Raw genomic sequence first — 135,176 nt, 5'->3', positions numbered from 1 at the left:
TCATATCCTGAAGAACTCCCCTCCCTCCTCTTCCTCCCACCACCCCCAAGAGACAAATGTCACTACAGCAGATGCAATGACACGCATAGCATCTAGGACATCCCCTGCTTCTTGACGGTGAGACTCTACCTTCAAAAGGAGCTTCTGAAGACAGCCTAGGATGTTTCTTTTTAAAAGCTGTCAGTTCCCCAGTCCTGTAGTCTGTGAAGGGCCCTGAGAAGATGGCCTGGTGCCCTGCCTGTGGCTGTAGCGCCCCTGCCACAGGCCAGCTGTAGAAGCAGAGGCGAGCCAAGCTACTCTCTCCCTGACCCTCAGCAACGGCCCCAAGAGCAAGCAGCCTCTGAAGACAGGTATCCATCAGGAAAGAGGAAGAACAGTAGGGTGCAGACTCTCCTGGGAGACAGGGCCAGGGGGTGGGTGGGGGTGGGGATTTACAACTTTCACGGGCTCTCCTCTCAGGCTCCAGCTCCAGGCATCTCACGCCCAAACCCTGCACTCCGTGTCACTAATGGGGGGTACTGTCTCTAAGCCGCAGGCCCAGCTCTCCTAAAGAGCAGCCTTAAGACCACCGGACCTATCCAGGTCCTCCTCCACCTGGCTATGGGGTCAGAAGTCAGCCTGCTGCGGAGGCAGCTCAGGAGCGAAGCCCTTTCCGCCCTCCAGAACGCCCAGCTCCCTTTCGCTTAATGAGGCTCGTTAGCAAAGGACGTAGGCGGGGCGCCCAGGGCTCGCCAGCAGGCTAGTGGGAGGCAGAGCGACCCTGACCCACGCCCTCCGCCCAGCCTAGCTGCCTCCACCCTCCAGCCAGGGTTCCCAGAGAGAGAGAAGCGGCGGGGTTCCCGCTCCCTCCCTGGCCGGCCGGCTGCGCACCGCGGAGCAGGAAGCAATCTGGGGCGGAATGGGAGCGGTGCGGAGGCGACAGCCCCCAGAGGACCCGTTCCCGCCGCCGCCTCCCTCCCAGCTCCGCCAGCCGACTTAATTGCGGAGTCCGGATTGATTGGGAATGCAAATGGCAACTGAAATGCAATCTCCACTCCCAGCAGGAGCTAGGGGGAGGGGAAGGAACAGAAATGGGGAGCACAGGACAAGAGGGCGGGGGAAAGGGAGGGGCCACGAATGGCGGAGTTGAGACCCGAAAGGTGTGAGGTCAGAAAACACCGGGAGGGCAGCAAAGGTACACCTGTGGAGAGCTCTGGCCCCTATCTCTCATGGGCGGGGCCTCCCAAACGGGTAGCTCGCCTACTTCCCCAGGTGGACGCACTGAGGAGCAATCGCATCTCCTGCACAAAAGAGATTCAGGCCTGACAGCTATCAGGACCTCAATGCAGGAGGGCCCTTTTAGAGGGCTCAGGGGATGTAAAACCCAAGTGACCCTCTGACTTCCAGGCTGCAACCTGACAGACACCCTCTCCCCTCCAACCTCGCAAGTGAGGGACTCAATAATCCAACCTGCAGCTACCACGACCTCCAGACAGGAAAGCCAGTGGGCAAGCACGTGTGCTCATTCACTCATCCAATGTGTCTGGGTGTGTATGACACCACCACCCTCCCCCCTCCCCCCCACAGGCAGGTGACCAGGCTGCATCCACAGTGCACCAGAACCAAAGGCCCTGGCCTGCCGGGATCCCATGTCATGCTTCTGTGAACACAGGGACACGCTGGCATACAGCGGGACAGGAAGGAGTGCTGTGACTGCTGCCATTCTGTGCTCTCAGCCTTTTCTGGTAACGTCCCTCCCAGGAGACTGTCCCAATTGGACTGGTCCCCGATAGACATGAATTCAATTAACAGAGGGATGAGGAAAAGAAGGCAGGAGAAAGAGCAGGGTGAGCATGTGGCTCCTGCCCCACCCTCTGGGCCCTCACTAGCCTCCTTGGATTCCTTCTTCACAGAGTGTCCCAACCCCCACCACAGGGGCTTGCCTGCTCCAAGAGCTCACACTGCCAATGGGCTCACAAGCCCCTGAAAGGGTTAAACTGCTCACAGGTCCTGGCCAAACCCAGCTGCTAGTGCTAGGGCCATATCAACATGTCCCTCTGCACCCACTAGATCCTTGGAAGACCTGTACCACACTAGTCAGTACCAAGAAGGGTCCATTTGGCACATTTAGCTCCTAGAAGATGCCTGCTCACTGGAACACCACCTCCTCCACTCAGACTCTCACAGACACTGCCACCTTCGTCAGTCCCACTCGCTCCCACGTACTCCCCAGCACAGGCCCCAGTTAAGAGGCTTGGACCACCTAGCGCTCTCAGAAAGGCGGCGCCACAGGTCACAATGTGACGGTTCTACTTATTTTTTCCTCTGGAAGAAGGTACAGAAAGTCACAGGCTTTCTTGACAAGCACATCTCACTCCTGATGAAAGAAGCTTCCATTTGTAGCAGAGTGAAGCATGGGGCTTCAGCCCAGTGACCCACACCTAGTAAAAACAGAGTAAATGATGGCAGAGGGGGCTGGAAGAATGGCTCAGCAGTTAAGAGGGCTGGCTGCTCCTCCAAAGGACCTAGGTTCAATTCCCAGAACCCACACGGTGGCTCACAACTGTCTGTAACTCCAGCTCCAGAGAACCCAGCACGCTCTCACAGACATACATGCAGACAAAACTCCAATGCACATAAAAATAGATAAATAAATATTTAAATGACATGGAATGCCCAGCCCTAAATGGAACATCAGTAATACAAGCCCTATACTTGAGACTTAGGGAACAACAGAAGGGGCAGAAAGATAGAAGGAGCCAGAAGACTAAGGGTATCTTCTGGACATGACAGGGATGCTGCTGAGGAAGGAGAGACAGTTTTCTTCAAGGAATAACCCAGATAGGCTGCCTAATCCTAAGCAGTGAGCCTTCAATCTGGACATATAGGCAACAGTAATTGGAATCAGCAAAGAAGGAGGAGGAGGAGGAGGAGGAGGAGGAAGAAGAAAAGAAGAAAAGAAGAAGAAGAAGAAGAAGAAGAAGAAGAAGAAGAAGAAGAAGAAGAAGACGACGACAAGCCAGAGATGCTCACAATGGTAAAACTTCAAACTTCAGTAAATCCCAGACGGTACTGCCTCTTACTCATGCTTTTTTTTTTTGGTTTGTGTTTTTGAGACAGGGTCTTGCTATGCAGTGGAGCCTGACTCGAGACACCTTACATACCCCAAGCTGGCTCAAACTGCAGATACTCCTGCCTCTGCCTCTCAAGCCCTCGGGTTACAGACAGTGTGCCACCAAGCCCAGCCCCTTTCCTTAGCCCAGAGTCCAGGAGACTCCGCTCTCCTGATTGCACCTGGTCTGGAAGCCAACTGCGGGCGGCAGGTGGCTCTCTGCTGCTCTCCAGTGGTAATGAGGAGGGAAGGCAGCTGCCTAGGGACCAGGTTGCTGAGCCTCAATCTTCAGACCAGGATCACCTGTCCCTGGGAGGCCCTGGGGAGCCCAGGCGCTGACCTGCTTGATGGGGATGGCCCGGCCGCTCCCGATGCTGTCCACTTTGCACTCAGCAGCCTTCTTCTCCCGGTCCAGGTCAGCACCTTTTCGAGACTGAAAGAGAAAATAAGGCAAGTGTTAGAGGTCTGGGGCCTTTTGGGGAGAACTGCCCACCTGCAGTTCCCCACCCTCCCCTATTCCTCCCTCTCGTGGGCAGCCCTAGCGCTGGGTTGGGCCTGGGCGGCGGGTCGGGAAGGAACGGAGACACGAGTATTCCAATGGGTTTATTCTTACACACGGCACCATACAGAGCAGCACAGGTCACTGAGCCGGGCCCGCCCCTCACAAAGAGCAAGGACATGAAATACGAAGGGCGCGATGAGCACGCAGCCCAGGGTCTGGAGTTTGTTAAGTGAAGGGAGGGGCGAGGAGAGGTGGCCCGGTGGGGCTGAGGGCTGGCCAGGAGCACAGGGCACGACAACCAGGGGCAGCGAAGTTCGGAAGTGAGCGGGCAGGTGCTCATTTGCGGCACAGACACCACATGGCACCGAGCGCGTCGGTGTGGCCCAAGGGGCACAGTGGATGGAGAGAGAGAGGAGAGAGGCCAGAAGAGGCCCTGCACCCTGCCAAGCTCCTGGGGCAGAGTCCACCCAAATGCGGATCCTAGGAAACAGGGGGAGGGGCCAAAAAGAGGGGGCAAGGCAAGCGTGGTGGCGGCGGCTTCCGGAGCAGGAGCAGGAACGGCAGAAGTCCATGCAGGAAGGAGCAGAGGAGGGGAGGGGCAGGAAAGCTCCCCCCAGGAGCAGCTGGGCCAGCGGGCTTGAGTGCCCCAGCCCCTCTGGGCCTCGTCGCTTTGGCCGGCGTGGGCCGAGCTCCCTTCTTCTCCATTCAGCGAGCCTGGCGCAGCATCCAGCCGGGCCTGGTCCCCCGGCACCCCCCAGCGCGGGCTCCGGCGTTCCTAGCCTTCCCTGGGGGTAGGGTTAGTTACAAAGGTTCCTGTGGGTCTCTGGAGCGGGGAGCTCGGCGGCCGCTTCTCATCTGAGAGCAGTCCCAGGGCCCGGCCCGCCTCCGGCCCCGCACAGGGGTAATGTCCAGAGGTGCTGTGTGTCACCACCTGGTCTTCTAATTTGGAAGGAGTTGGAAAGGCCTTTTTGTTGATGAAAAGTTGGAAACAGTGGCACATATCTGCAAATATCGAAAGAATAAAGATTTTGGCAAGTTATACTTAAGCCCCGCAAAAGTCGGTCAGCACTGGTGAGGGCAGAGACCCAGGCGCCTGGGGAGAGGCAGCAGCGGGATGAAGAGGAGGAGGATGTGAGGAGGAGGAGGACAGGAAAAGGAAAGGAGGAGGAGGCCGCCAACTGCTGGGCATTTGTGGCCCAGCAGTCCATGTCAGCAGGGAATGCCACTCTGCTGCCCCGGCCCCATCCCTCCTGTTTTCCCAGGCTGCCAGGAGGAGCCTAGGGTACAGGGTCGGGACAAAGGACTGCAACTGCAATGTGGGAGAAAGCCCAGCAGGGGGAGCAGAAAGAACTGGGCAAAACTGCTAAAGATTAAACTGCTGCCCAGCAGCTCCACAGGCACCACCGGCCTCCAGACCGCTCGTGGCTAAATAAAGCCCAAGCCTTAAGCCCTCTGCCCCTGTGGCCCCTGAGGAGAGAGGGTGGACTGCTATCACTGGGTCTCTAGACTGAACTGCGGGTCAGGATGAGCGTCATGAGGCCTACCCCAGCCAGCTGGTTAAGCCAAGGGGCTGGCAACTACCAGAAAACCCCGGGAGCCCAGAGCGGCACCTCCCCATGAAGGGTGGGAACTGGAACCAGGGCAAGAGTGGCAACAAATAAACACATGGGGTCATGAAGGGGAGACTGGAAACATTACAACCATGCCCAGCAAGGAGTCACCAGTCACAGAACAGGCAGCACAAAACAGGATCCCCTGGAGCAGGTCTAACTCCTCTAGGAGGGATGAAGGAAGGGTCGCCCCAACAGCCATGATGGGGTGAATTCCCAAGATACACGCATAGAGCTGACCATGCCCTGAGGCTGCCTCAGGGACAATGGCACAAGCGAGCTCACCATGGAAACGATGAAAAGAACAAAATAAGGTCACCACTGTGAAGATGGAGAAAATGGAAGAGCCTGGAGGGAAGACCGTGTGAGGCAGCAGGGGTGTGGTGGGGCAAGGCAGCACAGCTGAGCAGGCAGGCAGCAGAGTACACATGGAGGGAGCCCGAAGGTCCTGTGGCGAGGAGGCCATGGAGTCGGGCATGGCGGGCCAAGCAGGGAGGCAGGGATGCCCTGATGTTGAACCAGCCAGTGGGGGAAGATGGGAGGATGTTAAGAATGCAATCAAGGCGGTGGATGACTGAGACATGATGTTGATGTTGGGGAATAGGCTGTGGAGGGTGCCGATGGCGGTCACTGTGACATAGGCACCCAAGGGCTTTACAGCAGCGGTAGCAGCAGCAGCAGCAGGTGTGGGCATGACCAGGAAGCCACCAAGGCTCTGCATATCTCAATGGATGGAACAGAACAGAAAGGAGAAGCCGTGGGTCTGGGAGGGTTGGAGCTGCATAAACACAGTGCGCCCCAGTAGCAGCAGCAGCAGCAGCAGCAGCAGCCAGCAGCTAAGAAGCCAGTGAGCACGCACCCCAGGAGCCAGCAGACAGGGATGCAGGGCAGAGGTATGTATGTCAAGCAGGGCAGATGTAAGGATGGAGGACAGAGGCCAAGGGGCACTGGCTCTGTCTGGGCAGGGTCCAGAAAGTCTTTCCTGGCCAGCTGGATACAGGCCCAGGCCAAGAGCCAAGCCCTGGCTCTCAGAGAGAGAGGTGTGGAGTGAAGAGAGGCACAGGCTGCTCACCCACCTTTTGTCTGCCCACAGCTCCTGGAACAGTCCAGCCAGAGCCCCACAGAAGGGCCACAGCCGGGCAGGGAGGGACATGGTATGTAAAAACGGGATGGGAGCGGCAAGCTCAGGGGCCAAGAGCTGAGGGGTTGACTCCGAGCAGGGTTCGGCGGACCCCGGGTGGGGGGCATGAGGTCGGTAGGGAAGGGCAAGGAGCTCACAAGGAGACAGGACAAACCTGAGCGGGAGGCACGAGGCAGCGTGGTGAAGCCCAGGAAAAGATGGCTAAGCCTTTGTTAAACCAATCACAGCGGTGGGTGGGAGGCATGAATGTTCCCCTCGGCAGTGGGGTAACGGAAAAAGAGCCGGAAGGCGGACTGGGAGGCCTGGCTGGGACTCTAGCTCGGCCAGCTAACCCTCTGTGTCGCCTTGGGCAAACAGCCTTCCGGCCTCCGGTTCATTAGCTGTTGAATCAAAGGGGGTCAGGGAAGTTAGGCCACGAGTCCAAAGATCCCTCCAAGCTGATACAGAAACTCTAGGGTTTGGGAGGGAGGGAGGCTACAAGGGGTGAGCATGTGCCCAAGGGAAGGTCTGAGGTGAGCCCCCTCTGGGCTCAGAGGTATGGCCTGGAAGATGCTGTGGGTCCCATGAGGAACCTCTAGGAGCCCTGTGCGTCTAAGTGTGAGAGAGACTGCATCCTCTTGACCTGGGGCTGCCTGCCCTCCTGCTCGGGAGCTCGGCGCAGCCCTGCCTGTGCAGTGTTGGCAGCTGGGCAGGAAGGAGGACGGGGCACGTACCGTGAAGATGTTGGACCGCCGCTTGGACTGCTTGCGGATGGGCGTGGGGGTGGAGGAGGCAGCGATGGTCTCGATGCGCAGCTCCCGCTGGCTGATGCTGGGGGTGGAGGGGACTGAGGACGAGTAGTCGCTGAAGGCGCTGCTGCCGCCATTCGTGGCCTAAGAATAGAGAGGGCTGCTGAGAGTGACCCTGGGGGGGGGGGGGGGAAGTAGAGCACTAGAGGCAGCAGAAGAGCCACTGGCTCATAAAGGTGGTATTATGAGGAGCAGGCATGTCCTAGAGGCCAACAGAATCCAACTGTCACCAGGAGGAAGTCTGCATCTTTGTCCTGGGGCTCTGGAAGGGACTGGATGGGGATGCTTCTGTGCCAACCTGAGAGCTAAATCAGGGGCACAAGTGAACATTACAAAACCAGGGGCATAGCTGGCAAGTGAGCAAACAGTGGCATCATGGTCTGCAGGTGGGTCAGGGGCAGAAGGCTGGGAACGAATGGGTTCCATGAGCTGGGGCTGGGCTCAGGGTGCTGGGCAGTCTGAGATCCGCTTTGACAAAGTGTATGGCATAGAAGGCATCAGGAGCAGCCTGCGGTGTAGTGCAGAGCAGAGCAGAGGCTGCTGGGCACAAGGAGCTGCAGATGGGAAATGGAAAAGAAGAAAGAGAAAGCGGGGGGGGGGGGGGGGGGCTTATAGGATGGAAAACAGTACACAGAAGTGTCTTCCCAGGACCAGAGAGACGGAGGAGCATGGAAATCAGGCCTCGCTAGAGTGCCAGGCCCCATCTCTAGCACTAAACTGGCCAAGGGACTGCAATGCACCCTGCTCTCTTCAGCCTCTCAAGATCAGGCCCAAAGGGGCCTGTTGGTCGAGGTGGATGTACCACTCACTGTCTGCCGCCTCCCACCCCCCACCGTCCCCCTCTTTTCAGGGAGGGACAGTGTAAGGATCCTTGTGCCTTCCCACAACTCCTAAGAGGAAGAGTCCTGGCACTGTAGCCAAGCTGTCATTTGAAAGCTTAGGGTTGACTCGGCTTGCAGCAAAGGCAGTGAAGCAGAGCAGGAAGGGTGTGCAGCTATGGAACCAAGCACTGGGCCACATGTCAAGGGTCAAAAAACTAACCCAGGAATAGGTAGGCCCAGACATAGACAGGATACAGACAAGTGGTATGGTGGGACATGCAATGGCAGGGACTGGCTCAGAATCTGCATACTCCAAATGGGAGCTGAAGGCAAGCGCCCTCATGAGGACATGCTCCCCTTCTAACATAAAGAGACTGCCACTGGGCAGAGGGCCAGCCTGGGTGCTTAGCTGGCTTAGGGATTTGAGCGACCCCCTCCTCTCTGGGAAGAAGGCACTGCGCCTGCAACCAAGTGGAAGTGTTTGTCCATTAGACAAGAGGGGGCAGGCAGGGGTGAACATACCAGAAAGAACTTTCTTTTCTCTCCGTGCCTGCTAAGTAAGGCCTTCTTTCCTAAGCAGTAGCTCAGGAGACCATGGAATGGAGTTCACAAGAACACGTGTTTTGATGTCTTAGCTAGAGCAGTTGAGAGGGAAGACAGTGGAGTGAATGGGATGGAAACTGGGATGAGGAAAAAGCCAGACCAAGGGCAACCATGCAGGGTAAACAGACCTGGAGCCACAGCAAGGCTGGGAGGCAAGAGATGAGCAAGGGTGAGGATGAGCCGAGACGCTGGGAGAGACACACACACACACACACACACACACACACACACACACACACACACACACACACACGAGACCAGGGAGGACAGGCAGGCAACCGCACCTGATTAATGTGTACAGCTGGGATGGAGGCAGCAGACACAGCCGAGTGGCTAGGTGAGTTGGGCAGGGACTTGCAGGGCCCAATAGCCAGCTGCTGCTTCTTCCGCAAGGCTACCACTTTCTGGGCCACTGCAGGGAATAGCAAAGTCAATTTTACTTGCTGGAGAAAGGGGTTGAAAGCCCAGCTTGGCAGCTCCCAGGATACACACAGCACCAAGTGCGTGCCTCAGAGCCACCCTACACCCAGCTCTGGGGTCCTGAGTTACCATCCTGGAAGACTCGTTCCACATTGAGCCCATAGGTTGCGCACGTTTCGTAATAGGTGCAGCGCTTCAGGTCTGTGGACAGCTTGCGGGCCCTGCTGTCGTCAATGACCCGGGGATTGGCCGCACTGATGGCATCTGGTGGAAGATGGAAGCACTCAGCTGGCTGAGAGCAAAGGAGGGCTACGCACAGAGCACGGAGAACTCAGGAGCCTGGACATTGTTTTCACTCTATTATTGCCTCTTTTAAGCGAAAACAAACCAATGACTTCATGAGTCCTCGCTCATGCACTGAAAATACACGTGGACAGAGCCCAGTGTTGCGGCATATGCCTATAATCCTAGATTTGGGAGGCTAAGACAAGAAAACTGCAAATTCGAGGTCAGCCTGGACTACAGAGTGAGACACCTTGTTTCAGTAACAACAACAACAACAAAAACAACAACTGTAGACACAATAATCACAGAGATTTTGAGAATCATCCACAGAAAAACAAATTAAAGACCGAGGGTTTAAGGTCCCATGGTAGTTAAGAGCCTGTCACTGCTGGGCAGGGAGTGGGAGCGGGGGTCTCAGGGCTTGCTTATGAAGACTTTACTGGTCCACCACCATACCCCGCCCAACACCATGCCCTGCCTCACCCTGTGTGCCCACCAGCACCATGGGCACCTCGCTGGCATTTCGAAAGCTGCAAAGGCGCAGGAAGTAGTTGTACACTGTCTGGAAGCTGATTTCGTCCTCCAGGCTGAACACAAACACCACTGCATCCACCCAGGCAGCAAACTGGGGGGATAAGCAAAGTCAGCACCCACTGGCCCTGGTGAAGTTGGACACTAGGCAGGCAAGTCAGCAGGCGCATCACCTGGAGCTCAGGGGGGCCTCCTTCATCCCGGATCAGCAGCAGGTAACTCTGGCCATCCACCACAATCTCCTTTTTAAACCGACCCCCTAGGACAGAGTAAAGGTCAGGACCAAATGTAGAGAAAGAGGAACATGGTGGTGTGTGTGTGTGTGTGTGTGTGTGTGTGTGTGTTTGGGGTGTGTGTATGTGTGTGTCGTGCGCTTGTAAACAAATGGTGGAGGAAGAAGCAAGCTAGCCAGCCTCCAGGGCAGCCTCGCCTGTGATGCTCACCTTCAGGGGACTCTTCCTGGACGTAGGTCCCTGTCAGATATCGGTGCACCAAGGCTGACTTCCCACTAGACAGGTTCCCCACTATGCCCTGCAGAAGAGGAATGGGTAAAGCAGTTGTCAGAAGGCATGAGGAAAAAGTGAGGCTGGGCCTTAAGAGTAAGCAAGGACACATGCAGGTTGGAAAGTAGAGAGGCCCAGAAAAAGCCAGGAGGAAGGAGCAAGGCAACAGAGGAAAGAGTGGACGTCAGGAGAAGCAGTGCCCAGGCCCACAACCTAATGCCTGGCCCTCCCAGCCACAGGGCCTCTGGACCTCCCATGGGCCCACTCACCACTTTAAGCTCTGGCACCGAGCGGCTCAGGGTCCACTCCTGGCTGTTCACAAATGAGTCTGCAAAGACAGAGCCATTCCATCAGGGCCACAGTGGTGCACACACACACCTGCCCTAACCTTTACAAATGCCACCTCTAACACTCCTTTCAGTCAAAGCCAGACCCTACTGTCCACCACGAGGCCTTGACCCTCCCCTCTAACTCCTCCCCAGGGAACAGGGCAGGACTGCGGGCTGAGGCTCATCCTGCCTGTACTGGGTCTGTTGCCCCTGCTTGTTCTCTTCTTATGGTCCATAAGGGGCGTAGCTTCCACATGAGCTCACCTGGCCTGGTGCCTGGATGCCTCTCACACAGGTGAGAGGCTACCTCAGCAGGTCTCAGACCAGACCCAAAATGGGCAGGGCCCTGGCAAGGGGGACCAGTCTCCTTCCTGCGAGTAGGAACAGCTCACCCTTGGCAGGGTGGGGCCACCTACCACATTCCTGAGTCAGAGCGAAGAGGGAGGAGCCTCACCTGGCCCTGGTGTGTAAAGGCAGGTCCAATGAGGCACACCTAGCAGGCCCTGCTAGGCCTTCACCCCAGCACCTCTGCAGGAGACCAGCCTCAGAACCACTGGCCCCCTAGACTCAAAATTCCTTTCAAGGGAAGCCTCCCGCTACTAGGTGCCCCAGACCTGACAGCCAGCACTCATCTCCTACTCCCCAGCAAGTTCTAGATGGCCTGGCCTTTGTCTGGGGAGTACTTGCTGTCCTGCCCAGCTCCCACTCACTGGCCCGGCCCACAGATGCTTCACAACATTATCTCACTGAAGTCCACAATCAGTCCCTGACCTCAGCTAGGAACTCTCTAGTCCATTGGAGAGCTTTTTTCCTAAGCAACCAGTATAGAAAGAGGATGACAATGGAACCCAGGCCCTTCAGGCCTCTTAGGATGCCACGCCAGGATGCTATGGGCAGAGCCACTGGCTGGAACTCTCCACAACTGCTATCTCCTCTGGGCACTTCCACGGACCCTAGACATACCGACTTGGACCAGACCCAGCTATTGCAGGCAATGCCCACCCACCCGTCTCTATCAGGTAGGTTCCTACTGTTTCTCACACAAACTTTACTGCCAGACTCCAACCAGAGGCCACTATGGCGCACAGCGATCCCCCCCTTACCGCTCAGCCCACCCAGGAGTCCTGGGGTCCCGGCTGCCCGGCGGCTCCACAGCGGCGCCGCGGGCGCGGGCTCCCTCCGGCGGAAGCGGCTGGTGAGCAGCTTCCAGAGGCTAGCTGCGGCGCGGGGGCGACCGGGCTCCGGTGGCGTGCACGGGGCGTCAGCGCCCAGCAGGTCTCTGCGGCTGGGGAAAGTACCCAGGGAGCTAGCGTCGCCGTCGCTGCGGGTGCGCGCGCGGGGTGGCCGGGCAAGCAGCCCCGACTCTGAGCGCCGGATCTCCTGGCCGCGGCGCAGACGGAAGCTAAAGCTCTTCCTGAGCGCAGACAGGCCCCTCCGGGGACTCTCCCCGCCGCGCCCGCCGCCACCACGGAACACCTGCCAGCGCTGGCTACTCCACAGCGACGCGCCCCGCAGGAAGCCCGAGCTCCCGGTGCGGCCAAGCCCCGCTCCCGGCGCCTCCGTCGCCGCCAGCTCTAGACGGTTCACCTCCAGGAACGTCATGCTGGTGGGCCGCGGTCTGGATGCCCGAGCCCCAGGACCCCGGCTGCGCCGGGTAGGCGCGGGGCTGAGCTCAGGGCTGGGCGGCGGCGAGCCCGGCCGTTCCGAGGGCGCAGGGCCCCGACGGCCGTGGCGCGGGCGCAGGAGGCCGAGCAGCAGGCCGCGCGCGCCGGAGGGCGCCGACCCCGGAGTCCCGGAGCACACGCTCCGTGGGCGCGCAGGCTGTTCGCGCGCGGCGCACAAGGCGGCCTGCAGGGCGGCGGCGGTCCGGTCGGCCGGGGAGCTGTGCAGGTCCAGCGAGTCGCAGACGCTGAGGGCGCGGCGGCAGACGGCGGGCCGCTCCCCGCTGCAGCTCTCCCCCGGCGGCCAGCCCCGCTCCATGCTCAGGGCCCACAGGCAAAGGCCAGGCCCATGGCGAGGGACGCGGGGCTGGGCCCGGGCCGGGGCCGCGGCCGGAGCGCACGGACCTCCGGCCTCTGGGCACCTTGGTGCGGGCCGATAAAGTCCCTCAACAATTCCACCTAGAGCCTGCAAGCCCAGACCTGGAAGGGCCTGGAGCCAGCCTAACCAGGAGAGGCGGCAAGTCTGGCCTGGAACACCCAGGAACGGCAGGGCAGCCAGCCTGCTGGGGCAGCCCCTGGGAACCCTCAGAAAACAGGAAATTCCAGCCAGGGCTCCTCCTAAGACTGGGCAGGTAGGTGAGGAGTTGTCATTAAGAGCAGGCCAAATAAATAACAGTCCAAAAGCACGAGGCGCTTTTGTAGAAAAGTGAACCATTTTCTCTTTCTCCAGAGGATGGACCAAGACCAAGGGCTCCAGGGACAGTCCGATTCGTTGGAAGCCCAAATTCTGAGCTAGGAGACAGGCAGTCTTATGCCATCTCTGAGCTTCAGACTTCTCTGTAAACTGGAAATTTTAATGAAGTGACCCTATCTGGTTTTGGCTTTGATGTTCTTTTTGTTTTGTTTTTCGAGACAAGGTTTCTCTCTGTAGCCCTGGGCTGTCCTGGAACTCTCTTTGTAGACCAGGCTCACTCCCAAGCGCATGCGCTGGACTGGCTCTGATGTTCTTAAGGCTAAGAGGTACTTGATGCTACAGTGGCTGCTGTTGATGACTGAGGCAGCCTTTTTCTTTCTAGATTATAAAACTCTGAAGACACTATTTTGCTTAGACTAGACCAGAGGGCAGCAGAAAACACAAAACCTCAGTGCCCAAGAGAGATTCCTGAACCCCCTGCTACCCAGTCAGGCCCTCACCTGCCTTAGCTGACACTGTAAATGAAAGCACCCCCAATTCCAGTGTCTTTTTGGCATCAGGTGTGTGGGCTGCACACAGTCCCCAGAAATTTCGAGTTCACCCCAGGATTGGGCAAGCGCTCCATGCTATGATGCACACTATCCATGTTAATCCTCTGCTGGCTTCCAGCAACCACTGGCACAGGAACAGATGGGAGGAGACCAGTTAGGGCAGCGCTTGAGTGACCCAGGAAACTGACCATCCTCCTAGGTTGCCTCCTCCTAGGCCCCTTCAGCCTCAGAATCCCGCCATAGTCCCTGTAAGAACTGGCAGATGAAAGAAAGCAGCACATTCCTGAGGGGCTGGGGTTAGGGGAATGCCTGGGAAGGCAGAGCCTCGCCAATCAAGGTGCTCCTAGAAAGGAGAGCTGGAAATTTTCAAGTCCTGGGCTGGATCTCGGGCGTATTCTGCATCCTCCTGGGACTAGTTATTAAGAGTGGAGAGGGTGGTAGCTTCCCTGCCCCTAGCAGTAGATGTAATAGGTGGTTCCACAGAGGAGCCTTTCCCAGGATCTCAGGCAGGCCCAGAACAGTCACAACCCCAGAGCTCTTGACTCACAATTTCTTTTTTCTTTTTTTGGTTTTTCAAGACAGGGTTTCTCTGTGTAGCCTTGGCTGTCCTGGCAGATCCACCTGCCTCTGCCTCCCAAGTGCTGGGATAAAAGGTGTGCACCAGGCTAATGTAAGTAGGCCAGCCTTCCTGAGCCCTTCAGAAGGATGTAGTTTATTTTGACTTCCTGGGCTGACTGGTTTTGTCAACTTAACACAAACCTAGACATATTTGGAAAGAGGAAATCTTAAATGAGAGAAATACATCCTTAAGACTGCCAAGCTAAGCGGTGGTAGTGCACACCTTTAATCCCAGCACTCGGGAGGCAGAGGCAGATGGATCGCTGTGAGTTCAAGGCCAGCCTCGTCTACAAAGTGAGTTCCAGGACAGTCAGGGCTACACAAGAGAAACCCTGTCTAGGAGGGGGCGAGGGAGAAAACTCCAAAGTTGGGACTGGAGAGATGGTTCGGCGGTTAAGAGCACTGCCTGCTCTTCCGAAGGACCCGGGTTCAACTCCCAGCACCCACATGACAGCTCACAACTATCATACTCTTGAACAGACATACATGCAGGCAAAACACCAGTGCACATAAAATAAAAGTAAATTTAAAAGACAAGACTGCCAGGCCTGTAGGGATATTGTCATGACTCATGACTGATGTAGAAGGGCTCCGTGTACTGTGTGAGTGGTGCCACGCTGGGCAGCTGGCCCTGAGTGTTATAAGAAAATGGACTGGCTGACAGAGGGGTGGCAGACACCACAAGAGCACTGCCCACAGAATCAACTAAGCAGGGATCATAGGGGCTCAGAGACTGACGTGACAAGCACAGACCCTGCATGGGTCTAAGCCAGGTCCTCTGCACGTACAACATTACAGTTGTGTAGCTTGGTGTTCTTGTGGGACTCTCAACAGTGGGAACGGGGAGTGTCTCTGACTCTTGCCTGCTCTTGAGACCCTTTTCTCCTACTGGATTGCTGTGACCAGCCTTGACATGAGGGTTAGTGCCTCGTTATAACTTGTTATGGCTTGTTCTGTGGATATCCCTGAGAGGCCTGCTCTGTTTTTTTGATCAGGGTGAGAGGGGAGATGAGGGGGAGGAACTGGTAGGGATGTATGAGAAAATTAAGTTTGTTCGTTTTTTTAAAGTGGGCTGGGCAACCCAGTAAGTAAACATTGTTCCTCCATATGCTGTGCTGTAGTTCCTACCCAGACTTCCTTCACTGATGGACTGTGTTGTGGAAGTGTAAGCAAAGTAAGCCTTTTCCTTCCCAAGTTCTTTACGGTCATGGCATTTATTACAGCAATAGGAACCCTACCTAAGACACTCCCCTGCCTTTAGCTGGCCATCAAGCACAGGAACCGTTCTCCTACAGAATAAGGCTGCCGTTACATCCCCAGTGAGAATGCAAGCACAGGGCAGTAGTTGCTTTAGCAGTGGGACAGGTTCTAGCCGTGTACACACCCGCAGACACCTGCTGTGGATGCTAGTGACCACCACAGCTCTGATCTACATAGCCATTACCTACAAAGAGCAATGAGGTCGGCCTTAAAAGCTGTGTGCTGGAACTGTTCAACAGGATCAACCCCACAAACCAGCCCTCCCACGGCAGCTATTTCTTATGGCTCTCTTAAGTGCCAGGGTGTATCTGCTCTACAGGGGCTGGAAGTTTCTGAAGGATTAGTGATAAATCTCTCACAGACCCTGGTTGTGCATTCCAGACCAGGGTGAGCAACTTCTTCCTTGGCCAGAGTGTACAGAAAGCAAGCACACCCCCTGTTCAACCTGGGACTCAAGTCCCCTACCCAGGGGTGTCTAGGGACAGAGAAGTCCCTCAGCAGAAAGAGAAGGACCCCATGGGCTGGGATGAGATGTGAGACACACTTGGGAAGAGAACACTCGCTCCTTGGCAGAAAGAAGCAGCTATGCCTAACTCCCACGGGCTCCCACCTGGTCTGCAATCACCTAGTGCTTGCTACTGATAAGCACCGAGACTTCCATAGCCTAAATACCCACAAGAAACTGGTGGCTGCCATTCTACAAACAGAGGAAGGAACAGCTTTTGCCTGGAGACGAACGCTTGCATTCACCTTGCTTGCCAAGGAATGGATGGATGGGCATCCCTGTTCAACCTGGGACTCAAGAGCCTCTAAGACCAGCCAGGCTCTTGCTGGCCACAAGGTGGCAGCAGAGCATCTCCCTGCAGCAGCATGCTAGCATGGCAGGGTCCTAGGGCTGGCTACATTAAACTCTTAAATCGTAAAAGGCATACAGTACACCACCACACCCAGTCTGTGGGACTGAAGTGTCTGAGAGGCTCTTCCCTCAGCACAGGTATCCAGGTCAGATGTCAGGGAGTCAAGAAAAAGAATCCTTGGGTAGGGGACACTGCCTTCTTAAAAACTGCAGTAACAACTCTGCCGAGCAGTGGTAGCACACACCTGTAATCCCAGCACTCAGGGAGGCGGAGGCAGGAAGATCTCTGTAAAAGTAAGGCCAGTGTGGTCCAGAAAAGCCAAGACTACACAGAGAAATTCTATCCTGAAAAACAAGCTACATTAACAATTCACCTCGAGCAGGGCGGTGGTGGTGCACGCCTTTAATCCCAGCACTCGAGAGGCAGAGGCAAGTGGATAGCTGTGAGTTCAAGGCCAACCTGGTCTACAAAGTTAGTCCAGGACAGCCATGGATACACAAAGAAACCCTGTCTCAAAAAGCCAAAACCAAAACAAACCAAACAAACAAACAAAAAAACCAACATAACAATTCACCTTGAAGTTCCACTTCCAAATTGCTTCTGCCCAGGCAAATAGCAGAGATCTGTCCCTAGGTGCTCAAGCCAAAGAAGCCTGTTCCCACCACTTCCCAATGGGTCCCAGCTATTCCTGCATTTCCTCCAAAAAGGGGTTCTTTTGTCCGACAGCCACCTATGCCACCATACCAACCTCCTAATGGTCTCCTTACACTCGTTGGCCACCACACTGACATCTATATTCATGCCCCTGGGGATATTCATGACCTTTTAGACTATGACCTTGTCCCTGCCAGCCAAGCCCTGCAGCCCACGACACTCTGAAATGCATCCCTGTCTTTGTGCCCCTGAGCCCGCTTGATCTCACCTGTCACCCCCACTTATCTCCACCTCACTATACAACCTCCACCTGTTGTTGGTCCTTTTGGTCACTCAGATCTCAGTGGAACTGTCCCTCCCGTGGAAGACCACAGGGTCTCAGTGATCCCTGCCAACATCACCTAGCTCTCCACTCTGAGGTGTGTGCCTCATGTGTGTCTGGCTTCCCAGTGGAACCCACTAGAGTTTTAGCAACCTGAGTTATGTACCAGAGCTCTCCTTAAGGAGCAGTCTGTTGACAGTATGTCACAATGGCACAATCCACACAAGCCCAAAGTAGAAGAGCACAGTTGGGCTCAAACTCACCTCCCAGCACTGCAATGGATCAATGCTCATTGTCAACTTGGCAGAACCTAAAGTCACCCACAAGTCAACTTGTGAGCACGTCCATGAGGAAGTTCCTAGGTTGGATTAGCTCAGGTGGTAAGGCATGCTCTCAATGTGAGTGCCACCTTTCCACACACTGGGTCCGGCACCAGCAGTCACCTTGATTGCTGACTTGCGATGCCATGTGGCTGACTGCCCCACATTGCTGCTGCCTGCTTTTCCCCACTAAGAGATGGACAGGAACACTCCAATGCCAACCAAGATAACCCTGAAGCTGCTTTCCCCCAGGCATTTGCAACACAAAAAGCAGCTAATGTAGGCACCGACTAGCTGTGTGACCACCTACACTCATCACAACCTTACTCAACTTCAGATTTGATATATAAAACAGAGAAAAACCCCACCTTCCCAGCTGAAACTGTACACAGAGCCAATGGTAAGATCCTGGGGCCTGGTGGGGAGCAGCTGAGCAGTGTAAGGGGCAGGGCCCAGTGGGTAAGAAAGGTCATGTAGACATGAGTGACTAACACCAGTGCTAGATGCCTAATAGGCTAGGTAGAATCTCAGCCCAAGGCCTGTAGTTTCACATCTGCCAGGGCAGCCAAGCCTAGGCTGGTCTCCTCTACCTTTGCTCTAGCCTTCCGAGCTGGGGGCTCTGGAGATTGGAGGCCCTACACCTAGATCTTAGACAGAACATGTGAAAACAGCACTGTTGTACATGTTCTTACTGAAGATGCTGAGGTCAGACTGGAGTGGAGTGGAGTGGTGGCCTGACCCTGGCCATGTCCTTGTAAAAAGAGGACATTTGGCCTAGCCACACTAATGTAAACCTGCTGGGGGGGGGGAGGGCTGGAGATGTAGTTCAGCTCTGGTAAAGTATTCGTTTAGCATGCACATGGCCCTGGGATTGACCCCCAGCATAGTATAAAGCAGCCACTTGGAACACCCGTCACCCCAGTGCTCAGAAGGCAGAGGGTCAGAAGTTCAAGATCATTCTCAGCCTCACAGTGAGTTAGGCCAGCCTGGGCCACGAGAGACCCTGTCTGTGAAAACACACCGACACAGGGAGAAGATGGCCATCTGTACAACAAGGAGAACCTGTGACAGATGTGCCCCTAGCACCATCAGAAGCAGTATGGCCCTGCTGGCACTTTCATCTCATCAGTTTTGTGTCCCTGAAATGAGACAATAAACTGCTATCTGGCTCATGGTAATTCGTTATAATTCTTTGCCCAAGGAAACTACAAAAGGACCTGAAACTACAAAAGGAAAAAACTGTGCTGTAGTGGTTTTTAGGAGGTTCTTAGTGCTCTACAGTACCAGGATTTCGGGTCAGAAGCCACAGGCTAGTCTTTTGGAGGTGATAACTATGATGCTCAGAGAAGGAAGTATGCTGTCCAATACCATGGCCAAGTGTCAGGCTTCCAAATAAACACTCATGCGCGCGCGCGCGCACGCGCGCGCACACACACACACACACACACACACACACACACCCCACTATCGTCATCACTATCACCAGTTAAGTGAGATCCATGACTTCTTAGAGCCAGCTGTGGCACCTCCAGATAGGGTGGGCGGGAACTTCTGCCTGCACCTTTAAGTTCCTGGGAGTGCATGCTTGTGTGCATGCATGCGTGTGTTAATGGTTTCTTCCTTCAAAACTGAACAACACACAACAGCCAGGTGTGGGGCCTCAGAGTTGTCATCCTAACACAGAGGATCCTAGGTTGAGGTAAGATTGACCTAAATCTGGAGCCAGGCAACTAGAGTGAGTGAGTGTCTTTTTAAAAAGGCAAACAAACGCCAGCAGCAGTGGCACAAGCTTGGAATCCCTGGATTTGGGGAGACAGAGGCTGGCAGATTTCTGTGAGTTCAAGGCCAACGTGTCCTGATCCAGGACAGCCAAAGTGACACAGAGCAACCTTGGAAAAACAAAACAAGGTGAACAAACAAACAAAGCACTCAAGTTCCATGAATTAAAATTCTGCTTCACTTAGCTAAATGGGTTTATTTTTGAAACAGAGTAACAAGTTCCAGGCCAGCCAGGGCTATGTAATGAAGACCCTGTCTCAAGAAGCCAACAGTTTGCAGGTGAAGGTAGAGCTTAGCTGGCAGAATTTTGTCTAGATGCACAAAAGCCCAGGTGCAATCCTTTAGGACCCTATAAACCCTCCATGGTGGATATACTTAAAATCATAACATTTGGGAGATGTCAAGGTCATCCCCAGCTACATAAATATTATGGGACTCATCCAATATCCCAGTCACCCACCAGCAGCGTGGCATGCACCCCTGCTACACAAGAGCGCACGCACACGTGCACGCATACACACATGTATGAGTACACCAGAACGTCCCAGTTCTGCTCTGTGGACAGGGCATGCAGTAGCTCCTGTGTCCCTGGATGTGTGTGTGTGTGTGTGTGTGTGTGTGTGTGTGTGTGTGTGTGTGTGCTGGGTGTGTGTGCTGGGTGTGTGTGTGTGTGTCTTTGGTTGCTAGGAGAGCATCTTTTCATGATGACTACTTGAGTTTCATTTTTATGTCTCTCTCGCCCTATTCTTCCTCTCCTTTTCTCTTGGGTTTTTCAAACTTATTTCTTAGCACCTTGCAGAAGCTCTCTGCAGAAGGGAACGTGCTAGCTGCTTATCCGGTACACGTACATCGTGTGATGAGCGATGTAATTACACTGGCAGGCTTGAAATGGATTACAACACGTGAACACTACCACCAGCCATCCGCTAGACAACAGCGATGTTTGTGTTTGTCCAGGAAGGGAAGGGCATTCTGTCCACTGACACCCAGCAGGACTACAGACACAGGGGAGAAACCATCAAAGCACACCAAGGCCATGGAAGAAGGGCTGTATACATTTTATTTCCAGGATATGGGGTACCCCCTACAACCTTGCTTACTAACACAGGACAGGAGATGAGCTCTAGGCACGGAAACCTGGTTGACACTATCCTACTGTCTCAAATGCTCTACTCTGATGATCAAGCAGCTTACGTCATTAAAACAACAACAACAACTTCTTCTCCATACCTCAGTTTCCCTGTCTGCAAAGTGAAGTTGATAATACCTTGGAAAAATGATCCAAAAGGATGAGTGTATGGGGTAATATCTGGGCCACCACAAGTGCCAGACCGACATCCCTCTCTCATTACTTTTCCGCCTGAGATGGCAGAGCTGGTCTCGAAGGCCCAGCTCAGAATCCTGCATTTCCTCATCACTCACAGCAAGAGCTTGCAACACTGCAGTACATACACAAAAAGTGCTGGAGTGAGGGGTGGCATGTTTGTGTGGTTTTACAATACATTACAGCAGCAATTTGCACAATAAAAATCAATACTCCAGTAAAACTGGCTGTGCTTGTCAAAACAGCAGGCTAGTGCTGCAGCCTCCAGCAGCATCTGCACACACCCTGCCCCCAGGGCCACTAGGAAGCACCCATTCCCAGCCCTAATCCTGAACTGGCCTATTCCAGGCTCCCTATAAAGAAAAAGCCAGTCTTTCTTCCTACCCTACCCCAAACACCATCAAGGTCCGCTGCTTAACGAGACCCATGGACTGTATCCATGTCAGCAGGGCTGAGACACTGGGAAGGAGGGCTCCCGGCTCAGAGGAAGGAAGATGGCAACATATACTTGAGATGGCCATGCTGTCCTCAGGGCTATGAGGGCTCACCTACCCTTCCCTGGAGGGATGGCATGGCTTTACGGACCCTCTCTATCTGATACTCATACTTAGAGGGTCTTTGTGCGGCTCACTGTGTCCCCCACACAGAAAGATGACCACCACTCTGTGAGCCTCCTCCTTTCTCACCGTCACCTGAATCCTCTGACCCTATCAATGAAGCGCCTAGCTTCTTACCCATCTCCACATGGCTAGGGACCAAACAAGTGCTCTGCTTCCTACAGGCTTTCCTCCCAGTACCACCTTGAGGCCTGGGCTGCCCCGACAGGAACATGAGCTCAAAAGCAGGGCTCTTGTGATTTTCAAGCCCCAATTCTGACCCCTTACAGGGCACTCCTTTAGTACCACTCTTTCCTTCACCATCTGGACCTACCTAAAATGGACCTCAGCTACTGGGCTAGTCAAAAACTAATGAATGGGCGTGGTGGCACACACCTTTAATCCCAGCACTTAGGAGGCAGGGGCAGGCAGATCTCTGTGAGTTCAAAGCCAGCCTGGTCTACAAAGTGAGTTCCAGGATAGCCAGACCTCTGTAGAGACCCTGTCTCCAAAACAAACAACAAAAAACCCCTCAACTTATGGCTGCCTGTTATGGTACTCTTACTATGCCTGGCTGCTGTAACATGAGTCAGAAGAGCACATTGGCCACCATAAATGGCCTCTCTGACACCAGCCCGTAGAGAAGAGTGCTGTACAGGCCCTTGACCTGGTTGCCTGGGAAACCCATGCTCACTGCCCTAGCTGCAGCTGGCCCAGGACAGCCATGACTAGAGAGCAGTCCTGACCCTTGATCAGGATGGCCTCTCCTCAGCTGTGCCAGTAGCATGCTTTTCTGACCCAGGGAACCAGGGAGGCTCCTTGGAGGTTCAAGCACCCAGCATACCAGGCAGGTTGGGGAACCTGGAATGGCCTGGGCAGCTCTGCCACAGGCACAGGGCTAAGGCTCTATCAGGAAGTAGAGGTAAAGCATGTGACACATGGCAGGTAGGGATGGCAACAGCTGCTCCAGGTCACTGTAAAGAAGCCTATGCACTTGAGGAGAGAGGTGCTACAAGTGGGCAAAGGGAAGCTGGCTGGGTGGGAGGCTACCAGGAGGGAAAATGTGTGAGACCTGCAGTAAGCAAGATGTGCTAAGGCAATGTGTTAATTTGGGTCTAGGACGACATCTCCCCAAAACTGTTACACAGCTGAGAAGAACAGCTTCTTGGTTTGGTTGGTTTTTTGAGTCAGGTTTCTCTGTGTAACAGTGCTCTGGCTGTCCTGTACTCACTGTGTAGACTAGGCTGGCCTCGAACTCACAGCGATCCTCCTGCCCCTGCCTCCCGAGTGCTGGGATTAAAGGCATGCACCACTGTGCCTAGCTTGACTCATTTTCTTTTTTTTTCTCAAGTTTTATAATTTATTTTACGTACACTGGTGTTCTGCGTGCATGTATGGCCGGGTAAGGGCATCAGACATCCTGGAACTGGAGTTACTGCCATGTGGGTACTGGAAATTGAACCCAGGTTCTTTGGAAGCACAGCCAGGGAGTTTTGTTGTTGTTGTTGTTTTTTGAGACAGGGTCTCTCTGAGTATCCTTGCCTGTCCTGGACTCACTTTGTAGACCCAGCTGGCATTGAACTCACATGACCCACCTGCCTCTGCCTCCTGAGTGCTGGGATTAAAGGTGTGTGCCACCATGCCCGGCTGCAGCCATGGATCTTAACCACTGAGCCATTTCTCCAAGCCCCAATTAGAAAGGCTTTTCATTGATGGCTACTTCAGGTCAGAGTGATGGGCAAGACAGGCCGCACCTGACTGGATGCACAGACTGAAGGTGGATCTGGGTGGATAATGGACACTGATGCTGAGCAGGGCCAGGTTCTAACCCAGTGGCCATGGAGAAAGCGTGCCACTGGGGGGCTCTGAGAGCATACAGTCTCTCTTTAGTACCCTCTCTGTTTCTGTGCTCTCAGCTTCCTGCTGCCATCCATGCTCCCCACCATGATGGACTCGGATCCTCTGGATAAGCCCAAATAACCTTTTTCACCTGGAAGCTGCCTTGGGTGTGGTGTTCTATCATAGCAGTAGAAAAGTAACTAATAATTGTTTTCTTGTACCATGAAAACCAGCCGCAGGGTCCTGAGCACTGAGGACTGGAGGCATAGCCCATTAGGCAGTATACTTGCTTAGCAGCACAGTCTTGGATTCAATCCCCAGCACCACAGAAACAGGCATGGGGTGCACACGTGTCATCTCAGCACTTGGGAGGTAGAGGCAGGAGGAGCTGACATCAAGGTCACCCTCAGAGGACTCACTAGCAGTGCTGGGTTAACGAGGCTTCCATCTAGAGGCAAAGCCAGAAAAGCAAGTGCTGCAGGCACACGCAGAGCCCCGAGCTCCTGAGTCTGCACCTGTGGGGGAACCTTGTCCCACCCGGGCTCCCCCTGAACACCCTAAACTGCCCGGCAGCATGGGGAGCATTTACCCTGAGAATCTCATTTGGTCCTTATCTCTTGGCAACCTTGCTAAAACCAGTGACACCTCCCCCCCCCACCTGTGTTGTCACAAAGGCCCTCCAAGCTCCTGCTTTTCCTCAGTTTCACCTGTTTCACTTAAGACTCACAACCTACGCTATGACATCGCTCACCAATGAATCCAACACAGAGAGGCTGCAGGAGCCGCCCAAGGTCACATGGCTGCAAAGCAGAAGAGTAGCATACTCAGATGTGTTCAGCCTGGTTCCAGAAGACAGTTCTATTTACTTGTTCATTATTTTACAAGCATTTATTTATTTTGTGTACATGCACGCATGCACATGCAAGTCACAGCACACAGGTGAAGGTCAGAGGGCAGCCTGCAAAAGTTGGTTCTACCATGTGGATCCCAGGGATTAAACTTGGGTTGTCAAGCTTGGCTGAGCCATCTCATAAACACGAGTGTGTGTGTGTGTGTGTGTGTGTGTGTGTGCGCACGCGCGCGCGCGCCCTCTGAGTAGCGCACGCACAGGTGTATCCTCCAGGGGTGGGGGTGGTGTGTCAGAGGACAACTTTAAGGAGTTGGCTTCTACTGTGGGTTCTGAGGATCAAACTCAGGTCCTTCAGGCCTGTGCAGCAAGTGCTTTCAAATCCTGAGCCACCTCACCAGCCCTGGGACATGGTTCTTAAGTCCATGCCTTACCGGCTTTGACTACTTCTTCCAAAGTAGAAAGTTGAGAATCATCTTGAGAGCCAAGCGCCAGGACTCTGAGTCACGGAAAGCAGACAAATCTTCAAACGTCTCCTCAGAATAAGGACTGTAGAGTACTCAGTGTGTCTCTGACAGGACTATCCTCCAACAAGAGGAACATTTGCTATACAGAACTGCTGTGCCTTTGAGGCTGTACCGGGCAAGAAGACCTGAGGGGTCTACAGTCCCCTTCACCCGCCATCTTGGCTCCTAGTCTCAGGGTTGGGCTTTGATCGCACTCCTGAGTCAGGTTTGGATATACAAGCCACTGCAACATCAAATTAAAAAGCAAGAGGGAGGGATATGGATGGTACACCAACAGTGGCAAGTAGGGGAGCTGGGGGGAAAAAGTAGCAGGGGCTGGAAAGATGGCTCAGTGGTTAAAAGCACTGTCTGTTCTTCCGAAGGACCCAGGTGTGACTCCCAGGACCCACATGGCAGCTCTGTAATTCCAGTTCCAAGAGATCTGACACCCCTACACCAATGCACATAAAATAAAATTAAATAAATTTGAACAAAAGAAAAAGGAAAATAGCAGTGTCAAACGAAGCATCAGATACCATCATGGCAAGGAACTGGACCGCACATACATCAGGGACCCAGCTCTGTCAGGCCTACTTAGAGCACTGTGTGCCAAAGTGCCAAGAAAGCACAGTGCAGGGGGGAGGGGCTAACTCCCAGAAAACAGAAACTAACGATTAAGAAAAATCAATACCAAGAGAGCTTAAACTTATTTTAAGCCTGAACAGATCCAGGAGTAACGAGCCATAGGAACCTACACAAGGAGCAGATTAAATCAAACGAGAATAAATGGGGTGTGTGTGTGTGTGTGTGTGTTGCCAGAAACAGAAGCCAAGACTCTATTTAATAAGCAAGTATTCTATTCTCAGCCCAACAAACCTTTAATGACTCTTCCTACTAAAGCCAATCAAGTAGCACACCAAGCTGTAATCACAGAAATACAGGTGGGAACAGGGAAAGCCCTTTCGTCTTTTTCTTTTTGGCTCTTTTCTCATCTGCCAGGGAAGTGGGCAGGGAAAAGGCTATCTCTACCCCTGGGAGTCAGACGGTGGCAGAAGTCCTAAAAATGTGCACACTCTGTATCTCACCATCTTCATCTGGGAAATCGTCCAAAGGAAATGATCAGACAAATGTACAGCTAGGTAATAAACAGTGTGCCCTCACCATAAATAGGATTCGGCACAGCCTTCTGGATAAGACTACCTTCAACACAGGCTGGCTATGGACCAGACACTAGCCTAACTCATGGATGATCGTGCAGTCCTCAGCACACCAAGACTGAGACACGTCAAGTGTGTAAACTGAGGCACAGAAGCTCTCCTTCATCCCACAGGCTCTATTCCATTGGTGAGCTCCCTGTGGGCTCTAAGGTGAGACATCTTAGAGGCCATAAGAGAGAAGGCTCCGTACCGAGCATGGAGTCCTCCCCAGTCCCCTACTTGGCAGCTGGAACCCCTGTCCCAAGAGCCAAGCCTGAGATGGTTCCAAATGCTGTAATGCACAGTTGTTGGGTGCACACAACTTAACTATGGCAGGACCACGGAGTGGAGTGCCTAAGCTGTCTTAGCCGAGCAGAACAGAGGCAGGATAAGGACCCAGGCTCCTCACTCCCTGCCCAGGGGATGCTGATGAACAAACTGGCCGAAGTATCTTGCCATTAAGTATCTGAGCCTCTGGCTCCTCTTCTCCCACTGCAGCATCTGCCACAAAAACAGAACAAAAGCCACGAGCAGGAGTTGGGGTGAGGGGTGCTAGAGAGATGCTCAGTGGTTCAAAACATTCGTTGCTTTGGCAGAGGACTGGGGCTCATAGCTGTCCTAACTCCAGCTCCTCTGGCACCAGGTATGCACACATTGTGCACATTTAACATGCAGGCAAACCACTCATCTCATGCATGTAAAATAAGTTGTTTTTTTTTTAAGTGTAAAGTCAGCATGATGTCGCACACCTATAATCCCATTGGGAAGGAAAAGCAGGAGAAGCAGCAGTTCAAGGTCATCCTCGATCACACAGCAAGCTCCGGGCCAGCTGGGCCCACAGTAAGCCCCAAAGGGCCTGAAGTCAATCCCTAGCACCACACAGAGAAGCTGAGAGTGGGCCAGGAAGCACAGCACTGGGGAGACACAGACAGCAGAAGCCCTGGGAATCGCTGAGTCAGTGACAGACCTTGACTCAAAAAATGTCAGAGAACCACTGAGGAAGACACGCAGTGCTGACGTCCTTCCTTCATGAGTACATACACACTCACACACGCATGCATGCACGTAGGCCACAAAACCAAACAAACAAACAAAAAAAAAAACCCTGTCCTTGTTCTAAGAACCAGCAGTACAAGAACCCACCAAAAAGCCGGAGGAAAAAGAGCCTAAGAGGAAATCTGGCAGATGCTCCTGACAGCCACTTCCAGCTAGGAAGGCAGAACAAGTCATGGCTAAACTTCCTGTTTTATGTGAGTTATAACACACACATACTTATTTTCAGCACATCACCATGTATTATTAAAACAAGATTTTTAAAGCCAGGTGTGGTGGCACACACCTGTGTTGCCAGTACTAGGGAGGCAGAGGCAGGTGGATCTCTGTGAGTTCAAGGCCGGCCTGGTCTACAAAGTGAGTCCAGGACAGCCAAGGCTACACAGAGAAACCCTGTCTTAAAAAACCAAAACCAACCAACCAAACAAACCAAGATTGTTTAAAAAAAAAAAAGATTTACGTGTCTGTAATTTATCTGTGTGTTAGATAGTTCTCCTGTGAGCAACCTAAAGTCACACGAGCATCAGGAACCTCAACTGAGAAAATGTCCCATCAGACTGGCCTGGGGGCAAGCATGTGGCACCTTTTCTTGATTCATCAATCAACTGGGCATGGCCCTGGGAGGTGTAAGAAAGGCAGCTGAAGCCTTGGCGATGGCGGTGGCAGCGCACACTTTGATCCTATCACTCAGGAGGCAGAGGCAGGCGGATCTCTGTGAGTTCAAGGCCAGTCAGGTCCACAGAGCAAATTCCAAGGCAGCCAAGGCTGCACAGAGATATCCTGTCATGAAAACACATGCAAGAAAGGAAAAAACGTAGGAAAGGAAGCTGACTGTAAACCTGCAGGGCAAGCCTGTAAACAGCATTTGTCTTTCCCCAGCCACTGCTTCCGTTCCTGCTTCCCGATTCCTGCCTTTAGTACCTGCTCTGACCTCCCTTCCAGACGGGATATAGGCTGAACGATGAAATAAACCCTCTCCTCCCCAAGTTGCTTTTGGTTAGGGTGTTTATCACAGCAACAAAACCTAACGGAAACAGCCTGCATGTGTATGTGTGCCATGCGTATGTCTGAGGCCTGTGAGGGTATCGGATCCCCTGGAACTGTAGTTACAGACGGTTGTGAACTGCACTGCAGACACTGGAAACTAAGCCAGGTCCTCTACAGCAGCACTAAGTGCTCTTAACTACTGAGCCATTTCTTCAGCCCTTCAAATTAGGCTTATTATTTATTCACTTTCAAATAGGGCCCCACTATAAAGGTTTGGCTGGCTCAACTCCCTACACACACCAAGCTGGCCTCAAAGGCACATTAGATCCACCTGCCTCCAACTGTTGAAATTAAAAGTGCCACTATGGTGGCTCAAATGAGATTTTTAAAAATATTTTTTATTATTTTTATGTACATTAGAGTTTTGTCTACATACATGTCTGTGTGAAGGCATCAGATCACCTGGGACTATAGTTACAGGCAGTCCTGAGCTGCCATGTGGGGTGCTGGGAATTGAACCTGGATCCTCTGGAAGAACAGCCAATGCTCTTAACTGCTGAGCCATCTCTCCAGCCCTCAAATGAGATTTTCTTTTTCTTTTCTTTCTTTCTTTTTTTGGGGGGAGGGGAGGGGGGAGAAGGTTTCTCTGTATAACCTTGGCTGTCCTGGACTCACTTTGTAGACCAGACTGGCCTCGAACTCACAGTGATCCACCTGCTTCTGCCTCCCAAACACTGGGATTAAAAGCATGCGCCATCACACCTGTCTCCTGAGTGCTGGGATTAGCGATGTGTACCACCACTACGTCCAGCCCATTTCTTTATTTTTTTAAAGAGAAGAGAAAAAGAACATAAAGTTAGCCGGCCGTGGTGGCGCAGGCCTTTAATCCCAGCACTCGGGAGGCAGAGGCAGGCGGATCACTGTGAGTTCGAGGCCAGCCTGGTCTACAAAGTGAGTCTAGGACAGCCAAGGCTACACAGAGAAACCCTGTCTCGAAAAACCAAAAAAAAAAAAAAAAAAAAAAAAGGGAAAAAAAAAAGAACATAAAGTTGAGTGGGTACGAGGTGGGGAGGACCTGGCTGAGATTTTTTTTTTTAAAGAACATATTCTATAACATTTTGGGGACAAGCATCTCTTCATGTATGCTACCTGCATGCACTTGGCTGAGTGAAAGTGATAACCTCAAGTGCCATGCTTCAGTTGGGGACTCAAAATACCCACAAACACACTACCCAGGAGGCCGGGCGTGGTGGCGCATGCCTATATTCCCAGCACTTGGGAGGCAGAGACAGGCTAATCTCTGTGAGTTTGAGGCCAGCCAGGTCTACAAAGTGGATCCAGGACAGCCAGGACTATAAGAGAAACATTGTCTTGAAAAATCCAAAAACCAAACCAACCAACAAACAAAAAACTACAGCAGGAAAGAGGATGCCTGCGTCACTGCTCACTCTATTCTACAAGTTTCAAACTCCAGGGCAGTTTGAATCTCAAAACCTACACTTGGAGCCATGTATGTGGCCAACCATGTGCCTACCTGCCCGAACCTTCTCTAGTCCACCCAAGTGAGGAACAGGGACACCAGGCAAAGGCCCTGGCTCTGTGGCTTCTAATAGGGCCTCAGGGAGGTCACTCTAAGTCCCAGGCTATCTCAAGTGCTAAAGGGAAAGGCACGGTGGGAAAACCAGAGAGCTCTGCAACACCAGGGAAGCATCTGTCTTGCCTTCAGGACATAGTTGAAGACCAAGGGGGCACGGACAGCCTGGCAGGCAACACACCTGCCCAACTTCCTGCTCACCTTCCTGCCCTCCCTTCACCTCACGTGAGATGGAGGGCAGCAGTGGGGACTGTCACCAGGATTAAACTAACTTCAGTCTACCTGACAGCATGCGGCAGCTGTCCTTCCCGAGCCTCGTCCCCCCAGAACCCATGCTCCTGCCTGACAAGGTCAGAGCTCCTCTGCACCTGTGCCAACCTGACACGTGCTACCAGCTGGCTGAGGACTCCAAGGCACACAGTGAGGGGGCTACTCTCATGCAGGCCACCGCACAGTCTGGCCTGAACCCTCCCCAGCCCCCTATGTCCAGCGCCAACTCCCATGGTTCCTTGAGATCTTTTTATTTTTATTTATTTATTTATTTATTTATTTTGAGACAGGGTTTCTCTGTGTAGCCTTGGCTGTCCTGGACTCACTTTGTAGACCAGGCTGGCCTCGAACTCACAGCAATCCGTCTGCCTCTGCCTCCCGAGTGCTGGGACTAAAGACGTGCGCCACCACGCCCGGCCTTTATTATTTTTTTATTTTTTATGGTTTCTTGAGATCTTAGAAGATGGAAATAAATAAATATAGGAGGAAGCATTTTTTAAAAAGTTCCTTTCCCAACTAACAGAGACACCCACAAATAGTCAGTGTGCAGAGACTGAGAAGCTTTGGATCACTCAGTGCTAAACGGGATGTCTTTACCAAACTTTAAGGCTCAGGGAGCTATGCACAGAGGCAGAAAGACTGCATGAGCCAGAGGTGATGGATGACTCCAAGAAACTGTGTCGTCCAGACTCCACAGGACTGATGCACACATGAACTCAGAGACTGTGAGGACGTACAGTGACCTGCACAGGGTCAAGGCATATGGGGTCCCAGTGCTGAGAAGGAGAAGCAGACATGGGCTCCCACCACCAAGCTCAATCTACAATTGATATTCCCCCCCACAAAAGAAGTATTGGTGTTCTCCAATGGCATGTCTTAATAATCGCACTTCAGGGCAGGCTCCATGTCTAGGAGTAAGTGGTCAACACAAAACAAACTCAATGACATTTTTGTACTTTTTGCCTCATTTTGCTTTATTTGGGATTTCTTTTTTCTTATTGATCTTTTACTTGCATATTTTAGCTTCTGTTTTTGTGGAGGGTTATTTGGTTATTTTTCATTATTTATTTATTATTTATTTTGAGGTTTTGAGACAGGGCTTCTCTTGTAGTCCTGGCTATCCTGGATTCGCTTTGTAGACCTGGCTGGCCTCAAACTCACAGAGATCTGCCTGCCTCTGCCTCCCAAGTGCTGGGATTAACGCTGTATACCACCACTACGTCCAGCCCATTTCTTTATTTTTTTAAAGAGGAGAGAAAAAGAACATAAAGTTTAGTGGGTACGAGGTGGGGAGGACCTGGGACAAATTGGAGGAGCGGGTAAAACATAATCAAAATACACTGTATGAAAAAAATTGGGGGGGGGGGCTGGAGAGATGGTGCAGAGGTTAAGCGCACTGGCTGCTCTTCTAGAGTCCTGAGTTCAATTCCAAGCAACCATCTATAATGTGATCTGATGCCCTCTTCTGGCGTGCAGGTGTACATGCAGGCAGACCACTGTATACATAATAATAAATAGATCTTTTAAAAAAGAAAAAGGTTTTTTTTTCCAATTCAAAAATATACCCTTCCACAGGGTCTGCCCATTTCACCCATCTGTCCCCTATGAACACAGAGGCTAGCCACAGAGGCCCAAACTGCTATATGCCCTGAATACCACCACATGCATGTTTTCAGAAACATTCCAAACACAGTCCTGTCTCCTATGGGTGGGAAACCTTCCCAATCACCATGCCCAGCTCACACTTAGGAGAGATGCGACAGCAGGAGGGATGACAGCAGGTGGCACTGCGTCCCTGATGAGGGAGGTGCGGGCAATCGTGCACCCTGGAGCCCGTGGAATGAGGGCGGTTTTCCTGAGGTCAGAGTCTGAAAGCCTGGCCTCCACTTGGCCTCCCAGCCTTGCCCTGGTTTCAGAAAACCCAGCTTCATTGCTACCACTCCCAGTGCCCTCTGATACCTCTTGCCTGCTGAGCCATCCCCCGAGGGCAGCTGGGCCCAGCCCTTACGGTCTCTCTTCTCCCCTCCTCTGCTGTTCTCCTGTGTTCTGAGGTCCCAGATGCAACTGGGCCACCTAGCAGGAGTTAAAAGAGATGGATTGGGAACAAACACCCTCTTTGCTGCCTACCAGCACCCCACACGGGCATCCTCTTTTTCAGAATCCCTAGAACCCTTGTGTGCCAAATCCTCCATAAGCAGCCGTGCCCCCAATAGGCCCTCTCCACTAAAATAGCTAACTGTAGGAGTCACAGAGTGATAGATGTGGGTTGCAGCCCATTCCTGACCTACAAGCTGGGGCCGTTGAGTAAAGCTTGGCCACTGCACAGGAGAGCAGATCCTGTGGTGAGAATCCTGGCCAGAGTGGAGACTGCTCTGAACAGTCGGCAAAGCGAGGCGCCTAGGAGCATGCTTCCCTGTCCTTTCCTTATAGCAGGGATACGGTTAGGGAAACTCCGGAACAATGGGAAAATAACAGCCAAAGCTGGCCAGGCATAGACCGCGGCTGGAACCCTCTTCCTGCTGCTCCCTCTGGGCTTCCCCAGTGCACCTGGCCCCCTCTCAGTCTAGCAGAGGCGAGAACCAAACAGGAAGAAGCCTGTATCTCTTCCTTCCAGATGCTTTGGGATATCACTTAACCCACAGCCTGGGTAGGAAGGCAGGGACAGTGGGGACTGTATGAGTGAGGCTGAGAAGGATCCAGCGAGATGGCAGGGATGCTCAAAGGAGCATCTCCTTCTCTTAAGAAACACAAACCCCAGAGAAAAACAAAGAGGCGCCTGCATACACAATAATAGCCATATGGCATGCACACATAGGCACTGTCCACTTCCAGGCCTAGAACCCAAACCGGAAACGGAGCTGGGCTGCAGGCCCCCGCCGCTGTCCCATCCCCCACAGACATACACCTTCCTCATGGAAGAGCGCCTTCTCCAGTGGCCAAGAGACTCACTTTTCCCTGGGAGGGAGAGTGGGCTAACTGCAAGCCTGTGTCCTGTCAGGCTGGGTTCACATTGGTCCCTCCCTTCTCTGAGCCTTTATTTCTCGCTGGTGAGGCCTGCTGACCCCTGGTTTTAAATGGTTCTGGCAGTCACCTTCTGATAAGACAAGCCCTTCACCGAAGATTAACAGAAGCAAGGTGAAAAGTCAGCCCTTTGTACAAAAAAGCTCAGTGCCTTGAAACACAGGCTCCTGGCAGCTCTGTGTTTATGTAATAGCCTAAGTCTGCTGGGTTTAGGGGGTTCAGTCTAAACAGAAAGAGCAAGATATACCCAAGATGCTACTTTCTCCCTACTCTGGGCAAGGTAGGGACAGTGCCTTATAGAACATGTCAATATGGTTAAGCAGATGGGAGAAATCTACTGCAGGAAGCATACAAGGCTGAACACTGGAGAAGGAGGCTGGCTGGTTGGGTTTGAGCTTTTCTTTTTTTAAAGCCTGCCTACAGCAGAAACGCTGGGTTGAAAAAAGTGGGAAAGCCAATGGGGTAGGGGTAAAAAAAAAAAAGGGGGGGGGGAGGGCAGGGGATGGAATCCCAGGAAAGGCCTAGAAGGGGAAGGTGGGAGAAGAGGCTTGGAGGCTCTCCCAGACAGAAAGGTAGCAGGGACAGGGCAGGGACACCAGAGCCAAGGGTGGTGTACGGCGAGCAGCTGGGTCAGTCTGGTGACAAGTATCATCAGGTCCCAGGGTTGCATGATGGTGAGAAAAAAAGCTTCTAGACTAAGCAGATGGAATGGTGGGGTGCTTCCATGCCACAAAGGGGAAGTTGCCTGGGGCCCGGCTCTAGAAGCGAAACGTCACCTATCATGTTAAGACAGAGATGGAAACCAAGCCAAGTACCTCCAGGGACCATGGCTCCCACAGAAGATGCCCAGTCAGGTGTGCCAGCAGGGATGACTTGGGTCACTAACAACACTAATAAACAGGAAGTAGATGTGGAGCCCAGCCCACTCCATCTGTATTCTCCTAACTCTCAAAGTCTGAGACAGCTGATCTCCCACCTCTGCCTCTCTCTGTGTGTCTGTCTGCCTATCTGTCTGTCTGTCTCACTGGTGGCTGTCCAGTAAATTGCTTCATCCTCCCAAAAATGCAGGAGAAATCATCTTGAGAGTTGAGGGTGCCTGCAGGAGGTAGAGGACACTCCACATCCCTCTAGAAACAGGGAAGCTCAGAGATCAGTCGCTTCTGACCTCACCCTCTCTGAATCTAAGGGGGAAAACAAAACAAAAAACAAACAAACAAAAAAAAACGGAATGTCTTCTGAAAAAAACATTTTATCTCCAAATTCATTTCTCCTGAAGACCCTGAGCTCACACAAATGCCACCTCCCAATCTCCAGCCACTGCAGTGATCCAGGCCATTTACTCAAATCCATGTTAATGAGTTTTTTCTGTCACCTAATTAGTTCACAGTGAACTCTGCCTTGAGAGGAAAGAGAAGAAACCAGGCTGGGAAAAGATCAAAAGGAAGTCAGCTGGGAATGTTACAACAAAGGGACCTAGATCTAAAGGTGGGGGGGGGGGGTAAGGGAAGTTGACTACTCACAAAAGATCACAGAAGAGTCATCAGCTATGGGTACCTCAAAAAGCAAAACAGGGCTGTTCAAGTCCACTCCAAAGTCTCAAACAAGAGGAAGATGGGAACAGGATCTAAACTGTAGGGCCCAAATAAGGGGTATGCCCTACCCAACTCCATGTCAGCAGCAACTAGCCTTGGCTCTCACTGCACTGCCACTAAGGCAGAACCCACCACCTGCTGGTGGGCGGCCCCCTTCAAGCAGAGTTGGAAGAGGAAGCAGATGGACCAGGGCGAGGCCCATCTGTCCAAGCTTGCTAGAAGGTCAACACTGCCACCGGGGTGCCTGTTGCTACTGCCAGGCGGCCTCTACCACACCAGAGGTCGTAGGGCTTCCTATCAGCAGTGTGTCCCCAATTAATGTGCCCTTCAGCGGCCAGAGTTCAGGGCCCAAGTGCCCACAAGAAGGAGCATTGTTAGGGGCAGCACATGGCCTAGGGGTTACAGTCCCCCTAGATCCAGGCCCGACCTCCCTGGAGGTCAGTCAGCAGCCCGATGTATGACTCGTGCTAAGTAGGCATGACCGTCCTGGGGCGGGGGGTGGGGTGGGGGGGGGGTGGGATGGGGGCGCTAAAGGACACAACACTCAGAGGGGCCATCCAGAGTCTCCCACGCGGCCACAGCTGCCCAGCCCTGCGCCAAGCCAGGCCGGAGCCCGCCTGGCCGCAGAAACGTGGGGGTGGGTGTGCGTCGGAAGACTGAGCGGCGGGGAGGGCCACCCTCCGAAGCCTGCGGGAGAGGCCCAGGAAGGCTGCCATCCACTAACCCGAGGCTCTGATCCTCCACCCCTACTGCCAAGCTGGGCCAGGGCCACATCCAAGATTACACTCAAGCATCGGCCCCACCTTCACGTCCCACCAAGGTCTTCCCTCGAGCCCACCAGGCCGGACCTTGTGTGGCCAGATGTGGCCCAGGCCCTCTGGTCCTTGGCGACTCAGCGCATCAGTCCTTGGAGCTACAACTACCTTCACATCCCGGCTCACGAAGAGAAAAAAAAAAAACGTGCCCACTGGCACAGGATCGACCCTCCCTCTCCCGCCGCCCCTAAAAAGAAAAGTGTTCCTGTAAGAGACATAAAAAACCCAGGACCAGGGCTCTGCAGCACACATTAGCAAACCGCGAACCTCAGCTCCATAAGACCCCTGAGCGACAGAGAGGGGCCGGGCCGGGGCTGTAGAGAACCCCCCAACCCCGCGTCCATCACTGCAAAGGCCACCGCGCCCCAGCTCCCGCAGCCCCCGGCTCCGCTCACCCTCGATGGAGATGACGTGCTCCCGGATCTGGTTCTGCAGTGCCAAATCCTCGATTCGCTCGATCAGGTCGTAGATGGCGTAGATGTTGGGGTGTACCGACTCGAAGCGCTGGATCTCGGCCCGGATAGCGGCCGAGTTGGAGAGCGCGAACTGCTGGGGGGGCCCGCCGGCCAGCTGCTGCGAGGGGCCGCCACCCCCGGCTCCCGGCCCCGCACCGCCGAACTGCCCGCCGCCCCCCGCGCCGCCGCCGCCACCGCCCCCCGGAGCCGCCAGGCTCTGCTGCTGCTGAGGACTCTGGCCCCCGCCCGCCTGGAAGTTCATGGCTCCGGAGGCGCGGGGCCTGAAGCGGGCCCAGCCAGGGCCCGGGGCGGCGCGGCGGCGAGCGGGCGCGCGGGGCTGGCGGGACCCGAACTAGGAAGCGTGCGGCGGCGCTGGGCTAGCGCATGAGGCTCGGAGCCCAGGCCAGAAGGCGCGGCCGCGCGCGCTGGGGCCGCCGCCCGGCGTTTCGCGGCGCAGAGATGCTGGCGCCTCGGAGAAGCCTCCAGCGGCAACAACAACGGGACCGGGAGCGCGCGGCCCGGGCCCTCCCCCCGCGTCATGCGCACGCACCGCCGCCCCCGCCGGCTCCGGCACACGCATCCGAGCCCCCCTCCCAGCCGCCCCCGCCCCTCGGGCGCGTCGGCCTGCGCCCCCGCCCCTCTCTCGTTCGCAGGCGCCGCAGCCTCCACCCTCTGGAAGCCGCGCGTTGTCCGCGACCGACGCGCGGCCCCACCCACCCGCCTAGGCTCTTCCGCCCGCTCGCCTGCACCCACCCTCGGTGCCTGGAGGGCCTCCCGCCCGGGGGACACGAGCGAGCTGTGCCAGCGTCGGGCCAGCTGTCGTTTTCACCTCTCTACCCTGCTCTAGGCCGGGCTTGAATCCTTAGGTCACTCCGAACTGTTCCCTGCGCCGGAGGGTGCTGATAAATGGGGCTGATTGGCCGAGAAGCTTGCCGGGGCCCAACGGTGCTACCTGTTAGTGCTGCACCCACTCCTGTGTCCCCAGGCCTCGAGGTCAGCCCTAGGAATCATGCCGGGATTCTTTTCCCTGCCTCTCCGCCTGAGTCTCCACTGGGAAGGGTTCCCTGCTCCTATTTCCAGTTCTCCCCGGTTCACCTGAGGGCCCCTGCAAATGACTCTAGAAACAACGGTGTCCCAATTCTTATCTCCCAGTGACAACCCCCGCCCCAAGACTCTTCCTGCCATACTAGGAGGGTTCATTAAAGAAACTCACCAGAAGCCATATGGGTCTCATAATTTTTCTTGTCCTTGTCTATCTTGTCCCCTCCTGGGACCAGAGAGTACCCTTCAAGGTCCCCGTTCTCCAGCTGTGTCAACACACATCCCAACGTACATGTTCAGATCTCCAGGAGATGTCATGCTAGAGAGGATACAAGGTGTCATGATGTACACATGCCGTCCCAGCACAGGGGCGGTGGAATAGGAGGATTAGGAGTTCAAGGACAGCCTGGGCTATATAGGGATTTCAAAGCTAGCCTGTGCTATATGAGACTGTCGCAAAAAAACCAAACCAGCTGAATATGAGTACACGTCTAAAATCCCAGTGTTAGGAAGGCCCAGCCTAGCCGACTGACATCCCTGTCTCAAAAAAGAAAAGCAGTGTGGGGCAGTGGTAAGGTACGTGCCTTTAATCCCAACAGAGGCAAAGGCAGCAGATCAATGAGTTCAAGGCCAGCGTGGTCTACAGAGTGAGTTCCAGGGCAGCCAGAGCTACACATAAAAAAAAAAAGTCCTGAAAAAAATCATGTTATATCTGAAATAATTATTATGCTGTGCCAGGAATAAATGTTTAAAGGTTACTATGATCCTCACCTAACTTTGATGTAAATTATGATTTTTGTGGGGTTTGCCTTTTTAACTCTGTACCCCTAAGCTTGAAAACCCCAAGTGACTTCAGAGACACAAGCCTGCCCTTGGTCTGACTATTAATAAAAAGTTAAAATTTTAAATTAACTTAATCAACATGGTTGTCAATACTATCTCAAGCGGATCATTTCACCATTGATATATGCCCACCAATACCCACTTCACCCCCCGCCCCATCTTGCAGGGTGGGACTGCAAGACCTTATTAAACATGCTAGGCAACTGCTCTACCAATGAACTCCACATACATGCCTACACATGTCAGCTTAAAAAAATCTTATACTTGCCCGGCATGGGGGTGCAAGCCTTTAATCCCAGCACTCAGGAAGCAGAGGCGGCTGGATCGATATGAGTTCGAGGCCAGCCTGGTCTACAAAGCAAGTCCAGGACAGCCAAGGCTAATACAGAGAGACCCTGTCTCGAAAAACGAAAACAACAATAAGAACAACAACAAAAATCTTATATTTGAGCCAGGTGCGGTGGTGGCACACGCCTGTAATCCCAGGATTCAGGAGGCAGAGGCAGGCAGATCTCTGTGAGTTCGAGGCCAACCTGGTCTACAAAAGCAAGTCCAACAGCCAGGGCTACAAAGAGAAACCCTGTCTCTGAAAAAAAAAAATTTTTTTTTACATATGTGAATGGATGTTTTGCCTGTGTGTATATATGTATATTGTGCACAGGCAAGCACCTGGCGCCTGTGGATGTCAGGGTCTTCTGAAATTAGAAGTACAGATAGTTTTGAGCTGCCATGTGGGTGCTGAGAAATGGGCTAAGCCCTCGCAAGGAACAGCCGCTGCTTGTAACCCATGAGCTGTCTTCCAGCCCACATGTCTTTTTTTTTTTTTTAACATTCATTTCCACTTCTTAGGCCATCCTGGACTTTTTCCCAAAATAAAATAACCTATTATTTGACTCTTTTTTTTTTTTTTACACATCTCTGCCCCTTCCTACATTTTTCTTATTTTCTAAAGGCCCAAGTAAAGACTACCCAACATAAGGACCTCTCAAACTATTTTCCTTTTGTTTTGTTTTGTTTTTTGTTTTTTGAGACAGGGTTTCTCTGTGTAGCATTGGCTGATCTAGACTTACTTTGTAGACCAGGCTGGCCTCCAACTTACAGGGATCCACTTGCCTCTGCCTTCTGAGTGCTGGGATTAAAGACGCGCGCCACCACGCCCAGCCCCAAGGCAGTATTTGATCTCACAAATAAGCACCATCATAGAAGAGCAGAGTAGATTGGTTTTTGTTGTTGTTTTTGTTGTTTTTTTGGTTTTTAAAAATTTTTTTTATTAATTTATTCTTGTTACATCTCAATGGTTATCCCATCCCTTGTATCCTCCCCTTCTTCCCTCCCTCCCATTTTCCCCTTACTCCCCTCCCCTATGACTGTTCCTGAGGGGGATTACCTCCCCCTGTATATGCTCATAGGGTATCAAGTCTCTTCTCGGTAAGATTGGTTTTGTTTGTTTGTTTGTTTTTGTTTTTTGTTTTTTTTTGTTTTTCGAGACAGGGTTTCTCTGTGTAGCCTTGGCTGTCCTGAACTCACTTTGTAGACCAAGCTGGCCTCGAACTCACAGTGATCTACCTGCCTCTGCCTCCTCAGTGCTGGGATTAAAGGTGTGCGCCACCACGCCCCCGGCTTGAGTAGATTGTTTTTAATCAGGACTGGCCTGGGTGGAGATGGCTCAGGAGTTAAGAGCACTTACTGTACTTTGTGCGATTGCTGCTCTTGCAGAGGACCCTGGTTCACTTCCCAACACCTACATGGCTCCTAAAAGCTGCCTGTAACTCCAATAGGAATGCCTTCTTCTGACCTCTAGAAGCACCAGGCACTTACATTTATTCAGACAAACATTTGTACAAATATAATACAAAAGTCTTTTTTTTTTTTTAAATAAGGATTTGCTTTGTAAGCATGAGGACCTTGATTTGACTCCCCAGCATTCATGTCAAAAGCCAGGCATAGCAGCCTATGCCTGTAACCCTAGCATAGGGGAGGAGAAACAAATAAATCCTGTATGTGTGTACACTCACACGTATGCATCACACACATGCATGTGCAAACTCCCAAGTAAAAACTAGTCTGTGAAATCCGGGATTCAAGATTTCCATGGCTATTGGAATCAGAGTGTTGTTTTAAATGAAAATCCCAATTGTTCAATTTTACCAAGAAAGAGCAAGAGCCAGGGGTGAAAACCTGCTAACTCAGAGAGTCAGAGAAAGCATCCAGTTGACTTTCCTACTCAGCTCACATCCTCATGGAAAAGGCCCAAAAGGCCCACTAGCTCAGCAGACAGCCCAGGAGGAAAAGACAAAACAAACTAAACAAAACAAAACAAAACAAAACAAAAAAAGCCAAGGCTAAAAGCTTGTTAGCTCAAAGGCCAAAATCCCAAAGGCCAAGGAGCTGAGGAGCTCAAGAGCTAAAAAGCTAAAAGCCCCTTCTACTTCTGCAAGCTGTCTTAAATACCCCTCAACTCAAAGGCTGCCCTATTCTTTAATCCCTGTCAGCTGGTTTCTTGCTCTGCCTCTTGACCTAGGGTTAACTTTATCAAATCCTGTCAGAGTGCTCTTGGATTAAAGGTGTGTGTAAGGGCTCAACACCAAACAAAAGACAGGTTTTAAAATTTTTTTTTATTTAAGGGCTGGAGAGATGGCTCAGCAGTTAAACGCACTAACTGCTCTTCTAGAGGTCCTTAGTTCAATTCCCAGCAACCACATGGTGACTCACAACCATCTATGATGTGATCTGATGCCCTCTTCTGGCCTCCAAGTGTACATGCCAGCAGAGCATTGTATACATAATAAATAAATAAATAAATCTTTTTTAAAAATAAAAGAAAAAGTTAAACGAAAAAAATCTTACTTAATTTTTTTTCTCTCTCTCTCTCTCTTTTATTTTTTATTTTTTATTTTTGGTTTTTTTGAGACAGGGTCTCTCTGTGTTGGCCTTGGCCATCCTGGACTCACTTTGTAGACCAGGCTGGCCTCGAACTCACAGCGATCTGCCTGCCTCTGGCTCCCAAGTGCCCGGCTTATCTTACTTAATTTTAATTTGTGTGCATTGGTACATTGGTGTCAGGGTGTCAGATCTTGGAGTTACAGACAGCTGTAAGCTGCCATGTGGGTCCTGGGAATTGAACCCAGGTCCTTTGGAAGAGCAGTCACTGCTCTTAACCACTGCAGATCAAAAGACAGGTTTTTACAGTTCACAATCTCAGGGATCACCATGGGATCAAACATCCTGCAAGACCAGAGGAATAAGGAAAAACCCGTCAGAAATATTATTAGCTGTTACAGATACATCTTGACACCTTGTTAACATTCTTTTCTTTATATATATATATATAATTATTTTATTCATATTACATCTCAATTGTTATCCCATCCCTTCTATCCTCCCATTCCTCCCTCCCTCCCATTTTCCCCTTATTCCCCTCCCCTATGACTGTGACTGAGGGGGACCTCCTCCCCCTGTATATGCTCATAGGGTATCAACTTGCTTCTTGGGACATTCTTTTCTTAATCTCTATTTTATTGGAGTTATTGAAGCCTCTACCTCCCTCCCACCAAGCCTTTAATCCTGGATAAAAGAGAAAGAATGTTATAGTGGGACAGCGGGGAAGACCCCTTTACTTCCTTCCCTTGGCTGTTTGGGGTCAGTTGGGTTCTTTTGGGGCAATACCAACCTCTGTCAACAGCAAACACAGCAAGCAGTCTCCTTCGAATGGCTGTGTTAAAACTGCTGCTTCTGTCTGCCACACCGTTAATCTCTGGTCTCTCCAAACTGCTATACATCACATGCCACACAACACACTGAACTTTTTCTCTCCTGGCTCTTTATCATCCTCAGAGTCCTAGACCATGCCCTTCTCCATGCCGACAAAGCAGGCCATTACCAGCTAGCAAAGATCATGCCCCGCACAAGACAATTATCTGCTGTGGACAAACTAAAGCCCAAACTAAAATTAAAACAAAAACAACATATTTACATAACATAACTGAGTTTACTGAGAAACCAAAACTTCTATTACAACATCCTCTATGCAGAAACACTTTTTTTTTTTTTGAGGGTTGGGGGGGATTATTCAGGGTCTTTCTAGGTGGTCAAAGGTAGTCTCAAATTCCTAATCTTCTCACCTCAACCTACTAGTACTGCGATTGCAAAGATATACCACCATACTCAGGCAATTTCTCAGTTTAGAAGTGAACATGCTAATACTAGGTGAGCAAAAAACTGTGACATATATTTTACAGGGTTGTCATACTTATTTAATAAAATATTTTTTCTTTAAAACTGACCTAGAAGAATTATACTTGTTCAGAGGTTTAATAACCCACGAGATTATGTATCGATGAGCCTACGTGAGCCCTCAAGAGGTGTGCTCTTTTCTAATGTCTATGCTACCTTTACAATCCCATAGGAGCAAGGTGGAGGAGAGGCCAGGAATGCAGCAGATCTTCTCCTCAGCAAGTGAGGCAGGCAACCCACGCCTTCTCAGCTACAGAGTCAATTTAGAAACCAAGTGCTTTCTGACGTCCACTGTGACAGAAGGCTAAGCTGGGGTAGTGACCACCTGAGCTCCCCTGAGCCTTCATCACTGCATCACCAACGCGGGTGCTCTGACGTGCAGCAGGCTGACGTTGGTGCGGGGTGTGACATATGCTCGGGCAGCTTGTGGCAGAGTGGGAGGTTCTTGGTGCTGACCAACCCTTTTTGGACAAGCAGAACCCCTAGAGTCGTCCCCGTGCACCCATCGACGATCTGCGGGCACCGGGAACAGCTGGTTCAGCCGGGCACGTGGGTCCCTAGGGAGGAGGGCCGGAACTAAACAGAGCGAACTACAATTCCCACAATGCTCCCGGCCGTCAGCTGCGGAGAAGGAGAGGGACCTCAAGTGTCGCCGACCTCGGTGCCTCCGGCCCGGAAGTACCCGAGGGGCCGAAATGGAGCTGGTGGAGCTGGGCGGTGAGTCGCTGTGCGTGGCCGCGCCCACCCAGTCGCCCCAGGCCACAGCTGGGGCCTGCTTGCCCCGCCCCGAGACCGCTGGTGCCCTCCCGCAGCTCTGGGGGGCGGGCAGATGGGAGGAGTGATGGAGCAGTGGGGGTGGGGAGGGCTAAGCCTAGATTTTACTCGAGGGCTCAAGGGTCTGGAGGCTTGTGGGTTTGGCGAAGTTGTCCCTGGAGGCGCTGAGTGCGGTGCTGCGGGGTGGGGTTTGGGTGGACGCAAGAAGGGACTTGAGCTGGGTACAGTTGAGCCTCTAGGCTCCAGATTGGCCAAGTACGGAGTTTGACGTTTGGCGTTGTCTGGGAAGCTTTGGGAAGCTGTCTGTGTTATGGGTGGGATTTAGGTAGATGGTACAGGGCTATACAGAGACCCTTCTGTCAGAGAAACTTAAGCAACGGGGCATTAGGTGAGCTTTGCTGTGAATAGGCGAATAGCGAACTTTGGGATGAAGTGGACCAAAGAATAGGTAAGCTTTTGGGTAAAGTTTGATGGAGGTTAAAATTAGGAGAAAGTTGCTTAGAAGAGCATGGTCCTCACTTTGATTGATTATAGAGTTCGGGTGAAACGGGGAGCTAAAACTCAGATGACAAAGCTGGGACTTGGAATCTGGTGATGGAAAGGGACATAACAAAAAGGCAGATTTGGGGAGGCAGAGGCAGGCGGATCGCTGTGAGTTCGAGGCCAGCCTGGTCTACAAAGCGAGTCCAGGACAGCCAAGGCTACACAGAGAAACCCTGTCTCATAATAAATAAATAAATAAATAAGGCAACTTTGGGACTACAGGATGCGGGAGCAGTCTGGATCCTGGAATGGGTAAGAAGACAAAGTAGCTGGGACACTTGACGTTGGGATGACTCCTGGACAGACAGCAGCCCCTCACCAATCCTCTGTGCCTCTTTAGCTCGGTAGCACCTCTGCCAACACAAGTGCCATGGCCTTGATCGAAGGGGTAGGTGATGAGGTGACTGTCCTTTTTGCGGTGCTTGCCTGCCTTCTGGTGCTAGCCCTTGCCTGGGTCTCAACACATACCACTGAGAGTACAGACACTCTGCCACAGGCATCAGGGACCACACCACCAGCACAGCCAAGCGAAGCCATGGCGGCCATGGACGGCATCAGAGAAGAGGCCCCAGGGGCTGAGAGCCCCAGCCTGAGGCACAGAGGTCCAGCTGCACAGCCAGAGCCGGACACAGGGGTCACAGCAACAAGACCCCCGGACTCTCCGCAGGAACCCCTAGTGCTGCGGTTGAAATTTCTCAATGACTCAGAGCAGGTGGCCAGGGCCTGGCCTCAGGACACCATTGGCTCCCTGAAAAGGTAAGCTGGGAAGGGGGTAAGAACAAAATGCTAAAAACTGGGCGGGTGACTATAGACGGGCCACTAGAGACATTTGAAGCTCTCCCATATTTTCCGTTTGATAAAACTGTCTTCCTCGCATTACACACTATACCTGTTAACCTGTTCCAACCTGCCCTACCCCCACCCCCAGGGGCCAAGATCTAGGTAGTCTGTGGAGGGCAGGTTGGGATTGGTCCTCTGAGCAAAGGACCAGGACTGCCTGAGGCCTGCTCTCTTACTCAGGTCCCTTTCTCCTCAGGACCCAATTTCCGGGCCGGGAACAGCAGGTTCGACTCATCTACCAAGGCCAACTGCTAGGAGACGACACCCAAACACTGGGCAGCCTCCACCTACCCCCCAACTGCGTTCTCCACTGCCACGTGTCCACGAGAGTCGGTCCCCCACATGCCCCCTGCCCACCGGGGTCAGAGCCCGGCCCCTCCGGGCTGGAAATCGGCAGCCTTCTGCTGCCCCTGCTGCTTCTGTTGCTGCTCCTGCTCTGGTACTGCCAGATCCAGTACCGGCCCTTCTTTCCCCTGACCGCCACCCTGGGACTGGCCGGCTTCACCCTGCTCCTCAGTCTCCTGGCGTTTGCCATGTATCGCCCGTAGTGCCTCCACGGGCTTTTGGCAGTGTAGCCGGCCCCTCTGGACCTCACTCCCCGAGGAGCAAAGGGAGCTGCTGTCTGCCCAGGCCCACCTCACCCGCTGCCTGCCTTTTCCCACTGCCCTGGAGCCCAGCCTTGCGCCGCAGAGGACTCCAGGGGTTAGCGGAGGCTTCTCCCTGTGATCTTCATAGCTCTGGGCCATCTCCTGGGGCTGCTGGCCCTCAGCCTTCGCTGACAGTGGCCTCTTCTGGATCAGGCACTTGCTGTCGCTGCCTTGGCCCGGCGCAGAGCCGGGCCACCCCACTGGGCCCATCTTAATGTGCTGCCAGAGGACCTAGATAACGTCTAGTTCCAAAGAGCCGCTGTGGCTGATTTGGGAACCAATGGACTGGGAGGCTGGTGAAGGAAAGCTGAGAGGGGCGGAGTTGTTTGCTGGAATTTGTGCAGATTAAAGAAACTTGTGAAGTTTTCACTCCCAGTGTGTCTGTGTGGGCCTTGCGGGTATGGAGACCTTGGCGCAAGAGAATGAGACCTGCCCTAGGTGTGCGGAAGCTATCCATAGCTGGACAGCGAACCTTCGCTCTGCATCTTTCCGGCCTGCCTCGGGATAGGCTCTTTGGCCCCGCCCCCCTCGGCATGCGCGCACTTCCCGGAAGCAGGGGGTGGCTCCGCGACTTCTGAGCTCGCAGCGCCTGCCGGGAGCCACGTCTTCGCTGGCCTGGCGCGGGGCTACGATTGGCGTCTGGGGGCGATCTCGGGGCTGCTGGGAAGATGGCGGACTCGGTGGCCCGCTGATGAGAAGGCCGCGGGGGGAGCCGGGCTCCCGGGCCCCGAGACCAACTGAGAGAGTGACCTACGCGGGGTCCGGGGAGTCATGTAGGGTGGCGCCTGCGGGGCGGGCCTCGGGAGGGCGGCGGGAGCTGGAGTTGGCGGCGGTGGCTACGGGCTGCTAGCCTCCCGGGTCCTGGACAGGGTGTGGGGGCCCCTCCCGCGGACGGCACCGACCCCGCGCCTTGGCAGACGGCGCACTCGGGCCCAGCGCGTGCCTTTCGAGGTTACGCGCTGTGTTCTCCTTTCACTGGTGAGGAGGCTTAGGCAGAGAGGCGAAGACACTTGTCCAAGGTCACGCAGCTGGTAAGTGGGAGCGTCCAGCATGGGACCCAGCACCGTCCGGCTGCAGAGCCCGCGTTCCGCCCACCCCGCCGCCGCCTCCTGCGGGAGGGGGAGGTGGTCGGCAGGGCGCATCGCCCGGACCACCGGGGCCCCAGGCTGGGTGCGACCACCAACCCTGTGAATGACCTCGGGCTTACCCTCTTCGCCGCTCTGGGCCTTGTTTCTCCACCTGTGAAATGAGGTAACGCCAGCCCTGCGACTCCTCTTCAGCGTGCACGGAGCATCGAAGGAGATATGCATGTGAAATGTGAATAGAGCTGCACTGAACACACTTAAAAGAATTAGGGGTTCTGTTGCAAGGGGTAGGGGAAGAGGGGCAGGGTGGGGAAGAATACCAGAGCAGTCACATGGGGTTGTTTTGGATAGGGAGTGAGGTAAGGACTAGAGAGCATTATTTCCCCTTGGGGGAAACCTTACCCGGTTTTCTGCCACCCCCCCCAGGGTCTCCACCACCCAGCTCCATGCTTCGAATCCTGCTCTCTGCCCAGACTTCCCCCGCTCGGCTGGCTGGTTTGCTTCTCATCCCACCAATACAGCCGTGTTATTTGGGACCCAGCAAGTCGGGGGACCGGCCGTTTGGAGGAGGCCCTGTGCAAGGCCTTCAACGGCTTCTGGAACAGGCACGCAGCCCTGGGGAGCTGCTGCGATGGTTAAGCCAGAACCCCACCAAGGTGCGAGCTCACCACTACCCTGTGGCACTTCGGCGTCTGGGCCAGCTCTTGGCGTCTCAGCCTAGGCCCTCTCCTGTGGAGCAGGCCACACTGCAGGACTTGAGTCAGCTCATCATGCGAAACTGCCCCTCCTTTGACGTTCACACCATCCATGTGTGTCTACACCTTGCAGTCTTACTTGGTGAGGAGGATGTCGGAAGGTATGGGTGTTTAGGGGAAGAGTAGACGAAGAGAGAACAGTAGAGGACTCAAGCCATCGATAACCCTTAGATTCCCACCCAGTAATGGCACCTCCCCAGCACACTTGCTATTTCTCTCTTGTGTCCATGGTGGATGTACAGGTCCAACAGCATCATTCTAACTCTGCAGGGTACTAGGTTTCTTCTAATAACAGCACTCTAGGAAGTCACAGAGCCACAGGTTGTTATATTTGGCACAAGATGACTTTTGTGTAAGGCTTCCCCCACACAGTGTTGATACCTCATGCTCACATGATACCCTGTCTCTCCACTGAAATAAGTATATGCTCCCACTCAAGAAACGAAGAGGAAGCTGGGGACTTGTTCACTCCACTCAGCAAGATAGCACACCCCAGCTCTCTCTCTCTCTCTTTTTTTTTTTTTTGTTTTTTTGAGACAGGGTTTCTCTGTGTAGCCTTGGCTGTCCTAGACTCGCTCTGTAGACCAGGCTGGCCTCGAACTCACAGCAATCCGTCTGCCTCTGCCTCCCAAGTGCTGGGATTAAAGGCGTGCGCCACCACGCCCGGCACATCCCAGCTCTCTTACCAGGATGGTCTTTGTCCCTCTCCCTCCCAGGCTTTCCATCAGATGGACCACTCCTGTGTGCCCTGGAGCAGGAGCGGAGGTCCCACCTCCCTCCAAAACAACCCTCCCCACGTCAGCCTGCCATCTATGGTGGGCAAAGGTTGGAAGCTACCCTGAGCTGCCCGGGTCTCCTGCGGTATCCTCGTCAGCATCTGATCAGAAGCCTGGCAGGTGCTGAGGGTTAAAAGCAGAAGGGAGGAAAGGGATGAGAGGGAGCCACTGGAATAAACCACCTGGGCTGGAGTGCAGTGTGGCCCACAGGAGTCTTCTTGAAGGCACAGTATGACAGGCTTATTCTTCACAGAGGCAAAGCCAGAAGAATTGACCCCCCATGTAATGGTGCTTCTGGCTCAGCACCTGGCCCGGCACCGGTTGCGGGAACCCCAACTTCTGGAAGCCATTGCTCACTTCCTGGTGGTTCAGGAAACCCAGCTCAACAGCAAGGTGGGCTGGCCTCCCACCTTCCCATGCTTCTTTGAGGTGTCCTCCGCGACTTGGCTAGCTTGTTTAGCTTCTGGAACAAGCATTCCAGCTAGGCTGCGTTCTGTGCCCCAGGACATCTGTCTTTGCTCACTGACTGGCTGTCCAAATCCCATAATCAGTAGAGTAGTTTGTCTAGAGCTCTGAAGCTTTCCAGCTCCCCCATAGCAGCCCAATTCCTACAGATCTGCAAGCCATACCCCTCCATAGTTACGTCCCTTCTGTGGTGTTGAGCCATGTAGCTCAAGACAGTGTTTATGCTGCAGAACTTGGGGTGGTGGTAGTACTGCTGATATAGAAGGCATTCTGCCTTGACAGCAAATGAACCACGCCTCCCTGAGGTTGTGCCTATCAAACACGCCAGAGAGTGTGGCATGTGCTTGTAATCCTGGCAGAGGCAGGAGCAGGTGGGTTTGAGTTTGAGGCCAGCCTGGTCTGCACAGTGAGTTCCAGGGCAGCCTGAGAGACACAGAGACCCTGTCTCAAATGGGGGGCGGGGGGCAGAATAACCATTAGAGTGCTTCCTGCTGGATGATGCTGCCTTTTTCTGCAGGTGGTACAGAAGTTGGTCCTGCCCTTTGGGAGGTTGAACTACTTGCCCCTGGAGCAGCAGTTTATGCCCTGTCTTGAGAGGATCCTGGCTCGGGAAGCAGGGGTGGCACCCTTGGCCACAGTCAACATTTTGATGTCGCTGTGCCAGCTGCAGTGCTTGCCCTTTAGAGCCCTGCAGTTTGTCTTCTCCCCCAGTTTCATCAACCACATCAATGGTATGCAGACGCAAGGGCTGCTGGGGCCAAGGGCTGTAGGGCAGGGCCATGCCCAGGTGTCAGCGGCCCAGTGTCCCCCAGTCCCTGCTTCCCCACAGGCACCCCTCCTTCTCTGATTGTGCGACGCTACCTCTCTCTACTCGACACGGCCGTGGAGCTTGAACTCCCAGGGTACCAAGGCCCCCGCCTTCCCCAAAGGCAACGAGTGCCCATCTTTCCACAGCCCCTCATCACTGATCGTGCCCGCTGCAAATACAGGTGGGCCAGGGGAATGGCAGCCACAGGAAGCAAGAGTAGGAAAGTCAGAGCCAGCGTTTGCTAACAGAAAAATAGCCTTGAGGCAGTCAAGGGGCTTTGCAGGGTGGCAGTGCTCAGCAGATTCAGGGGCCTTCCCTCTACCACTGTCCTTTCCCCTTAGTCACAAGGACATAGTGGCTGAGGGGCTGCGCCAGCTGCTAGGGGAGGAAAAATACCGGCAGGACCTGACCGTCCCTCCAGGCTACTGCACAGGTGAGGTGTGGACAGTATGGGTGGTCAACAGCCCAGAGCTAGAGCAAGGCTGAGGCGTTTCTGTCCTGCAGACTTTCTGCTCTGTGTGGGTAGTTCTGGTGCTGTGCTGCCCGTGAGGACCCAAGACCCCTTCCTTCCCTACCCACCACGGTCCTGCCAAGAGGACCAGGCTAACTCTAACCCCACAACCCAAGGCCCTACTCAGAGGTAAGGAAAACGAAACAGGGTTGGGGAGCCTGGGCTGCCGCTCCAACAGCAACCTGAGCCAAGGCACTCCTCTCCAGGGTGGTGCTGATGCTTCGTGAACGCTGGCATTTCTGCCGTGATGGCAGGGTGCTGCTGGGCTCTCGGGCTCTGAGGGAGCGGCACCTGGGCCTGATGGGCTACCAACTACTGCCGGTGAGGAGTCCTGTCCCACCCCACCCATGTGTCTTCTTCTAGCCAACCCACTGTAAGCTGTCTTCTCTCCACAGCTGCCATTTGAAGAACTAGAGTCTCAGAGAGGCCTGCCCCAACTCAAGAGCTACCTGAGGCAGAAGCTTCAGGCCTTAGGTCTCCGCTGGGGACCTGAGGGTGGGTGAGGGAATACACATGGGGCTCAGGACGGCTCCCCTATGGGGAGGAGGGTGGATGGACAATTTGCACTTTGGTTCCCTGTTGTTGGGTTTTTTTTTTTTTCCATTAAAATCCCTTTCCTTCCCCATGGTGAGTCTCATCTCTGGGGCAGGGAACAGGGCTGGGTCCCACCTCTTCCATTCATGACTGGACCAACAGACAGAAGACCAAGCCTAGGCTGGGGTTGAAGCACTTTACTGCAAGATGGGGAGGAGGGGGCTTTAAATTATTCATTTAAATAAAAATGAGGGGCAGGAGAAGGGGAGCCCCGGCCCCTGTCCCCTGCCCATTAGTCCCTCTGCTATGCCTCTGGACAGCATGGGCTACACCGGCATGGGCATCTCGTTGTACTCATCCACACCTTCACGCTCATCAAACACTGGCTCCGCCTCATTAGCATCCAGCTGTGAGAAGAATGGAAGAGTTGGCCTTGATAGAACCATGGGAGAGAGGACTGGAGGGAGAGAGGGGGGGAGGGGTGCTTACACATTTCATTTCTCGCTCGGTGAAGATGCGGGTAAGTACCACCATGCGCAAGGGCACTGTGAGGATGAGGATGAAGGGGAAGGCGAGGGAGGCAGCTGTGGACATGACTGCCCAGAGCAGGGCCAAGCAGAGCAACTGTAAAGCAGTGAACAGGTGCATCCGCATGGTCCGAACCTGGTGACAGAGATGAGGTTAGCCAGCTGAGAGGACAACGAGCCTCCTTCCTCTTCCCGAGGAGATGAGGTACCACTGGGATTTCTAGAGCTCTTCTGTACAGGGAGGTGGCAGGCAGACTGGCCAAGGCTGCTGTTCAATGCAGGGACTTACCTTCTTGACGTAGGTAACATCTGGATGGTGTTTCGGTGGCATGAGTAGCAGGTGCAACCGCTCGTAGAACTGAATTCCATTAAGGGAAGTAACCCCCATGTATAAGAAAATGCCAAAGAGCACAGCCAGGGGGATCTGCCGTAGCAGGTCCCCAATGACCATGGAGAGGCCTGGGAAAGGGGAAGAAACAGTTGGTTCCCTACAGTGAACCTGGGGGGACCTACAGGAAAGGTGAGGTTCATAGTAAGGGCAGCGTACCTACAAGCAGGGCCACCAGCAGCCCTGTCACCCGCTGTTCCTTGACCTCCTGAATCTTGGGTTTGTCCCCAGGTGCCACAGCCTTGCTCATGACAGTAAGTGCGTTGGCGTGAGTGACAGAGCGGACAGTGGCAGCAGCCAACCAAGGCAGGCCAAAGAGGGCACAAATGCCACCCATGGCTACAATGAGCAGCAGGTCCAAGTGGAAGCCAGAGCCTTTCTGCAGCATCCGCTCTTTCTTGGAGATGATCAGCCTGGGAGGAGGAAGTACCGTGAGGCCCAGGCTACCCACAGCATGGGAGATTATAGCATTCCAGCATGGCTCAGCTGGTTCTGGTGGTTTCTGTCCAGCCCATTGGGACTGGACTGCTATCACAGAACCGAACGTCTCCTCAGCCTGTGTCTTGCAGGCTTCCTCCTGGCAAGCTCTGCTAGGCTTGCCTGCAATGCCTGGGCCCTGTCCCATCCCAGCTAACATCAGTGACATTTCTGTTGCCTGCAAAAGAAGCCGGGTCCCCTGAAGTCTTTGCCCAATGGTGACAGATTTTGTATCCCTGAGCCTGGCTGAGGACTCTGGTCCCTTGGCTAGGATGGCTCACGTGGTGATCTGTGTCTCCATGAAGATGAGGATGAACACCAGAACAGCAGGCAGCAGACTGGCCACCATCATCCACACGGGAAAGGGGGTCTTTTCTCCAAGGGGGTTGATGACCCAGCCCCGCTTGTCTGGGGCTGTCACTGAGAATCCACTGGGCACGCTTAGCTTCTGCAAGGCAGAGACAGCATACTCTTATATGGAGGGTACCCAGGGTGGTGGGAACAGCCCAGGGCCAGCAGCATCTCTGCCACTGTGCAGTGCCTTACCTGGGTGTAGGTGTCCTCAATACTGTAGTCCACAAGCACCATGATGAGGATCGCAATGGGTACCCCAAAGTCGCCAATTACCCGCCGGATCTAAGAGGGCAAGCACCACGCTCAGAGGCCTTCCATCCCATGCAACTCCCCCATACTTCCAAGTCACCCCCTTCCTGTCCTCAGCTCTCCAGTCAGCAAGCCCACATACCCGGCCAGGGAAGAACCGGCTGTTCTTGAATTTGCGCAGGAAGAAGGCGATGAAGAAGGTGCCAGCCATCAGCACCAGCGACAGCAAGGCTGTGTTGGGCTGGCCCCGGGGCCTCTCCTGCCCAGGCTGCCTGGCTGTGCTGCCGTTGTCTGGCACCAGCGTGGTTGCTGCCCAAGTCATATTGTCACTGTTGCTGTCTGCCTCTGAGTTGTTGGAGACTGAGCAGCCATGGAGGGGGTGCTCCTGGAAGATCTGTGGAAAAGCCACAAGGGAACATGGGCTGAACTGGGGCCAGGCTGCATGCTGACGGGCTAGAGTGGGAGTCTGGCAAATGCCAGCCTGCCTTCTAGAAGCGTGTCTTACCAGGTTAAGAAAGTGACTTAGTGCTTGCCTCAGCAGCACGTATACTAAAATTGGATACAGAGAAGATCAGAACGGCCCTGGGTGAGGATGAGATGCAACGCTGCAGTGCTCCATATTTTAAAAACCTTAACCCAGTCTATTTTAACACTAAATCATTCATTCAGTATCTCAACAAAAAAAAAAGTTACAATCACAAATTCACATACACAGGGTGTGACCACAGACATATAAAGTATGAGATGTATGTGTAGAAACTACTTTCACTTAACTTAGTTCATTGATTTTTGCACCATTACTTTTTTCTTTATTATTTACTATGTGAGTGTAGCATGCCCGCATGCCCGCATGCACATATAAATGTGGGGTTGGGGTGTGTGTGCGCGTGCACGCATGTGGTACCCCTGTGCAGATTAGAATGACTTTGGGAAGTCAGTTCTCTTCTACCATTAGGTGGGTCCCAAGGATCAAACTCAAGTCATTAGGCTTGGTGGCAGGTAACTTTACCCACTAGGTCATCTTGCTGGCCCTCTACCAAACTCACAGAGACCCACCAGCCTCTGCCTCCTCCTCTGGAGTGCTGGGATTGAAGGTGTGCCACTGCAGTATTTCTTGATAGATTTCAATGCGAGTTTTGTCACTTACTTTATGAGTCTCCCCACGGAAAAAAAATTACATTTCTTTAAACTTATTTTACTATTAGGCATTTTTGCTCTAGTTTTAAAAAAAAAAAAATTTTTTTTTTTTCTGGAGCTGAGGACCAAACACTTGCTAAATAGCACCTCACCACTGAGTCAAACCCCTAGCCCTTATTATGGCATTCTGAGAAAATGATCAGGAACCAACTTCTGCACCAGCTGAAGGTTGCATGGACCATTTCCTGGAGCAACTTTTTAAATGTCAGTATCTTTTGTTTTGTTTTGTTTTTTGAGACACGGTTTCTCTGTGTAGCCTTGGCTGTCCTGGACTCCCTTTGTAGACCAGGCTGGCCTCGAACTCACAGTGATCCGCCTGCCTCTGCCTCCTGAGTGCTGGGATTAAAGGCGTGTGCCACCACGCCCGGCTATTAAATGTCAGTATCTTATGGATGGCAATGTTTCTCTTCACGTAAGTGCCTGTTCTGAATTCCAGATTTAAAAAAAAAAATGCTAAATATTCCCATAGTCTCTTGCATGTAGAAATCTAGAAAACATTCAGAGACTTTGGAAACCAACTGTTCAGCCTCATGTTGAGCAAGCATGCCATATAATAAAGAATTCGAGACTGAATTCTCTGGTAGTCGCGACCAGAGAGTCTGGTGTAAGCGTAAGGCTCCATGGGATAGAGCAGGGGCACAGAGTGGAGGGGAGAGAGCCAAGGGTGGCCTCCGAAAGCTGAGGAAAGAGGAGGAGGCTGCGAGCACAGAAGATCAGGGATAGTAACTCCTGAGACTCGAGGGCTGGAGATCCAGACTGTGACTGTGTGGGTGTCACCCTTGGGCCCTCATTTTCACATTCCTGGATTCTAATCAAAGTCTATGTTATCCTTGCTATTAAAAGTATGCAAATTTTTGAAAGACTGATCTGATGCCGGGTAATGATGACAAGGCGGCCATGGGAAGGGTGGGGGTGGGGCGGGCGAGCGGGCCGGCTGGAGCCCTGTATCTCAGCTCCGCCAATGGCCTTCCCGTTTTACCAGCTCCTCTAACCCTCTCTTGACTCCATGTTACTCTGTGCCCCTAACAGTCCCCCAGGGGATGGCAGATGCATCCCCCTGGCCCTGTAGTCCAGAAGAACTAAGGTACAAGACAAGATGAGAAAAGCCAGGAGGGACGGAAGGCAGCAAAATGGCTTAGTGGGTAAAGGTGCCTGATGCTCAGCCTGACAATCTGAACCCTATCAAGAGGTGAGAGAAGTTGGGCTGGAGAGGTGGCTCAGAGGTTAAGAGCACTGACTGTTCTTCCAAAGGACCTGAGTTCAATTCCCAGCAACCACATGGTGGCTCACAAACAACTATAATGTGATCTGATGCCCTCTTCTGGCCTGCAGGTATACATGCAGGCCGAGCACTCATATACATTAAAAAATAAGTAAATAAAAAAATCTTAAAAAAAAAAAAAGGTGAGAGAAGTGAACCAATTCCCTCTACGCTCCAACAGGCACCATGACACACTGCATATACACACAGAATAAATAGAATTGAATTAAAACATTTTTTTTTCCTAAGGACAAGACAGAATGCCCCCGGGGGCCTTTGTACCCCACACATGCCCACCTTGATCAGCTTGTAGAAGGTCTCATAGATGAAGATGAGGGATATGAGGAAGGCAAAGATCTCCTGGGTGAAGCGGGAGACGAAGCGGACCAGGAAGCTCCCCTCCAGGGCCACCATGAGTAGAGCCAGGAGCACCAACCAGAAGCCGATCCAGACACGGCCCACCAAGTACTCCAACTGGTTGCTGCTGCAGAACTGAGCGGGAAAGGTAGGGAGCCCTTAGGCGTGACAGGAGCTGGGTCCAGGAAGGGCAGTCAAGCGGGACAGAGAAAGTTCTTACCGAGAAGAAGGCCTCCTCAAAGACCAGCAGAGGTCCAGAGAAACCAATCACCAGCAGCGGCTGAGCCCCCAGCAGGCAGAAGATCACACCCTGGAGTGCTGTGGACATGATCAGCTCCGACACCCCGATCAGGTCCTGTGTCTTCTCTCCTGGAGGGGAAAGAGAGTAACCTCAGCACTTGACGGCCAGGCCCTGTGCACCTGTGCCACCCCTGCTAAAACCTCTCCTTACCCAGTAGCCCCCCAAAAGTGATGGCAGGAGACAGGGCGGCAAAGTAGATGAAGATGACTGCAGCCAGGCACTGGGGGTCCAGGGCGTCGCGGAAGTCACTCAGGTAGTGGGGGTAGCGGCGCCGCACATCACGGATCAGCCCCCCAAAGGGCCGGCCCGTCCTCCGAAGCGGATCATCTTCAGCTGCACCTGCCACCTCTACCATCTGCAGGAGCGCTGCAACCCAGGCCTCCATCAGGGCGCCTGTGGCACCCTCCCATCCACCCCATCAGATCCTCCTCCAGGAACACAGGCCGTATCAGCTACAGACAAGATCGATGTAGTTGGCATCCTCTGGCAGGGGCCCACCAGCAGCCTACTGCCCAAGAGTCCCCTCCTTAAGCTAGCATCACCTGGCCCAGGCCTACATGGGCGTACCCTTATCTTGGGCTGACTTGGGCTCGAGCCCAGCCCCAGGGGGCAGCAGGCGGCCCTGCTCCTCTCGCTTCTTTAGCATCTGCCGCTGGAAGTGGGCGACTGAGCGCAGCAGTTCCTCGCCCTGCACTTCTGAAGGGGGTAGCACAACACTGCAGTCCAGGAAGGCATTGATAGCAGTCAACAAGTCGTCGCGTTCATCTGCCATGTAGGCCGCCTCGTGGAATTGCTGCCCAAGCAAAGAGGGATCAGGGGGTGCACTAGGAAGGGGCCAGAGGCTGGGAGCTGGGGCTGCACCAGGTTAGGGGCTTGGGGTCAGATGGGGAAGCAGCTGACCTTGTCAGACATGAGGGTGGAGATGGAGCGGCCGATCTCATGGTAGTCCATGTTGGCACTGCTAGGGCCCAGCAGCAGGAAGAGGAAACGCACAGGTACAGGCACCTCTAGCACTGCATCCAGCTCCACAGCCTCCCGCAGACGCACGAAGGCCATGGTAGGGCGGGAGAGGAACTCCACACAGCCTAGGGACGTGGAGCTACCATGGGCAAGAGCAGGTGGGAGGACTCACCCCCACCCCTAGTTTCTAAGCAGGTGGGAGGACCCCCCTCCTAAGTTCTAAACAGGTGGGAGGACCCCCCTCCTAAGTTCTAAACAGGTGGGAGGACCCCCACCCAGTTCCTAAGCAGGTGGGAGGACCCCCACCCAGTTCCTAAGCAGGTGGGAGGACCCCCACCCAGTTCCTAAGCAGGTGGGAGGACCCCCCTCCCAGGTTCTAAACAGGTGGGAGGACCCCCACCCAGTCTCTAAGCAGGTGGGAGGACCCCCCCAGTCTCTAAGCAGGTGGGAGGACCCCCACCCAGTCTCTAAGCAGGTGGGAGGACCCCCCTTCCAGGTTCTAAACAGGTGGGAGGACCCCCACCCAGTCTCTAAGCAGGTGGGAGGACCCCCCCAGTCTCTAAGCAGGTGGGAGGACCCCCACCCAGTCTCTAAGCAGGTGGGAGGACCCCCCTCCCAGGTTCTAAACAGGTGGGAGGACCCCCACCCAGTCTCTAAGCAGGTGGGAGGACCCCCCCAGTCTCTAAGCAGGTGGGAGGACCCCCACCCAGTCTCTAAGCAGGTGGGAGGACCTCCACCCAGTCTCTAAGCAGGTGGGAGGACCCCCTCCCCAGTCTCTAAGCAGGTGGGACGCCCCCCCCCCCCCCAGTTTCTAAGTCCGGGATGGTCCCAAATCCCAGCTGCTAATATCCTCTAGCTTTTCCTCAACATACCCACAAGGACCACTGTGGCCTCGGCATTCTCAGGGATCTTCTCCAGCAGCTTCAGCTCGTGCTTGGACTTGGAGCGGGTGATACCTGCAGGCGGGGCTGGGGGAGGTAGCTCACGCTGGGGTTTGGGGTAGGAGGAATAGGACAGAACTCAGTCCCGCCGGCGGCATCTCCCACATGCCCCAGCTGCATTTCCACACTGCGTTTGCTCATAGTCTACTGCCAGCCCCTAGGCAAGGTCTATTCCCCTTCACCTCTCTATCCACTTCCAGTCGGGTCTCAGGAACGCCACCAATGAGAGGCTCGGTGACATGAGGATCGCTCTCGGTCCCCTGGGCGTGGTGATGCCCTAGCAGAGAGCCGAGGGAGCCTGCTGAGATGTTTCGGGGGAAGGAGAACTCTTTCTCGTCACTTGGATGGCTGGTGGACAGAGGACAGGGAGGGTCAGGAAAGGCAACAGAGGAGCTAGGGCTAGGTAGGCAGGAGGTGACTCGGTCCCCTGCCCTGCAGGCCATACCTGTGTTTCAGCAGAAGAGCCCGCAGGACGTTGGCTCGGTCCTCTGCCTTGATCTGGTCAGAGATGACCATCTGCTCTACCACCTGGTGGGCCACCCCAGGCAGGGTCTGCTGGTCGAGGTCCAGGAGCACAGCTCCTGAAGTAAGGTGGCAGGGAGAGCTTGTCACCCCAGAGCCTTGTCACCCTTGTCACAACAGTGGGGGGCAGATGGGAGGGAGGGAAAGTGGGGTCTGGTTGGGCAGCCAGGGACTATAGGTCAGGGCCCTGGACTTCAGTGCCACTGCGGCTCCTGAAGCCTCTACCAATTTGCCTTTCTGACCTCTTTGTCCCTGTCCTTCTACTATATGAGGCTATACCAAGATTTAGGTATTTGCCACCCAACCCAAGGAGCACGCAGCTTAAGTTACCCAGGGTGCTACTCTTGCTAAGTTCCTGGTATGAACCCACAATGTTGCCTCCCCATGGTGTTCCTGGGGTCCTAGATCTCCCTCATGGTCCAGCTAGCCTGTGGCCTTATTCACGTCCGCAAGCCCAGTAAGGTGCTTCCTGGTAGCGCAAAGACATATATAGAAATGTCACCCTGAACCTTCTTCACAAGCTACCAGACACTTATCTGGCAAGGTCAACTTTCCAGAACAAAGAACCAAGGAATAAACAGACTCAAATGCTTCTGAGCAGCCAAAACAGCCGAGAGATAAAGCTCTCCCTCTGGCGGTTTACCCAAAGCCCAGAAACCTCACTTGCAGCCTATTTGCTCTTAGTTTGGAAACAATTCCGACAGCGGAGCTCTCAGTCCTTAGCTGCTTAGAAACAGCCTTTCAAAGAATAACTGGAGCGATTACCCAACAGGAAGGAGGAAGCGAGTCCACCGGAGCCCTGTGCCTGTGGTTATCGGGTGAAGTTTAGACAGCCCTGCCGGTTAGGTAATATTCCCAGATCCTCTAAGATGTTAACAAGGAGGCTGGGTGTGGTAGTACATGCCGGTAATTCCAGCTCGCAGGAGGTAAAGGCAGAAGGGGAAGGAGTGAAAGGCACGTATCAACTACACAGTGAGTTCAAGGCTAGCCAGGGCTACTTGAGACACGGCTCTGAAACAAAACATGCTAACATGGCACACCAGCAATTTCAGTCATTTTTCCATCCAAAGTTTAGCTTTCAGGTCATTTTAGCACCTAAAAGCAAAAGATTTGGTTACAGAGCTAGAAGCCAAGGGTTCTTGGAGCAGGTAAACGGAGGTGTACCGTGGGCCAGTGTCCTGCGGAGCTCCAGGAGGCTGCGGAAGGACAGTGAGGCCACGTGAGGCTTCCCCCAGCGCTCAGTCTCCTCCTCCACATCCTCCTCAAATTTTATCCAGCGGGCTGTCTCCCGCCACTGCGGCTCCTGGTTTTTGTCCAACAGCAACTCATTCAGCTCCACAAACACCTAAGGGTGAGACGAGAAAACGCTGCAGGGAATGGAGTCGGAGGATGTGGGGGATCCACCTCAGGATCTCAGGAGGAGACACATCACAATGGGCAGGTGACCCTGGACCCCGGTGAATGGTACACAGGCATGTGTGACTGACTCATCAGACGTGGTTTCCCTCTTCCTTAAAGTGTCGACGATGCCCACCTCCGTGGCAGTTAGAGCAGTGAGTCAAGACAGTGAACAGAACTCAGAGAGCCGAATGGAATCACCATGTAAGGAAGCCACGGGCCTCTGGAGACCAACACAGGGCTGACAAAAGGGACAGCAACTGGGTGGTGGGTTATTCCTGTAGTAGTACCAGCCCTCAGGGTGCTGAGGCAGAGACACCGCCTTGACTGTGTGGCCACTCTGGGCTCCATAGTGAATTCTAAGACAGCCTAGATTACAAAGTGACACCTCCACTCACACCCCCCCAACCACCTCTGCTGACCTCTTTCCCTGAAAAACTGCAAATGAAAATGACAGGGCACGGCCACCTCAATAGGATACTGCCAGGGCGGTGGCAGGAAAAGGACTTGCTGAGGGTGGGACCAGTCTCTGGCTGGGCAGCGGCCACCCTGGGTGCCGTGGGTGCAACATGCCTCTGGACTGGACACTTGGCACAGGTGCCATTTACTACAGTGCTATTATACCTCAATAAAAACACACTATGTCAAAGTTCAGGGCCCCGCAGTCTAAGATGGGCAGTGTCCTTAAATAACTAGGTAGCTTTGGCCAAGGAACAGAGCCGGTTTATGGCTGACACCACCTGTGCTATCACCTTCACCAGCTGTTGGAAGGGTCAGCTGAGCAGGGAGGTTGGGCTTTGGAAACGAAGCACTGCATGGAGGTGGCCTGAGGGTTCTGTATTTCCTCCTGCAGACCACTTACTGCAGCCTACCAGCAGATGGCCATAGTACACTCCTCCCTGAAGGCTCTGCCGGGAAGCGCAGTACCACACATGCGATCCTACTGCCCTGAGGATGCTGTGTGGACAACCTTTCCTACTACAGAGGAACCTCCAGGGCTCCATGTCGCTACCGGTCTGCCTGATGGAAGCGGAGGTGATAGAAGATTTGAAGTAGACAGATGTACCTCATGCGGCTTATGGGGGGCCCGTGGTCTTGCCCGAGGTGTGGGGCCAGGCTCTCGACCTTCCCGGGCAGCCTGGGTAGACCCTTTGGCATTCTTCCTCACCAAGTGCCGTCGTACCCCAGGAACATCCTCAAACCGATGACCTGGGGCATGTAGAGGGCCAGGGTCAGCGTCCTCCTTTTCTTATCCTACATCCCACCAGCAACGAGACTGCTGCAGGCCCCGGCAGCACTCACTTTTCATGAGGTCAAGGTCAGCTGTGGCCAGTGTCTGGGCCTCACTCTCATCCGTAGGGACCCTGGGCAGCAGTGCCTGCTCCACCCCAGTCATACTGCCAATTCGTCTTCTCTCCTGAAGATTGTAACTTCGATGTCCAAGCTGGGCTTTGGTCAAGGGACGCCCTGCAGCACCTCCGTCGTCACCTCCAGCAGTGCCACTGGCCACTGTTACCATCTCCTCTACCAGGGTCCTAAGACAGAAGAGCCATGAGCCCAAACAGCCAGCCTCCTTCCTAGGTAGAAAACCACATGTACCTTGGCCCTCCTGGCTTCCACGCTTAGAAAGTGGGCATGTGGGAAGAGCGAGGGTTCCGCCAGCCAGCAGCCAGCAGCCAGCAGCCAGCAGCCAGCAGCCAGCAGCTAGCATCTGAAGTTTAGCACTAGCCTTTTACAGCTGTGCAGTCCTGGCAGTCCCTGAAAGGCTCATCTGGACAGAAACCTGCCCTAGAGTGTGAGCAAAGGCCAACATTCCTCAGTGTTTCAGAAAGCGAGGTTTTGGGAAAGCGACCTTCAGAACCTAGCAGTCATCAGTATCCATCCATCTCCTTGCTCCTCTCACCTAGAAATGGGCTTTGATGTAGCAGAGGCCTATGCTTGTTAAAGGACTGAGCCTTGCCCCTCAGAGACACCAGTTCCTGCCCCTCAGAGACACCAGCTCCTGCCCCTCAAAGACATCAGCTCCTGCCCCTCAGAGACATCAGCTCCTGCCCCTCAGAGACATCAGCTCCTGCCCCTCAGAGACACCTGTTCCTGCCCCTCAGAGACATCAGCTCCTGCCCCTCAGAGACACCTGTTCCTGCCCCTCAGAGACATCAGCTCCTGCCCCTCAGAGACACCACTCCTGCCCCTCAGAGACACCAGCTCCTGCCCCTCAGAGACATCAGCTCCTGCCCCTCAGAGACACCTGTTCCTGCCCCTCAGAGACACCAGCTCCTGCCCCTCAGAGACACCTGTTCCTGCCCCTCAGAGACATCAGCTCCTGCCCCTCAGAGACACCAGCTCCTGCCCCTCAGAGACATCAGCTCCTGCCCCTCAGAGACACCAGCTCCTGCCCCTCAGAGACATCAGCTCCTGCCCCTCAGAGACACCAGCTCCTGCCCCTCAGAGACACCACTCCTGCCCCTCAGAGACACCAGCTCCTGCCTCTCAGAGACACCTGTTCCTGCCCCTACTCCTACCCTCTGCCAATGCCAACATACACTCAGCCCATGACCTCGCTGTGCCAGTCTTGCCTGCTTCTCCTTTCCTTCCTCAGTGCCAGGCTTTGCCTGCGGCTCCCGCCTGCTCCCCTGCCAGCCTGACACCCAGCGAGCCTATGCACTCACTCTCTAGAGGGGCACCATGCCCTTTATTTCCCACAGCATGCCACACTGCCTGGTACCCAGAAAACAGCAGCTCTGCGATAGTCATAACCTTGAGATTTCATTCAAAGTTATTTCCTCCTAGAAACCCTCTCTGGCTCGGGGCCCCCAAACTCCTATCAGCTACCAGTACTGACGCTACCTGAGCCGGATCACCAGACCTGGGGACGGTCTGCTGCCACTTCATGTGGCAACATTTGCTTTCCGGCAGGTACTCCATCACTGGGTCCAACACCCAAGCCGGTGCTGGGGATGGGAGTAGGGTGGTGGGGTGGTGGGGGGTGGGTGGGAGGTGGGGGCAGGGCACCTAGCCAGTGAGCTCTGTCCTGTCATGCTGTCACCTCCCCCAGGTAGTTGGTGAGGCGGGCCTGGGACCTGAACCACAGCCTGGTAAGTTCAGGACTTGTGGTTTCTTTCAGACCTCTTCCCTGCTCTAGGAAGGGGAGTGTGTACTTGGGACACTGCTGAGTACAGCGACTTACCCTGTCTGTGCCCCCTTGGTGGCCCGGGGAGCCACCTCATGGTGGGGCATCTGTGTAGGGGGGGATGGGCTGGTTCTCTCTGCCTTCCGTTCTGTACCTTCATCCTCCTGGAGAAAGAACTGCAACAGGAAGCCATGTGGAAGGGTAAGGCAAGGCCAGGACCCTGCAGGCAGCACCCAGGGGCCTAGGTACCACTCACCTGCACTGAAGACGGGGTAGTGGGAGGGGATGGCTGCTGTGGGGGAGCCCTGGGCCCTTCAGCTTCACTGGCTTCATCCTCATCTTCCTCCCCTTCCTCAATGGTGGGGGTCTCCCCAGTGGGAGAGGCTCCAGGGCGCCTCCGAGGTTTCCGTCCTGGGCCCTGGAGAGTCTTGCGCCGTCGGGCATCAGGAGGCAGGTGGGTGGAGAGTGGATGGTGGATGTGGTGGGAGGACTGACGATGGTCTGCAAGAGGAGGGGCTGGGCTGCAGGCAGGCCCGGCATCCTCCCTCTGCTCTCCTGTCCTGGCCTCTCCCACGTCTCTGTCCTCTGTCGGACAGTCTAACTTGAGCCCTCAGCCTCCCTCCCCCTGGGTGCCCACTCACATTCAAAGTCTTCCTCCCCATAGCTGCGGCCTGGCTCGTCTCCTCCTCGGGATCCGGCCTCCTGAAGGATCTCCTCGAACCGCTCGACACCTAGGGTCCGAAGTTCATCTTCCTCTTGCTCGGGGAACCCAGGTGTTCCAGGGCCCAGGCTCTCTGGCTCTGGCTGTGAGAGAACACACAAGGTTTACTGGGGATTGTATCCGAAGGCCCTAGCCTGACCAGGACAAGAGATGCCTGGTGCCCGCGACCTGCCTTCTCCAGCGCACAAACTGAATCTCCACACACGGCAACCTATACATTCAAACACAAGGACCTTCCAATGCCAGGGACCTAGCTCCCCAGCAACTTCCCCACCCCCACCCCCGGGCTATGTCGTCAGGCCCAATCAACCCAGGGCCCACACTAGAAGATTCCACAGAACTCCTGGTCTAGCCCATCTGTAACCAGGCAGAATGTGAACTCCCCTGTTACTGTGGCAGAAGAAATTCCTTTGGCTAGAGGACAATTGCTAAGTGTGATTGCTTAAAAGTAACTTCTGAGGGCATCTGTAAGCTAACTGCCCCAGAGAAGTTCTGAGTCGAATCTATCCCTGCCTGGACAGAATGCATGCTCTTGCTTGGCCAGAGAGCCCCCATCCCCTTCAGAGCAGAACACATGCCCACCCAGGCAGGCGGCACTACCCTCCCCTCACAGCCGCTTGGCCAGCCCCGCCCCTCACCCCACCTCCACTCCCCCCCACCTGAGTCATCCTGCGGGAGTGCAGCAGCTGACAGCACTGGCGGCGGCAGGGCCAGCACAGGCTAGAACTGCAGGAAAGCTCAGCCTGGCTGAAGGACCAGCAGCCCGGCCCAGCAGGCCCAGCAGCATTGGTCCAGCCCCCTACCCACCCCACCCCCAGCAGGTCTCAGCTCCAGGCGCCACCACCAAATATTTGCTCAAGAGCTTCAGGACCTGAAGGGCATCAGGACCTCCAAAAAGCCAGGGTATGCCACCCCTTCCATGGCAGTGCCAGCACCGCAAGGAAGAGGCAGAGAGGAGGATTAATCTTGGGGAGACATGCAGGGGTAGAATGGGGGACACAGGGGGAAAAAAATCTAGGGCGGCCGCAGATAGGAGACTGGAGAAGGGAGGTCCCGCCCAGCCCATCTCTCTGCAGCTCCGGCCGACTATCCCAAGCGCTCCCCCCATTTCCACCAGAAGCAGGGGCAGGAGGTGTGGTGCCAGTGAGGGAGCAGCTGGGGAGCTAGCAAGGCATCGTGGGTAGAGGGAACGGGGTCATCTCCTCGAACCTGAGGCCGCAGGAGGAAGTCCATGGCGGCAGGGGTGAACCTAGAAGAAGGGGGAGGGCACCGTCCAGTGTCCCTTCCCAGTCACGTGCCCCGATGGGCCAAAGTGACCAATATAATGCGGCTGATTGTGCCACCAGAGTTAATCATTAGACTTCTTAGGGAAATCAGAAGAGGGCCATGTGGGGCAGTGGCCACCTTGGGGAGGGGGGAGGGCGGGCCTGGATGGCACGTGGGGCCAGGGGCGGGGCCAGTCACTGCCGGTAAGCTCTAACTAGAATCTTGGTGTGTAGATCCTGGGGGGTTGGGGGGGCAGGTTGGAGGGAGTAGTGTTAAGACCCAATCAGAGAGGGTAACAGGATTTTTTTTTTTTTTTTTTTTTTTGGTTTTTCGAGACAGGGTTTCTCTGTGTAGTCTTGGTTGTCTCACAGCGATCCACCTGCCTCTGCCTCCTGAGTGCTGGGATTAAAGGCGTGCACCACCATGCCCGGCTGAGGGTAACAGGATTTAAGATCCAGGACCCTCAAACTCCTGTCCAACTGCAGCTAAACTGGCCTCAACTCCTCAAACAAACAGAGGCCACCTGTCCCTTCCCTTCCCCGTTTCAGCATCCTCATACACTAGGCAAAGTCTGGGGTGGATGGCTGTGCCTCCCAATCCAACCCAGCCTCTTTTTTGTAGTTTCTGCACCCCACCCGTACCCCACTGGAGCCGAGGACACAGCTCCTTTGCCTCTGAGCCCGCTCACCTGCAGGCAGTGCTTACCGTGTGCAAAGAATCTGCGCCCGAGGCGGGGCGCCTGGGGGCGCTGCTCATGGCCAAATCTTAGCCCTTTTCACTGTCGCTTCGGCTTTCAGGGCGACAAGGCGGAGGCATAACCTGAGTGGGGGAAAAAGGCCAGTCACCATTGGTGATGAGGAGGCCGGGCCCCCAGCCCAGTTCAGGGAAGGAGAGGAGCCTCGGTTGTCTGGCACTCCAGTGTCTCCGACTGCACAAGACTCTTCTAGACTATGAAGGGCCTCATACTGGCCCTTAGAGGTGGCAAGAGCAAAGAGGAGTGCGCGTGTGGGAAGAGAAGACCGAAGAGCTGGATTGCGGAAAGGGGGCTGGCCCCAAGACAGCTGAGAGAACAGAGGCAGAAAGGGAAGAGGCAACAAAAAAGACGAGACAGGAAGGAGTCAAGGCCCAGCCCTGGAATGAAAGCAGAAGAGGCGAGGGACGGAAGGATAGAGAACGGAAGGGTCGGGAGCGAAGGGCCCCTGGAGGTGAGCCTGAGACCAGAAAGGGGTGTGGTAGGGAGGGAGACACCCCGCAGAGCAAGAGGGGTGTGGAGGCCAGGGCGGCTGGCTTCCCAAACAGAAAGAAGTGCTACCAGAAAGAACTTTGGAGAGAACCCAAGAGGGAAAAGCAGGGGGCCTGCAAGTACAGAGGGGAGCACCCCAACAAGGCAGGCAGGCAGGCAGGCAGGCCAACAGCACTACCACCCCTAGGCACAGGTCAAAAGCAGGCTCCCCAGTGCAGAACAGGAACCCAGCTCCACTCACTCAGTAGGAGGAACGGATGAGCTGTAGGGCAGGCTTATAATGGGGGAGGGGCACGTGACACCGTCAAGGGGGTGGGCACAGAAACCCCGAGGGGCAGTCTCTATTCCTCCCGTCCCTTGCCCCGGGCCAGGAAAATCTGAGTGGCAGGGCAGCCCTCCTGAGGGTGACTGTAGAGTATTAGCTCTGTGATGGGGGTGGAGGAAACAAAATCAGTGCAAACGGGGGTACCCATTCATAGTGAGGGCACCACCCAAGGCTCTCTAGGGGCAACAACACTAAGCTGCTAAGTGCTGCTGGGGAGGTGGGGTTGCCTGACTTACAGCTACCTTGGCAATGAGATGGGCTAGTATGGGGTCAAATAATAGAGGTCTGGGGGGCATCAGCCCAGGGTGGGGAGTCTGGGCCACACATTCCTGGCAAGAACACCAACTCAGCTGACTTTTTCCACCCCCACCACCCCCCTCAGCAGGCCTTCAGCCAGGGCCCATCAGTGTGGGGGAGAGGTGCCAGGGAGGGGACCAGGTCTGGGAGGGGTATATAAATCTGTCCTCACCACCTGCAGGTGCTCACTCCCACCTCCAGGCTTTGCTCTCTGTGTGCTCCTCCACCAAGTCCTCCTCCCAGGCGCCCCCACCCCTCCCCTGTTGTCGTAGAATACAAAGCAGCCTCTGTCCAGAGCATGGGTGCCGATAATCCTAGTGGGGGCACATTCCCCGGACCAGCCCCGACGGGCCCGAAGGATTAGCATCTCTCCCCCAGCCCAAGGGATTAGCACTCCGGACCCCCACTTGGGCATTAACCATTCTCCAAGTGAATTCGTACATTCCACAGCTCTTGGCTGTGGGGCTGGTGGGGGCGGAGAGAGTTTGATAAAGTGGACCCAGATTTGAGGCAGTACTGTCTCCACACCAAGCAAGGAGCTCCCTACACAGAGAAGGCAGCCCCCTAGGACTCAAACTTCACGCTCGTCTTTCCCATCCTCACCGAGCTCCCCCTTCTGTCTGACCTCTTGTCCTGACCTGACCCGCCAACCCCCTTTCACGGTTCCACCTCCTAATCCCGAGATCCAGGGGGTTGCGGTCCCGGGAAATACCCAAACTGGAGAGTTTCTGGAGCAGAGGGGTCGCCTGGAACCCGCCCGGGAGTGGGAGAGCGCGAGCTGAAGGCAGCAGCTCTCTGAGACTACCCCCTCCTGGTGGCAGGGGGCGCGGCACCTTGGTTTTAGGTAACTCTGAAGAGGCAGACCCCGGAATCTTGCTTCGCCCCAGGACTTCCACTCGCCTCCCCATCTTTCTCGCTCCCTGCGCCCCAGTCCCCGCCCTTTCCTCCACTTCCACTCCCTCGGCGCCTGAGTCTCCAGTCCCCCCCCCCTCCTCCGCGGCCCTCACCCTCCCCCTCCGCCACCTTTCTGCTTACCCGCTAGCTCTGGATTTCGTGTCCCGGGGGTCTCCGGGTCTCCCCTGATCCTCCGGAACCCTCGCGCGCTCCCGACGATTTCCCGGTGCCCACCCTGGGGCGCGCCCCCGCCGCTCCCAACTTCTCCCAACTCAACTTTCCCCCGCGCTGCGGGCAGGCCAGCCTCCTGCGTGCGCGCCCCCCGCAGCGCGCCGTGCGCGCCCCCGGCGCGGCTAGCTGAGAGGCGGAGAGCGGGCGCTGAGACTCCACGGCGGGGGCGCGCTCCCAGGCACTGCCCGACACGGCGGGCGCTGCCCCCCAGCTATTCCCCCCCACACGCCCGGAGAGGCTCCGAGGCGCCTTCTCTTGGGGTATCTCCCAGCCACCTCTGGGAGGAAAGAAGCCAGCTTCGCGTTGAGGATCGAGGGCGTGGAGTGTGGCCAGGAAATTGAGGCTAAAGGAGTTGAACTACAGATTCTCTGGCGTTAAGGGTCTATATCAGGGGCCCCGCCCAAATAACCTCACTGCCTCCAAGAAAGCGGAGGTGTCTGCCTGAGAAAACGATGGCACACGAATGTGAGGGGTAATGACGTTGGAGTTGGGTGGCCGTGACCCTGAACTGATGGAAAACAAGACAACTTGTTGAGGACGTCTCACTTTCCCTAGAACTACTTCCGCTGCTGAATGGAACCCTATTCATAGCCGACCTTTGGGTGTCATCTTGTTTTCTCAACTAAATTATCAATTATTTCAGATAAAGAATACAGTTTCTGCGTCTTCAGTCTGTCACGTGGACAAATCACACTCTTGTTTATACAAAACTACTCAGATTTCAGTGAGTTAATTAACAAATGGTTAGCGCCTACTCTGGTTCCGGCGCTGAGGAATGCTGTTTGGGGCCGTTTTCGCCCGGTTCACAGCCCTCAAGAATGCAATCATGAGACAATTAGAGAGCAGTGCAAGAAAATCTATAATCAACTCCTTTATAGGGTGAGGTAAAGGCTGCTTGCTGCAAGTGTAGCATCTGTCTGTGGTCTTGTCTGTTGAGGGGAGTAACTGACCTGCCAGTCCTCGTGGGCCACACCCTGGCTGACTCCAGTGGGCCTGTTCTGAAGACTGGGATCTGGGGGACACCCAGGCTCCAGTCAGCTGGCCTCGGCATGTCAAAATCGAGCCGCTGGAGTCCGGTGGGTTTCGAGACGACAGAATGGGCCCAACAGAAAGAGGGGGCTCTGGCGTGTGTCCCTCCACTCAAATCCAGCCTCTAACGGGGCACACCTGTCTCGCTGTCCAGCCCTGTGGTCAGCTGGTCCCTGTGAGGTCATCAGCAGTAAGACATCGCTCAGAATCATCCCCCAATCAAACCTGGGGTCACATGGTGGCCTAGGGAGAGGTGAAAACTAGTGCTGAAGCTGTCAGGAGGTCGCTGGCGACTCAATACACCCAACCAGGTCAGAGCCCGGCCAACAGCTCCCGGGATCTAGGCCGTCAAACGCAAACTTCAAGCAGCGAGCACCCCACCCCCACCCTCACTGTATTCTGGAACGCGTAGTCCCGGAGCGGCCCTTTTCTGGAAGGCTGTGAGCACAGAAAAGGAATAATAACAAGAGCGGGGCACACTGGGAGCCTCCGCGCTTTGGCGGAGACGCCCGAAAAGCGGACACGCGTTGCTTCCTGGGAGTTGAAGTTTAAGGTTTGCCTCCGCGGTGGAAACGAGTCCCGGGAGTTGATCACTGCAGAGAGCCGACCGCGGCCTGTTGGATTTTGTAGTCCTCGTGTCCTCCGCCACGGGCATTCTTAAGAAACATGGCCACCCCGGGACTACAAGTCCCAGACGCCAGTGCGTGGGGAGCTGGTGGGCGGGGCTGGAGCGGTGGGTACCACCTCCTCTGCAACGCCGGGGCCGGGAGTCTTAGAACCCAGGGCCCGCAGGGGTCCCCGCGGCCGCTGCGATGCAGAAATACGAGAAACTGGAGAAGATTGGGGAAGGTAATGGAACCACGAGATGTTCCTGCAAGGTCGTTTTCTGAAGACCCTGCTTGCAGTCCCAGCTCCCTTACCGTCTGCTATACCTGCAGGCTCCGACCTCAGCATTGGGCAAAAGCCCTAGCCGCTGAGCCCTACACTCATTGCAGACACCCTTCTCCCTGTGTTAGCATCTGCGGCAAACTCTTGCTCTTAGCCTTAGCAGTGTCTATGTACCAGTCTTTCTAACCGCGGCACTTCCTGCATTTCTGGCCCCTAGCCTCGGCATCGCTTGCAAACCTCACTTGGAACCCCTGCTTCGACTCATTGCAGAACCTCCAACCTTAACATTTTTGCAGGCCTTCATTCCTCTCCTAGATGACTCCTCGCTATTTCTCCAACCCCCCACCCCACCCCCACCCCCACTCCCACCCCACCCCACCCAACTCCCGAGCTTATGGCAGATTCTCCCTGCAGCTGAAACCTTGAGCTTTTTTAGGCACCTTCTCCTTGGCATCCTCACTCACCAAATTACTCCACATCTGGCCTTCACCCTGAAAACTTGCCCTTAACACTCTAAAATGTTGAGAAGGATCCTCTCCCTCACCCACACGACCTCACCCTAGGCACCTATGGAACTGTGTTCAAGGCCAAAAACCGGGAAACCCATGAGATTGTGGCTCTGAAGCGTGTCAGACTGGATGATGACGATGAGGTAAGACTGGGGCGTGAGGAGTGGGTATCAAGCGGTCTTGGGCGGTCTGTGACTACTAACCCCTTACATGTCGTAGGGTGTGCCAAGTTCAGCCCTCCGGGAGATCTGCCTACTCAAGGAACTGAAACACAAAAACATTGTCAGGTGAGGTATGTGGGGGAGGTAGGACCTCCTCCTTAGACTGGGCTGCTGTTGGGATGTTAGAGGCCAACTTGGGGATCTGGCTAAGCCTTTCATTCTCCCTAGGCTTCATGATGTCCTGCATAGTGACAAGAAGCTGACATTGGTTTTTGAGTTCTGTGATCAGGTGAAAAAGGGGCTTGTGGGGTTAGTGGTCATGGGAGGGAATAGGTGTCCAGATGAAGGTTGAACTTTGTCCTCTTCTCCTCACCACCATCTCTCTTTAGGACCTGAAGAAATATTTTGACAGCTGTAATGGTGACCTGGACCCTGAGATTGTGAAGGTGAGGGAAGGGGTGTCTGGGGATCCGTGGAACCTGGGCGTACCTATATAAAGTATCAGCACTCCTTGAGTGCCAGGTTGGGGTCCTGGGGTACCAGAGGAACCCTGTTTCTGCCCTGAAGGACTACTAGTCTTGGTGAACATTTTCCTGTGGTTTCCTTTGACTTGTACAGTATCTGATTCCACTGATGTCTTTTATACTCCAGAGATGAGACACATGAGAAAATAACCTCTTGGATTCAACAAATACCAGCCCTACATAGTGGCCTGTACTTCTAACTTTAGCACTCAGAAGGTGGAGGCAGGAGGATCTCAAGTTCAAGACCAGCCTGAGCTATATAGCAGGGCCTTGTCTCAAACATCAAAGCAAAAGCAAAACAAAAAGGGATTGGAGAGATGGCTCAGCAGTTAACACATTACTCTTACAGATGATGTGAGTTCAGTTCCCAGCCCCGACCCAAGGTGGCTCACAGCCACCTGTAACTCCAGATCCAAGAGATCTAGTACCTCCCTGGTCCCTGACGCATACATACACACATGCATACATACACACATAATTTAAAAATAAAGTATAGTCCAAGGCTACACAGAGAAGCCTTGTCTTGAAAAACCACACACACACACATAATAATAATAATAATAATAATAATAATAATAATAATAATAATAATATAATAATAATAATAATAATAATGTAAATCTTTAAAAGAGAGAGAGAGAGAGAAAAATCAACAAATTAAATATTTGCTGAAGATTTTGCTGTATACCAGTCACTGTTCTAAGCACAAGACCACGCAAGTGCCTTAGCCTGGCTTCCAGGAGATCAAGCTCTGAGTGATACAGTAGCTTTTGTATTGATGTCGATAGCCACAGTGTGTGTGCTGAATTGCCAGGCAGGGCAGACCAGCCTGGACTGGGAATGCAGGAAGGCCCACCAACCTGTCAATCTAGAAAGGTGTGAGGAGCAAGGACAACTTGGCTAGTGTTGTACCTCTACTACCTACTGACTGCAAAGCACAGTCAAGAGTAACTAGACAGGAAGCCGAAAAGATAGCTCTGTTGTTAGGAACACTTGCTGCCCTCGCAGAGGACTCTGCCTCCCAGTATTCACAGTGGGTGGCTCACAACTGCCTATAAACCCAGTTCCAGGGGAGCCTACCCTACACACACACACACACACACACACACACACACACACACGGTAATTGAATAGATTTCTCCGCTTGGCTGCAAGTCACACGGGCACAGCGTGTCTGACTCCCTCTTCCCTACCTTTCCCCCAGTCATTCCTCTTCCAGCTGCTGAAAGGCCTGGGATTCTGTCACAGCCGCAACGTGCTGCATAGGGACCTGAAGCCCCAGAACCTGCTCATAAACAGGGTATTGCTGTGGGATCAGGGAGTATGAACGCAGAAGCTGGAGCCAGGGGTGGGGGGGATCCTTGAGGGAGCAGAATGGGGGGTGGGGGAGGGGAAGGAAGCGGAGCCTGCCCTAAACCATTTGAAAGGCCTTCTCCATGTGCTCTTTGTGTTATCTCCCCCTCAGAATGGGGAGTTGAAATTGGCTGATTTTGGCCTGGCCCGAGCCTTTGGTATCCCAGTCCGCTGTTACTCTGCTGAGGTGAGCCTGGAAAGTGGTACATGAAGTTGAAGGGAGGGAGTCCCCCAGCAGCTTCTCTATACCACACTGTTTCCTTTGCTCTCTGAGCCTCCTCCTGGACCTCCTTCCAGCTCTCTAAGTGGGAGGGGGGGGGTTCCCTATGGGTGGGGTCTTCTCCAGGTGGTCACGCTGTGGTACCGCCCACCGGATGTCCTCTTTGGGGCCAAGCTGTACTCCACGTCCATCGACATGTGGTCAGCCGGCTGCATCTTTGCAGGTGACACATTGGGGTTCTGCAGAGGCACTTTCTTTCCCAATTGGGTTAACAAATAGGGTCTGGAGGATCTCTTGTGAGGGAAGGGAGAAGGGCTCTTGGGGCTGGGGCTGGAAGGCACAGGGGGCACTTCAGAATGATGGGTCCTTCATGTGCCCGCTCTGTCCTTGTTTTTTCCCTCAGAGCTGGCTAACGCAGGGCGGCCTCTCTTCCCTGGCAATGATGTGGATGACCAGCTGAAGAGGATCTTTCGATATCCTTCCGGTGCCCTTAGCCCACTCTTCCTTCACCTCTTTGTAGAAAGGGAGTGGGCATGGGGCTCAGGGCCGGGGTGAGAGCCATTGCTCGCCGTCCATCTTGTTCTTGCAAGGGGTCACTGTGGAGAGATGCGGCCTGTTGGTAAGGATGATACACCTGATGAGGCACTTAGAAGCAGGCCTCAGGATGAAGGAACAGGGGTTCTTGGAGAAAACCGACTTGTTTGTTAGGACCACAAGCATTAAGGGTTGGATTTTCCCAGGCCACTGTAAACACCATAAAAATGGGGTTCATCTCAGGCTGGGCTGGGGGGCTAGAGCAAGATGGTGTAAGAGAAGGGCAGGTGGGAGTGGAGTAAGGATTCTCCCCCGCTTGCCCCTGAAGTGTAGGTGTAACCCTCTCCACAAGTGGCCCTTGACCACGTGGACACACTACTAGGGACACCGACTGAAGAGCAATGGCCCGCCATGACCAAGCTGCCAGACTATAAGGTGTGACCGGCTATGGGAGGTCTTGGTTCAGTAGAAGCCCCTTTTGTTTTCTGACCCTGTGTCGGCACCTCTGGCCTGACTCTGCCTGGCCCTCCTCTGCAGCCCTACCCAATGTACCCAGCCACGACATCCTTGGTGAACGTCGTACCCAAGCTCAACGCCACAGGGAGAGACCTGTTGCAGGTAGGTGCCTAGCGGGTAGAAGCAAATGGGGGCATTCGCCCTCCTAGACCTAGGAACTGGGGATCGTGGTGCTTGCCCAGAGGGACAAGAAGATGGTGGGCTGTCCTGGTCTGAGTCCACCTCTGCCTTTCTTCCCACCTGCAGAACCTATTGAAGTGTAACCCCGTGCAGCGCATCTCAGCCGAGGAGGCCTTGCAGCACCCCTACTTCTCTGACTTCTGTCCCCCATAGGCTCTCTGACCCCTGGTGGCCAGGCTGGGGCCTGGCCTATTGCAGCCTTCCTCCCAGGAGGGTGGAAAAGTCGGCTGTGGGATGCTGTGCACCAGCTGTGCTGGGCCCAGCCAGGGGCGAGTTACCCTGGCCCGCGGTTTTCACTTCCTCCATGGACTTTATTTAATTTCATAAATTGGCTCCTTTCCCACAGTCTGCTGATAATGGTGGTTGGGTGTCACTGAAGGGTGGCTGGGGACCCCTGCTCTGTGATTCGGCCTACAAGCTGCTCACTGTCGCCTCTGTCTCTTTACGTGCCCTGAGACCAGGAACAGGAGACCATGATCCCTGCTCTTTTGGTTGTGTCATGACAGGCCTGTCCCCACATGCAGGCTTCTATACTCTTGCATACTTCTCTCCTATGCCTAGAAGGGCCAGATACAGTCCTGAGGTAGGACGCCACTGACCTGGGTGCCAAGTTGAGCCAGGCCTCTGTATGGGTGTCTCTGCGTCCTGTACAGAGCCTCCCATCTCTGTTTACTCATACTTGGAGTTGTAGGCTGGGGCAGGAGAGACCCAGAGCTGTGTGGGTCTCTTCCATAAGAACAGCCCTTTCCAGTTCCTGTTTGCCAGTTTCCCAGTGTTTGGGGTGCAGTGAAAGAAGGAAACTGGAACTGAGGCAGAGGTCCAGGGGTGCCCTCTTGACAGGAAAGGGAAAGGAGGGCTCTCAGGCCTACTCTCTCAAGCAGGCTGTCAGCTCCTGTGGAGAGGTTGGCAAGGCAAGAACTTTGCCATAGCGTGAAGTTCGGAGGCAGGACACCATCTTGTGTTCTTGCATATGGACTAGAGTCTTTACTGTAAGCCTGCCACTTCCACAATCCTGCCCAGCTGCTTAGAGCCTCATACTGGCTATACACTGTTGGCGCAGGGAATAGCGACTCACTGTGCCTGATGTGGGCCATCACACCTAGTTAGCCTCTGGGCGCGGAGAGACTGCCTTCTTAGATGTTGGTAGGAGGTGGACATAGTGGTACAGGCCTGTGTTCCAAACTACCAAGGAGCCTGAGGCAGGAGAGCTGCAAGGCCCACTGTGGGCTGCAGAGTGAGTATGAGGCAATCTGGACAACCTAGCGAGACTCTGTTTCCAAATAAACAAGACATAAAAAGGGCTGGGAAGCCCAACATGGTGGTATATGCCTATAATCTCAACACGTGGGAGGTGGAGGCAGGAAGATTAAGAGTTCAAGGTCACCCTGGGCTGCACAGTTCAACCACAGCTGGGAGTGTATGAGACCCTGCCTCAGAAGAACAAAGTGATGGGCGTGTACATGTGCGTAGCGGCTGTCCCCAGACCCTGGGTTCAGTCCCCATTGCTCAGGAAAAACAAAATTAAAAGAAAATGGGTTTGATAGGCTCATGAACACTAGGATGCACCTGATTGCTCTCCCCTTAAAATTATCCTCCTTCCTCGTCCTCCCCAAGGGCATAACGGGCCCAGGTCCCAGCTGTCAGTGGATGGGGTGGAAGGCTGTCGTTGACTCTGCTAGTGTCTGACTTGTAAGGCAAACACCCGACGCATGTGCACTAGAGTTTTATTAGGGTGAAGACAGCAAAGATATACAGGTTGGACATGTCCAAGATGTCACGGTACAGCCAAGCGGTCACAGCAGGTCTAGAGCCTTGTGACGAGGTAACAGGTACGATGTGAGGCAGAGAGTGTCTTGGTGACAGCGCAGGGAGGGGTCGGAGGCCTGGTGGGACAAGCCACAGCACTGGGCAGGACCCCTCCACCAATCTACCCTAGACCTGAACCTCCTCCTCTCAACCTGCCCTGACCTTTGACTTCCCGGGGCATATTTCATATTACCTGGGACCCAGGCTGAGATGGGGAACATGTGCTCGATGGCCATTCAGCCCTTCCTGAAGCTGTGGGAAAAGGGAGAGGCAGGTGGAGACCAGCCAAGATTGCCGGACGGAGCTCCTGGACCAGATGTGTAAGGTTTGGGGTGAGACCTACAACGCTACGGGTTGGGGAGGGCAAAGGGACTGTTACCAGAGCATTGCCAGAGCGCCTTTGAGAACTCCTTCTGTTCCAGAGATACCCCAAGACTCTGTCTTGGAAAACCTGGGGGCAAGTGGCGGGAGTAGGTGGTCAACATCCACCTCCCTGGACACTTGTGGCCTGGTTCTTCCCCCATTATGTCTGGGGTTCTGTCCCACCTCACAGAGGTAGTCCAGGATCTCAAGGATGGTAAGCAGGCTGGCTCCAATAAACAGCCCCATCTGTCCCCCAATGTCTCCTGTGGAGGCAGAGCGCTGTCAGCCCAGTCACCTGATCTGTCCACACCTCTGCAGCCCCAGGCAGTCTGTACACACCCAGCAGCTCCGACACTTCATAGGCCGCCTTTTGCTCAACTGCCTCATAGTTGAGGGCTTCAAAGAAGATATCCAGAACCAGTACGTTCTCCCTGGAGGAAAAGAAGCCCAAAGCGCTTGCTGGACACCGCCTGGTGCCAGCTGGAAGTAGGTGTGGGCATTCTGGCCTCTTTCAAGATCTTTGCGTTATTCCCATCCCCCAAGGCCGAAAGTTTAAGAAGTTTGCCCAGAGTCCCAGAACCCGTTATAATATGAATCCAGCCTGGGCTGTGTGCAGTCCAGTTCCCTCCTAGGAGACCCTCGACTCAGGCATAGTGCCTCCAGCATTGCTGGCTCACGTGATGTAGGTCTCGCTGCGGTTGTATTTCCGGGCCAGGTACCGAGCTGAAGCGCGGCTGGGAATCCGCACCATGGAGAGCTCCTTGGCATAGCGCGTGGTGGCGCACGGGTTGGGACAGACACACGTGTCCTTTCGCAGCATGGCGTCTGCAGGCCGCAAAGCAGGGATAAGGACCACTTGGCCAGAAGGTTGGGATCAACGATCAAGTGGATGGGGGACAGAGAGGCTGAAGAGATGTGCCTTACCCAGAGCTGGGCTGGCACAGTCCTTGTACTGCTGGGGGCTGCACACTGGGGCGTTTCCTAGGTTAGGAAGGTGAGATTGGTCCAGGAGCCTGAGAGCGCCCCCTAGGAAATCCCCAGTCCCTTATTCCCAACAGACCCCAGTCACCTACCAGGCATATGCATCATTCGACATCCACACTTCCGAGCCACGTAGCGCGTCTCACAGGCCAGGCGGCACCCTATTAAGCTGTAAGGAGGGCTGGGGCTGGGGCTAGGGGAACCCAAGGGATCAGAGGGCTCTGGATCAAAGTCGGGATCCACAGATGCAGTATTGCAGTCACCCCAGGGCGGTGGCAGGAAGGTCAGCTGTGGAGGGACGAGGGTAAGGAGACTCTGGGGTCATTGAAGTTGCTGGGGTGAGGGCCCCAGGGACAAGACCATGGCTTGGGGTCTGAGGGTCTTATGGGGGAGGGTGGGAGGTACAGGCAGATGAACCAACATACTTGCTGCTGCTGGCAGGACACAAAAGTCTGGTGGCCTGGGGCTGCCCCGAAGCCCAGCTGGTCAATGGCAGGGGGCTCCTCCTGGCTGTGGATCTGCACTCGGATCCCCACCTCAAACGGGGTCTCTTCTGCAGGGAGGGGCCTTTAAGGCCTCAGACACTCCACTGCCAGGAGAGACTCCCTTGACAGCCCCTCTCCGCATGCTTCAGGCATCCTCTCTACTCACCTGGCTCTCCTTCCTGTGGTCTCTGTGATTTCTAGTGCCATGCGTGCCTCCCCCCTCATCCCTCCTCACAGGCAAATGACCCTGTGCCCCTCACCCATGTCCTTCCAGATGGGCAGATACTCCTCCTGCTGTACATCCAGCATAACCTCCAGCCCATTGCCAGCGCCCCCCTTAGGAGTGGTGAGCAGGGGTGCACCGTGGGCACCGGAGTTGAAGGTGTAGCACTGCCCCATTCGCGTGAAGATCTGGGGGCAGAAAGGGACGGGCCCTCTCTCAGACAAGCCCTTGGGGATGGGACACCCCCGCTCCCCTCTTTGAGCCCTTTCTCTTTGTTTGGTCACTTGGGTTTTCTGGGAGGGAGGGGGGATGGGTTTGAGGCAAGTTCTTTTGTAGCCTGGGCTTGTCTGCTGTTTGCGGTGTGGCTCAGAGGGCCTCAAACTCCTGCCTCTCCTGCCTCCAAATACCAACTGCTGGGATTACAGGGATGAGCTGCCTGCCGTACCCAGTGACAAATCCTCCCAGTTCTCGAAGCAGAAGTCCAAGTTGAGTACATCTTGAATGTGTTGCCTAAGTACCTAGGGGGAACCTAGGTGAGTAAGTCCAGGTGACCTAGCTGAATTTCCACCCTGTCCCAAATAATTTTCTTTTCCTTCCTTCCTTCCCTCCTTACTTTTTTCTTTTTATCTTTCTTTCTTCTTTTTTCTTCTTTCTCTTTCTTTTTTTTTTTTTCAAGACGGGGTTTCTCTGTATAGCCTTAGCTGTCCTGGACTTGCTTTGTAGACCTCCCAAGTGCTGGGATTAAAGGTGTGTACCACCACCACCCAGGCTGTCCTACTTTTCTTCAGATTTTCTTTTTGAGGCAGGGTCTCTTTATGTAGTCTTGGAACTTGCTATATTGTGTAGAGGAGGCTGGCCTCAAACTCACAGTGATCCTCCTGCTCCTGCGCTGTTCCCCAGGTTCTGGGGTTAAAGGTATGCACCAGCATGCTTATTTTATGTTTTGGGTTTTTTGAGACTGGATCTCATGCAGCAAACCGGTTCTCCCACCCTCCTCGAAGGAACTCTAAAGCCCATATCTCAGTGTCCTCAGCCTCACATGTAGGCATGTGGAGTGGGGAAGCCTCCCTCCTCACACCAACTTCTCTGACTAGCCAAAGCCTGAAGCCTACGGGGATAACTGAAACAAAAGGAAATGGCTCTATTCTTTGGGGTGGCAAGATTCCGATGAGGCAGAGGAAAGTACGTCTTCTGGTGGCAGACAGGGGCCTCTGTCTAGAGTAGTCCCAAGGTTTTGCATTCTACCCTAGGAGTAGTGTCTCCACCGACTAGCCCTTGGCTCTGCAGCTTGCTTGGGTCAGTGTCCTTGCTGAGAGGCATAGCCAGGTGCACAGTGGCTAAGTGAGGAGAAGGGAGCCTCCAGAAGCAGCTTCCTGGACTAGACAGCATGACCTGGATGGAGCTCCTGTGGCCAGCAGGAACCAGGGGATATCCAGGCAGCGGTGTTACGGCTTCCTGGTGTCCAGGAAACTTGGGCTGACAAGGCTTAAGAGTGTAGTCCCTAGCTGGGTAGTGGTGGCGCACACCTTTAATTCCAGCACTCAGGAGGTATAGGCAGGTGGATTGCTGTGAGTTCAAGGCCAGCCTGGTCTACAAAGTGAGTCCAGGACAGCCAAGGCTGCACAGGGAAACCCTGTCTTGAAAAACCAAAACAAAAAAAACAAACAAACAAAAAAGAGTGTAGTCCCTGAGTAGGAGACTTAGGGCAACTGGGCTCACCACTGTGAAGTTCTCGGGCCCACAAGGCTGGCCACGGTAGCGGCAGTCCATCAACATGTCCTCAAGAGAATGGCCGGCTCTGGCGTAGAGTTGTGCCATGTCAAAGGTGGGACTAGGCATGAAGCCAGGCGGGGCAGGGGGCTGGCCCAGGGCGCGAAGGTAGGCAGCGTGTTCAGCAGGGTCCAAGCCCAGCAGCGCCGTTCCAGCCCAGTGCAAGTCGTTGGGTGTGAGGCGTGAGCGGCGAAGTGGATTGATATTACACAGAGTGACAGCTGGGAAGGTAAGCTGGTGGCTCTCACGCTCATCTAGGGTGGTCTTATGGTGGAACTCCCCATAGTAGCGCACCCGCTCAGCCACCTGGTAGAGGAAGGCCGCCAGCGACAGGAGCACAGCTGTGGCCCACAGCCCACGGCGCAGGGTCAGGCCCCCGGGGCCAAAGACGTGGCCTAAACCATGCATTGTGCAGCTGCTGGCGAACACCCGGATGTCCGAGGCCTGTCGCTGCGGGGCCTGCTCCAATCCGGAGGGGGGTTTCATGGCAGGAGCCCAGGGAGGGGGTCTGCTGACTGGGTACTGGGTTTCCGAGGAGTGACGGAAGGCTGTTTTGTAGGGCAAGTTGGGGAGATTGAGATGGGATTCAGGTGTCTCAGAAAGGAATAGAGAGGAGAGAAAAGGAGAAGAAGGGAAGAGCCAAGATTGAGAGGTGAAAGTACTGGCCTGGTAGGACTGGACGAGGTGAACTTCGGTCCAGCTCTGCCTTCCCCAGAACAGGCGTTGGCTCCGTGGGGCTGGGGCTCTGCAGTAAAGGCCAGGTAGGGAGCAGGAGGTAGTGGCAGGCAGGGGCTGCAGAGCAAGACTGATCTGAAGCTGCTGCAGAGGATTAGGTTTCAGCATGAGGGGGATGGGGGGGGCAGCAGAGCAGTCTTGGGGGGGCAGGGAAGGTCCCTGGGGCCCCAGGCTGAGCCATTAGTGCAGCGTGAGGGGGAGTCACTGCTGTCAGAGACCAGAGGCGCCAGGAGGAAACCGCAGCAGTCCAGCGTAGGGTTTGAAGTAAACCCAGATAGACATTGGGGTTGGGGATGCCTTTGGGGCCCAGTCACAGCCCCTGAATGCTGGACCTGAGGGTCAGCTGCTGAGGCTTGCTCCGGCCCCTCTTTCCTTTTGCCTCTCCTGCCCTTCCGAGAACCCACCTGGCATCATTTGTTCTTTCGCAGAGCGGACTTGGCTCTTGACCAAGTTAGAGAGTGGTGGGAGGTTTGGCACAGGCAGATTTTCTCTTCCTATGACCCCAGCATCCTAGTAATACTGCATGAGCAGGGCCCTTTTTGGGTTCCATATTTAGTGGCTTCCTGTGTTCTGAGTGGCTGTCTCTGCCTGGAGACCCAGGCCCAGCTCATCCTCAGACCCTCCTGCTGGTCAGGCTATCCTCCTTCAGAATGACTATGGATTTTCTTGCTCCCCCCAAGGTATCCAGGGTACCTCGTGACTTTCCATCTTCCTCTCTTCAATTATCATATTCAAAAATCATGACCTCCACATCCGGAAAGCTCCCTCACTACTGGAGGTGGTCCTAGTCCATCATGTGGAGGTGCTGTCTTCTGTCTTCTCTGATAACCCCTGGAGTTTCCCAGCCTTTCAACACCACCTTTGCTATCAATGTCATAGAGAGACTCCCTGGAACAGTTTCCGGGTTGAGAGCACTGCCTTGCTAATTTGGCAGATGTCACCAGATCCCCCACCCCCAGCCCCACAGCAGTTATACCATTTTGCACTCCCATTAGTCTTGACCAGGGAATATGCCTGGAGGGGACTCCAGGCCACTGAGTCATCAGCTCCCTGCACCTTGTCCTCCATGGGGCAAGGGCAGCATGTGATGAAGGCATGGAGCTACTTCCAGGAATTCTGAAAGGAAGATGAGGGGAGGGCTTCGGGGTGGGGTGTGTGCTTCCGGAGCTCAGTGTTAGCTGACTTGGAAGAGTGAGTGCAAGGGACTCAGACAAGAGGGGCCAGCAGGCCAAGGACATCTGCATAGGGGCCTGCCTGCTTCTTGTCACTGTCATGGTCTATACTGGGTAAACTCTCATCTATCCTCACATATCTAGGAATTAGGCAGAACTTTGTATGCTCAAGAGCAATCAGACATGGCTGGGCACGGTGGCACATGCCTGTAATTCCAGCACTCGGGGAGGCAGAGGCAGGAGGATTTCTGTGAGTTCGAGGCCAGCCTGGTCTACAAAGTGAGTCCAGGACAGGCTACACAGAAAGACCCTGTCTTGAAAAAAAAAATTAAAATCAGACCCCTCCATTATTTACATTTTCTCTAATGTTTATTTATTGCATACGCGTGTCACGTGTGTGGAGGTTCAGAGGATAACTTTTGGGAGTTTCTTGTGCACCACATGGGTTTTAGGGGATTGAACTCAGGGCCTTAGGTTTGTTGGCAGGTGTTTCTGTTTATTAAGCAACCTTGCTGGTCTCAGGATTATATTTATATTCCATGTCTTTGAAAAGCACTGGAGACTGCTAGGTTCATTCTGGTGGCTTCTGGCCATGAGTGGTAGGGACATAATTACACCAACCACCCAGTCACACTGTGAGGCCTCTGACAGACTGCGCACTGGTCCTTCTAGCAAGCACTCAGGGCTCAGTCTCAGAAACTGTCCCAGGCTTAGTGGCACAGGCTTGGCAAGTAACATCTTAGGAAGGAGAGGTGACTAAAATGGCTTGTGGCACTGATGTGACCGCTTTCTGGGGTTACTACATTGTGGTTTTTAAGGGCATCCTTACAAAATGTCCCACTTCACTTCTGGAAGAGGCTTCCTCAAGAGCAAGTATAGCCAAGCTGCTTTTCTCTACTAGGGACTGGGAAAGCCTGGCCAGGGTGACAGGGTAAACAAAGCCACAAAGCTGGGGTCACCAACTATTGAGCACAGGGTCCCATTCCCTGGTAGGCAGTCATCCGGTGGCTGTCAGGGGGCTGAGAATCTGTCACCAAGTGATCTGTGCACTGCTAGCCTGACGACTGTGTGCATGATGTGGGGCTACTTGGCTAGGTGCTCTGTGACAGGATTTTATGTCCCAATTGGACAGAGGGTGGGGCCACACAGAGGGGGCATTTCTATGGAAAGCAAAGGCCTTGCTCTAAGCTGCACTTGACCAGGTGAGGTGGAGGTGGAGTGGGGTGGGCAATGTCCAGCAGTGGCTGGACAATGGAAGCCACCCCAGAACTTGGCTTCCCAGGCTGTCACTACAGACACTGAACCAGAGCATGATGGACTAGGTAGGGTTCTTGGGTTCCTTGTCCTAAGCACAAGTCCAACTTCAGCTTCTGCACTCACCGGAGCCACCTTTCCTACACCAGCACCCAAGAGCAGCTTTTTCTGTACTTAGCACTGATCACTCCTGAAAGACCATTACCCTTTGCCGCATGACGAGTACAGACCGCTCGTGTGGCCATGAAGTTACAGCACCTCTCCCCTGCCCTGCACTACAACCCAGATGTGGCTGGCTGGGGACAGCTTCTCATGGGAAAGTGACCTGGAGTACCAAGGCTCGGGGCCGTCACACTTTAAGAGTATGTGGAGTGGGCCAATGTATCTGTAGCAGCGTAAGACAAAGCCCCGATGCTCCAGGAACATCAGTGCAGCACAGTCTAGAGTCTTTCACGTGCTTTCCTTGACACCTAAGAAGCCAGTGGAGGCCCCAGCCTGCTTCATTTGCAGCTTTGGGGCCACAGGCTCATGGCACTCCCTTTAGAGGTGAGGGGTAAGGTCACCATGTCACCACTTCCATCATCTTTATGGTTACTCATACCAACTTCACACACACTATACATATTTGTTTGTTTTTGTTTTTTGATACAGGGTTTTTCTGTGTACCAGCCCTGGCTGTCCTGGAGACCCGCCTGTCTCTGCCTCCTGAGTGCTAGGATTAAAGATGTGCCCCACCACATTCTAGAGGGCCTTTCATGTGTTTTCCTTGGCACCTAAGAAACCAGTGGAGGCTTTTGTTTTTTATTAACTGTGTCTTCCACCCCTGGGACAGGCTCTCACAAAGGCCAGGCTAGCCTCAAACTCTCTATGCAGCCAAGGATGATCCCAAACTGATCACCCTGCCTCCAGCTCCCGTACAATGGACCACTACTGCTTCACGCTTCCAGAAACCAGGACTGTGACTGTGTGAAGGATGAGTCAGGACCCACATTGCGGATGCAAGGTCCTACTCGGGGTGAGGCAAAGCCTAGGTCTCAGGTCCTGGGTTACTCTCCAACCCTGGGCTTTATTTTTATTCACAGTATTAAGGATGGGATATAGGCCCCTCACAAATGGTAGGCACTCTGCCACTAAGCTACAGCCTCAGCCTCTTTTAAAAATTTATTTTATTTATTTATGTGTTTTTCTTTCTTTTTCTGAGATAGAGTTTCACGATGTAACCCAGGATGGCCTTGAACTCTTGATACTCCTACATCTGTCTCCCAAGTGAAATCACAGCCCATTCTACCAGGCCTGGCTGGACCATGAATTTCAGCCCCCAGGAGCGAGGGCCTGAGCTACAGAGTGTTGGGTAGAACTGGGCCAGACTGAGAGGGTCAGGCAGAGGTGCTCAGGGATTCTGCCTCACTGACCACATCCCAGTAACCACAGGGCCGAGCCAGGATGGGCAAAGCAGCGGGGAGGAAAGCCACCCTCCCACCCCAGCTGCCGGGCCCAGTTCTTTCAAGGGAGCAGGAGTGCAGGCCACGCCCCAGCATACTGGCCCTTCAAGGGCTCTGTCCCGGCAGAGCTGCAGCCACAGAGGATGCTTGGCAGTGGCCTGTCCCCAGGGGACCTTTCAGGCTTTCCGCTGGCCACTCCTGGGCTCTCGAGGCTTCTCTGCAGATGGGACTGAGGTCAGTGGGGCATCCAAGGCTTGTCTCCGGATAAGCTCTGCATAGAGCCCGCCTTTTTTAAGGAGTTCTTCATGGGTGCCAGCCTGGACACAGGGAGGATCATTTCAACAGAGCTAAACTTAGAGCACCAGCAGGGCTGACCTCTACCATCTGTGAGCTCATAACCACTTAAGTCCCTGGCAGGGCCTCTCTGCATCTTAGCCCCTGGGTAGTTATCTCTACCTCAGTATCCCCATCAATACCATATACATCCTCTGGTCCTGGGAGCCTGCAGCTCGGCTTTCCCAGTGGCCAGAGGCCAGGGCTTATCCAAGGACAGAAAGACCTTGATGGGTTGGGGGGTTGCTCCCAGAGCGTGACCTCAAGCACCTGGAACCAGGCCAGGTGCTCATATATCTAGCTGAGCTCCGCCACCCGAGCCACTGCCCGTTCCCAACCCGACTGACCTCATAGACTTGGCCGTTGGCCATGACAACAATGCAGTGGGCTGCACGGACAGTACTGAGCCGGTGGGCAATGACTAACACGGTACGACCAGCGCTGGCCCGGTCCAGAGCCTCCTGTACTACCCTCTCAGATTCTGCATCAAGTGCACTGGTGGCCTCGTCCAGGATCAGCACAGTGGGCTGCTTGATGAGGGCACGTGCGATGGCCAGGCGTTGCTTCTGGCCACCAGACAGGGTTGTGCCCCGCTCACCTAGGGAAAGGGCAGGACAGGGGTCTAAAGTGATCCTTAGCTCCACACTTGAGGCGGTACACAAACGGCACTGGGTACTTACAAAGGTCCATCAGGCTCCTGTAAGGACCCCCACCTCCACCCCGCGTTCCTGCTTGGCAGTCTGAGTGCTCAAGCATGTTACTGCACCCCAAAACACCAGTGTCTTTCATGAATGCCCCTTCCTGGGTGTCTCTCACCAGGTGCCTAAAGCAATGACTGTCTTCCTGGATCCTGGCCTTGGCTGCAGTGAGCCCACTTGGCACCCAGGCATGGGCTACACAGCACAAATATGCTAAACACAGAGGGATTTGAGGCCATAGAAGACAGAGGTGACAATCTGAGAGCCACAAATAACCTCAAGGGGCTGAGAAGTAATGTCAGGGTCACAGGTCAGTAAGGGGAGCAGGCCTAGGAAGCTCCAACAAGCAAGAGACACACTGGAGCTGGGCATGGTGACGCACGCCTGTGTTGCCACTGTATTGTCCAGTACCATGAAGACAGGAAAGGCGTGCGCAAGGCACCTGCCTGTTGTGCTGAGGGATGCCCCTGAAGAACAAAACTACAGTCCAGGAGCCTGGCTTGGCCTGTGGTAGGCTCCAGAGTGCACAAGTCTGTGGCCGGGGCTCTTCCATTTACCTTTCTTCTATCCCCCATCTCCTCTCAGAGCCCTGTCTAGACTGTTATGCCTGGGGCCACGTGGGCTGGAGCTCTTCTGTCTCCATACAGCCATCTTTGTCCCCTCAGCCATGGTCTGGTCTTTCCTGGCTTGACAGTCTTCTAGCTGGCCCTCTTAAGAGTCACACTGAGAGCCGGGCGTGGTGGCGCACGCCTTTAATCCCAGCACTCGGGAGGCAGAGGCAGGTGGATCACTGTGAGTTCGAGGCCAGCCTGGTCTACAAAGCGAGTCCAGGACAGACAAGGCTACACAGAGAAACTCTGTCTCAAAAAAAAAAAAAACAAAAAAAAAAAACAAAAAAGAGTCACACTGAGTTGTTCCTTGCCTATAGGCTCTTGGCTCCTGGGCCGCACCACTGCCCTGCGGACCCACCAGCTTCCCACAAAGAGACCTACCGACCACGGTGCTGTAGCCCTCGGGGAAGCTGCTGATGAACTCATGGGCGTTGGCTTCCCGAGCAGCTGTGTACACCTCCTCGTCAGAAGCTTCCACCTTCCCGAAGCGGATATTCTCCATGATGGTTGTTCCAAACAGGACTGGCTCCTGCAAGGTTGAGGGTGGTGGGGACACACAGAGGTGGTGGCCTCAGGCTATACTCTTGAGTTGGTGCCATATGCACCAAGGACCCCTCATTGCAGGGAGGGTCTGAAGTTCAAAGCCAGATGCCAATCACATGAGGACAGGAAGGCTCATTAAAGGGAAACAGCGGCTCCCTCCCACAGAGGACACAAGATTACCTCACCATAGGTGATGATGGACAGGCCCTATAGTGATAGGAAGCCATTTGAGTTTTAGTCTCTTCCTGCATGTGTGTCCCTTCTACCAAGGTGTGCTGGCTTTACCTCAAGCCCACAAAGAAAGAAACTATCCCTTGCTGGGCTTGGTGGGTGCTGGCCACTGGCAGTCTTAGGACCACTGCTCGGGGATCCTAAGACTGCAGGCCCACAGGAGCAGCGTCTGTGTCCTGGAGTACAAGGACAGAGCTGCATCTGTGTGGGAGAGAGGCTTCCTGAACCCAGAGGATGGATAGGACTCGTGAAGGCCGTGGACATCCTCAGGAGCAGGGAGATCAGTAGGGAGAAAGAAAAGGGGCCCCAGTCTTAATGTTCAGACTCTGCCCAACGCCAGCCCTTCACCTGGCTGATGAAACCTATGACCTGGCCCCGGAGCCAGGAGGGGTTCAGAGTACGCAGGTCATGCCCATCCAGTGTCACCATGCCAGCTGTGGGGTCATAGAAGCGCTCCAGCAAGGAAGCGACTGTGGTCTTTCCTGGAGGGGGAAGGGGGAGTTGTGGGGAGAAGGAGGGTTTTGGAGAATCTCCCAGCAAAGAGAGACCCCTCCATCCCACATAGGAGCAGGAACCGCTGAGGGCTTGCTACCATCCCTGCTCCAAGTGCCTACCACAGAATGACCCAGACGATGGGCGGTGGTGAGGTGCCTCTTACCTCCCCCAGACTGGCCCACAAGAGCCACGATCTTGCCGGGAGGCAGCGTCAGGGTGAAGTCCTTGAGCACCTCAAAGCCAGGGCGGCAGGGGTAGCTGGGGGTGGCCAAGAAAGCGCTAGTCAGACCAGCCTCCTGGCCCTGACTCCCCTAAGTACCCTCACAGGGGCTTGTTCACAAGGAGCATTTAGTTAAATGCCACCCGACATCCCCCCATTCTCAGCCCCAAAGACCCCTACCCACCACTGCTGACCTGAAGCTGACATTATGGAAGGTAACGGAGCCACGGAGGTCCTTGCTGGGGATACAGCAGCCCCCCGTCAATGAGATGCAGGGGTTCAGGGCCATGTACTCAAAGACACGGGCACCTGCACTCAGCCCACGTACCACCTGCAGAGGGAATCCAGTTTGTGGTCGAGATAAAAACTGGGGCCCAGAGCCATCTGGGTGGTGCATGCCTTTAGTCCCAGCACTTAGGTAGCCAGAGGTAGGCGGATCTCTGTGAGTGCGAGGCCAGCCTGGTCTGCCCAGTCCAGGACAGCCAAAGCTACACAGAGAACCCTGTCTTGAAAAACCAAAACCAAAACCAAAACCAACCAACCCAACCAAACAAACAAAAAAACTGGGGTTCCATGGAAGGGGGCTTCTGGTACCGGATAGGGTTACAGTGTGTCCATAACTTTCATGTTAGACCATGGAGTGGAGCCAGACTGTAGGCTTTGGTTCAAAGTCCCGTTCTTTGTTCCTCCTCTGTCTACCCCCAATCATAGGCAGTATTCACAGGAGCGACACACATGCACACACGCACACACACACACCCTTCTCTCTAGTGATGGATGGGACTCTATACCAGACTTGGGTACCCCATCTTGGGACAATGTCACTTACCTGACCAAACAGGACAGAGAGGCTAGCCATAGACCTGCCAAGAGGAAAGAGAAAGAAGACTTAACAAGAGCCAGAGAGAAGGGGGAAGTTGTGGCAGGGGAGGCAAGAACACAGGACTCATGCAGAGAGGGCCTCGAAGGTCTTCCTGGGACCCTGGGATCCTAGACCACTGAGTTCTGTGCCTTCTCAGTTAGGGTAACAGTTGTGTGCTGCCTAGGCCAGGCTCTGGATGGGGCTCCGGAGCTGCTGGATGAGGGGTAAACACCCGGGACTTAGCAGTAGGCCTGCATGCTTTCTGGGCCTTTAGTATATGGGTGAGGATTGCCCACAGCATTAGGGAGGATATCAGCCCACCAGGGGGGCTAACTGATGCCTTCTACCCGCTCTAACTGTACTGCTGCCTGACAGAGGCCACAGGGATACAGATAGGTCCAGAGTGGGAGGTCAGATGAACGCCAGACCTCTGGGGAAGCATGGACTGACTTTCAAACTAAGGTTGAAAAAAGGTTAAGTCTTTTCAGAAAAAGAAGAGACAGGGGGCTAAAAGGGGAAGCCCCGAGGAGCCCCCAAAGCAAATTTCCCTGACAAAGATTATACTGTGGGCTTACCCTAAAGGTGGGTATGCAGGAGATGCCATGTGTTTATCTGTCTAGACAGTGGGTCACCTCCCTTGTGTTGGCAGGGTTGGGGCTGGGGCTGGGGCTGGTCGCCTGCTGTGAGCTAAGGAGGAAGGTGAGTCAACGGCCTTAGTCATGGTCTCCAGTGGGTTAGCCAACCCATGACTTGTGTATGCCGCTGTGTGCAATGGGTCCTTTCTGAGAAGAGAAAAAGACTGCCGTCCCAGCAAGCTATGGACCAAATCCACTTCTTCCAGTGCTGGGGAAAGCACCCAAAGGCCCCAAGGAAACAGTTTTGCCAGACTCAGTGCAATGGGCACTTGTCAGGAGGAGGAAGGCTGAAGGGGGAGGTGCTAGGTGAATAGCTATCTGTGGATGTGGATGGGACCAGCTCACAGAATACCAGGAATCCATTAGGGCCTGGCAAAGCACCCAAACGCAACTGAAATCCAAACATGCAGGACTCAAGGGAGTGCCCTGACCTTGCTCTGAGACCTGGCACAACAGGGCCAGCTGTAGATTATGAGGAAGTAAACTGACCTGGACAAATTCCCTATCTGGGGACCATATGTTCTCTGCCAAAAGGAACACTTAGCTGGAGCTGTGATGCCTCGCTCACTCTTCCCTTTGGACCTCAGCTTTGTTTTGTTTTTTTGTTTTTTGAGTCAGGGTTTCTCTGTGTAGCCTTGGCTGTCCTGGACTCACTTTGTAGACTGGGCTAGCCTTGAATTCACAGAGATCCACCTGCCTCTGCCTCCCAAGTGCTGGGATTAAAGGGGTGTGCCACCACCGCCCGGCTGGACCTCAGCTCTGACACATGGGCCCTTGGATACACAGCAAGAGTCAGGAAGAAACAGCAGCGTCCTTAAGGAGGCCTATTTCTCCAGGTGGCTAGTGATGGTGGCCTGAGCAGGGGCCTGACACAGTGCAGGCTACTCTGTGGGCTGCCCTGCAGTTATAAGCACAGCACTGCTTACGGCTCACTAGTGGGTGACTACAGGGAGGAGGGAGGCGTGTGCTCAGGGAGTAGTCGCAAGCTGTTCATCTGAGTCCTCAGGACAAGAAAGCCATCAGGGCCGGAGCCCACTCTGACCAGGGAGTTAGGTCAGCATGAGGAACGTAAGGTAGCAGAGGGCACATGGAAAGCTCCTCCCCTTCTGCCATCAGAGCACCTGGGTCACAAAGGCGGGAAGAACACACACCTGGCCCGGAGGACAGATAAGGCTTTGGGGACCACCGGGTCTGCAGGTCCTTGGTGTGGAGCAGAAACGCTGAGAGGCAGGTGCACAGTGCTCTGCGGACCCCTGGCTGTGGTGGGGACGAGACTGTCCCACCTCCTGCAGGTTGGCCTTACTTCACACTGGACACTACGACACTAAGCCACTCTCTAAGAAACTGTGGAGTCACAGCCATGGGCTCTGGGCAGGGACAGCACACCACTATGAGCAAGAGGGTCACCTCGGTAGGGAAGCATAGATTGTAGGGAGGGCACTTCTTGACACGGCTCGTGCTAGTATGTCTTTGCTCTTTAATTATTTATTATAGCATACTCTTTAATTATTTATTGTAACATACATATATTTAAAAAAATATTTGCTGTGGGTGGGGAAAGCAAGGTAGAAAACAACAACAGGAAGTGCTTGGGTTTTATTACGAGAAGGGGAGGGATTAGCGGCCTGGAGGGATGGGGGGGGGGCAGGGGGCCGCCCACTGAGGCTGCCTTCTGGCCAAGGGGACAGATGAGCTCTATGTTGCTGCACAGGGAAGATGGGCCTCAGCTAAGCACGGAAACGAAAGCTACATGAGGAGCATTTGTGGGGGAGGGGTCTGCGTCTTGTTTTAGGAAATGGCTGGAGGCCACGGCAGCCCTTAAGAAGCCTGTCAAGTAGGGTACTTAGTCCTGATACATGCCACAACATGACCCCGCCCCCCAGCACTGTGCTAGGTGAAACCAGCTGGGCACAGAGGGAAGGATGACGTGTGCCTACCTTCTGTGTGGTCAGTGCCACAGAAGGCACAAAGTAGGAGGAGGTGCCAGAGCCGACAGGAGTGGGGAGCTTGTGTTTAATGGGGATGAAGTCTCACTTTTGTAGGAAGACAAAGTTCTGGTGATAGGTGTCAGTGGTGACTGAAAACACTGGGCCATGCACAACACTACTGAAGTGTACACTTAAAACTGGCTAGGGCATTAAATTGTCCATTGTCTATTCACCACAATTAATTTTTTTAAAAGCTTCTCAGGGACACTTGAGAGTTGCCAGGAAAGCTAATGATGCTGACTAAGTCCCTGAATGCAGGCCCAGTGGAGCCTTAGAAGGCTCTTGTGGAAGTTTTGGGGGTTCTTCCCTGTTGCATTTCCTTGGGTGACTGGGGTTAGTGCTAGGCAGTAGCACCTCCCCCAAGTGCACTGACATCCCTGTTCTCCTAGTATAGGAAGGGTTCTGGAAGGATTGGGGTGGGGGGGAATGTGTGTGTCCTGAGAGATGAGAGTAGTCCTCACTCACCTCTGCACTGTCTGGGAAGCCACCAGGAAAGACATGAGGTCTCCCCCTCTCAGCTGCTGTCCAGCCACAAGGGAGCCCCCAATGAACAGGGTGCCCAGGACCATACCTACATGGAAAGGGGCCAGGCAGTGAGGCAGGAAGTGGCCAGGCATGAGGACTGAGTCCTGAGTCTAAACCCTGCTCTCCTACCAGCTGACTCTCAGCCCTGAACTCCTCATTGCAAAAACAAGATGGGCAGGCCAGGTATAGTGGTAGGCCTGTAACACTTACTCATGAGGCTGAGGCAGGAGAATCACAAGTTTGGGGCAGCCTGGGATACAGAAAAAGTCTGAAATCAGCCTAGGTAACTTAGTGAGGCTCTATGTAAAAAGAAAAAGGCTGGGACGATGGCTCAGTGGTTAAGAGCACATACGGCTGATGCTGAGGACCTGAGTTCAGTTCCCCACAGCTCACAACTGCCTATAACTCCAGCTCTGGGCCGTCTGGGGCACCTGCATTCATATCTACATACCCACATACAGACACACATGTACACATAAAAAAAAAAAAAGGCTGGAGAAACAGCTCAGTAGTGAAATGTTTTCCTAACACTGAGGTCCTGGTTCTATATCAGTGGCCCCAAAATAAATAGGAGCAGGAGGGGCAGGAGTACAGCGTACCCCTTAAGGGCGCCCCTGTAGCATTCTCCACAAGCTAAGCGATGGTATCACTCTCTCATTACCTACAGGTATTAGAAGTGGGGCATCTCACAAATGAAGGTACTCAACGTTAGGAAGACCGGGCAGGGGGTGCTGTCTGTTGCCTACTTTGCTCCCAGCCAGCCCATGCCCACGTCCCCTCCCAGGCTAGCCCTCATTCACTCACAGTTGAAAGCGATGTTGGAGAGCCCTTGGAACAAGGCGATGCCCCTGCCCAGCTCCTCTGCTTTACAGCGGCAGGACTCCAGTTCCGCTTCATAGCGTCTGGGAAGAAAGGTCGGGCTGGGCACTCAGGAAGCAGCTGGGCTGAGGGGCAGGGCAGGGGAGGGTATGTGAGAGAGATGGAATCGCTTTATACTCTGCCGTCCCGGGACTTACTCCTCTTCCCTCTTCTCCATAGCAAAGGCCCGCACAGTCCGAACATTGCCTAGCGCCTCATCTGCTACACCTGTTGCCCTGGCAATCTGCATGGAGACAGGAAAATGGGGAGGAGGTTGTTGACGGGAAGAGGAGAAGGAGAATGGGCCAGAGATGCTAGGAAGAAATAAGGGGGCGTGCCAAGAATTCCAGTACCTGCTCCTGACACTGGCGAGACAACTTTCGGAGACCTGAGCCCATCAGGGTGCCCACTCCCATGAGGGCAGGTGTGGCGACGGCCAGAAGCAGTGTAAGGCGCGGGGACAGCAAAGACAGGGATACCAGGCTACCAATCACCTGGGTGCAGCTGCGCAGACCCTAGTAGTGAGAGGAGGGCAGAGGACTTTGGAGCATCAGCACTGGGTGGTAGGTATTCTGCTGAGGGTGGGCTGGGCACGGCTCTGTACTTAAGAGGCCCAGGCCACAGGTGTGAGTCCTGGAGGTCAAGGGACAGTCACTGGCTACCAAATGAAACTATTTCCTGACGAGTCAGGGTCTGATCACAGTTGTGAAAGGGATGGGAGAGAAAGCCCATAGGCCATATACTTTTTTGGTGGGGGGAGGGGATTCGAGACAGGATTTCTCTATCCTGGACTCACTTTGTAGACCAGGCTGGCCTCGAACACACAAAGATCCACCTGCCTCTGCCTCCCAAGTGCTGGGATTAAAGGCGTGCACCACCACCACCTGGCTAGGCCATATGCTTTTTTACTCTAGACAAACCCATTGCTTGTTTCTGTTTTGAACACACTGAACTGCACAGGGATACACCTGACTGGCATGGGCTGGTGTCCTGGCAAGCCTGGGACCAGGTGATAGAGGGGCGCACAGAGTGGGGCTGTCAGTATGCTGTAGAGTCATGCCTGAGTTCGATGCTGGCTAGCCATGGGCACAAAGGGGTCAGGCTGGGTCAAGTGAATTTGCTCCTGCCAGGAAGCAGCAGCCTGTCCTAACCTTGACACTTTGCCAGGGCCTCTCTCCAGATTCTTCATTCCCTTTCCCACACACCTTCCTCCGACAGGAGGAAGCCTTGGCCTACACTCAGAGCTGGGCAGGGGCATGTCAGGATGTCAGGGCTGGCCTGCTGAGCGTGCACGGGGACCCGACCCACTGACCTGGGAGATGACAAGCTTGAAGGATGACTTGAATTCCTGCACGTCGCTAGTCAAGCGGCTCACTAGCTGCCCTGTCTTTTTGGCGTCAAAGAAAGCAATGTCTTGCCTGACAGTGAAACATGATGAGGGCAGGTGGAGGAGGAGAGGGAAATGTTACTTCAGGGTTGGACCCTCCTAGACCTCCTGGGAGCCATCAGCCACCCTGGCCCCGCCCTCTACAGCTGTCCATACCGGAGCAGGGAGCTGAAAAGGTCTTTCCTCATGTCCATGGCCATCCGCTCGCCGATGTGGGACAGCAGCACTAGGTACCCAAAGGTCAACAGTCCCTGTAAGAGAGGCCTGGCATTCAGGGGCACCCCAAGAAGGCTGCTGTGAGCCCCAGGCCCTCCTCCCTGGCTGTACCTGAACACCGTAGAGCAGGAGCAGCTGGGTACTGAGCCTCCGGGACTCAGACACGAAGCTCCCCACTCGGTCCCTCATGTACTTGGCCACGATCTCCACCAGCTGGCCCAAGAGCAAGGGGATCTGCACATTCACGAGTGCGGCACCCAAGGCCAGCTGGGACAGGGAGAGAGGGAACAGACACTTGGAGAGAAGGCCATATCACCCGCTCCCCAGCTCGGGTTTTGGCTCTTCCTCTCCCACTATTGAGCCTTGTGCTGTCCACGCTGTGGCAGCTCATGGGGTCACAGAAGGGCCTCTTTGAGAGTTCAAGTCCAGCCCTCCAGCCCCCGGGTCCTCATAGCCCCCAAACTCAGCCCGCTCCCACAGGTCATGCTGATGCCCCAGCCTAGGCAACCCTTGCTGTTTCCACAAGGCAGGAATGCTGTCCCTGTGCAACACAGGTTTGGAGTTGCCTAGGCCCTTCTTGGCCTGAGCATAGAGGACCAGGGAAAGCCTCACCACAATGGCTACCCCCAGGGCGAGCAGATGGGGGTGAAGGAAATGCCAGAACAGCTTCCAGTTAAAACGCAGCTCTGGGGCACGGGGTTGGGGGTGAGCAGGAGGGGACCCTTCGGCCTCACACAGTGCTATAAGGCAGAGGCGGGGATACTGCCATAGCACTGCAGGGACCACCAACGTCCCCCCAATCCAACACCAAGTAGAGGAACTCCGGTGGGAAGCTGGTGGGGTCCGAGGGAGGTGAGCCCGGAGCTGTGACCGCAGCTGGGCCACTGCCCGGAGGAGGCATGAACCAAACTGGTCATCTGAGGACCTGTAGGTAGAAAAAGGCACTGACAACTGTGGCCCTGGCTGTCTGTCCATCAAATGACCAACCAGCCTCCCCCTCCGGCTGAGCCTTCTGGAACAGCATTTTATCTGCTGCCTCTCCCAGGAATGTTTTTGTTTTGTTTTATTTTATTTTGAGATAAAACTTCCAATATTCCCCAGCCGGCCTTGAACTTTTTGTTCTCAAGTGATCCTCCTGGCTCAGCCTCCCGAGTTGCTGTGACTGCAGGCATGTGCTACCTCACCCAGAATGACTATCTTAGCACATTCTTAAGCGACCTTGTTTTGTAAGACACCCGCACATGTGTGGAACGGCTACGGAATGGAATGCTATCAGAGCACAATCCTAAGAGCCCTTCCCTCAAGCGGGGTCTTCTAGCCAGCATCAGCCAGCAAGGCCCCCACTTAACCTCCAGCAACCCGGTCAATGCAGGTCTCCAGCCTGCCTGAGTGAGGAAAGGCCTGGAGTGGCAGCTGGCCTGGGCCTCCTTTACAGGGACAGACCAGGAAGGCTTCCTTGATCCTGGTGGTGAGCTTCTCTGCGCTGGCCCTGTACACGTGCAGTCATACGGCATAAGTGACCTAGCAATAGTGAGTTGATGGTCCACAGTTTTTTGTTTGTTTGTTTGTTTTGTTTTTTTGAGACAGGGTTTCTCTGTGCAGCCTCGGCTGTTCTGGACTCGCTTTGTAGACAAGGCTGGCCTCGAACTCACAGCGATTCGCCTGCTTCTGCCCCCTGAGCGCTGGGATTAAAGGGTTGTGCCACCACGCCCAGTGGTCCACAGCTCTTGACCCTGGAAGATGCCTTATTCTCACTTGGTAAGAAGAAGGCCAGGGAGGGGGTGTCATTTGTTCCCAGGGATGGGCGGGAACAGGGACCTCTCCTGTCTGGTTCTAGCATCCAGGCTCATTCTCCTGTCCTAAATTTGCTATGGCCAAGGCTATGTATGGTAGTCAGGGCCAGAAGAGACCTAAATCTTTGGATTTATTTCACCCCTTTACCCTAGCTCCTGTAGGCAGGCCCTCAGTGTGTGACGCATGAAGACAAAGGGCCATATGTTCCCCTCCCATTGTTGACAGAGGAAACAGAAAGAAAACCCGCAAAGGACTGATATTGTCATCATCCTCTTGGATGGCTAAGCCCTTTTTTTCCCTTCAGGCCCTGTATGCATTAAACGGAAATGCGATTCAGCTGATTACAACATCTGTAAACTTACCCTGACACAGAGTATGGAGCCAACCCAGTAAGGTAGAGTAAGTTTCTTCCCTCGGGGGTCATGCTGGCTGGGGTGAGGGTGGGGTGGGGAAGCTCGGAGGTCAGAGAGCAGGTGCTGCTGTGCTTGCCTGCAGCATCAGAAAAGGCATTGGTGGATGGGTGCCGGCCATGTTCATACTGGGGCTGGGGTGGGGGTGGGGCAAAGAAACACTCTCGGGAGTGTCCGCAATGAGAGTACAGTTTCAGCAACAATGTAGCTTTGACAAGCAGGCTGGAGGGAGAGGAAACAGGTGTCTTGGAAGGGTGGTCTGCCATCCCAGGCTCCACCGGGACATGAGAAGGCCACCACGTGGGGCTTTCAGAGTTGTCTGGAGTTTTTAGGATAAAGTGTGATAGAATCAAATTTGTACTTTAGAGGTCATAATAGAGGAGATCCAGAGGAGAAAGACAGGACAGAGGAAACCTGTTTGGAGTAGAAGTTATCTGGCCAAAAGTACACAGAGGAATGCTCAAAAGAGACTAAGGATGAGGAAACACTTAAAAACAAACAAACAAACCATATAAGTGGGACGCGGCATTCCTGAAATCCCAGCACTTGGGAGGCTGAGGCTGGAAGATTTCAAGTTCAAAGCTAGCCTGTGCTACAAAGTGAGCCCTTGTCTCAAAATAAAATCAAACAGCGGCTGGAGAGATGGCTGGGCAGCTAAGAGCAGGTACTGCTCTTATGGAGGACCTGAGGTTGAGTCCAGCATGCTTGTCAGGAAGCTCACAACTGCCTGTGACTGCAGCACAGCTCGGGGGATCCAACCTGTCCAGCTTCCTCCGCACCTGTGCTCATGCGCACATATCCACACATGCACATAACCACAAATATACAAGAGCCCAGAGGGTGGCTTGCTTGTCCCTTAATATCATGGCTTTTCATATTTCCAGGCCCTCACTATAGATTTCACCCTCCCTTGCTCTCAGGGAAGCCCATGCTTGGCCCTGTTCCACCTGCCTGGTCTTTTTTTTTTTTTCCACTATGCCGTCCGTCTATCTATCCTCGGTTATAGAGAAAACACACTCTCTTTTCGTCCTGTACCACTGTCCTACTTTCCCATCAGACAGTATCTTACTGAGGGGCCAGAGGCATATTTTACTCTTCAGAACTTAGGAGATCTCTGGGGTATGAGCTGCCTATAGAGCAGGTGCATGCTGAGCTGCCTATGCCCTTGTTAGAGATGCAGTACAGATGACCTCACCACTGCAATGCTCTGCAAACATACAGATTTACTGTGACTGACACTGTGCATGGTGACTTAGTACAATGCCCCAGTACAATCCAGTGTCGTGTGTGTGTGTGTGTGTGTGTGTGTGTGTGTGTGTGTGTATGTGTGTGTGTAGCAAAGTTGAAAGGTTTCGCAAAATACTTCCCTTAATTCTGAAGCATGTATTCTGATAGTTTCTGTTATGTTCCTTTCTGAATGACCCCGGTCTGCTAAATTCCTTTCATGAAATGAACACATTCACTTATTTGGTCTCACCTTGTGTCCCTTTATGGCTTAAATATTATCAACACCCTCACTCTTTCCTAGGGACTGTTTTCAAACCATTAATAATTTACCATGGCTACTTTCCAGCTTCTTCTCTCATCTTCTCCAAGCCAAGAATCTAAGAAGCCAATGGCAATTGCCAACAACTGGTGGACAAACTTCCCAGCCCCAGCTCTCCCAGCCCGTGCGCTTGCCCGCCCCCTTCCACCAAGCAGATGAGCTTTCCACAGTCACACACCCTGCCTTTGGCAATCTTCTCTGGGACCCCTCAGGGAAACAGTTGCTCTTTGTAGAATATTTACAATTAAATCCTATCCTAGGTTCTGGGTAGCAAGGCACTCCTATAATCCCAGCACTCTGGAGGCAGAGGCAGGTGGATCTCTGTGAGTTCAAGGTCAAACTGGTCTACAAAGTGAGTTCCAGGCCAGCCAGGGCTACACAGTGGAACCCCCTGTCTTCAAACCACAAGAAAATTAGACTTTGGATTCTTGCATGCTTTCAACCCATTTTCTCTCTGGAAATTTTCTTTTTAATTTTCTTTTTAATCTTACCAAAAATGGCTTGGATTAGATTTTTTTTTTCTGCCCAGGAACTAGAAATTGAATCTACTGCTCATATATGGAAAAAAAAAAACTACCACTAAGCCATGTGCTCAGCTCTCTTTTTACTATTTTAATTTTATTATTATTATTATTATTATTATTATTATTATTATTATTATTAAATTTATTTATTTTTAGGTTTTTCGAGACAGGGTTTCTCTGTGTAGTCTTGCCTGTTCTGGACTCACTTTGTAGACCAGGCTGGCCTTGAACTCACGGAGATCCACCTGCCTCTGCTTCTCAAGTGCTGGGATTAAAGGCATGCACCACCACTGCCTGGCTTACTCTCTATTTTTAAATTTTATTACAATGCTTATTTATTGCTGCATTTGCATGGCTGTGTGTATGCCCAGGTGAGTGGAGACCAAAGCACAACTCGCAGGAGTCAGGTCTCTCCTTCCACATTATGTTGTGGTACCTCTTTACCCACGAAGCCATCTGAACGGCCTTTTTACTCTATTTTGACACAGGATCTTACAAAGTTGTCCAGGTAGGCCTTGAACTTGAAGTGCATGGTATACATTCCACTGTGTACTGAATTTAGATTCAGCCTCCAGAGTAAATGGTTCAGATTGACTCCATTCCTGGCGAATGCACCTAGCCCCAAGAATCAATTCCTTATTCATTTAGTTCACTCAGAACTACTCACTATGGAGACTGTGCTGGCTCCATATTCCCAGCAACCCTCCTGTTTCAGCCAGAGCTGCTGATATTTCACAATGTAACTCTGGCTAGCCTGGAACTCTCTATAGACCAGGCTGGCCTTCAATTCACAGGGGTCTACTAAATCCAGCTAAGAACTACTTAACATTTTTAAAAAGTATGTCTTTGTTTATTAAGTATGTCTGAGACAGTAGAGGTAAAAAGATAATTTACCAAAACTGCATCTCTCCAACAGGTCCTCAAGTTGAACCTAGGTCTTGGTAGCAAGAGCCTTTACCTGCTGAACCATCTCGCCAGCTCAGGAATCACTTTTGATCATTTAAAATTATTTCGGCTAATTCCGAAGCACCATTAATAGTAAATATGTCGTGGATACAATTACAGACTATGTTCAGATCTCCAGAGGGCAGACACGGGCTGCGAGTGGCGCCTCTTGGTGGGCAGTGGTGACTGGGTGTGGCCAGCGGTCTGGAGTCGGCAGCGTCTTGACTGGTAGGAGATGTAGACCTAAAGAGCCTCCTGCTGGCACCCACACTGCGCCATAAATAATTGAGGCCAATTCCCTGGGGAGTGACATTCCACTCCCTCCGAGCTAGCCTACAACTCCCAGCAAGCCACGCGCGAGCCCAGAACTACACCTCCCGGCGGACCCCGCGCGCTGCCGGCCGGTCAATGGCCCACACTCCAAGTAGCTCTTGATCTTTTACCTGGCGGCCGAGAAGGTGTGGAAGCGCAAGGATTGTAGTGACCATCCTAGAACTGGACCACCCCGGATTCCGACCCGAAATAAGTGCACCAACATGTTGAGGCAGGGAAGACAGGAGGAGCCAGCAACGGCAATCTCACACTCATCCTACCGAAGGCTCCATGTTAGCTACGGCCACATCCCGGCAATCCCTCTCACCTCGGCGGTGATTGGAGAAAAGAAACATCAATCTTGTTGCAAGCTGTGATAGGATAAAATGTTGGCTGCAGGCGGGACCAAGCAGAAGCCTCGTTAGTGGCCTAGGGTACTGTGACAGAGGGCGTGCAATATTCGTTCTCACATTCGGGGATGTCCTGCGCTTCCGACTTCCGGCCGTTTCCCTAGGGATATTCTAGGCAATCTCTAGATTGCCTGGCATTTTCAGGAACTGTAGGGTGCGGCTTCTGTGGGAAGTAATGGGTGAAAATAGGCCGTGAGTTTTTTTTTTTTTTTTTTTTTTTGGTTTTTCGAGGCAAGGTCTCTCTGTGTTAGCCTTGGCTGTCCTGGGCTCACTTTGTAGACCAGGCTGGCCTCGAACTCACAGTGATCCGCCCGCCTCTGCCTCCCGAGTGCTGGGATTAAAGGCGTGCGCCACCACGGGCCGTGAGTTTAAAAACAAACACAAAACACACACACACACACACACACACACACACACACACACACACACACACACACACAAAACCCAACCCAAACAAACCTACAAGCATGTGACATGCCACCACTTTAGTCTCCAACTTCCAGAGACTTCGGCCACATGCATTGAAAGACTCACTTTGTGTTTCCGATACTGACCCTTAATTATTGTGAGTTATTAGCATGGAGGTCATGAAGTTTAATTACCAAAGTGCAACCTAAGACTTAACCTATAGGTTCTTTCCTCATTTGGGTCTGAATCACTGGTCTAAGCTTCCAGCCTCAAAGCGAATGGCACTTGCGCCAGTTGGGCGCTTTTTCTTGCTATAATTACCTCCCGTGCTATCCCCAACTGAGTCCTGCTGCATATCTCTGGCCAGCCTGAAACTCCCTTTATAGCCCAGGCTTGTCTTGAACTTGCCATCCTTCCTTTCCAGAGCTGGGATTACAGGCTTGAGTCACTACGCCTTCTTTGTAATTATTTTCTTAACTTGCCTCCTCCACTGAGCTGTGGCTTCTTGGTGCGAGTGGCTCTGACTCACTCCGGGCCCCTCTACACCTCAGGGAAAAGCACGCTGATGTTCTTTGCCCACCAGGGGGCGATGCTTCTGGCCCGGCATCTGTTCTGGTAATCCACCTGGCCATCGGAACACTGTTTAGTGTTCCTAGTGTCATTACTAGTGGTGCTTCTGAGATTCAAATTTGCTTGAGCTGAGGGCGGCAAAGGGATGCTGTGGAGATGGGAATTTAGGGTGAAGCTGGACAGAACAATGAGCCAGAATTTGTTTGAGACTGGAGCTGAGATCAGGGTGTGTGTAAAGATAGTCTTGAACAAGTATGTACTCTGAAGGATGCTGTGTGAGTAAGGGCAGAGGGGAGTACCAGGGAAAACCTCATTTAACTTATCTCTATAGAGGTTTCAGAAAGATCATAGGAATTTCCTGTCATAGGAATCCCTTCCTTGGGATTGCATTTTGTCACCTGTAAAAAGCACAGCTTTGCACCTTATTCAGCCACGAAAGTACGGAAGTCATGAACTATTGTGACAATTCCTCTGTGAGAAAGGAGGTAGAAAAAAAAAATACGAAAAGCAGGCAGTCTGGGCTAAACTCATAGGAAGTTCAGTCCTGAATGCCCTTGCATGTTGGTCTAGGAAACATTGTTTCTGGGATACTGGCCTGAGCCCTGAAGGCCCTGACACCTGCTAGCTAAGTCAGCGTCTCAGGCCTGGGCTTCAGTAGGGCACTTGGTGACTCAGGACCTTGGGAATGGCGTTGGGCAAGCCATCAGACCAGCCACCTGGGCCGCCTCTTCCCGGTGAGGCAACCACAAGGAACTCACTTGAGCCGGTCCATCCCCCACATACCAAATTATCCAAATTACCCTGCACTTCTTCCTATCTTCCTTTGCTGATGCTTCGGGGGAGGTCCCTGCCACCAGGTCGGGACTTGGAGGAGAGCGTGCCAGGGTCCAGGAGGAGAGAGGAGAACTTGCAAAGAACCAGCCCTTTCTACCTTAAGCTCCTCAAACCGTTTGTCAAACCCAAGGTGGCCGGCATTCCTTCTGTTTACTCCCTTCATGTTGTTTCCTCCTAGCCGACTGCAAGGTCAAGTGTCCCCCCTTCCATTCAGAGGAACAAAATATGTAGCTTTGTTTATTTGTTTTTGTTTGTTTGAAGTTAGGGTCAGATGTAGCCCAGGATGGCTTCTGACTCCTCAGCCAGATGCCCTCACCTCCTCCCACGGACTGGGAGATCTGAATGGATCACCTTTTTGAGCAGGCAGTCTTAAATGATCTCTATTGATCAGTGCCCATAAGTGTGGAGGGAAGGGAGTGTAACTGTAGGAGACGAAAAGCTTAGCATCCCATTCCCAAGACCCCGTGACCCTCTGAATGGATTTTGTTCTTTTGCGCTGTCTTTGCTGCATCGACGTTGTCTTTACCACTTGTGCCCTCAAGGGCTGGAGACAGATATCATAGCCGTCTCTTCTAGACCCAATAACTCTTGAAACCCTGTCTTCCAAATCGGTGTCCCTCCCAGGTGCGGAGCCTGGGCCTTGGCCCCAGGTTGCCCTGCAAGGAGCGTGAGTGATCACACAGGTGGCATGCCTGAGGCCTGCCCAGCCTGAGTCACCTGGTGGTGGTGTTGTCATTGTCCTTGTTGTAGTCTCTGCTCAGCTTCACAGACCTCTGTGGAAACAACAGCAGCCCAGTTCCTTCAACCTCTCGGGAGAAGCTGCCGCCTGATGGTGAGCCGAATGGGTTGGGGGGGGAGCAGGAGGCAGCGGGGGCGGTGGGGAGACTTGGGGCCCAGCTCAGTGCCTCTGCTCCCTATGGCACTACCACTGCCTGCTTCTCCATGTCGGGGACTCGGGGGAGGGAGGATCTCTGTCTTCTCTCTGTCCCCTGCCCCTCGTACAAGAAGCTACTCCTCTTCAGTGTTCCCCCCTGTCTCTGGGTCCCCCTGCTTGGCGAGTCAGGAGGCAGGGGCTTCTCAGCCTCCACCCAGTGCCTTACCCACCCCAGCCACACCCCCAACAACACAGGCCTGTCCCACAATGACAACCACCTCCGCTTCCCCTTCATGGGGGTCCCACTCCACCCCTCCCCTGGCCTCGGTCACTCCCCCTCCCTCCTGCCGGTGCCCCCAGGACCATCCTGGGCTGCGGATAGGCCCTCTGATCCCTGAGCAGGATTATGAACGGCTAGAGGACTGTGACCCTGAGGGGTCCCAAGACTCACCCCTCCATGGGGAGGACCATCAACCCTTGCTTCACGTGCCTGAAGGACTCCGTGGTGAGTGTTGGGGTATCTGGAAAGTTGAGTGGGTTGGGGGTCCAGGCAGGTTTGGGTTTACATAGAGAAACTAATCACCAGTGAGATGGTGCCACGGCCTGACACTGTTTCTCTGTGCCCAGGCTCCTGGCATCACATCCAGAATCTGGACACTTTCTTCACCAAGATATCCTTTGTGCCAAACAGGCAGAGGGACATGATGGGGGGGACTGTGGGTCAGGGGACAGTCGGGGGAGTTTCTCAGGAAGAATCCATGGGCTTAGGTGTATTTCTTGACAAACTTGCCACATCTACAGCTACCACCAGCGGAATGGTTTTGCCTGCATCCTACTGGAGGATGTATTCCAGCTGGGGTGAGAACCAGTCCTCTCCCTAAGTTCTGTCCTCTCATCTGGTTTTTAGAGTTTTGCTTGTTTTTAATTTTTTCCTTTTGGAGCCGGGTCTGTCTCGTGTATCCTAGGTTAGACTTGAATTTCCTATTCCCCGTGCCTCTACTTTCCACCTGCTAGAATTACAGATGTGTACTACCATACCCTGTGACTGTGGTGCTGGAGATGAGGTCCGGGGCTTCATATATGCTAGGCAGACACCCTACTAAGTAAGCTGTCCCCAGCTCTCCCTTTCCACTCTAGTCTTGGGACTCCGAAGGGTGAGGGGGCCACACGGAGCCTCAGCTTGTCTGGCAATTGGGCTAGGAGTCCACCTTGCTCTTCAGCCTGACCACTGACCTATCCCGGCATCCCCTCCTCAGACAGTTCGTTTTCATCGTCACCTTCACAACTTTCCTCCTTCGCTGTGTGGATTATAATGTTCTCTTCAACAACCAACCGAAGAACCACACAAGACCAGGGCCATTCCACAGCAAAGTGACCTTGTCGGATGCCGTTCTCCCCTCAGCCCAGTGTGCAGAGAAGTAAGTGACGGTCTGGTGACCCCTTGAAATTATGCTCACAAAAGGATGCTAAGAAAGGCACCTCCCTACCCTGCCTTTTGGTCTAGATGAACTCTCAAAGTGTTTGGTATATTTAAAAACATACCCCAAGTTGTTTGAGAATCTCAAAGGCCTTTGGATTACAAATCACATTTCTATTTACCATATTAGAAATTAATGGTGAGGACAACTGTTTATTTTTGGTGCTAGGGGCAAACCCAGGGCTTCTGGCATGCTGGGCAAGCACTGTACCACTCAGCCACACCTCTAGCCCTGAGGACAACTTTAAAACTTAGGACTGCACAAGTGCTCATCACGTGGGCTGTCAGTATGATGTGACATCTTCACTTGTCTTGTAGCTTTTTGGAAAATTCCACTGTGCACTCATGGGAGAATGAGAATACAAATAGCAGAGAGCATGATTGTTGTTTGGGAATAAGTTTTGACTTTGCAGGCATTTTTGAAGGCCTCACTGAAGATACCCCCTTCCTCAGACCCCCTGAGACCTGCAGGTCTTCGCCACTATTTTCCTTCTGTGGGTTTCCCACCTTTCTGTTACCTTCCTGTCCAACCTCCTGCAGGATCCGCGACAGTCCCCTGTTGGTCTTCCTCCTAGTCTTGGCTGCTGGCTTCTGGCTGTTCCAGCTGCTACGCTCAGTTTGCAACCTCTTCAGCTACTGGGACATCCAGGTGTTTTACAGGGAGGCCCTGCACATTCCCCCAGTAAGCCTGCTGCTGTGACCGCATGGGCAGAGGACAGGAGAGAGTGGGGCCGTGTGGATGGAAAGACCAACTGAGAGGAGCAGAAAGACGGAGGCTGACTGACACCTGCTTGGAGTAATGTCCAGAGGCAGCCACTTCTTGGCACCTAGCAAGCTTGGCCCTGACCCTTGTAAAACGTCCTTTACACACATGGGTCATATACAGTGACTTACAGTCACATGCTGGTGGTAAAAAAAAACAATGGCTGTTTATAGGAAGGGCTGTCACTGGGCATTCTAGAGCAGGAGGCATCCGGATTGGCTGAGGAAAGTCAGGCCAGTGAGGGAGGGGCCACTTAAGCCTCTGGGCAGGAAGTGAGGAATACATGGGTGCCTGCAGGCAGTGGAGATGGGCCAACTTGCCTGAAATAGAGGCTTCTAGGGCACCTGGGGTGAAAGCCATTCTCTTGGCCCCTTCACTGTCCCCTGGTCATGTTCCTTCTAGCTTTGCCCCTAAGTTTATTGTTAAGGCATCTTCAGTCCCCATTTCTTGCTCCTGCTTGGATGTCATGAACATTTAGAGCAGGGAGGCCCCAGGCACAGCCACTGCTGGGGCTGTGACTCCATCCTTCTCCTTCCCTCTTGCCCTTCCTTTTCTCCTTCCTTCAGTGGAGGGCAAGATGCTGGGAGGAGGAGTTGTGGAGGCTGGTCCTGAGGAAATGCCTGGACTGAGGAGACTGGGCTGAAGTGAGGCTTGCAGCTTATTGGATCTCTCCAAACGAAGTGAGGGACCCAGCACTCTCTGACCCCCCCACCCCCCTGCAGACATAGACAGGCAGGGGTTTGTGAACGCTCATCAAGTGATTGTACAAAGTGGCCTGGAGTGGGGTGAGCGCAGCCGGGGTTCGCAAAGCTTGCTCAGGCAGAAAGTAGTGAGAAGGGCCAAGAGGGTTCACTCTTTCATACGTGGGATGAAAAAGGGCTCAAGAAAGGAAGCCAGTCACCAGGAAGCATAGGACTGACTGATGGCTACAGAGCGGCAGTGATGCGCAGAACAGCTGAGAAGGGGCAGAAAGAATGGAGACATGTTTTTTATTAGCAGAAGGGCTACAAGAAGGCAGAGTGCCAAGGTGGGGAGGGAGGCCACCAGGACTGGAGTTTACAGGCAGCTCAGTGAGCTATGGAAGTTTTGTGTCTCTGTGGAGGGGAATACGGGTTCCTAGGCTCCCCTGTCCCCCTCTCCTCAGGAGGAACTCAGCTCTGTACCCTGGGCCGAGGTGCAGTCCCGCCTCCTGGAGCTGCAGAGGAGCGGTGGGCTGTGTGTGCAGCCACGGCCGCTGACGGAACTGGACGTCCACCACCGCATCCTGCGCTACACCAACTACCAGGTGGCGCTGGCCAACAAGGGCCTGCTGCCCGCCCGCTGCCCACTGCCCTGGGGGGGCAGCGCAGCCTTCCTCAGTCGCGGCCTAGCGCTCAACGTGGACTTGCTGCTCTTCCGCGGTCCCTTCTCGCTCTTCCGCGGGGGCTGGGAGCTTCCCGAAGCCTACAAGCGCAGCGACCTCCGGGGCGTCCTGGCCACACGCTGGCGGCGCACTGTGCTGCTGCTGGCCGCCGTGAACTTGGCGCTGAGCCCGCTGGTGCTGGCCTGGCAGGTGCTGCACGCCTTCTACAGCCACGTGGAGCTGCTGCGCCGTGAGCCTGGCGCCTTCGGGGCGCGCCGCTGGTCCCGCCTGGCCCGCCTGCAGCTGCGCCACTTCAATGAATTGCCGCACGAGCTGCATTCCCGCCTAGCCCGCGCCTACCGGCCTGCAGCCGCCTTCCTGCGGGCAGCCGAGCCCCCGGCGCCCCTGCGCGCGCTGCTGGCCCGCCAGCTGGTCTTCTTCTCCGGAGCGCTCTTTGCCGCGCTGCTGGTGCTCACCATCTACGATGAGGACGTGCTGGCCGTGGAGCATGTGCTCACTACCATGACGGCGCTCGGGGTCACAGCCACCGTGGCCAGGTTCGAGGGCACATACCAGGGAGGAGCTATTGGTGTGTGCCCTTTCTCTAACTGGGGCGCAAGCTTCCTTTACCGTAACAGACCCTTCCGTCACTACCAGCGCCCTTCAGCCCTGCATCCCACCTGCAGGTCCTCCTAACCATATATATCCCTCACACCGGTTCTGCTCACCAGGTCCTTCATTCCAGAGGAGCAATGCCAGGGGCGTTCGCCCCAGCTCCTGCTGCAGGCGGCCCTGGCACACATGCATTACCTCCCGGAGGAGCCTGGCGCCGCAGGTGCTCGGGCCAGCCCTTACTGGCAGATGGCGCAGCTGCTTCAGTACCGAGCAGTGAGTGCAGGGGCCGGCTGAGAGCCGCGGAATAGGCCCTATCCAAACCATCAGTCTGGGAGAAGTTGTGGCTCACATGGGCGGGGTGTGAGGGTTGTGGGGGTGTGTATGTATGTGTGTATGTGTGGGCTTCAGAGTGGTTGGACGCTTCAAACTTTAAAGTGTTCCTGGAGGGTCTTGACCCTGATCGCTTGTGGGGTCCTCCCCGCTCAGCTCAGCCTCACCCCTGCTCCTTAGGTCTCCCTCCTGGAAGAGCTGCTGTCTCCACTCCTCACCCCGCTGTTTCTGCTCTTCTGGTTCCGCCCCCGTGCTCTGGAGATTATTGACTTTTTCCGTCACTTCACGGTGGATGTGGCTGGTGTTGGGGACATCTGTTCTTTTGCTTTAATGGATGTGAAGCGTCACGGGCATCCTCAGGTTAGAGCCCTTCCCTGACCTTCCACTGCACTGGTCCTGGGTGACCTTGAACGCGTCCCCACTGCAGCCTCTGTTTCCCCCATCTGGACCATGGGGCATTCTTCTCATCCTGCCTACTTGAGTCTTGGTGTCCCTAACACCAGGATCCCTTCCTTGCAGTGGCTCTCAGAGGGACAGACGGAGGCCTCACTCTCTCAGCGTGCAGAGGATGGAAAGACTGAGCTCTCCTTAATGCGGTTCTCCTTGGCACATCCACAATGGCAGCCACCGGGGCACAGCTCTAAGTTCCTTGGACACCTTCGGGGCCGGGTACAGCAAGATGCAGCTGCCTGGGGTGCTCCCTCAACACGCAGCCCCCCCACCCCAGGGGTGCTCAGTAACTGTACCTCCCCTCTGGTGAGTTCTAGGTCGGCCTACTCTTTTGCCTTTCCTACCCTCCATCTCTCCTTGGCATTTCTGACCTCGTGTGCTACCCTGGCAGCCAGGCTCAGCCTATCTTACCTCTTAACCACCTTTGGACTTCCCCTTATCCCATCCCCCACTCTTTGGTTTTGTCTACACCATTGGCTCTCTTTTATTCAGCCAGAAGCCTTCCTGGCCAACCTCTTGGTGAATCCTTGCCCACCGCCGAGGGACCTGAGTCCCACAGCTCCGTGCCCTGCTGCTGCCACAGCCAGCCTTCTTGCCTCTATTTCAAGAATGGTCCAGGACCCTAGGTAAGGGCTGTAGGCCTGTGGCACAGGGGAGTCTGGATTGGGGCTGACTCTCTGGGAGAGAGTGCTAGGGTGCTGAAGGGACTTGGAAGGTGGGGTGCACCCTGGCCCGCCTTCTTTTGCAAGCCTTTTGACTGGTACATCTTGTTTTAGCTGTGTGTCTCCAGGAGGCACTGGAGGCCAGAAGCTGACCCAGCTACCAGAGCTTGTTTCTGCTGAGATGAGCCTCCATGCCATTTACTTACATCAGGTGTGTAGAGGGAATATGGGAAGAAACTAAATGAGAGGAATTACTGGGGGAGGGGCCAGAATTTAAAGAATACTTAACAGGAACTGTGACTAGGACTAGTCACAGTGTACCTGGACTAGGAGCCTGGCCTTGCTCCCCACCCCCACATATAAGGGAGTCTCTTCTTCTTCTTCCTCCATCCAGCTTCATCAACAGCAGCAGCAGGAAGTATGGGGGGAGGCTTCAGCCTCCTCCCCATCCAGGCCCTGGTCCAGCCCTTCACAGCCAGGCTCACCCGACGACGAGGAGAAGCCATCTTGGTCAAGTGATGGTGAGGCGAGTAGGGATAGGGGCAATATCCTGGTGTTTCTTGAGCGTGGTGACCCTGCTCACGTGGTGGCATTTGTCCCTAGGCTCCAGTCCTGCTTCCAGCCCGAGACAACAGTGGGCCACCCAGAGGGCCCAGAATCTATTCCCAAGGGGTTTTCAGGAGACCTCAGACACTCAGAAGGAGCCCCTACCAGGCTCCTTGCACTGACTGAGGATATCTCAGGTCAGTATTACCCACATAGGGGTCAAGCAAGCAAGAAAAAAAAAAAAAGGAAGAAGAAACTCTTTGGGGCCAGTTCAGGTGGGAGGTGGGCCAGTCTCTAAGTGCCTGGAGTGCTTGCTAACTGCTTTTTCCTCCCACAGGTTCTGACTTTTCCCGCCGCAGGAAATTGGATGGGGTGGCATAGAAGGACACATGGAGCCATCTTTTGAGCCCCACTCCCACCCCAGATGACAGGTCCAGGGTATTTTAGCTGGTTATATCTGGGAGTCAAAGAGGAGCTTGCCCCCAGAACAGAGAAAGAGTAGGAGATGACTGTGAGCCGAGGTAGCTTGAAGATGAGCCCCACAAGGAAGGACAAGAGAGCACTGGCCTCAACTGATGGCTGCCTCAACTGATCGCTGTGGAGCAGTTGCTGGGGAAGAAGGGCTCCACCCAGTGCCCTCAGGGTGGAGGACAGGGCCCAGGCAGCCAGGCAGTGGTCAAGCTCAGCGTGCCTGAAAGGCAGGGAAGTGTTCCTGTTGACCTCCCCTTTGAGTTCCTGTGGGACTAGGGGTGGGGGAGATGGAGACTGGTGAGTGGAAAAACCAGAGAGGGCTGCTGGTTTTGGACGTGAGCACTGCTGTGATGTCGGAGGAAGTGGGTGGGGCTCCTCATCCTGTGTGCAATAAGCAGCACAGATTGCTCATGCCGGGCTGCACATCTTTGCCACGGGAATGTCTGGCATGCCCCAGTCCTGGAAGCTGAGAGCTACACCTGCTCAACCTATCACAGAAGTGTCTGTGGCTGCTTGGAAACTCTTTTTTTTTAAACCCCCTTCAGAGTACTGGGTCACACAGAGAGGTGTCTAGGACTCACTGTCGAAGAATTACTATCCCGGCATCTTTACACATTAAAGCAGAGAACTGAGTTTCTTTTTCAGTCATTGTAATTCAAGAGTCGGGTTGGGCATCTCACGACATCTGGCATGATTTTTTATGATATAAATCTTCAATAAATACCGGGAGGACTTAGACATTAAAGAGAAGATACTCCAGAGAGGGGTTAAAGGGAGTCTACAATCCACCAAAGCAAAGTCCACCGCCAGAGGGACCTTCAAGACTAAGGTCTCCTTTTTGCCCAGGTGAACTGGAGAAAGAACAGAGCTCTCAAATCGGCAGTGTCGTGACTGTAGGCGTTCTCTAGAGAGGGTGGCTGGCCTTGGTCAACCAAACGAAGTGACACAATCCCTCTCTCTGGGAACTGGAGGGGACGAAGATTGTCAAGAACCCGGAGTCTCTGGGCCAGGCGGGTCGAAGGACCAGGGCACTGCACCCCGCAGTTGCCGTTCCTGCAAAGAAAAGCTCTGGGTACGTATGCGGCTTGTCACCTCCTGGGTGCGCAGTGTGAGCCCGAAAATATCCTCGTGGTAGCGCTGCTGATCCTGCGGGGAGGAAAAAAAGGTCAGTGCATCAGAATCCGTACAGGAGCTGCCAGACCTATCTTCGCCGGGTCCCGGGTCCCTGGCCCGCCCCTTCGCACCCGCAGCACGCCGATGACGTCACCGGCTTCATCCAGCTCCATGTCGCCCTCTGTCGCCAGAATTCGCTGCACGGTTTGCAGGACGCTAGTTGCCATAGTTACATCTCCGCAGACAAACATGTGTCCTTGCTCGAGGCACAGCACGCGGTGAACCTCCGCTGCCAGCTCTGTCCTCAGGAGGTCTTGCACGTAAATCTGAGGGCGGGAATTGCTGTGAGAACACCCAGGCCAGGGTGGGATGGGGGATGGAGGGGCGGGGTTTGGGAAGAGCCCCCTGCAAGGTCAAGCCATCTCTACACCCGCCCTGATACCTTGGGGCTGCCAGGATCCCTGGAAAAGGCGGTGAGGACTTGGCCAAACACCCCGCGCTGTTGGGCATCCAGTACCTCATCCCGGTAGAGATGGTCGAGTTGGGAACATCGGCAGCCAAACACCAAAGTCATGGGGGCAGGCTGCAGCCCTGTGAACAACACGGAGGTTTGGGAAGACCCCCTTCCTCTGGAACAGTCCTGGCACCTCCAGGCCACTCTTGCCCAGGGTGCCAGGCAGCCTCCGGGTTGGAACAACCACTATGTTGACTGTTCAGCCTTTAGGAGCAAATAAGATGTACCCAGACCCTGGCACATCTCTGATGTATAGAAGGAAACTGCTGTGCCGACTCAATTCTATGCCCGTGGCCTTGTGTGACACCCCAGGTCCTCTTCCTTGTTCCAACCCGTATTCTTGATTGACACTTCCGTGCCTGACCTGAACACCCTATCAGTTTTTAGATTGGGTCGCTGTAGATGAGTTCTGACGTAGATCGACCTGGAGCTGTCTCCTGTCTGAATTCCTGGTCTATCCCTCCCTTCTCGATCCTCAATCCATTTCAGATATGCCAAGGGACCACCAGGAAGGGTGACAAACAGGACCCAGCATTTGTCTCTCCTCCCTTCCTCATTAAATTTCTTTTCACCTTTGGTCCTAGTTTCTTTTATGGCCATGTCTTCCAGCGTCACTCCTTTTCTCCTTGGCTCCCTTCTGACTTCCAGGTGCACCTTTACCCCAGACTCACCTTTGATCTCAATGTCATGTAATCGTTCCTGCCAGAATCCCCGGAAAGGTGCAATACCAGTGCCTGGGCCCACCAGGATGCAGGGCAAGTTAGGATCAGGTGGCAGCCGGAAGGAGGGAGCCCTATTCAGAGAGAGTCCGTTAAGACCCCTTTGCACAGGGCTTGGTGGCACGCCTTTAATCCCAGCACTCTGGAGGCAGAGGCAAGCGGGTTCCTGTGAGTTCGAGGCCGGCCTGGTCTACAAAGTGAGTCCAGGGCAGCCAAGGCTAACAAAGAGAGAGCCTGTCTTGAAAAAACAAACAAACAAACAAACAAACAAACAAACAGGCCCCTTTGCTTCACCCATGACACAGCAACCAGGCTATGGCTATATAGACAGGAAAGCCTAAGGCTCAATGACAAATGCATCCCTTTCTTTTTGTTTTAGTTTTTTTCAAGGCAGGGTTTCTCTCTGTAGCCCTGGCTGTCCTGTACTCACTATGTAGACCAAGCTGGCCTCCAACTCAGAGATCTGCCTGCCTCTGCCTCCAAGAGCTGGGATTAAAGGTATGTGCCACAACTGCCAGGCTGGGGTGTTTTTTTGTTTTTGTTCTGTTTTGTTGAGATAGGATCTACCTATACAATCCTGGTTGGTCTGGAATTCTCTTTGTAGACCAGGCTGGCCTTGAACTCGCAGAGATTTGCTTGTTTCTTCCTTCCAAGTGTGGGGAATGTACCACCATGCCTGATAGAAGCCAAGCCTTTTTTTCCCCTCCCATGACAGGGTTTCTCTTTGTAGCCTTGCCTACCCTGGACTCACTTTGTAAGACCAGGCTGGCTTTGAACTCACAGAGATCCACCTGCCTCTGCCTCCTGAGTGCTGGGATTAAAGGCGTGCGCCGCCAAGCCTTTTAACATAGGCTGCAACCAACGACACGAAGAGGCATGCATGGGCCACACTTGCACATAGCAGCAGGGCTCCTGTGTAATCCATGTTGGTGCTGGTAGCTGTGGTTTCAGGGGCAGGACACTACACCAAGCTGCTGAGCCAAAGCTCAGCCATAGTCATGAAGTGACCCAGGGACCAACCCACCGGTCTTTCCAGGGTTCCAGTAATTACCAGCAACTCTGTGGAATGCCCACCCCACCCCCACCCCCCCAACCACCATGTATACTCCGCATTCATCCCTATCACGAATGGAGCTCATTCTCACCCCTGCCTGGACACAGCCAGTCTTTCCGGGTTGCCCTTCCCTACCCCAGAGGGCCTCACTTACCCTCTGATGAAGCAGGGCACCAGGTCTCCTGCCTTGAGCTGGCTCAGCCATGTGGAACAGACACCATAATGCAGAGGGCCCAGGCCATCTAGGGGTTAGGAGGAGAAGTCATTCAGAGGCCCGTCTTAGTCTTGCCAAGCCCAGGCTCTTCCTGCTCCCGGCCTCACCCTGGCTTCTGTATGCCAGCACAGCTACGGTGAGGTGGATCTCTCCTGGGTGGGTGCTGGGTGCTGAGCTGACAGAGTAGTACCGGGGCTGGAGCAGGGGCAGCTGGGTGAGGATCAGCGGGGCAGGCAGTGCCACTGAGGGGAACTGCTCCAGCACCTCTAGCAGCGTGGGGCAGCGGAACCACTTCCACTCTTCGTAGCGCCGAGGGTCCTGGGGGAGGGGGCAGATGTGCTGAGCTGAGAGCCCCTCCCCGCACAGTTCTCAGAGTGACCCCTACCTAGCTGAGCTTCCTTTGCATTCATCCATGCTCAGTTCAGGCCAACACACTCCCCTTGAAGACCCTCATCACCAAGAGAAGAACCAGTCAGCCTGGAAACAGGTCTTAAAGCACCAGCGCATGTTGGCCAGGAGAAGCAGGGTCAGAGGATCTGGCGTGCACGGCAGACTTCCTGCTACAGAGTATCCCCCAACTCAGCCTTCTCTAGTGTAGCCCCAGGGTCTCCCCACGGCATGGCCCCCACCTGGCTGAGGGCCTCTAGCTCCTGCTGTTCGCTGGATTCTTCTGCCAGTGTGCTGAGCAGTCGGAGGAGGCGAGGGCTGGGCGGGGAAGTGATGTCCAAGAAGAAGGTGAGAGCCTGGCGCAGCGTACATGGGGGAAGCCGGGGGTCCCGCACCCAGCCGGGGGGAGGGCCACCTGAGAGGGTGCACAGGGAACACTGAGCTGGTGTTCACTTTGGGGGAACTGACCGAAGCGTTACTGTGTCTAACCGGAAAATTTGTCCTTGAATGGTGCCATGGGCTTGTCTGTGCAGTCCTGGTATGTTTGGTAAACCCTGGCTGGACTAGGTTTGTCCGATTTCCTCTGCCCTCAACCCCATCAAGTTATTGTAACTGCAGGCATTGTTTTGGAAGAAGATAGGCCAAGAACGGAAAAATTAGACTGTGGGGAGGTGGTGGTGATGGGAGGCTTTTAGGGTGTTTGGTGGGTTCTGGGAAACAAGGCCATCCTGGCTAGAGTGGCAGCAAGGTCCTGGTAACACCAGGGTGTGAAGCAGGGCGGTTTTGCACCGTTCACACTGAGCACCATGGTGTGCTGGGCCAGAGGTGCAGCAGGCACCTCCTCGCCCAGCCCAGCCCCCAGTCCTCACCAGGGCTCCCCTTCTCCAGTTGCTCCACAGCCACAGGCTCTGTGGGTGGTGGAGGGTCCTCCACTCTGCTCAGCAGCGCCTCCACTAGGCCGGGTCGGTTTGGTGGGCACACACCTATGTGGTCCCCTGGCTGGTACTGCAGTCCCTCCTGACCTCCAGTGTCCAGCCGCACCAGGATTGTGGCTCGGCTACAGGTGTGAAGAGAGACAGTCATTGAGGTCAGAGAATGGCAAGGAGGAAGGAAAAATGTGGGAGAAAGAGGGTGCTAGGTTCTGATGAAGAGGGTCCCTCTTAGTGAGGAGAGTGGGGTGAGCCATATTCCTCACGTAGATTTGCTGCTCTGTAGGTTTTCCACCGAGAGGACTGTAGCCTGGAACATCTTCCGCCTGTGCACGTGGCTCAGCCCTGGGGAGCAGGAGGATAACGGAGCCTGTGAGGGAGAATCCTAGGACCAACCCCCCCCCCCCCACACACACACACTCAGCAAGGTTGGGTTACCATCTGGGCTGTACCTGGTAGCAATTGCAGGCTCTCAGCCTGGGTACTCAGCCGGTACCTCTGGCGCTTCCAACTGCGCTTGGGACTGAAGATGTCTCGAGCAGCAGCTTTGGCATCTTCTCCCACACAGAAGGTTTCACAGGCGGCCTGAGTGGGTGAGTGGGTGAGGATCTAAGGCTGCTTGCCTTCAGGGAGCCCCGGGGAGAAGTGGAGTGTGTGTGTGTGTGTGTGTGTGTGTGTGTGTAGGGAGGTAGGGCTGGACCTGCCAGAGAAGTGGAGTGTGTGTGTGTGTGTGTGTGTGTGTGTGTGTGTGTGTGTGTGTAGGGAGGTAGGGCTGGACCTGCCAGAGAAGTGGAGTGTGTGTGTGTGTGTGTGTGTGTGTGTGTGTGTGTGTGTGTGTGTGTGTGTAGGGAGGTAGGGCTGGACCTGCCAGCTGCCCAACCCAGCCTGGCAACCGGTGAGAGGGCGGGAGAAATGATAAGAGCCTGAGGCCCCGGCTCCAGCTGGCTACCATACCTTATTTCCTAGCTCATTTGGCTGCTCTCATAGGGATCCTGACTTGTCACACCTGCCGGGTGCCTGTCTGATGAGTCCTGATCCCATGTCCCTGGGAGCACAGCTGGGCATATAAGTAGCTCAATGAAGGCAGCTCTGAGCTCAGATGTGTGCGTTTGGATCCTCATCTTATGTGTCTGTTTCTCATCTTGATCCCTCATAAGGTTCCGGAAATGATTAAATAAAATACTTTCGTTTTCAGAGGCAGGATCTTTTGTAGGCCAGGCTGGCCTCCAACTTGCTATGTAAGAAAAGATGGCCTTGAACTTCTAATCCTCCTGCCTCCGCCTCACAAGTGCTGAGCCACAACTCTTGGAGTTTTGTTTTTTTTTTTTTAGTACCAAGGGCTGAACCGCGGCCTTAGTGAGTGCATGCTGGGTAAGCACTTAGCATTTGAGCTACGCTCTCAGCCCTACTTGAGTACTTTATGGAAAGCGCTTAGCACAGTGTGTGCAGAGGGCCAGAGATATCTTACTCTGGGAGGTGTAGGGAACTTGCTCTATCTGTCTGCTTCTGGTCAGGGGTAAGCAGACTAGCAGCTTGCTGTCCCAGCCTTGAGATCCAGAGCTCCCCCTGATGGGCTGGGTTCTATCTCCAGGCTGTTACTTTTTTAGTGTGCACCCTTATATCCCTTCCTTCCTTGCTCTGTGATAGGCTGGGTCCTATCTTCAGCTTTACTGTTTCTTTTCTAGTGTGTGCAACCTTATATCTCTTCCTTCCTTCCTGGACCCTCTCCCTTCCTTCCGATCCCTACTGCTGCGGTCCCGGTGAGCCTGTCTTCCTGCTAGCTCTCACTTCCATCTGCCTGCGGCACCACAATTGTAAAACATCACGTGTGGTCTCCCCCTGCTCAGAAACTTCCAGCATCAGCATCTCCATTTGTCTATGTTCTCGGGCTCTTACCTCTTACTCCCTATTTCTCTTTTCTCAATCTTGACCTTCTCCTTCTAAGCAAACTCTCTGGTTCCCCCACCTCCAAAGAAGGCCGCTTCTAGCCTTGGGTCCTGACTGGCTGAAGCTGAGTCCCAGATGGATGCACAGATGTGGGGACTTCCCTCACTGAGTGAGAAGTGTCTGTTTGAGAGGAATGCCCCGAGGAGGCGCCCTGGGATACTTCTGTGTCTAGAACCAGCTCTCTAGGCTGGGCACCTGGCTTGTCTCCAGCCCACTGGAGCTCCTACTGGCCTCAGCTTCAGCTCTGACCTCTGACTGACCCTCTGGGCCCTCCCTTTCTTCTATCTTTCCTGCCTTGGGTAGGGGCCCTGATGCTCCTACTCTTAGCACCAGCTTATGACGGTGGCCCCACCTCTTCTCTTCTGCTGTGTTTCCAGGTTGGCACGGCATCACCTATTGTCCACTAGTTGGGGCTGATCCCAGAAGGCCTGGCTATGGAGTGGCAAAATGAGGGCAAATTTGGGGAAGGCACGAGGAGGAATGGCCAGACAGCCAGACTAGGAAGTCAGCGAGCCTCTAGCCTCAGCATCTCAGGTGGATTGGAGGCAGAACACAGGGCGGACCCAGGTCAGATCCAGCGCACTGGGAGCTCACCTGGAAGGCTGCCTGGGCCCAGCCTCGGAAAGCCTCCTCCTGGCCACAGAGCTCATCACCCTGGCCCAGCTGCAATAGGCGTTCTCCACCCAGCTCCTCAAGTCTCGTGTCCACCGCCCGAGCAAAGGCACAGAAGTGGGGGTACGCTCGGGAGCCCAGCCCAAACACACAGAACCTGTGGTACAGGAAGCCGTTGCTGGAGCCCCCTGGCCAGCCCATGTCTACCTACCCAGGTGGTTTGCCCTTCTCACTCGCCCTCCTTAGTGAGGACCCCCAACCTGAGGGTGCCCAGGGCCCCTGCACTGTCTGTGTTACTAGACTCCTTCCTCTTGCGCCGCCAAGAAGACACCAGTGGGTCTGAGCAGGAGACACTGTTGAATCGGATTTTGTAACTCCTGGCAAGAGAGGATAAAGACAGGGTGTCTGTCACCAGGAGCTGGAAACTTGGCCCCGACCCAGCCAGGGAATAGTTTCAGGGTGTTTGTTCCTGGGGCGGGAAGGGTTGTGATGGTGGTAGGGGTCTGCTCTGCCTCTCGACCTGGAGTGCACTTCAGGGTTGTAGAGGGGAGTCCTGGGCCTGGAAGTGATCAGGTCCCCAGAGAAGGAGGGCCCTTCTGGCACGGGCCTGGTGCCCAGGCCTCACGCTCTCTGCTTTCCAGCTTGTTGGGAAAGACTTGGGAGATCGGGCTAGGTCCCTGGGACCTCCCCTTTAGCGTCTCCAAATGCCTCTTGTCCCATGTCCCCAAGCCCACTCACTTGTGCTGTTCAGGCCGCGGGGAGCTGTTGTAGGGGCCTGACATCTCCATCAGTGCTGCCGCGAAGCTCTGCAGGGGAAGAGGCCACATTGTGGTTAGCTTTTTTTTTTTATACTGCCCAGGAGCCTGAAACCAGGCTGGCCGGCCCTTACCATTCCTTATTAGTGACTTCTGCTTTGAAAATGCAAAGGCGCTGGACGTGGTGTCGCATGCCTTTAATCCCAGCACTCGGGAGGCAGAGGCAGGTGGATCTCTGTGAGTTCGAGGCCAGCCTGGTCTACAAAGTGAGTCCAGGACAGCCAAGGCTACACAGAGAAACCCTGTCTCGGAAAACAAAACAAAACAAAACAAAAAAGAAAAAAGAAAAGAAAATGCAAAGGCTTGACTTTTTGAAAAGCTGCACTACAGAGGTGTATAGAACCCAGCCTTATTCTCTCTTGGGACTTAACCCTGTGCGTGTGCACTACTGACAGGTGGAAACATCCTCTGTCTGTATCAGTGAGCATGCACACTTTGGCTCATAGTGGGGTTACATCCCAACACACCTACTGTAAGCCGGAAAGGTTTTAACAGAGCCTCAGCAGGCCCTTCACCCTTCTCTCCCACATCAAAACTCAAGTTTTGTTTTGTTTTGTTTAAAAAATAGAAACAATGTAATTCTTGCTTGCCTTTTGTTTGTTTCAGACAGACTTTCTTTGTGCAGCCCTGGCTATATTGGAACTTGCTCTGTAGACCAGACTGGCCTTGAACTCACAGAGATCCTCCTGCCTCTGTCTCTCAAATGCTGGGATTAAAGGCGTGCGCCACAGCTGCCTCCACCGCTGCGAGCTCTTGCTTGCTTTTCATCAGTGGCCCACTGTGGACATCCTTTTAGGCCAACACTCTGTCTTAGCCTCATTCTCTTTTTTGAGCTTTATTTATTTTATGCACATGAGTGTTTAGGCTGCATGGATGTCTGTACATCATGTGTTTGCCTAGCAACCATGGATGCCAGAAGAGGGTATCAGATCCCCTGGAACTGGAGTTACAGATGGCTGTGAGCCTCCTTGTGGGTGCTGGGAATCACACTGGGGTCCTCTGGAAGAGCAGTCTCAACTGCTAAGTCATCCCTCCAGCCCCTTGACCTCATCACTCTTTACGATGGCTACATCCTAGTTCTCCGCTTGCCTGTATGGAGCTCTATGGCTTCCCTGTGACAGGAGGACACTGGGTAGCATATGAAGAGTTCTCCAACGTCCTCACACACAGGCCATGCGTCCCTGTATGGCTCACTCAGGTGGTCTTCAGAGGTGGGGTGGCTGAGTGATGAAGGGCTTTATAAACTGAGTGCTCGTGCCAGGTGTAGTGGTACATACCTATAATCTCAGCAGGTGGATCTGTTTGAGTTTGAGGCCAGCCTGGTCTACATAGTGAGTCAAGGTTACATCCTGAGGTTGCCTTTGTGTCTCACACTATTCTCCTGATCGAGCCGACCCCTGGGTTGTTTGCCTGGTTTTGAACTTCAGACAAAGTGGGCTCTACCATGTGTTCACTGCCTGCTTTCACTCTTCATCTGTATTGTGTATTGTATTTTGTTCACACAGCTGTATTGCACGTGAGCTTATCACTGTTTATCCAATCTACTGTTGATTGACACTTGAATTGTTTCCAGTGTGAGTGTTATGAACAATGTTGCTATAAATATTTCTTGTCCATATCTTTGGTGTATATACTCTCTTTTCTGTGGGATATATTCCTGCATTTCTTCCTTTAAAAATTGGGGGCTAAAATTGAAATGCTCACATCTCAGAGGTATAGTTTAATCCGACCATTTGCCTTTTCTTTCTTTCTTCCTTTTCTTTCTTTCTTTTCCTTTCTTTCTTTTTAGTTTTTTGAGACAGGGTTTTTCTGTGTAGCCTTGGCTGTCCTGGACTCACTCTGTAGACCAGGCTGGCCTTGAACTCACAGAGATCCACCTGCCTCTGCCTCTGAGTGCTGGGATTAAAAGCATGTGCCGCCACGCCTGGCTGACTTTTTCTTAAAGGACAAAAAGTTAAACTTACATTTTTCCTATTACCCAACAATTCCACTCCTGGGTATTTATCCAAGAGAAATGAAAACATAAGCCCACAAAAGCCTGCTACAAGAATATTCTTAGCGGTTTTATTCATAATAACCCCAACCTGGAAAGAGTCCAAGTGTCTATCAACAAAAGCGTGGATAAACAAGCTAGGGTTGTTCACACTGTGACCGCCACTCAGCAGGGAAAAGAAAGTTCTGAATCAAGGATAGGGACCAGCCTGGAAAACAGGCTGAGAGGCTGAAGCACTGCCCTGATGCTCTTAAGCAGGCGAAAGCCTCCTGTCAGACAGGAGACCCACTTAGAGAAACCACTGCGCTTTCCAGGATGAACTGCTCTGTGCCTTGTTAGGACTGTAGGTCACACATCACTTTTATGCTAAAAAGCTAAACCACAGTGCCACTTATGGCTTGAGTGTGTGTCCCTCCAATCTTGTGTTAATGACATTTGGAGGCCAGACCTTTGGAGAGCGTTGGGTTGGCGGGCTCTGTGTTTGTGAGTAGTTTAATCCACTCATGGATTAGTGGATTAACGGGCTGTACCGAGGAGCCCTGTTATAAAAGCAGCCCTCTCTAGAGCACTCCCACTCTCTCATCCACCACGTGATGCCCTTCGCATGCAGGTCATGACGCACAGGGAGGTCCCACCAGATGCTGAGACAGGTGTTTGGGCTTTTTATTTGCGTTTAATTTTTTTTTTATAGCTTTTGTTTGTAACTTCTTTGTGCCTGTGCCCATGTGCGTGCTTGCATATGTGCCATGACACATGTATAGGGGTCAGAGGAAAACTCGCAGGATTTGGTTCTGTCTCTCTATTACCTAGGCTCTAAAGATGGTTCTAAGGGCCTCAGGCAGGGCAGCAAGTGCCTTTTCCTGCTGAGCCAGCTCATCCCACCTGGGCCTGTTTTTGTTTGCTTGTTTGTTTGTTTTGTTGAGACAGAGCCTCCTTATGTAGATAAGGCTAGCCTGAGAGCCTGAGCTCCAGCAGCCTCTGTCTCCCTAGTCCCAGGATCAAAGACATTCCTGTGTTAGGTCTCCTCAAGCCCAGACTGGCCTTAAACGCACAACATATCGGTAGATAACCCTGAACTCTTGAGCCTCCTCCTTGTGCCTTTCAAGTGCTGGGATTATATATGATAGCCCACCTGGTACATGCTGGGCTTTTTGTTTGTTTTTACAGCCGGTTGGAATTCAAGCTCGCTGTGGGTATTTAACTTTGGATTCGAGAGGAGGGACTCAGCGCTCATAAGGGACCTAATACTTGAAGTTGGAACAGATGAACAGGTAGAAATGCATCAAACTTGGGGTACAGAGACATTCCATGGGAAGGTAAATGGTTAACTGGAAGGCATTGATGGCCTCAGTTTTTGTCTCTTATAAGACATGTTGCAGGGGCTGGAGAGATGGCTCAGCGGTTAAGAGCACTGGCTGCTCTTCGAGAAGTCCTGAGTTCAATCCCCAGCAACCACATGGTAGCTCACAACCACCTATGATATGATCTAATGGCAGAGCACTGTATACATAATAAATAAATCTTAAAAAAAAAAAAGACATGTTGAACATGGGACTCGATTTAATCTAGGCTAGCATCCAGAGAGTTTGCATGTTTCCTGTCAGAGAAAAAAAAAAAGCGGGGGGAGGGAGTTAAAATACTAAAGTGAGCGGTTTTTCTCAGCTGTCAAGACCTAGAAGCTCTCTTCGGTCAGCCAGTGTCTTCCGCATAGGAAAGAATTGCACGGATAATAGAGATGGCGGAGGACACAGGGATCAAGGTTCCCAGCAGCCAGTTCATGTTCCCATGAGGAAGTGGGGCTGGTTCAGATATTAATTTTCCATCCTGGTGTATCTGAATGAGTGTGTGTGTGTGTATGTGTGTGTGTGTGTGTGCATGAGTGTCAGTGTGTGAGTGCCAGTGTGTGTGTGCACATGAGTATCAGTGTGTGTGAGTGTGTGTGTGTATGTGTGTGTGTGTGTGTGTACCTGTGTCCACCTGTCCAGCTGTTCCTGTTGGAGGCTTTTCTCATTCTCCCCCTCTGGAAAGCCTTACCTCGCCATTCTCCGGGGGATCCCCATTCCCGAATGTGCTGGTCACCACCAACACCAGTGCCTCGTGCTCTAGGGATACCACATCGTACTCGTCCATGCACAGGACCTGCAGTGAGGAGAGGGCTGTTAGGACTTGTCTCCCTGCTGTCCCTGTCCTCCTCACTTCGGCCACCTTGGCCAGATAAGGCCCGATTGGACCCTGAATCCTTGTAGCTTGTAGCTTTTTTGTGTGTGTGAACCCTGGCTTATTTTTTGGGGGATGGTGCCTCATGTAGCCCAGGTTAGCCTTGAACTCATTATGTAGCCAAGGATGACCCTGAACCCTTGATCCTCTTGACTCTACTGCCCAAGTGTTGGGATTACAGGTATGTGCCACATGCTGGACTTGAACCCTTAGCCCTCTTGTCCTATAGCCATCTGTGAAGAGGTAGACAGAGGCTTTCTTTTTTTTTTTTTTAACCCCCTACCTCTCAGGCCTCAGTCCTACCCTCGGATCAAACGCCTTCCGGAAGAGCCTCCCCAGCTGCTGTGCGTAGCTCTGGGCCCGGCCAGTCTCAGAACCATACAGGATCGTCGCCTTCACGCGCTTCGCCATCACTGTGCCCATGAGTGAGGCAGAGATCTTCACTGCACTGCAGGCAAGGGTAGGGTGAGGGCATCCTGGGTGCACAGAGGCCAGACCTCCTAGGTAGGGGTCCAGACCTCATAACTGCAAAGACTTGGGGTACTACTACTGGGCTCATTCCCCTAGAGTATGGGGAAGAGGCACAGTCCCACGGTACCCACTTGGCTACTTCCTTAAAGGTCTTCTTCCTGGTGATACCCGCGCCCTTTGCTGCACTTCCCTTCCAGGGGTCTGGCTGCAAAAAAGAGTTAGGGTGAAGAAGGAGGGTCATGAAAGATAAAGGGTAGCCGTTTCTGTGGGCTACCTAGAGTTTTACTAGGTGGGTAGGAGCCAGTTGGGTTGGGTACCTGGTAGCGGAAGGCTGGGGACAGGAAATAGTTGACCATCTCTTGATGGAAGACAGGAGTGAGGCTCCCTGAGATGGGGGGCACAATCCAGGCCCAGTCAGCTGGGCAGCCCCCTCTGGCCTTCTGCTCGTTCTCCAAGTGCTTCATGAAGGAGGCCGTGGCGGCATGGTGGTCCACAATGGTCACCTTGGCCAGCTGAGGTGGGAGCAGGAAGAGGCTGGGCTCAGAAATGGCCTAGAGATCCCACCTTCCCACCTTTCCTTTCTCCATCACTGTCAACCCAGCCTGTTCTGTGCCTCGTGGCCCCTCAGAGCTCCAGCAGACTGCATAGTCATGCTCCAAGTCTAACGGGCGAGAGCAGCTCTGATCTCTGTGCCTATGTGCCCTGTCACCAGTGCTGGCCGTTGAGATGAAGCACTGGGCCGGGCTGGAGAGATGGCTTAGAGGTTAAGAGCACTGACTGCTCTTCCAGAGGTCCTGAGTTCAATTCCCAGCAACCACATGGTGACTTACAGCCACCTATAATGGGATCTGATGCCCTCTTCTGGCCTGTAGGTGTACATGCAGGTATATATAATAATAAATAAATCTTAAAAAAAAAAAAAAGAAGAAGAAGAAGAAGCACTAGGCCACATTCTCAAGTCCTCTCTTAACTCTTTGACCCCACAGTGGTTTCACCAGGCACCGGTTTCCTCAAACCGCACCCCACCACACACACACTGTATTATGACACTCCTGTACCCAGCATGTTTTCTACCCAGTATTAGAGATTGCGGATGCCGGTGGGTCCCACCATCTGCCCCGGGACCAATTACTGAGCAAGGTTGCTGCCAGGCACTTAGGGAACCTACTGTAACACCCAGGACAGTTCCTGTGTATCCAGAGTTGCAGGCACAGTGTGCCATAAGACACATGGGTCATAGCGCATCTCAACTCCACTCGGTGTCTGTGTTCCTAACCCCACAGCTGGGCCTGTGTACCTGGTAACTGTGCAGTACAGCCACATTAATTTCCACTGCTGCCTTGTCTTTCCACAGTGACGAGGTTGTCCGGGTGTCTAGATCCATGCAGACAGCCACATCCTGGGTCAAGTTGGACAGGGTAGGAACAGAAGCACCAGGGAGGAAGGGAGGAGGAAGAGGAGGGAGGGAAAGGAATACTAGCTTGGGTCAGTGTTTTGCCCACAAAGGTACAATAGAACAGAGAGGGCAAGTCTTTCTCAGCCTGGGCCCTTCATTTCTTATCTCCGAAATGGATTGTAAACCTTTCTGAGACAAGAACCCCTTTGAGCCAGTCACGGTGGTTCAAGGCTATAATTCTAGCACTTGGGATGCCAAAGCAGGGAGATACCATACGTTCTGTGCCTGGCAAAACACACACACACACACACACACATACAGGCACACATGCATGCCTGCACGCAGATACTCACAAACACACACATGCACACCCACACATATACACATGCCCACACATGCATGCACACACAATGCACGCATGCACACACAATGCACGCATGCATGCATGCACACATACACTCACATACATGCTCATATACACACATGCATGCACACACACATACACATGCACATTCACACACACACATGCATGCATGAACATGCACATGTGTGCACCTCCCCACACACACTCCTTTGAGAATCTGACGAAAGCTATCCTTCACACACTTTCTTGCTTACTGAACCTTCTTCCCAGCTTTGTGGCTCCAGAGCTCACTCACATCCTTGGACCTGACTCGGCTCATACTTTCCCATGGCCAGCCTTCTGCATCAGGGTAGGAGTGGAATACAGCTTCATGTCCCCTTTCCTCAGGGTCCCCTCACCTCAAGTATGTTGTAGCGATGAGGGTCACACAGGTCTCTCATGCCAATCTCTGAGCTCATGTACCAGCCGCTGAAGGGGGCAGCGGGGAACTCCAGGCCCCCGATTTCTAACAGCATGTTGGATACTGCTGGGAGGGCATACCAGCGCAGGCCAAGGGCAGCGAACCACTCTAGCCTGAGGGCATTTGGGTTTGAATTAGCTTCTGTGGAGGATTGCCAGGCGTCCCTCACCATCCCCCCTCGTAGGGCTCTGGGTAGCCTCACTCCCACCCTTAGCCTTTCATGCTCACGTGGGGTGCTCCAGAGGCACCTCGAGGACCAGCTCTGGGGGCAGAGTGAAGAGTTCTGGGGGCTCATCGGGGGCCTGGAGCAGCAGTGGCAGCACGTCAAAGCGGCCATTTCCTGGGGTCCAGCCATGTTGGATACAGAGCTGTGGGAATTAGGCAGAGATGGGTTCAAGGGCTGTGACCCCTGGCTTTACCAGGAATCCTCTCCATTAGCCATACCCTGTTCTTTACCTTAGGGAGTCCTCAGGGGCTGGGTCTCTATGCAAAATGGAGGACCCTGTTCTTGTGGTCAAGGCTTGCCTGGAACTCCTAACCCTCCTGCTTTGACCTCTCAAGTCAAGGATTATTATTATTATTATTATTATTATTATTATTATTATTATTATTATTATTATTATTATTATTTTGGTTTTTCAAGACAGGGTTTCTCTCTGTAGCCTTGACTGTTCTGGACTCACTTTGTAGACCAGGCTGGCCTCGAACTCACAGCAATCCGCCTGCCTCTGCCTCCCAAGTGCTGGGATTAAAGGCGTGTGCCACCACCGCCTGGCCTCAAGTCAAGGATTATAGGAGTGCACCACCATTCCTGCCTTCCCATCTTTCATCTCGAAAGGTCCCCTCTTCCTGCCCACTGACCTCTGTATCCCAATGCAGTATTCCCTGGTTCCCTATGCTCACAAGCCTTGGTTCCCACTTGTGATGGCTACTCTTGGTTGTCAATTTGACACACCCAGCAAGAGGAAACTGCAACTGAGGAATGGCCTCATCACCAGGTTGGCCTGTGGTCATATCTATGGAGGACTTTTGTTGATTCCTAATTGATGCGGGGGCCATGCCCACTAAGAGCAGTGCCATCCCATATAGCTGGGCCTGAGCTGTATATGGGAGGTAGCTGAGCAAGCCAGCAAACAGCATTCTTCCATGGTCTCTCCAGGTTCCTGCCTTGAGGTTCCTGTCTTGAGTTCCTGCTCTGGCTTCCTTCAGTCATGGAGTGTGAGTTTTAAGAGGAAAGAAACCCTTTCCTCTCCAAATTACTTTTGGCCAGTGTTTTATCACAGCAGTAGAAAGCAAAGTAGTACACCACCTCAGTGATCTCCACATTAGCGGGGTCCCCTCGCACAGAGCCATCTTGCTGCCTGTAGCCCGCATAGCGCACCAGCTGGCTGTTCCAGATCCGGAAGTCTCCCCGGCCAGGGCAACGCTGCGGGAACACTGTGATGGCTGAACTGACATTGGGGAAACGAAGCTGGTTAGAGGCCATTTACTGCTGCCTGGGGTGGGCTTGGGCCTGGGCTGGGCTCACTCACCGAAGATTGCCTCTGTTTGTTGCATACTTGATGTGGTTACAGATGTAGGTGAACATTTCCTGTGCAGTCCTGCAGTCCCGAGCATCGAATACCTGGGCTCAAAGCAGGTGGACCAAGGATATAGGAGAGAGAGAGAGAGAGAGAAAGAGAGAGAGAGAGAGAGAGAGAGAGAGAGAGAGAGAGAGAGAGAGATGAGGTTTTGAGTGCTAGCTCCAGAGGAGTGCTGGCATGGGGCTTTCTGGGAAGAAGGCCGGGTCTGCAAGAGCTACCTACTATCCATGTGACTTGTGCTCTCAACATTTATGCCCTACTGACTCTCATCTGTCTGGCACCGTGGCTTGCCCAGCTCAGCCTGATCTTCCCAGGACACATCTCCTCATCCCCTTCAGGGCAGCCTGGAAAACCAGCACTGAGGGTCACCTGCTCACTGCCGACAGGATGCGTGCGGAAGGTTCTTAGCTGATATAGACCCCACCTGTATGCCAAGGCAAGTGACCATCCTGCTCCCTTGAGCCAGCACAGTGATGGGAAGAGATGGCTGCATTGACGGCTCTAGGGACACCTGCCAGTGGTGTTCTGATACCAGGAGAAGGCTGGGCTGTGGGCGGTTGGGGGTGGGGGTGGGGTCCTACCCTGCCTGATGGAGGAGAGAACTTGTGACAGGGTAGGGGGTGGCAGTGGTTGGCCAGTGGCCAAGGGAGGGACATAGCATCGAGTGGAGCCTATTATGGGAGCTTTGATGGGTTAAAAGTTGAACTAAAGCTTTGAACCACTTAAAAGGGTTGGGCAAGCGGTAGACAGACTGTTCTTATTTTATTGGCGATGCCTTTGACATCATGGAACGTGTGGCTTTCTTCCACATTCTTTAGCGGCCACTGACGGCTCAGGAGGCCAAGGTCATGGAGTCAGTTCTCCTGTAAGCCCTTGGCTTTTCTTAGTGCCGGAGGCTGTTCCAGTAACCCTTAGGCAGAGGCCTTTCCACTGCCTTGCACCCACCCCTCAGGGGAACCTCAGGTGCCTCCTGGGTCCCTCCTCTCCCTGTTCAGTCCCCTGATACCCATCCTGGGCATGTGCCAACTGGTTATACCTGCAGCTTTCCCCACTGGATCCGGCCCACACAGCGGGGAGCATTGCGCCAGGCCTGCTTGGCCCCAAACACCAGCTCACTCTCCCGGAGCTGGTAGGTGCCTGTGGCTGCTACCTCAGACTCCACCTCCTGAAGTCGCTCCTCATGAGCCTGGGAACCACTCCTGGGGGGAAGGGAGGGCCTTGGTGTCAGGACAGTAAAAGGGGTGGGGAATAAAGTGTGGGTGGTGTTCTGGAGGCTTCTCCGCCCAGCACAGGGGGTGCCTGGGTGCAGGGGACACCCACCTTTTGATGGAGTTGTAGTACTGATTGATGAAGTCCCGGGCTTGACCTAATAGCTGCTCAGTGGGGGAAGGGCCCTGGGTGGGCCGGCTCTGTAACTTCCTTGGAAACACCAGGGATCCCAAGCAGCGTCTTGAGGTACAGGGCCCATCCTGGGCCAGAACAGAGCACACAGAGGGCAGGGTCAGCCCAGGGCACAAGGTGAGCTGTGGTCAGTAAGGACCAAGGCAGGTGGGAGCAGAGGGAGGGAGGTTTGGGAAAGCATGGGCTCAGATCATGGTTAAGAGTGGTAAGACGTAGCGCTTGAGGCTCAGGGCCACTGAAATCCTTGAAATGTTCTTTGACCCCTCTGGTCCTTCCCAGTTTTCACTACTCTTTGCAGATAAGGGTCAAGTCTAAACAAAGCAGAGCTTCCTCACTTGGACCCCCCCCCCTGCACCTGGGACACCTCCATCAACCTCCATCCCAACCCTAAAAATATGGGTAGGGCCCATCCTTACCTGCTGAGCCTGTGCACTGAGGGTGTCGTAGGTGATGCTGCCTACTTCCCAGTTCTTCACTCGAGGAAACTTGGGTCCTTCTGGAGGCCTGGTTAGTGGGGGGCTGTTAGGGATCAGGGGTACACAGAGTCATGGGAGAGAAGTTTGTTTCCTTTAGGCTTCCCCACTGCAGTTCAGGGCAACACTGTACAGCATCAATAAACCCCACAGGGCCATTGCCCACACCAGCTTCCTGGTATTTTCTGTCAGCTCTCACAGCAGCCTTAGGAGGTGGGCAGTGCCTTCTGTGCCCCTACTTACGAAGGCCTCAAGGTTCAGGCAAATGAAGTCTCTAGCCAGAGACTGTTACAAGTGGGAGCTCTGTTCTGAGCCAGTGTCTTGTTTCCAAGTGCTGGGCCATCCCTGACCACTCTCTCTAGGCATGGAGTGCTGGCCCAGACTGGTCCCCACTCCCTGCAGGGCGCCTATTTTCTCTCTCTCTCTCTCTCTCTCTCTCTCTCTCTCTCTCTCTCTCTTTTTTAAGACAGGGTTTCTCTGTGTAGCCTTGGCTGTCCTGGACTCGCTCTTTAGACCAGGCTGGCCTCGAACTCACAGAGATCTGCCTGCCTCTGCCTCCCGAGTGCTGGGATTAAAGGCGTGCGCCACCACGCCCAGCTTATTTTGTCCCTTTTACACCTGAGGTTCTTTTGGTTTGACGGTGTTTCCTAGCTTTACAAGTTGGAGGTTTAAATTCCGGTGAGGGAGTGGGTGGTCGGGGAGGTGACGGGGTGAATGGAGAGCTGTAGACCCCCGCGCAGGTGGACTGATAGTGCCTTAGTAATTAAAAAATAAAGATAGAAGAGCTTTTTTTGGCCTGCTTCCCTGTTCCAGAGGCTCACCTTGGGATGCCCATGCATCCCCTGAGATGCCTGCCACATGAGGTCCCCAGCAGAGCAGGTGCCTGTGCCATGTTCATAGATGTTCAGCTTTCTGAGCCATGACTGAAATAGCCTCTCTTTTGTGTGTGTTGCAGGGGCACGGGGATGGGGTGGGGTGGGGTGGGGTGGGGGTGGAGGGTGTTGAGGTAGGTCTGGCTGGCCTCAAGCTCCATGTAGCTGAGGGATGGCTAGAACTCCTGATCCCCTGCTTCTAACCCCCATCCCCGCCCACCAACTGCTGGGGTTATTGTCATGTGCCACCATGCTGGCTCCTAAGGCCCCATCCTTTGGGTTATCCTGTCTTAGGGATCGTATTTTGGTACCTGAAATGGGGCCTATTTGAGGGGCCTGAGCGGAGGGAAGGCCTCCCACAGGGATTCCTCTGCTCTGATTTTTGCTCCCCCGTTTGTACCCCTCTTGACAGCAACCATCGTGTGAAGGGAAGCCTGGGGCCTTATCACTTCCTCCCAGAAGCGCCTGCCTGCGCAGGAGGAAGGGAGGGACTTGGGGCCCTGGTGTCCCTGAGCAAGCGGCACTGGACCCTCAGGCTTGGCAGGAGCCCCTTGGCCTGACACCCCGCTGGCATTTTTTTCTTTTTGTTTCTTCCCTTCAGGACCTCGGGCCCAGCGGGAAAGAGGTTTTGAGGGCTAGGGCTGCGAGGCTGGCTGTGTGTGAGGAGGGAGTCCTGCAGCAGGGCTCTGCCTTAGCCTCATCCCAAGTGCTTGGCTCTCAGGCCCAGCTCTCCCCTGTTCTGTGAAACCCCACAGCTAGAATGCCCCTGCCCTGCTCCCGTCTTCTCTGGCTAAGTAACCATCACCACTGTTTGTAGGAGGCTTCCCAGGAACTAGAAACTTACAGATCCAAGATCGACTCGGAGGCTCAGAGAGCTTATTAGGTACAGTGTTTGAGTTCTTGACAATGGGGCCCAATTCTGTAGCAGGGCCCCTCATTTCCGCCTCTTGCCTATTACCTGATGGTCTTGCTCCTGGCTACTTCTCAGCCATGCAGCCTGGTTCTGTTCTGTTCACACTAGCAGCTTTTTGCATTGGTAGTTTGATCATTCTGGCTCTTCCCAGCTCTGGGCCTCAGCCCTCCATACAACCCCCTTTACTCACACATCTTACCTACTCATAGCCAAATGGCCCTCACCTGTGATCTGGTGCTGGTCCGGTCGCCGGGGATGGGGATGCTGGTGCCTGGCTAGGTTCTGGTGCTGAAGAGGCTGGACTCTGCTTGCCGCAGAGCCCTAGGCCCAGCCCAAGCCCTAGGCCACAGGGGGGCCCAGGCTCCTGGCCCACGCTCTTCAAGTTGCCCATGCCAGCTGCACCTCAACTCTGCTGGCTGCTCAGCAGAGTCCCTGGCCTTTTCCTTAGGAAGCAGGGAGGGGGTGGTGGGAGGGGGCTCTCAGATGCTGGCTCTCGCCCCGCCCCGCCCCTGTCCCACACACAATGGGACAGGAACAAGGCCGGCAGGGAGGCTCTAAAACCTCGGCTTCACGCCCGCTGGCCCAGAGGGTGGGGGGCCGGACGCCTGGGTTCCGCCATGAGGGCTAGAGCTGATAAGTGGGAACCCAGGTGTCCTTTAGAGGCCTGGGGCTGAGTACAGACTGGAGGGTGGGAAAGGCACTTTGATGATGCAAGGCCACAGCGAGAAGGCTTTGAGTACTGGGTGGAGTGGGGCAATAGAATACCACACTCCTAATGCCCACAGGAGTCTCTCCATTCATCCTGGCCTTCCTTCGTGTTCCTTACCTTTGGCTATCTCAGGGTTCTTTGGGGACTTGGGGAGACAAGAGGTTCAGCAAGGATGCAATGACATTTTGTCCTCGTGGTTGGCATTAGGGTATCTTTCCCCCCCCTCCCATCTCAATTTCCTGAAACCCCCACACCCCCATGACTCAAGAGGGGGACACAAAAGGGCAGGAAGCTGCCATCCAGGGCCTCCACCCCCAATCCTGTCGTCAAGTGACGCGTTTCCCTGGGTCAGCAGGTCAGTGGAGAGACCTAGCCATCAGGGCAGAGGCAGGTGGGCCACAGGGGAGAGTTTGGTGGTAGGGTGGGGCCCTGAGTGTGGGCTAGGCAAACTACAATTCCCAGAATGCAGGGAAGATATATATATATATATATATATACACACACACACATAAAGTCAGCACCTTTTGGACACCTGAAGCAGAAATGCATCTTGGAGCTTGTAGTTCTGTGCTATCAATAGCTGGCAGAAAGCTAGGAGCTAGATATTTGGGTGCACAGGAGAGGGAGCTTTGTGAGTTTAAGACCTCAGAGGCTTAAAGAAAAAAAAAAACAAAAACATCCCAAAACAGAAGCTTAGAGACAGGGAGAGGCAGAGACTGGGAAAGGCAGACAGGCAGACAAACAAACAAGTGGATTTGTGTTGGCTGGACTTTTAAAAACCAGGGGAGGATAAGATTGGGGTGGGCCTGGGTGGGGGGCTGGCAGGATCAGCGGAAGGAATGGGCCGTGCTGATCTTTGGGGTCACTAAGAAGGTGGAGTCCGCTAGTTTGGGGCAGGGAAAATAGAGGTGAAGGGGGCCTCACAAACAGAGAGAAGCCTGTCCCTGGATGTGAGTGCTCTGGCCTCCCTGGGTGAGTGGTGGGGGCTGGGAGCAGAGGGACCAGTAGGTGGCCCCTACTCAGCCCAGCTTGTTTTCAGCTTTCTGGCCTTTGAGACCCCTGCCTGTCTTTACTGACTTGCATCCTCAGAGAGGCAGGAGATGGGATCCCCTGGACATCTCATCTCCAGTTCCACTTGGCTCCCATGTCCAGCTGTGACTTTTACTCCTGGACAATCAGGGTTCCTCTTTCTGTTAAGGAAGCTGTGACTGGCCTCAGTGCCAGTGTTCTAATCAGCAGCGGCGGTGGCGGCGGTGGCAGCAGCAGCAGCAGCAGCAACAGATGCCTTTGTGACTTCTTGACTATCACTGGCCACAGCCCTTGGTCTAGGCCTTCTGACCCCATGTCTCCCCATCCCATGTTTCCCACCACTGCTAAGTTCTTCTCAAGGTCTGCCTCATACTTTGTCTTCACTTGCAAGCTTCAGATAGAGCCAGGTCCACGGCTACTCTCACAGGCGGGCCCATCCCGTCTCCCCAGGTTATTGCTCACAAGATAAACTGGCTTTCTCAAACACTCCTGCGCTTCTGTGGCCCCAGGCCTCTGGTTTATACGCTCCTTGCCGTTGCTCTCAGGCCAGAGAAAAACCTTGCCAACTCTCCCTGGGCCAGCCTTGGCCCTGGAGATGTCGTTCCGTCTGCCTTTTAGAGAGCAGGGACCTCCTGTAGCAAGGGAGATGGCTAACATCGTCTGGATGTGTGGACCTGAGGGATCTGCCTGGTGTTCAGGCCAAGGCCCTGTGTTTCCCCAGAAGCATCAGACAGTCTGTCCATAGCCCTGGGGAGGCACATAGGTTCATTCCTGCTCCACTCGCCCCCTGCATGGCTGTCTTGATGTCAGAGTTCCCTGGTGGGCAGCTGAGCCCTTCACAGCTGCCATGACTCTCCTGGTCTTGGAAGTCAGATTTGTGTCTTGTTCTAGATCCTTCCTCAGTCCCTGTTGCTTTTCTTCCTAGTCTCTCCCAGGCATCAGCCCAGCATTTTTTCTACATTTCCAATGTCCTGGGGTCAGCTCCCTATCCTGACGGCTGCACAGTCCCCGAACCCCCACCCCCACTCCAAACTGCTTTCTCCAGCACCTCTCTTTCATGTGCCATAGGGCTCTTTGTTACCCCGACCCAGGCTCTGGGAACACCTCTTACACATGAAATTATTTAATGTATAACTTATATGTATGTGCACCACAGATGTGCAGTGCCTTGAAGTAGGCCAGAAGAGGGCACTGGATCCCCCTAGACCTGGTTGTGAGCCACTGTGTGGATGCTGAGAACTGATTCTGGGTTCTCTGCAGCAAGCACTCTAAGCCACTGAGCCATCTCTCCAGGCCTTGGGGTGTGGATTCTAGGCAGCTTGCTCTGTTTAAGAGTACCTACTACTTCTTGGAGTCTCCTGCTGGGTTTGGACCCCGCTCTGCACAGTAAGTGCTTCCTAAATTAGTTTTGCGACAAATGTGCGAATGTGTGTAGCCATCAGGCACCTAGGGCCTGCATCAGAGGAGGCCAAGGAGACAGGTTCTCAGGAGAGGTGTGGCTGAGGTGACACGGCTGGGTGGAGGGACAGGTTCAAGAGGAAGGTTCAGATACAAGAGTGGACGTGGAGCAGACAGGCTGTCTGTGGGGCAGAACACACCAGGCTAGAGAAAAAAATATATCCCCTAAATCAGAGGCAGAACCTCCTGAGAGGCAGAGTCACTTCCTGTCTGTCCTGACTTCACTGAGGAGGCACTTTTGGTGAGATTAATGTGGTATGGGCAGGAGAGAAACAAGGAAAGGCGGGGCGAGATACGAAGTTTTCTTTATAAAAGATCAATACTTTCTGACTTTCTAATGCACTGCAGAATGACTATAGAGGACAATAATGACAAAATATCTTAAATGTCAACAAGTTTTCCCTCTGCTCCCCAGGGTTTCAGATATTTCTGTTTTTATCATAAAAGATGAAAATGCTTGAGACGACAGATACAGTTCAGATTTTGCTTTTCAGGTTTTTAAATTTTTTTTATTTTTTTCAAGACAGGGTTTCTCTGCATAGCCTTGGCTGTCCTGGGCTCACTTTGTAGAGCAGGCTGGCCTTGAACTCACAGCCATCCACCTGCCTCTGCCTCCCGAGTGCTGGGATTAAAGGTGTGCGCCACCATACCCGGCTCCAGATTTTGTTTTTCGAAACAGGATCTCACGTAACCCACGCTGGTCTCAAACTTGCAATATAGCCAAGGGTGATCTTGAACCCCTGGGTCTCCTGCTTCTACTTCCCAAGTGCTGGGATTACAGGCATGTTCCACCATGTCTGGCTCCCCTGAATTTCAGTATGGCAAAGGTGTTTATGCATTCAAACATAACATAGTGTGTACCCTGTATATGTATGTATTGTGTAGCTTTGCTTGCCAATTAAAAACTAAACCAAGGCAGGGTACAAGGCTAGATGTGGTAGCGCATACACTCTTAATCCTAGCATTGGAAAGGCAGGCAGGTTTCTGTGAGCTCGAGGCCAGCCTGGTCGCTATAGAAAGTTCCAGACTAGCCAGAGCTACCCAGCAAGACTGTCTCAAAACCAAAACCCAAACCCCAAGCCAAAACAAAAAGAGCAACTCACCCGAATAAAAACAAAAACAAAGCAAAAAACCCAAAGCAAGTCAAAGACCAGTGACCCCTCTGTCAGCTGCCGATTTTTCCATCTATATGATGGGATTGGCTCTCTCCCAGACCACCAAGAGGTCCTGTTTCTGCCATTTGCCCACAGCCCTGTTGGACCTCAGTCCCATCTTAGTGACTGGCTGCTTATATGGGCAACTCTACAGTATTTGTTTAATAACTGCATTTTAAAGAATAATATCTGAAGGGAAAAAAGGGAAGGTTTTAGAGGTGTATGACCATTGAAAAGGAAAGCACAGATTTAAGTTGTAGGGTATCAAACTAGATGGGGCTTTCCTGACAGGCTGGATAGGAGTCCAGCTCCTCCATCTCTGATATTGGCAGTGTTGCAGCTAGTGGGAAGGTTAACAGGTTTCTGTGGGTGAGTAGGGGCCCCTCCTAGGCAGGGCTAAGTCTCTGGTGCCTCCTGTACCTCATGCACAGTACCCCCACCCACCAGACTCCAATCTTGCCTTTTAGCTTAGACCAGATGTCTGTGCAAGTCTGGGAGGGGAGTGATTGCTCTGATCTTGGGTTATCTATGTTGTGAAAGGGAGGTCCAGGGTGTGTGTGTAGAGGCCGGAGGGGGGTGGGGTGGGGTGGGGGAGGCAAGGAGGATGGTGGGGGGCAGGAGCAGAAGGCTGTGACTCCTTCTAGCCCAACCCTAAGTTGTTCAGTGTGAGCTGGAAGTGCCCCACCCTCCCCACTATGAGCAACTTCCTTCCTGCTTGCTGGCAAGGACTGGGTGGGGAGCAGAGGGAAGAGGAGGGAAGGGAGGAGGGTCTGCCAGCCTGGAGGCCTCCCTCATACTCAGGATGTAACTCATGCTGTGTGTGGGGAAAGGTCTGCTCTGCTTCCAGATTGCTTGGTGGGGCGGGGCCTTTAGGAGGACTTTGGGGTAAGAGCCAAGGAAACGCAGGTGCTGGCTGTAGGCAAAGAAGGGGGTTTTTTGCTTGTCTGAAAAGGGCAGCTTTGTTGGCCTTGGGCGCCCTCTAGCTGCTGTTGCGATTCCGGAGATAGCCACACGAGGGAAGCAGAGAGCCAATGAGAAATAGTCTGTGCTGCTAAGTCTTGGGGTCAGACGCCAAACAGCCAGTGACAGCCAGGGAAGCAGCCAACTGTCTTGGGTCTCTGATTTAATGGTGGGTCCACAGTGGCCTTCTGGGGGCTCTGAAGTGACTCACTTGGCCAAAGCTCCCACTTGTGACTCTATCTGAAGCTCATTTCCCGAGGAAGGGAGTAAGGCTCCCTTCTGAGGGTCAACTGTTTCCTGCCCCACTTCTTGCACAAACCCTTACAGGGCTTGGCAAGCTAAAGGCACAGGGTACCATGTACACCATAGCTAGGAGAGTGAAGCATCAGATGCCGTCACTTTTGTAAGAGGAGGCAGTTTTGCAGTTTGGGGACCCAGGGAATGGACCCTTGGAGCTGTCCCCATTCCCCCTGGTGGGCTCCCAAGGACAGAGCTCAGTGAGTTTCCTGTTCTCACCCAATATGCTCTGGAACCACATCTGTCTGCTGGCTCTCAGCCTCCTGAGAAAGCCTTGTGACACCAAAGCTCTTGGATCCTCTCTACCTGCCCTGGCAGTAACCCTGCCAACTGGGGGGCTCCCAGCGGTCTGTTTCATAGAGACACCGATCATGGTCAAAAGGGTTCTACCACCATGGTCCAATAACTGGACCTTCCTTTCTTTTGGAGCAGCAGGATTTTACTTTGTAAGTACAGGTTAGCTGTAGCACAGGCTAGCCTTGAACTTGAATCTTTCTGCCTCAGTTTCCTGGGTGCCATGGTAACTGGTATCCACCACCAGTCCCAGCTAAGATTCCACACTAGGAAGCAGGGATCTTAGAATAGAAATTTGGTAGTGGTAGCTGGGCGTGGTGGCACATACTTGTAATCCCAGCACTCGGGAGGTAGAGACTGGTGGATTGCTGTGAGTTCAAGGCCAGTGTGGTCTGCAAAGTGAGTCCAGGACAGCCAAGGCTACACAGAGAAACCCTGTCTTGAAAAAGCAAACAAACAAACAAACAAACAACAAACAAAAACAAAACAAAAAATTTTGGTGGTGATAGTGGTAAAGGACAAAAGTGTGTGTGAAAAAAAGGTGTGTGTGTATGCATGTATGTGTGTACATGTGTATATGTGTGTATGCTTATGCATGTATATATGGGTGTGCATGTATATATGTGCATGTGTGTATGTGTGAGAGAGAGGATGCAATATGTATGCAAGCACATATCTGTGCCCATGACCAATATGTTCTGGGGCTGTCTCACTGACCTGTCTCATCATCTGGTCCTTGTGCTTTCAAAGCTTATTTGGACTAAAAAAATATGGCTGTGGATGTGAATGTGAACACTTTAACATCCATAGGGACTGAAAATGCTTTTCTTTCTTGGTACCTGGTGTGAGTGTTAAAGTTTCAAGCTGACATCTCCTGAGTGATGGCAAGGTCTCTGCTTCAGGTGTGGAACTCTGTTCTTACAAGCCAGTGCAAAGCTCTGTGATGAACCCAGGCCCGAGACAGACAGCTGTCAGGGACCTGCCTCACAGCCCTGTGGTGTCTCCTCTCCTCTTCCCTCCAGTCCCTCGGGCTGGCCCAGTTTCCTGGTGTTGTTGCTGTGGTGCTGGGTCCCTTGGGAACCAGGGTTTTAAGCATCAAGTATGCCAAGCATGGAAATTCCGTAGCAACCAGCCCTGGAGATCAGCTGGGGTGGGGTGCTTCTTGAGTCTCCCGGGTGCCCTAGGGAGGGGCTGAACTTCCTCTACACACTGAGGAGGGAGGATCAGTCCTGAGAGGCCCTGCAGATGTGAAGACAGGAGCACTGTGACCACAAACACGAAGGCATTCTGATCGTTCTGAAGTTGCTGTCTTTTGGTTTTTTTTGAGGAAAGGTCTATTATAGCACATGGTTTTGGAGGTTCCAGCCCACTGTTAGTTGGTTTGTTGCTTTATGCTGGTGGCCAGACAGCAAATCACAGATATGATGGAACAAAGCTGCTTACTTCACGCTGACTGAACAACAAAGCAC

The 135,176-nt window shown here is 53.7% G+C and overlaps 9 protein-coding genes and 1 long non-coding RNA gene across 29 annotated transcripts in view; 5 read left to right on the top strand and 5 right to left on the bottom strand.

Moving 5' to 3' along the window:
* Positions 1-36,001, bottom strand: part of AGAP3 (ArfGAP with GTPase domain, ankyrin repeat and PH domain 3) — a gene marked incomplete at its 5' end in the record, with an annotated part of 51,630 nt that extends 15,629 nt beyond the window's left edge. For 2 of the 9 annotated variants that reach the window (XM_084787716.1, XM_084787717.1), the window contains 2 exons: positions 3,432-3,524; positions 6,499-6,721. In XM_084787716.1, the coding sequence (XP_084643842.1) occupies positions 3,432-3,524; positions 6,499-6,588 (183 nt within the window). Of the gene's footprint in view, positions 1-3,431; positions 3,525-3,681; positions 4,596-6,498; positions 6,722-7,057; positions 7,217-8,840; positions 8,969-9,105; positions 9,241-9,744; positions 9,887-9,965; positions 10,052-10,235; positions 10,324-10,564; positions 10,624-11,727; positions 12,605-35,375 lie in introns of those variants that run through there. The other 7 variants (XM_084787711.1, XM_084787714.1, XM_084787712.1 and 4 more) reach the window with 7 other exon arrangements.
* Positions 36,002-42,176: 6,175 nt separating this feature from the next.
* Positions 42,177-44,725, top strand: TMUB1 (transmembrane and ubiquitin like domain containing 1). Of its 5 annotated transcripts, none has more exons than XM_084787745.1 (4): positions 42,187-42,269; positions 43,092-43,121; positions 43,210-43,625; positions 43,906-44,725. In XM_084787745.1, the coding sequence occupies exons 3-4, from the start codon at positions 43,240-43,242 to the stop codon at positions 44,255-44,257; spliced, it is 738 nt and encodes a 245-aa protein (XP_084643871.1). In that variant the 5' UTR covers positions 42,187-42,269; positions 43,092-43,121; positions 43,210-43,239; the 3' UTR covers positions 44,258-44,725. The 5 variants fall into 5 exon arrangements, with proteins under 5 accessions (XP_084643868.1, XP_084643871.1, XP_084643870.1 ...); XM_084787744.1 differs by lacking the exon at positions 42,187-42,269 and adding an exon at positions 42,418-42,774; XM_084787742.1 differs by lacking the exon at positions 43,092-43,121 and having other exon boundaries at positions 42,177-42,269.
* Positions 44,726-44,926: 201 nt separating this feature from the next.
* FASTK (Fas activated serine/threonine kinase) lies at positions 44,927-49,381 on the top strand. 4 transcript variants are annotated; one of them, XM_084787735.1, is made up of 11 exons: positions 44,927-45,152; positions 45,357-45,387; positions 45,868-46,278; positions 46,913-47,092; positions 47,226-47,365; positions 47,955-48,168; positions 48,267-48,426; positions 48,587-48,678; positions 48,750-48,885; positions 48,963-49,077; positions 49,152-49,381. In XM_084787735.1, the coding sequence occupies exons 1-11, from the start codon at positions 45,048-45,050 to the stop codon at positions 49,257-49,259; spliced, it is 1,692 nt and encodes a 563-aa protein (XP_084643861.1). In that variant the 5' UTR covers positions 44,927-45,047; the 3' UTR covers positions 49,260-49,381. The 4 variants fall into 4 exon arrangements, with proteins under 4 accessions (XP_084643861.1, XP_084643858.1, XP_084643860.1 ...); XM_084787732.1 differs by lacking the exon at positions 45,357-45,387 and having other exon boundaries at positions 44,928-45,129; XM_084787734.1 differs by lacking the exons at positions 44,927-45,152; positions 45,357-45,387 and adding an exon at positions 45,391-45,607.
* Positions 49,382-49,472: 91 nt separating this feature from the next.
* On the bottom strand, positions 49,473-66,427 carry SLC4A2 (solute carrier family 4 member 2). Of its 2 annotated transcripts, XM_084787707.1 has the most exons (23): positions 66,240-66,427; positions 64,045-64,158; positions 61,994-62,156; positions 61,609-61,853; positions 61,410-61,528; positions 59,525-59,757; positions 59,289-59,431; positions 57,989-58,169; positions 56,748-56,883; positions 56,485-56,650; positions 56,234-56,348; positions 55,302-55,486; positions 54,969-55,194; positions 54,552-54,767; positions 54,321-54,469; positions 54,041-54,235; positions 51,428-51,679; positions 51,229-51,318; positions 50,964-51,130; positions 50,365-50,618; positions 50,107-50,276; positions 49,780-49,953; positions 49,473-49,697 (listed from the first exon to the last, which is right to left on the bottom strand). In XM_084787707.1, exons 2-23 carry the CDS (start codon positions 64,093-64,095, stop codon positions 49,617-49,619), a joined length of 3,711 nt encoding a protein of 1,236 aa, XP_084643833.1. In that variant the 5' UTR covers positions 64,096-64,158; positions 66,240-66,427; the 3' UTR covers positions 49,473-49,616. The 2 variants fall into 2 exon arrangements, with proteins under 2 accessions (XP_084643833.1, XP_084643834.1); XM_084787708.1 differs by lacking the exons at positions 64,045-64,158; positions 66,240-66,427 and adding an exon at positions 63,283-63,374.
* A 1,631-nt stretch (positions 66,428-68,058) lies between these two features.
* On the top strand, positions 68,059-72,588 carry CDK5 (cyclin dependent kinase 5). The gene is made up of 12 exons (XM_084787740.1): positions 68,059-68,207; positions 68,810-68,898; positions 68,975-69,042; positions 69,145-69,205; positions 69,306-69,362; positions 70,645-70,740; positions 70,906-70,980; positions 71,140-71,236; positions 71,417-71,487; positions 71,923-71,982; positions 72,085-72,165; positions 72,310-72,588. Exons 1-12 carry the CDS (start codon positions 68,171-68,173, stop codon positions 72,394-72,396), a joined length of 879 nt encoding a protein of 292 aa, XP_084643866.1. The 5' UTR covers positions 68,059-68,170; the 3' UTR covers positions 72,397-72,588.
* A 569-nt stretch (positions 72,589-73,157) lies between these two features.
* Positions 73,158-78,714, bottom strand: ASIC3 (acid sensing ion channel subunit 3; the record flags this gene model as incomplete). 3 transcript variants are annotated; one of them, XM_084787730.1, is made up of 11 exons in its annotated part: positions 73,158-74,126; positions 74,243-74,301; positions 74,429-74,500; positions 74,596-74,675; positions 74,752-74,843; positions 75,090-75,237; positions 75,337-75,393; positions 75,486-75,681; positions 75,819-75,946; positions 76,139-76,289; positions 77,821-78,562. In XM_084787730.1, the coding sequence occupies 11 exons, from the start codon at positions 78,355-78,357 to the stop codon at positions 74,048-74,050; spliced, it is 1,599 nt and encodes a 532-aa protein (XP_084643856.1). In that variant the 3' UTR covers positions 73,158-74,047. The 3 variants fall into 3 exon arrangements, with proteins under 3 accessions (XP_084643856.1, XP_084643854.1, XP_084643855.1); XM_084787728.1 differs by having other exon boundaries at positions 74,243-74,500; positions 77,821-78,714; XM_084787729.1 differs by having other exon boundaries at positions 73,158-74,301; positions 77,821-78,714.
* Positions 78,301-82,451, top strand: LOC311600726. The gene is made up of 2 exons (XR_014780340.1): positions 78,301-78,426; positions 78,545-82,451. It is a non-coding gene; the product is annotated as an uncharacterized lncRNA (long non-coding RNA).
* ABCB8 (ATP binding cassette subfamily B member 8) lies at positions 82,181-97,950 on the bottom strand. Its single transcript, XM_084787724.1, has 16 exons — positions 97,739-97,950; positions 92,689-93,001; positions 92,188-92,343; positions 92,017-92,111; positions 91,786-91,891; positions 90,827-90,988; positions 90,632-90,717; positions 90,420-90,517; positions 89,556-89,661; positions 86,435-86,468; positions 85,800-85,936; positions 85,549-85,643; positions 85,239-85,372; positions 84,498-84,645; positions 83,155-83,405; positions 82,181-82,791 (listed from the first exon to the last, which is right to left on the bottom strand). The coding sequence occupies exons 1-16, from the start codon at positions 97,831-97,833 to the stop codon at positions 82,651-82,653; spliced, it is 2,157 nt and encodes a 718-aa protein (XP_084643850.1). The 5' UTR covers positions 97,834-97,950; the 3' UTR covers positions 82,181-82,650.
* Positions 97,951-99,809: 1,859 nt separating this feature from the next.
* On the top strand, positions 99,810-107,992 carry ATG9B (autophagy related 9B). Of its 2 annotated transcripts, XM_084787710.1 has the most exons (14): positions 99,816-101,208; positions 101,331-101,376; positions 101,499-101,561; positions 101,960-102,121; positions 102,721-102,862; positions 104,088-104,842; positions 105,017-105,173; positions 105,411-105,590; positions 105,750-105,986; positions 106,173-106,306; positions 106,457-106,553; positions 106,737-106,863; positions 106,946-107,085; positions 107,226-107,992. In XM_084787710.1, exons 1-13 carry the CDS (start codon positions 100,659-100,661, stop codon positions 107,068-107,070), a joined length of 2,775 nt encoding a protein of 924 aa, XP_084643836.1. In that variant the 5' UTR covers positions 99,816-100,658; the 3' UTR covers positions 107,071-107,085; positions 107,226-107,992. The 2 variants fall into 2 exon arrangements, 1 of the variants encoding a protein (XP_084643836.1); XR_014780321.1 differs by lacking the exons at positions 106,737-106,863; positions 106,946-107,085; positions 107,226-107,992 and having other exon boundaries at positions 99,810-101,208; positions 106,177-106,306.
* Positions 107,993-108,043: 51 nt separating this feature from the next.
* Positions 108,044-128,237, bottom strand: NOS3 (nitric oxide synthase 3). The gene is made up of 26 exons (XM_084787709.1): positions 128,031-128,237; positions 125,965-126,067; positions 125,468-125,616; positions 125,184-125,346; positions 124,097-124,188; positions 123,874-124,015; positions 122,793-122,932; positions 122,503-122,677; positions 121,642-121,743; positions 120,662-120,856; positions 120,476-120,549; positions 120,177-120,321; positions 119,691-119,795; positions 115,587-115,654; positions 115,109-115,225; positions 114,831-115,005; positions 112,742-112,874; positions 112,556-112,634; positions 112,230-112,417; positions 111,603-111,775; positions 111,081-111,291; positions 110,914-111,001; positions 109,658-109,779; positions 108,915-109,063; positions 108,604-108,798; positions 108,044-108,505 (listed from the first exon to the last, which is right to left on the bottom strand). The coding sequence occupies exons 1-26, from the start codon at positions 128,195-128,197 to the stop codon at positions 108,344-108,346; spliced, it is 3,612 nt and encodes a 1,203-aa protein (XP_084643835.1). The 5' UTR covers positions 128,198-128,237; the 3' UTR covers positions 108,044-108,343.
* Between the last annotated feature and the right edge of the window lie 6,939 nt (positions 128,238-135,176).

This window comes from Acomys minous (assembly GCF_964271855.1).
Source record: "Acomys minous genome assembly, chromosome: 6".
Taxonomy (NCBI): domain Eukaryota; kingdom Metazoa; phylum Chordata; class Mammalia; order Rodentia; family Muridae; genus Acomys; species Acomys minous.
Note: the sequence above shows the minus strand (reverse complement) of the source record. Positions and strands in the feature narration are given on the sequence as shown.

Bases quoted from the DNA above. Each gene is read 5' to 3' on its own strand.
- CDK5 (XM_084787740.1), top strand. From the start codon at position 68,171: ATGCAGAAATACGAGAAACTGGAGAAGATTGGGGAAG. The intron at 69,206-69,305 runs GTGAAAAAGGGG...ATCTCTCTTTAG, and splicing joins TTTTTGAGTTCTGTGATCAG to GACCTGAAGAAATATTTTGA. The intron at 70,741-70,905 runs GTATTGCTGTGG...TCTCCCCCTCAG, and splicing joins AGAACCTGCTCATAAACAGG to AATGGGGAGTTGAAATTGGC.
- NOS3 (XM_084787709.1), bottom strand. From the start codon at position 128,197: ATGGGCAACTTGAAGAGCGTGGGCCAGGAGCCTGGGCCCCCCTGTGGC. The intron at 126,068-128,030 runs GTGAGGGCCATT...GATCCCTAACAG, and splicing joins GGACCAGCACCAGATCACAG to CCCCCCACTAACCAGGCCTC. The intron at 115,655-119,690 runs GTAAGGCTTTCC...CTTCCCCTGCAG, and splicing joins ATCCCCCGGAGAATGGCGAG to AGCTTCGCGGCAGCACTGAT.
- TMUB1 (XM_084787742.1), top strand. From the start codon at position 43,240: ATGGCCTTGATCGAAGGGGTAGGTGATGAGGTGACTGTCCTTTTTGCG. The intron at 43,626-43,905 runs GTAAGCTGGGAA...CTTTCTCCTCAG, and splicing joins ACCATTGGCTCCCTGAAAAG to GACCCAATTTCCGGGCCGGG.
- ATG9B (XM_084787710.1), top strand. From the start codon at position 100,659: ATGGTGAGCCGAATGGGTTGGGGGGGGAGCAGGAGGCAGCGGGGGCGG. The intron at 101,209-101,330 runs GTGAGTGTTGGG...CTCTGTGCCCAG, and splicing joins CGTGCCTGAAGGACTCCGTG to GCTCCTGGCATCACATCCAG. The intron at 105,174-105,410 runs GTGAGTGCAGGG...CCTGCTCCTTAG, and splicing joins AGCTGCTTCAGTACCGAGCA to GTCTCCCTCCTGGAAGAGCT.
- SLC4A2 (XM_084787707.1), bottom strand. From the start codon at position 64,095: ATGAGCAGCGCCCCCAGGCGCCCCGCCTCGGGCGCAGATTCTTTGCAC. The intron at 56,651-56,747 runs GTATGGCCTGCA...TCTGTCCACCAG, and splicing joins GCTCTTCTGCTGAAACACAG to CCATCCAAGTGACGAGAAAG. The intron at 50,277-50,364 runs GTACGCTGCCCT...CCCCTTTCCCAG, and splicing joins GCTGGTGGCCCTGCTTGTAG to GCCTCTCCATGGTCATTGGG.
- ABCB8 (XM_084787724.1), bottom strand. From the start codon at position 97,833: ATGTTGGTGCACTTATTTCGGGTCGGAATCCGGGGTGGTCCAGTTCTA. The intron at 90,989-91,785 runs GTCAGTGGGTCG...TCTCACTACTAG, and splicing joins TCAAGCTTGTCATCTCCCAG to GGTCTGCGCAGCTGCACCCA. The intron at 90,518-90,631 runs GTAAGTCCCGGG...CTTTCTTCCCAG, and splicing joins ATGGAGAAGAGGGAAGAGGA to ACGCTATGAAGCGGAACTGG.
- FASTK (XM_084787735.1), top strand. From the start codon at position 45,048: ATGAGAAGGCCGCGGGGGGAGCCGGGCTCCCGGGCCCCGAGACCAACT. The intron at 47,093-47,225 runs GTGCTGAGGGTT...TATTCTTCACAG, and splicing joins TCTGATCAGAAGCCTGGCAG to AGGCAAAGCCAGAAGAATTG. The intron at 49,078-49,151 runs GTGAGGAGTCCT...TTCTCTCCACAG, and splicing joins TGGGCTACCAACTACTGCCG to CTGCCATTTGAAGAACTAGA.